This window comes from Notolepis coatsorum, assembly GCF_963971535.1.
Source record: "Notolepis coatsorum genome assembly, chromosome: 5".
NCBI classification, from domain to species: Eukaryota; Metazoa; Chordata; class Actinopteri; order Aulopiformes; family Paralepididae; genus Notolepis; species Notolepis coatsorum.
Genome location: NC_140169.1, coordinates 197,387,658 through 197,531,836, shown reverse-complemented (window position 1 = coordinate 197,531,836; position 144,179 = coordinate 197,387,658).

The following is a 144,179-nucleotide window of genomic DNA, read 5'->3' as shown; positions in this document are numbered from 1 at the left end:
GCCCAAGAGAGTGTATACCGCGCTGAGATTGAGAAGCTCATCACAGCGGGACACGTCACAAAGATGGACATTAAAGAGGCTGACCAGACCACTGAATCGTGGTACGTGCCCCACCACAAGGTCCATCACAACGGTAAAGACCGCATAGTATTTAACTGCAGCTACCAGATCGGATCCCAAAATCTGAATAAAGAGTTACTGCCCGGTCCCACACTCGGCCCCTCCCTACTCGGCGTTCTACTCCGCTTCCGCCAGGAAAAGGTGGCCATCAGCGGGGACATTAAAGGAATGTTCCTGCAGGTGAGATTAGTAGAGGCGGACAAGCCCCTGTTACGGTTCCTATGGAGAGAGAAGCCAGGAGATGAGCACCCAGCCATCTACCAATGGGAAGTCCTCCCCTTCGGAACGACGTGCAGACCCTGCTGTGCGACATTTGCACTACAGAAACATGTAGCAGAGGACCCAGCAGCGGACGAAGAGGTCCGACACAGCGTAAAGAACAGCTTCTACGTAGACAACTGTCTACAAAGCCTTTCAACCCAGGAAGGAGCCGAGGCTCTCCTGATTAAACTCCGCGCCTCATTGATCAAAGGCGGCTTTGATCTCAGGCAGTGGGCCAGCAGCGATCCGCAAGTACTGCGCAGCCTCTCCTCCGAGGACAAGGCAGCCAGCAGCGAGACCTGGATGGCTACAATCCCGGGAGAAGCCCCGGAGATGACCCTGAGATTGGTGTGGCGATTCAAAACAGATTCGCTTCACTACAGACACAAGCCCCTGACTACGGAGCAGGGAAGGCCGGCGGCGGCGCCGACCACCAGACGGAGTGTGTACACAACACTCGCCCGACAATATGACCCGCTAGGATGTATTCTACCGTACACCACCAGGGCAAAAATGATTGTACGAGCATTGTGGGACAAGGACCAGGGCTGGGACGACCCCATTCCCGCACACCTTGCATCCACCTGGAGAGAGTGGGAGATGGAGCTCCACTCACTCCCAGGCGTTAATATGCGCCGAAGCTACTTCCCACCCACGGTGAGGCCAGAGACATGTAAAATGGACTTACACGTCTTCAGTGACGCCTCAGAGGTCGCATACGGATCAGTAGCCTACTTGCGGGCCCAAGACCAGGGGGGAGAGATCTACACAGCATTTGTCCTCGCCCGCTCGAGAATAGCCCCACGCAAGCAACAATCTATCCCACGTCTAGAGCTCTGCGCAGCCCTAGCCGGAGCGCACCTAGCCACGCTCATCCAACGTGAGCTCACCATACCGGTGTCTAGAACAATCCTGTGGTCAGATTCCACGACGGTACTCGCCTGGATCAAATCGGACTCATGCAAGTACAAAGTCTTCGTGGGAGTCAGAGTCACCGAGATTCAAGACTTAACCGAAGAGTTAACCGGAGAAACAGAGTGGCGCTACGTTGATACAAAACAGAACCCAGCTGACGTCATCACCCGGGGGATGCCCCTGGATGACCTCACCCGTCGCAATGTCTACAGTGACGGCCCCGCATTCCTAAGACTCCCGGAAGGACAGTGGCCCATGCCTATCCCGAGGGAAGCAAGTCCAGAGGAGGTGGAAAATAAGAAGTCTGTGTTCTGTGGATTGAGCACCGTAGCCTCCACCGACCCTAACATAGACGATTGCACGTCCATAGAGAGTGCACAACAAAGAACATTCCTGCGGTACCACCCGGAGTGCAAGTCCCCCGCTGATATGTCAGCAGCTAACTACGAGGAAGCAGAATTGCTTCTACTGCAGCGAGCCCAGAGAGACTTGTTCCCCGATGAATTGGCCTGTCTACAGGGAGGAAAGCCCGTCCCATCCGACAGCAGATTAATTCACCTGGCCCCCGAGAGCGACGCTCATACCCTCATCAGAGTGGGTGGTCGCCTACGCAGAGCCCCCAATCTACCGAATGACATTAAATACCCGATCGTATTGAACAGCCGACACAAGGTCACAGAGCTGATTATAAAGAAATACGATGAGGATGTACATCACGCAGGAGCAGAAAGAGTCTTCGCGGAAATCAGACGTCGTTACTGGATCCTACAAGGAAGAGAGGCGGTACGACGCTTCCAGCGAACATGTCTAGACTGCCGCAAGTGGCGCGCGCAGCCCAGCATACCAAGGATGGCTGACCTTCCTCCATGTCGCCTCCGAATCGGTGACATTGTATGGGGTATTGTATTCAAATGCATGACCACCAGAGCGATACACATCGAGCTTCTCCCGACCATGAGCACAGACTCATTCCTTATGGCCTTCCGAAGATTCACATCACGGAAAGGAAGACCGTCTACCCTATTGTCCGATCATGGGACAAACTTCAAAGGCGGCGAAAGAGAGCTGAGAGAGAGCTTCCAAGCTATGGGCCCAGAACTTAAGACCCACCTCGCTCCAGCACAGGTTGATTTCCAATTCAACCCCCCAAACGCACCCCACTTCGGTGGCACTTGGGAACGAGAAGTGCGCTCCATAAAGACAGCCCTGTACGCAGTACTTGGGGCCCAGACTGTGGCGGAAGAAGTCCTAATGACAGTCCTCACGGAGATTGAGGGAGTACTTAACTCGAAGCCCCTCGGATATGTCTCCAGTGATGTGGCGGATATCGACTCAGTTACCCCCAACACACTCCTGATGGGGCGGCTAGATCCTGCATTACCCCAGACAATGTACCGGCCTGAAGAAGCGAACGGCCGACGAATGTGGAGGTACAGCCAAGTATTAGCCGACAAGTTTTGGAACAGTTTCCTACTGCACTACCTACCGTCTCTACAGACCCGCCAGAAGTGGGTAAAGGAGAGAGACAATTTGACAGAAGGAACAGTCGTCATGATTATTGATCAATCACTGCCCAGAGCTATGTGGCCGGCCGGCCGCGTAAGCAAAGTGATCACCGGTGCCGACGGCAAGGTCCGAGCAGCTGAAGTGCTCGTCCAGGGTCGCACTTACACCCGTCCCGTGGCGAGGCTCATAGAACTGCCTCGACTCCCAGACACAATCGATGATGACCATGACCCTACAACCCTATGACTTTGTGAAGTTGACTGACCCCTACAGCAAACCCTTATGTGTAAATAGACAACGCGATTAATCTGTCTCTGTTTAACTGATTAGGTCTGGGACCAATCAGGGGGTGGCTGTTGTGAAGGGCCAGATTAAACCGAATATATATATTTATTTATATATATATATTTAATTGTATTTGTATATTCTCTAATATTCCCTGATATCCCTTGTATATTCCTTGTACAATATGCATTGAATATCCATTCTAGCCTACTGAACATCCCATAATAGTCTCCATTCTACTATTGGTCGAGACCTTGGTGCCAGGCTGCCATACCCCTCAGACCCAGTTCAAACGTACCGCTCCACATGTACAAGTCCTAGTTCCGCGTAGGAATCTGGCTACCGCACCACTAATGGGACTATTTGTTCATAGTGCGTATATATACTGCGCTACTAAAGTAGGACTTTCTTTTCAGTCCAGTTTCTTACCCTCCAATAGAGTCACAGACGTAAAGCCTCCCCGCGACGCCACGTGTGGGAGTAAGGCCAAGTTCGCCTACCATCGGTATTGAGACATCGTGTATATTAATATTTGAATAGTCATATTTGGCACTATATCGTCGAGTTGGACGTAGTCTATTAAGCTAATAATAGTCTGTTAATATATAGTGCTTCGTGCGGTGAGAATACTACCGTAGTCAGTACCCCATCGTTTCGGGCAGAGAACTGGCTGCTTACCCAGGGTGGTTGACCCCATGTGAAGCTGCACCCGAGGAGCCCCAGAGCCGACGAGCGAGTGGACCTGTATACCGGATTATTCTACCGACGACAGCCCGCCTTCCCAGGCACGGATTATGCTTTGTATACTTTGATTATTCCATGGATAAAGACCCCCGACACTGCCGTGTGTTGGAACCCCCCCCCCTGGAGAGGACGCAAGGTGAGGAGACGCTCTGCAAGACGAGGTCGCTTCACGTCTCTCCCCCGTGGACCGGAGAGAGCCGGCCCACAAAGAGTCCACCTGCTTTCATCTGTGGTCCAAGGATCGCCGGCGCATTGAACGGCACTACAGTGGGTTCACCTGGGATACCCTTGGCCGGACGAGGCAGCCGGATTCTACCCCCCCCCCCCTCCTACTCCTGTCGGCTTACAAGCGACCGGATTAACCCCCCTTAGTGTATCCAGTCATATAATCATTAAAGTATCATTGCTGTTATTCCTTAACTATTCCAGGTCGTATATTTACCACCTGCGCCATCAGAGATTGGACATTCTCTATTGATATACCGACGAATACTCTTTGCCATAAAAGTGCATACTATTTCAATTCATAAATGTAATTAAGTGATTAAGTGCTTGCTCTACACACCATTGCTGTGTAGTAATAAACGCATACTTCGACTTCGTACATTTGTGTTGGATCCGTTTCATCTACGTGAGAGTGTTTATGATAATATATTTATGCCGTGTACTGGGTGGCCGAATATTAAGTACAAAGGTAGTGGTAGTAAGTATCATATCTAGTAATACAGTCAGGGAATTGTACCCCTCAGTTACAATAACTATATTCTATATTATAGCTATGGATACAATACTATGGCCCATTTGACATCGATTATCTATCGTTCAATATGTGAAAAAGAATAAATTTTTCCATCCATACGTTCCCGTGTTATACCGTGGTGAATATAAGTATGGTTTTAGAGCGGTCTAGGGTAATTCATGAAATCCTGAGTCAAAGCCCTATACATCCATTCCACTATAGACGTTGCCATGTCTTGCCTGTATACGCTATTATCCCGAAATCAAATCTACATCATAGCTATTATGTTCCATCATGAATGCATGAAAGGGGTCGTTTCTGATTATTTGATTGTCAGTAACGGCATTCGCATTGGACACTAAAAACGGTTATCAGCCCGATCGGTATGAAAGCATTGCAGAATCAAGCTCAAATTTACGTCAAATTGCCGTTACCTGGGGCTGGGAGTATTCCAAAAAAAATATTCCAATTGTTTGATCGCCATCTGGTATATCCAATGTCCATTTTGTAGATGGCATAATTCACCACAACATATGGAGCAGAGATATTTGACGTGCTTCGATGGAACCGGCAGAACCGCTGCCCTTGCCCGACAAGGAAACATGAAACCGGAGACCTGGGGCCTCCTAGTCTGCTGCTGTAATTTTGTTTGTAGTTATAGATCGTATAGCTACTGCTCTGCGTCCTTCTGAAACACATCCTTACGCCAGTATAATACTGAATAAAATCGCCACATGCACCTTTATACACCCATTCACCTGGCCACACCCCCATTCGCTCCTCTACATAAGCAGGGTGTGGCCATACTATCAGCTCCTTCCTTACTTTCACCACGGCGAGTGTCTCTGTACACCACTCGAGTTTAGTGTAAAGTGTTGAAGATTGGAGCTGTTAGACATTATTTCTTTATTTTTCTTTCTCTCACAAATTTTTAAAAGAGGCTAAGCTATAATGTAGGGAGGGTTCGAGCGTTGGCAACATGACCCTTCACCAGCGATTCTCTATTGCCGCCTCCGCCATGCGTCGTGGGGCTCCACTGACTCCACGGTCGTGGCAATCAGACGCACAAGTATCTGCCTCTCTGGGGGGCTGTTGAGCCAAGGCCGTCTCCTGTGAGATGGCCTAGTTCCCCCTCTAGTGGACTGAGACGCAAGCTCTTCGCCTCTGCTCGCTCCCGTCGTAAGATGGTGAGCTGCAGGGGCGAACGGCCTGGCTTTGGGGAGTTGCTGGAGCCAGACGAGGGTGCTCCTGCTCTGTCTCCTTGTCCGATGGATACAGAGGATTTTATGGAGGGAGCGGGAGTGCTCTTGTTTGACGCCCCGGTGGAGACGTATCACTCTCCCCCTCAGGGTGTGGCAGGGTGTGATATGTCTCCTTGGGGTCCCTCGTCATCCGGTGTTGGGTTAAAACCTCTGACTCGGAGACGGGATGCCCTGCTATCAACCTCGTCGGATGGTGGCGTCACACAGAGTGGCCGCCTCCCGTATGTGAGGGACGCGGGCTGCGCGGAGGGAGGTACGCATGGGGAATTACGTGCCTTGTTCCCAGAGCTCATGGCGGCCGCCGCAGCCGCTAATGGCCTGGCGTTGCCGCAGCCACTGCTTGCACCTGTCCCTGATGACTTGATAGGTCATCTCTGGCAACGTCGTCCTGTGAGGGAGACGGACGTTGTCTGCCCATTTTTTCCCTCAATGGAGGTCTACGTGCGTCAGGGACAGGTAATATCCCGCATCGCTGGCCTTACCCCCGCCTACGTGCCAGTCACGCGGGTGGCGGGTTTGGTCCAGGGATTGAAGGAAGGGGTGCCTCGGCTTGATAGCCCGATGGCGTCTATCCTTTGTCCCGAGGTGGTGTGGGAGCCGTTGCGGAAGCCGGTTCTCCAAGGGAAATCGGCTAGGCAGTTGGCCAACTGGAGTGACCAGTCATTCATCGCCGCGACGCAGAGCCTGGCTGCGACGTCAAACATTGCGCAGCTGGCGCGCTTCATGTCGGGGATGATGGCGGGCGGGTCGGTGTTGGACGAGCACCATCAAGTCCTACACGCCCAGGCGGCTGGAGCCATCCTTCACCTGATACAGCTGCAGGGAATCGCCGCCGGGAAGATCCGCACCCTGGCCACTCTGTCCCAGCGCCACCTTTACCTGGAGCAATCAAGGGTGCCAGGGGGCAGAAGAGGCTTCCCCTGCTCACGGCCCCCCTCTCCGAAGCTGGGCTGTTCGGGTCTGCCATGCAGCAAATGACAGCTGCATGCAGGGACATGGAGGAGGAGCGCGTTGTGCTCCAGCCCCATTTTCCCCCACCCGACGCTGCCGGTGCTGTTCGACGGAGGCCACGTCGTCGGGGATCCGCGACCGTCACCACCACCGCTGCCGCCGCTGCTGGGCCCTCGGCCAAGAAGGCCAGGAGCGAAGAGGGTGCCTCGTCCACCGCAGCCAGCCGACCCACGCCCGGAGGTGATGGTAGGGATCGTCGTGTCCAGGTACCCCAGAACCGTCCCTCCAGGCCTGCTCCCCGTGGGGGCAAGCACCGGGCTCCACGCGGCAGGCGCCACTAAGTGACTTTCCCCCTGTTACCCCTGTTCCCTTCCCCGCCCCAACCATATAATTTTCACATTAAATAAAGGGTCCCTCCTGAGTGAGGGACTATTTTTTGTTACAAACTGTGTGTTTATTCACTGTATATGTTGGGGATACGATGTGTGAACACTCGCCTAGTTGTGGGGTTGTTAGGAGAGCAGGACTTTTAGTCCTTCTGGTCGCTACATATATATGTGCTTAGCAAGGCCTGTAGCTAGCACTCGGTCGAAAGGCTTTTCTTTCCTCATCCTGAAGAAATATGTTTCTTCTTATAGTGGTAAATTTTTTCCGTTGCTGAGGGGGTTGTGTGTGTTCTGTTACATTGGTAAACAATGGCATTGAGTCCACAGCTTTGGAGTGTTAGCCTACAAGAAGTGCTCGTGTGTATAACTTGTACCAAGGTCTTATTGACCCTCTCTCAACCTTCTGTGTTTTTTCTTGAAACATGAAACACGAGAACTAGAGATAGGAATAACAGGGAAGGAATGGGGTAACATATGCGAGGTGCAACATTCAACAACAGGATCGAGGATATGGAAAGAGTTTGGATGGAAAAACATAATCAGATTCTTTATAACCCCAGAGTTGAAGGGAAAATATGCACCAACACAAAGAGCATGCTGGAGGATGTGTGGGAAGGAGGGGGCAAATCACACGCACATATTCTGGGGATGTCAGAAGCTGAAGGGGTATTGGGAGGAGATAGGGGAGGCAATGATCAGAATATTAGGATACGGATTACCACAAACGGGACTGGTGCTTTACTTAGGGGACCTGACATACAAGGGAATACAGGGGGGGGACAAGTATTTAATAAAGATAATGTTGATATCGGCCAGAAAAGCAATAACGAGACTGTGGTACAAGGAAGACCCACCGACAATAGCACAATGGGTAGGAATAGTAGAGGAGATACAGGATATGGAGAGGATAACGCACATGCTGAGGCTACAGGAAGAGAAATTTGGGGAAAGATGGGTAAAGTGGGTGGATTATAAAGGGAACGAAAACGACATCACAGAGGAAGAACCAAATGCAACACAAGAGGGCGAAGGGTAAAGGAGGAAAGAAGTTCAAGGAGGGTCTCTGAACCCATGTCACACACTTTTGCTTTAGTTAGTATTTTCTAATTTATTTTTTTTGGGTATTACAATTGTTTTATGTTTTTTGTACTTTATTATTTATGTCTGTTTAACAGTGTTGTATTAATATTCAGGGATGATGTGGTTTGTATATGGGTGAATAAGAAGACAAAGAGAAATTTAATTAAAAAAAAAAAGGGCGAAGGATAAGGGAAGAAAGAAGTTCAAGGAGGGTCTCTGGACCCATATCACACATGTATGCCTTAGTCAGTATTTAATTTTTTTGAGTAGGTATTATATTTGTATACCTGTTTAAGGGCGGTACACAATCAGTCTTTGTATTAAGTACCTGGAAAAACAACTGAAGTGGAACCAGATAACTAACCATGCTAACCATGTAACCATTTATGTGCACTGCATTCTTTCTTATTGTGTTGTTAGTTTAATTTTTGTGTAAGTGTTGTTTGTCTATAAATGTTAATAAAAATGTAAGTTAAAAAAAAAAAAAAACATGAAACACGGGTGTCGTGTTCACACATAAGCCTTCGGCCTTGTTTATAAACCCTGTTCGCAGACGAGTTGTCGTCTGTGACTAGCGTGCGTTGGGTTAGCTTATCCTGATAGGATATACGCTTCTCCATTAGCATGCTGGCTACATAGGTATCACCGCTGAATGGCTTGTATTCTATAAAAGCGTATCCGGGGTGTGGGGTCATGAGGGGGTGAAGGGCCTGCACTGATAGGTCAGCACGGCACGGGAGAGGGGGGGGGGGGTAGGGAGTTCCCTGACTCCTCGCCTGTAATGGTCGGTTGAGTCATGGGATTCCCCCCGCCATAGAGTACGTCACTGGTCGCGTTTCTATTGGTTGCCGACTTCTGTGAGTTCTTTACAGGCTCATATGGCTCTGTTGTTGTCAAGTGGGTGTTACGGTGCATGGGAACTCAAGAGTTCTGCTGCGCTCTGTATATATGTGTCTTGAGCTTTTGGTCACGTGGCTCAATGTTACATAAACTTTTCAATTTGTTGCTCACGTGGGAAGTCTCTCTGGGGGTTCCCCGTCCTCTCTATTATGGAGCAGGTTGACGGGGGTGTTGTTTTCCCTCAGCCGCGTCATATGGGACCCATGTCCGTATTTTTTTCTGTAAAAAAAGCGGCTTCTTGTCGTTCTCCCAGGCGGCTTGGAGGAACGGTATCTGGGTTCTCCTGGGACTGGGTCCAGTCGCTTCCTGGGGCTGGGTCCTCCTTCGCGCTCCGCTGCTACGGCCTTGCCACAGGGTTGGGTTTTTGCCCTTGACCCTGTGATGTTAGGGGTTGTAACAGGGTTTTTATTTCTTCCCGTTCGTTCCCTAGTGGCATGTGGGTTGCGCGTTTGTGTAGTCGTGGGTTCTTCTGTGGGAAGGTAAGTCCCACGGTCTGCTCACCCTGTGCGTTTGAGTTGCTAAACCCCTCTTCGCACAGTCAGATCCGATTCCCTCCCGTCCTCCACTAGGGGGGTCCGGGGGCTCCGGTCCGCCCCGGTTCTGATGGTTGTGGGGGGCCTCAGCGGGTACATTTGTCGAGCTTCCGCTCTGCTCAGCTCCTGTGTTCCAGAAGGACGCAGAGCGGTAGCTATACGATCTATAACGTACGGTTATATCTATAACCATAGTTATATGAGTATAGCGAACGCTCTGCGTCGGACTCACTGAGGACCCGTGGTCTTCGCCCTGGTGGTGAAAGGCTTGGGAAGGAGCTGATAGTATGGCCACACCCCTGCTTATGTAGAGGAGCGGATGGGGGTGTGGCCAGGTGAATGGGTGTATAAAGGTGCATGTGGAGATTTTATTCAGTATTATACTGGCGTAAGGATGTGTTTCAGAAGGAGGCAGAGCTTTGTATTGTGTTTATGTGTTCTTTTTACTATATTATGGTTTTTACTGTGAAGCACTTTGGTCAACCATGTAAATGTGCTATACAAATAAAGTTGGATTGGATTGGATTGGACTACACACATCGTTAGCTCCTTCCTGGGCTAACATTGGGGTAGAAAATGCCTGTATGGCGTGGATGCACAGTTTCTCTTCTGATAGGTACAGTGTTGTGAAGGGCCAGATTAAAGCTGAGAATCTACGTTTTATTGTTTTATATAACTTGTATATTATTTATATATATAAGCTATATCCCTTTAAGCCTGCGTTTGAATCATAGTAATATTCGCTTTCCTCATTGGATAATGCCCTTGACGTTCTCGGCGCCAGGCAACGCGCCCCTGAAGTCAGGTTCAAAGGCGAGTCTGGGCATGTTGGAACATGCCTGGTGCCGGCGCATTGATTCGAGACGAGAGCTGAGGCTTGGCACTAGAAAGCCACTTAAGTATATATATCGTGGAAGGCGCAGCAGCAGTAGTGATGATTCTAATGTAGTGTGAAGCAGTTCGTCTAAACAGAGTGTTGTGAACCTAACGTGCGAAGTGAATAGTAAAAGTGTCAGAGTTAATGCAGTAACGTCAAGTTCGACTTAGCTTAATGTGAAGTAAAGAGTCGTCATTTAGTGTGAATCGTGTTACAGCAGTTCGTTCGTGTGCGGCATTACCAAGTAGTTCATTCGTTTAGTAACTAGTGACACCTTAGCAAGTGTGCGTGGACTTAGTAGTTAGTGCCAGTACACGAGGAGGGCCTAGTCGTGGACCTACTGGACATGTGCATATTGGAACCTACGGCGGCGATTGCAGAACCAGTATTGGTTGGATTATAGTGATTGTGGAACGTACTACCGTGGAGAAGAGCCTCGTTAATACCCACTGTCGTTTGGATTTAACCACCTTGAAGATCTTACCTCGGGCTAGCTTCGAGGACCGAAGCTAGCTGGCTATCGTCATTGCTATCGGGCAATTGGATTACAGCTATTGCTTTGTTGCTGAGCATTTGGATTACAAGGACTGGATCTATACGAGAACCCCTTCTTCTTCAAGTGAACAGACTGAGTATCCGAACATTCTTCTTTCCTCCAGAGCTTACATCTCTGGGAGGATACCCCCTGTTTCCAGCGGTACCATCGTTTGCCCCTATAGTGCCATCCTACGCCAGGCGGCGTTTAGTCTAGTATCCCAGCTTAGGAATTATTCATTCCAACTGACTTTGCTACTGACTGACTTTATTCATATTCTTCGCCATACAAGCGCGACCCTTAATTCCCATTCTGTACAATTGCTGCATAATAATAAATACTCTAAATGATATTTCTTTGTCACCGTGCCGTCTTATTCTGAGTGTCTGCCATATTATAACTGTACTTTCTGGTAAGTAATAATAATAATAATTAGCAGTGGTTTAATCTATCACAATCTTTAATACAGTCAGGGTTTTGTAACCCCTCAGTTACATACAGTATCATGTGGTACTCTAGTAGTCTACTGTCCGCTCTACATCTTCTGGCCGCCTCAGACCCACTCCTCCTATCCGAGCTCCGGGAGGGTCATCAAAGAGAAGCCGCCTTTTCTCGGGCCTCGCTCCACAATGGTGGAACGAACTTCCCACCACAGTTAGGACAGCCGAAACACAACCAATCTTTCGCCGTCGACTAAAAACCCACTTCTTCAATCAATATCTGAAATGAAAATAAATAAATAACACTAACTTTCTTACTGTCTTCTACTATCACTCACTCTTCCTACTATACTAATATGTCTCTACTACTATGGAGAAGCTGGGGTCCTGGGGACATGTCTTCTTAGGAGCTTCCTCTGGCTCCAGTCTGGGTTAATTGCCATCCAGATGGCAAAGGCGTTGTTGTGTGAGAAAATGTTAAATGATGTTTTGGAATAACATTGTGCAGGTTCCCACACTACAGAGGGTAAAGCTGCAGGAATTGGATCATAACAATGTAGCAGGAGTATATTTGTGTATCTTCTATAAGTGTGTTTGTATCAGTGTGTGCATGTGTGTGAGTGTGTGCTATGCTATCTCTGTGTGAGACAGAGTGTGTGTGTGTGTTTGTGTGTGTGTGCGTGCGTGCGTGTGTGCGTGCGTGCGTGTTTGTGTGTGTGTGTGCGTGCGTGCGTGCGTGTGTGCGTGCGTGTTTGTGTGTGTGTGTGTGTGTGTGTGTGTCTGTGTGTGTGTGTGTGTCAGGCGCGGAACTTTGTTCCTAGCGGTGGGGGGGACATATTAGGGGGCGTGGTCAGTGACATCGCAGGGGGGGGGGGGGGGGGGGGGGTAGGGGGGGGCGCCCCCTCTTCCAATTTTTTTTCTTTCTAATACCAGGTGTGCAATACGCATTTTCCCAGGTGGTGGCGCCTCTTGTAAGAAGTGGTCATCGTGGAGCCAGGGCTTGTCCAGCTGCACGTCCGCTAATTTAATATAATGATACTAGTGAAATTGTTTTAACTCTGTCAAAATAAACGAGCTGCATAGGCATAATAAACTGTAAGCGACATATACATGTTTGCACTGTCTTTTTTCTATTATAAAGTGCCTCTCGAGACTCGGGTCCATAACACATAACAGATCAGTCATTTGATTGTAATGCAGGTGCTCGCATTATAAATCGAATGTATGCGAGACAAACAATGTAATCGTTTTGATGCATACATCTCTGCCCAGCCTACCCCACCTGTTGCTGTTGCGCCCCTGCACAGAGAGACCCATATCCCCGCACCAGAACGCTACGACGGGGACGTCTCTAAATGTCATGCCTTTATTTTTCAATATTCACTAGTATTCGCCGCACACTTAAAGTGATACATCTAAAATCGCTTACCTTACCTGTCGGGGGTCCAGGACTCCTGCGTTAGAATGGGCGACAGGCAGCTCTCCACATTCCCTCTGCAATTCGTTCCCTGCATACATCGCAAAAGGTATTCGACCACCCTCCCGGGGGCTCGGATAATTCTTGTAACTGCCTCCGTGTTCAAGTTTAAGTTAAGTATGATGTCATAGACTATGTCGAATGTCATGACTCATAGTAGAATCGGCTGGCTTGTTCGCCATCCGCCAGGGAAACCGCAGATATATTCCTTTACTGCGAATTGAGAGCGTCCCAAAAATGATTCCAGGCCGCTATTTCTTTACCAACGGATTTCCAGTTCCGCGTTGATGCTTCCAACTGGTTCATGCGTCGGCTACACGCTGCTTTAATAACACTGCATTATCGAGACAGCGCCCCTATGTATGACTTTGAGGATCTGGCAATGAATTCCAAGAGTAGGGTAAATCTGCAGTGCCGGCACTGTGTAGTAGCGACTAGCGAGTCACAGTGCTGGCCGCCAGGCCGCGCAGTTGCAGCGGTTTGGGGGTAAAAACATGGGGGGGACAAATACTGCATTCTGAAATCATGCGGGGGACATTTTCCGGGGACCCCCCCGCAAATTACGCCCCTGGTGTGTGTGTGTGTGTGTGTGTGTGTGTGTGTGTGCGTGCATGCGTGCGTGCGTTTGTGTGTGTGTGTGTGTGTGTGTGTGTGTGTGTGTGTGTGTGTGTGTGTGTGTGTGTGTGTGTGTGTGTGTGTGTGTGTGTGTGTGTGTGTGTGTGTGTGTGTGTGTGTGTGTGTGTGTGTGTGTGTGTGTGTGTGTCTGTCTGTCTGTCTGTGGAATAACTGTGACAAAGAAGTAAAAATGTGTAGTTCGATACATACATTTAAGAAATTATTCAAATATAAGGTGATACATAAATATAAAACCTTATTATTATCATAATTCTATTTTATTATAACTTAACTATTAAAATTGTGACAATATATATGTGACAATATATATATAAAAAACAAATAAATAAATGTGTATACGTTTTGTATATAAAACTATGAAACTTTTGTAACCTTTTGTTTTTGCAAAATTATGTACTGAATTATGTTTTTATTTTTTTGTAAATAATGTAATGTAAAAAGGGTAGACAATTATAAGCGCAAAAATTACGCTGCTACGTCCGGCTGCCTCTCTGTGTCCTCCGTCGAGACTGTGCTTACTTTTGTAAATTTTTATAGTTTTAAGAGTTCTGTTTGTACCAACTGTTGGTGCATTTAATGTGTATGACCGTCAGTCACTCATAGACATTGGATTACGGAAAACTTACCAACTGGATTGCTCTCTGGATCAGCTCGCCGAACAACAACAATGGCCTGCTGAGATCTTGAGAAGGACAGGACCAGACCTCGGCCAAAGCAAGAAGGGGGGCAGATGGCGAGGAAGGAGAGCCGGCGTCCGAAACAGACTGCGATCCAGGCGTCACAGAACGCCATTGCCCAGCATATTGTTGGCCAATGTGCAATCAATAGAAAAGAAACTGGACGACATCAGAGCACGGATTCAATTCCAAAGAGACGTTAGAGACTGTAATGTTCTCTGCTTCACCGAGACGTGGTTGATGCTGGACATCCCAGACCACGCCATTCAACCGGCTGATCACTTCTTCACTCACCGCAAAGACCGTTCAGAGGAAGATTCCAGTAAAAAGCGGGGAGATGGAATAGCTTTCATGTTGAACAACAATTGGTGTGATCCAGGCAACGTGAAGGAGCTTTCAAACCACTGCTCCCCAAACCTGGAGTATATATCCATCAAGTGCCGGCCATTCTTTCTCCCGAGAGAATTAACGTTGTCATCTTGTTAGGTTAGGTTTAGGTTTACTTTATTTGTTCAAGGGGGACAGTGTACATTAATAAAACATTTTACAAATGTAAATGCACCCAATTTTAGCCAAAAGGAGTGTATATTCCACCACAAGCAAACACAGGCGACACGCTCTCCAAGCTCCACGACGAGGTAAACATACTCCAAACAGCTAATGTTGACGCTGCTATTGTGGTTGTGGGTGATTTCAATAGCGCTAATATGAGAAAAGTGTTGCCAAACTTCTACCAGCATGTGACTTGTTCTACCAGAGGCGGGAATATTTTAGACCACTGCTGTGAGGACTGTGTGTGTGTGTGTGGGTCATGAGCAGATAACAGGGACTCTTAAAGTTATCCGTAAAACTGACAACCACTAGACTGCTTACGCAGATATCTTAGGAGAGGGGAAAAATTTAACAACAGAAAACAACCTTTACAGGTGGAAATCTCAAAGTGAGTAATTAAGAAAATAAATCAAGTCCCAAAAAACAGGACTACTCTCAATAAAGAGGTATTGTTGTGAAGGATCAGATTAAACCGAATATGTATATTTATTTATATATATATATATTTAATTGTATTTGTATATCGTTTGATATCCCCTGTATATTCCTTGTACAATATGCATTGAATATCCCTTTAGTCTACTAAACAGCCCATAATAGTTTCATTCTACCATTGGACGAGAACCTGGCGCCAGGTTGCCATACCCCTAGGTCCAAGTTCAATCGTGCCGCCTAACATGTCGTGGCAAGCCCCGGTTCCGCGCAGGAATATGTCGGGCGAAATACGAATGGTACTATTTGTTCATAGCGCATATATATATGGCGCAAGTAAAGTAGAACTTTCTTTTAGTCCAGTTCTTTACCCTCCAACAGAGTGACAGACGCAAAGCCTCCCCACGACGCACGTGTGGTGTAGTAAGGCCTACTTGGCCCAGAATAGGCATTGAGATATCGTGTAGATTAATAGTTGAATAGTCATAGTTTGGCACTATACCGTCGAGTTGGACGTATTCTATTAAGCTAATAATAGTCTATTTATGTATGGTGCATCGTTCGGTTAGAGTTCTAAAGTTATCAGTACCCCCATCGTTCCTGACGTTATCTGGACGCTTAACCAGGCTGAGCAGACCCCTAGTGGTGCGTGCATCCGAGGAGCTCCGGGCCAAGAGCGACTGGACCTGCATATTGGATTACTCTACCCGGACGACGGCGAGCCTTCCACGGCTTGGATTATGCTTTGGGTGCTTTGATTATTCCATGGATAAAGGCCAACACTGCGGAGTGTTGGAACTACCCCCCGGAGAGGACTCCAGGTGAGACGGCGCTCTACACCAGTGAGGTCGCCTCACGTCTCTCCGTTGTGGACCGGCAGCTACCGTCCACAGAGGGTCCAGCTGTATTCGTCTGCGGACTGAGGTTCTGTGGGCACCGTGTCCAAGACTTTGGATTCTCCCAAGACACCGTCGGCCAGATGGGATACCGCCAGCGGCTTCTCTAACCCCCCCCTCCTACTGTCTTACAACCAGCGGGACCCCCCCCCCCTTAGTGTATCCAGCTATAATCATTTAAGTACCATCGCTATCGTTTCCTAAATATTCCAGGTTGTATACTTACTCCCTGCGTAACCAGAGATTGGACATTCAATGTTGATTTACCTACGAATACTCATTTGCCATAAAAGTGCATATTTCATATTTCAAATCATAAATGTAATTAAGTGATCGTTGTATACACCCTTTGCTGTATTAAACCTTCGATTTGGTACATTTGTGTGGATTCGTTTCATCAGGTGGGAAAGTGTTCATCATACTTATATCTTGTACTGGATGGCCAGAAGTTAAAGTACATGAGGTAGTGGTATTAAATATCATATCTAACAATACAGTCAGGGAATTGTACCCCTCAGTTACAATTGGTCCTTCGAGCTGGATGGTAACTAGTGTAATATTAATATAGTGTTATTAATATCGAAATGGCCTATGATGAACACTCCACGAAACGATCCTCCTAACCTAGAACGCCCGCGGCGCAGACGACAGACACCTCAGTACTTAGAGGCTTACACTGTCAGTCAACTACCTAGCCTTCGACAAACGGTAAACGCGGTAAAAGTAGAAAGTAAAATTATGTCTGACCTTAACGACCAGGTTTCCCCGACCACAGAGGCCCTAGTAGGTCCTAATGTAACTGACCAAGCTCACGGTGGGGACCAGGAGGGAGCGGACATGCCTTTACCCCCCGCCACTACCCAAGAAGTAGTCCCCGACCAGCCCCGGGAGGAAGACAACCCTACAGAGAGAGAACTCTGCACGGAAGAAGAGGAGGAGAGCGCCGAGGAAATAGAGCTCCAGGAATCCCCAACGAGTACCCCCAGGAGCGGCTCACGCAGGAGCGGCTCACCTCCACTACCGCCTTCCCCCAACGAAGCGGAGAGGATACTACAACAGGCGTTCCTCGTCAGCCTGACAGCCTCTACCGAACGCGATCGTCTCCAAGCACAGACGCTTAGCGAGCGCGAACAACTCCAAGCGCAACAACGGAGCGAAGAAGAGCGCATACGCCTGGAGATGAGACGCCTTCAGATGGAAGAGAATATGGCAAGAGACCGAGCAGACACCCAGCGTGCCGCTGCTGGTGCCCAAAGAGACGCAGAGCACGAACTCGCTCTCATCCAGCGCGAAGCCGAGCGCGACAGACTACAAGCCGAGCGCGACAAGATACAAGCGCAGCTAATGGAGCAGCTGATCCGCAAGGCAACACCCTCTCCCTCCGCCAGGGGTTCAAGGAACTCGTCGAGACAACAGTCAAGGGCAGCATCACCACAACGAGCAAGCGACCCTGAACTTGACCAACAGACCGAGTCTATACCCCCCGCAGACCCCCTTCACAGACCGGTCCAAGCGAGACCCAGCTACAAGGAAGGAGCGGCATACACTGCGGAGAAGCTAAATAAACGATTACAGGATCTGGAAGATCTGATAGAGGAAGAAGAGGGAGAGGAGGAGAACCAAGCCCGACGACAGCACAGTACTCCACCGGACCAGGAGGTCCCATACAGTCCAGGCTATACCCCTGCGGCGCTGCGCTACAGACCCCCGACTCTATTCACGGGTGAGCACGACGCACGACCAGCCCCGAGGAATAGCACCTGGACCAGCGGGCCATGGTACCCTGCCAGTACCAGCCCACAGCGAGGCGCAAGAGGGGACTCGCCCAGGAGGTCTCTCCCCCAACGCTCGCCGATGTATCAGCCATCCACGGCGTCATACAATGCCACAACGTCATTCCCAGACTTCGCCTATGAGAGTCGAGCACAGTACACGGAGCTCCGGATGTGCTTAGAGACAATGATGGTGGATGTCGCTGATGAACGCCACAAGTATGCAATATTACTGAAGCACCTGAAAGTACCGCGAGCGCACAATATAGCGCTAGCCTATGCTACCTCTTCGACCCCATACACAGCGGCCCTTGCAGCGCTGGATCAGAGATATGGACGTATATGGGATTACGTAATCCAAGAGATAAGGCATATTGATCGCCTACCCCCAGCCACAGACAATCGCTCACTAGACGACCTGTCAATCAAAGTGCAGTCCCTGGTAGGGATGCTGGGAGCGCAACGGGAGAAGGGCATGCATGAGCTATACGCCAACTCTAACGTCGAGAGGATTTTGGAGAAGCTGCCACCCGCAAGACAGGAGCGCTTTAGGCGGCAGAGGGATTACCGGGATCCCAACGGCCCCGAGTCATCCCTCCTTGATCTAGCCGACTTCCTGGCGAGAGAAGTCAGCAGCTTACGACTGGATACATTTGGGCGGAGCACGCCAAGCTCCAGAGAGGGACCCCGGAGAATAAATGATGGAAGAAGATCGGTGACTGTCATGCACCAATCAGAGTCAGTACCGAGCAGTAAGAGTCACAGCACCCCCTCGAGAAAAGAGAAGTGGAAGATAGCGTGTCCCTACTGTGAGAAAGAACACTGGCTGTCACAATGTGACCTATTCACAAAGATGAATGCAGAAGAAGTGAGTCAATGGATAAAGTCCAACCGGCGCTGTTATCGATGTGCACGGCCCCACATGGCAGCCGAATGCCGCCTAAAGAAAAGGTGCAGCCGGTGCGATGGAGCCCATCTAGATATACTACACGAAAGTAACGGAAGACGGCCTACACCTGCACCACGGAGCGGCACCAAGGCAAGTGTCATGTACATTGACCCCGCCAGCAGCAGCGGAGCCCAAGTGCTCTTAAAGGTAGTCCGTGTGACATTGAGCTACCAAGATAAAGTCATGGACACTTACGCCGTCCTTGATGACGGGTCAGAGAAGACCCTTCTGCTCGCCTCCGCTGCGACCCAGCTGGGACTGCGGGGGAGCAAGAACGAAATGACGATTCGGACAATAAGAAGAGATTTAAAGACGATAAAGGGCGAGAATGTCTCCTTCACCATCGCAGCAAACGGGCAGCCAGAGCGACGGTACAAGATTACAAATGCTTTCACCAGCCAAGAAATAGGACTATCGCAGTACACCTACCCTGTCACCAAGTTGATGGATAAATATGTGCACCTGCGCCAATTACCTATCCCGCTCATAGATGGCGCTACCCCGACCCTGCTGATAGGCTCCGACCATGCAGAACTCATAGTCCCGATTGACCGGGTCCATACAGGCCCCCGAGGCTGTCCTGCAGCAGTCGAGACCCGCCTAGGGTGGACCCTACAAGGCCCCCTCGCTAAATCTCTCAACCGAACAGCAGCCACTAGCTGCTTCCACTCCAGAACGACAGAAGAAGACACCACTCTCCTGCAGCATGTCGAGAGGCTATGGACCCTAGAGACAATGCCCTTTAAGAACGAAAAGAAAGACATTCGCTCTAAAGAAGACATTTACGCCATCAACCTACTCGAGCAGGGGACAATGAGAGTCACAGTCGGCGGAGTGATGAGATACGCAACTCCACTCCTAAGGCGAGAGGGAATGCCCACCTTTCACGCAAAGAAAGACGCCACGGAGCGCTATCTATTGAACACGGAGCGGCGCCTAGCCAAAGACCCCGCTCAAGAGAGTGTGTACCGAGCTGAGATTGAGAAGCTAATCACAGCGGGACACGTAACAAAGATTGACATTAAAGAGGCCGATCAGACGACCGAATCATGGTACGTGCCGCATCACAAGGTCCATCACAACGGCAAGGATCGCATTGTGTTTAACTGCAGCTACCAGATCGGATCCCAAAATCTGAATAAAGAGCTCTTGCCCGGCCCCACACTCGGCCCCTCCCTACTAGGCGTGCTACTGCGCTTCCGCCAGGACAAGGTGGCTATCAGCGGGGATATCAAAGGGATGTTCTTGCAGGTGAGACTAGTAGAGGAGGACAAGCCTCTGCTACGGTTCCTATGGAGAGAGAAGATCGGAGATGAGAACCCATCCATCTACCAGTGGGAAGTACTCCCCTTCGGAACCACATGCAGCCCGTGCTGTGCTACATTTGCACTACAGAAACACGTCACAGAGGACCCAACAGCAGATGAAGAGGTCCAACACAGTGTGAAGAACAGTTTCTACGTGGACAACTGTTTACAAAGCGTTTCGACTCAAGAAGAAGCCGAGGCTCTCCTAATCAAGTTACGCGCCTCCCTGATCAAAGGCGGCTTTGATCTCAGGCAGTGGGCCAGCAGTGACCCGCACGTATTGCGCAGCCTCTCCTCCGCGGACAAGGCTGCCAGCAGCGAGACCTGGATGGCGACAATCCCAGGAGAAGCTCAAGAAATGACACTAGGACTAGTCTGGCGCTTCAAAACAGACTCGCTCCACTATAGACACAAACCCTTGGCTCCAGAGCAGGGAAGGTCGGCGGCGATACCGACCACCAGACGGAGTGTGTACAGAACACTCGCCAGACAATATGACCCGTTGGGATGTATTCTACCTTACACCACCAGGGCAAAGATGATTGTACGAGCACTATGGGACAAGGACCAGGGCTGGGACGACCCAATACCCGCACACCTTGCCTCAACATGGAGAGAGTGGGAGACGGAACTCCGCTCACTCCCAGGTGTCAATATACGCCGCAGCTACTTCCCATCCACAGTGAGGCCAGAGACATGCGAGATTGATCTACACGTCTTCAGTGACGCCTCCGAAGTAGCCTACGGATCGGTGGCCTACCTGCGTGCCCAAGAGAGGGGAGGAAAGATACACACTGCTTTCATCCTGGCCCGCTCAAGAATAGCCCCACGTAAGCAACAATCTATCCCATGTCTAGAGCTCTGCGCAGCCCTCGCAGGAGCGCATCTAGCCACGTTAATCCAACGTGAACTCACCATTCCGGTGCATAGAACAATCTTGTGGTCAGATTCCACGACAGTACTCACATGGATCAAGTCTGATTCATGCAGATACAAAGTCTTCGTGGGAGTCAGAGTCACCGAGATTCAAGAGTTAACAGAAGAAGCAAGCTGGCGGTATGTGGACACCAAACACAACCCAGCTGACGTCATCACCCGGGGAATGTCTCTGGATGACCTAACCCATCGCAACATCTACAGTGACGGACCAGCATTCCTCAAGCTCCCGGAAGGAGATTGGCCTACGCCCACCCCGAGGGAAGCAAGTAACGAGGAGGCTGAGAACAAGAAACCTATGTTCTGTGGACTGAGCACTGTCGCCTCCACAGACCCCAACATAGATGACTGCATTACCCTAGAGAGTGCGCAGCAAAGAACATTCCTGCGGCACCACCCAGAGATTCAGTCCACCACTGACATGTCAGCAGCTGACTACGAAGAAGCAGAACTTCTTCTACTACAACGAGCCCAGAGAGACTCGTTCCCCGATGAGCTAGACTGTCTACAGGGAGGAAACCCCGTCCCATCAGACAGCAGACTGATTCACCTGGCACCAGAGAGTGACGCCCATAATCTCATCAGAGTGGGTGGTCGCCTGCGGAGAGCCCCCGATCTACCAGATGACATTAAGTACCCGATCGTCTTGAACAGCCGACACAAGGTCACAGAGCTGATCATAAAGAAATACGACGAGGATGTACACCACGCAGGAGCAGAGAGAGTCTTCGCGGAGATCAGACGTCGTTATTGGATATTGCAAGGGAGAGAAGCAGTACGGCGCTTCCAGCGAACCTGTCTAGACTGCCGTAAGTGGCGCGCGCAGCCCAGCATACCACGGATGGCTGACTTACCCCCCTGTCGCCTCCGAATCGGCGACAAGCCATTCCACTCCACAGGCATGGACTGCTTTGGCCCGTTGTATATAAAGAGAGGAAGAGGCACCGAGAAGCGGTGGGGTATTGTATTCAAATGCATGACCACCAGAGCGATACATATCGAGCTCCTTCCGACCATGAGCACAGACTCATTCCTTATGGCCTTCCGGAGATTCACATCACGGAAAGGAAAACCGTCTACATTGTTATCTGATCACGGGACCAACTTCAAAGGCGGAGAAAGAGAGCTGAGAGAGAGCTTCCAAGCTATGGGCCCAGAACTTAAGACCCACCTCGCTCCAGCCCAGATTGACTTCCAGTTTAATCCCCCGAACGCACCCCACTTCGGTGGAACCTGGGAACGAGAAGTACGTTCTATAAAGACAGCCCTGTACGCCGTACTTGGGGCCCAGACTGTGGCGGAGGAAGTCCTAATGATAGTCCTTACGGAGATCGAGGGAGTATTGAACTCAAAGCCCCTCGGTTACGTCTCCAGTGATGTAGCAGATGTCGACCCAGTCACCCCCAACACACTCCTAATGGGGCGGCTGGACCCCGCGCTACCCCAGACAATGTACAGGCCTGAAGAAGCGAACGGCCGAAGAATGTGGAGGTACAGCCAAGTACTAGCTGACAAGTTTTGGAGCAGCTTCCTACTTCACTACCTACCGTCTCTACAGACCCGCCAGAAGTGGGTAAAAGAGAGAGACAATTTGACAGAAGGAACAGTCGTCATGATTATTGACCAGTCACTACCCAGAGCTATGTGGCCGGCTGGCCGCGTAAGCAAAGTGATCACCGGTGCCGATGGCAAGGTCCGAGCAGCTGAAGTACTCGTCCAAGGGCGCACCTACACACGTCCCGTGGCGAGGCTCATAGAACTGCCCCGACTCCCAGATACTATCGATGATGACCATGACCCTATGACTTTGTGAGTTGACTGACCCTTACAGCGGACCTTGAGTGGTAGACAGTGCGGTTAATCTGTCTCTGCTTAGCTAATTAGGTGGGACTAATTAGGGGGCGGCTGTTGTGAAGGATCAGATTAAACCGAATATGTATATTTATTTATATATATATATTTAATTGTATTTGTATATCGTTTGATATCCCCTGTATATTCCTTGTACAATATGCATTGAATATCCCTTTAGTCTACTAAACAGCCCATAATAGTTTCATTCTACCATTGGACGAGAACCTGGCGCCAGGTTGCCATACCCCTAGGTCCAAGTTCAATCGTGCCGCCTAACATGTCGTGGCAAGCCCCGGTTCCGCGCAGGAATATGTCGGGCGAAATACGAATGGTACTATTTGTTCATAGCGCATATATATATGGCGCAAGTAAAGTAGAACTTTCTTTTAGTCCAGTTCTTTACCCTCCAACAGAGTGACAGACGCAAAGCCTCCCCACGACGCACGTGTGGTGTAGTAAGGCCTACTTGGCCCAGAATAGGCATTGAGATATCGTGTAGATTAATAGTTGAATAGTCATAGTTTGGCACTATACCGTCGAGTTGGACGTATTCTATTAAGCTAATAATAGTCTATTTATGTATGGTGCATCGTTCGGTTAGAGTTCTAAAGTTATCAGTACCCCCATCGTTCCTGACGTTATCTGGACGCTTAACCAGGCTGAGCAGACCCCTAGTGGTGCGTGCATCCGAGGAGCTCCGGGCCAAGAGCGACTGGACCTGCATATTGGATTACTCTACCCGGACGACGGCGAGCCTTCCACGGCTTGGATTATGCTTTGGGTGCTTTGATTATTCCATGGATAAAGGCCAACACTGCGGAGTGTTGGAACTACCCCCCGGAGAGGACTCCAGGTGAGACGGCGCTCTACACCAGTGAGGTCGCCTCACATCTCTCCGTTGTGGACCGGCAGCTACCGTCCACAGAGGGTCCAGCTGTATTCGTCTGCGGACTGAGGTTCTGTGGGCACCGTGTCCAAGACTTTGGATTCTCCCAAGACACCGTCGGCCAGATGGGATACCGTCGGCCAGATGGGATACCGCCAGCGGCTTCTCTAACCCCCCCCTCCTACTGTCTTACAACCAGCGGGACCCCCCCCCCCCTTAGTGTATCCAGCTATAATCATTTAAGTACCATCGCTATCGTTTCCTAAATATTCCAGGTTGTATACTTACTCCCTGCGTAACCAGAGATTGGACATTCAATGTTGATTTACCTACGAATACTCATTTGCCATAAAAGTGCATATTTCATATTTCAAATCATAAATGTAATTAAGTGATCGTTGTATACACCCTTTGCTGTATTAAACCTTCGATTTGGTACATTTGTGTGGATTCGTTTCATCAGGTGGGAAAGTGTTCATCATACTTATATCTTGTACTGGATGGCCAGAAGTTAAAGTACATGAGGTAGTGGTATTAAATATCATATCTAACAATACAGTCAGGGAATTGTACCCCTCAGTTACAGGTATAGTATAAAAGTAAATAAGCCACAGGGACACCTCCTAATAAAAGGAGTTTATATTGGAAAAAGTTAAACAATAAACCTCCACTAAGGGAGTTTATGTGTAGAATCACGTGAGTAGCCTAAAATAAGAATGACTACCATAAAGCTCAATTCTGAATCAGAAATCAGACTACACTTCAAGATAATGAACGTGACCAAAAGGACAGCCAACACTAGGAAATGAAAAAGCAGTTGACACTGCAATCTCCAAACTTAAATAGACTCCACATGGCCATAGGCACAGCTGCACTGCATCAGGTGTAAGCAAGCCCACACACCTGCCGACCCATGAGGCAATTAACCACAGGGAACAGGGATTGACAGCTATCCCTCACAGAGCGGTGAAATAAAGCAAAAATAGACAGCTGTCCCTCACAGAAAGGTGAAATAAGGCAAAAACCATGACAACTGCTACTCGCAATTTGAGAACGGGTACAAATCACATGCTGCCAGTCCTTTCGGCAAGTCAGATAACGACGCCATCTTTCTTTTACCACAGTATAAACAAAGTCTCAAGCGCATTCCTGTAGTATCGCGAGAGGTGAAGTGCTGGACTGTGGAGTCGGAGGAGATGCTCCAAGCTGCGCTTGAATGCACAGACTGGGGTGTGTTCCGCGACAACACAGATAATATTAATGACTACACGGAAACAGTGCTGGACTTTGTTTGTACTTTGGTAGAAGAAACAATCCCCTATACCACAATTAGAGTTTACCCAAACCAAAAGCCCTGGGTAGACAAATCCGTCCGCGAAGCTCTGAAGGTGCGCACCTCAGCCTACAACGCCGGGCTTGTGGCAGGCAACATGAATGACCACAAGGTGGCGAGATACAACGTAAGGAGGACAGTAATAGAAGCAAAAAGGCGCTACAGGGATAAAATTGAACTTCAATATGAACAGGCTGACTCTAGAGCTATGTGGCAGGCAGTGGTGGCTGGTCCATAGTGGGCGCTAGACCGCCGCCCCCCCCTGGTTAAAAGAAGAAGAAGAAAGGAAAGTATTCACGCCCCCCGGCCCCTAGCGGCCTAGCCCCCTCTAACCCCTTTTCATGGGCGCTCGATCTCAACTCCACGGTCCGTGCGCAACTCACAGGGCAAATACATATTTACATACATACATTTATTTACACGTACGTGTAAATAAATACGTACGTACAACATAACACAATCAAATACGATATCTGAGGGCGCTTGGTCTAGTGCCCGAAGTAGTCACTCTATTGGCTGAGAGTGGCACGTGACATCGCCTCGAGGAAATACGCTCTGCTAGTAGTTGTCTGGTTGTCTGCTAGTAGTTAGCTGGTTCGGTAAGAACAACAACAACAAGCTATATGGCTGGATGCAGTCTGGGCAATGGACATGGACAAACAGTCTGGACATATACAGAACCGAGGCGCGCTTCAACTAAATAGTGAGTCGCGTTTTTTTTTCTCTCTCTCTCTCTCTCTCTCTCTCTCTCTCTCTCTCTCTCTCTCTCTCTCTCTCTCTCTCTCTCTCTCTCTCTCTCTCTCTCTCGCTCTCTCTGTTAGAGCGATGCTGTGTTGTTGTTGAACTAACTAATTAATTTCGCCGCTGGGGGGCCATAATCACCCGGACAATGAATGGTAACTTGTTTAAAATGACAAGATATACATATGTGACCGAGTCCAGGGTTTGTGCCTACATGTCTCCATTTTCATTTTCCAGATTTTTCCAGATTGTGAAAGTACAGAATGTAAGCTTTCAAATGATGTGTCATACTTTGAAATATGAGAATGTTTTGAATATCATATATTAATTTAAATCTTGTAAAACAGTCTGTTGTCTAGAATACTCAAGGGGAGGAAATGCCTCTCAAAGATGTCCACTCTTCAGCTAGTTTGGGGGGGGGGGCGTGAACAACTACCCTCACCTGAATGCGTCCATCGTTAACGTTAATGACTCTCTCTGTGTGAATGCCTTTACCTGGCTCAGTGAATCTGAATCCTAACGCACAGTCTGAATCCTAACGCACAGCTCTATTCAGATGGAAAAATAAACCCAGCCCCCACCTTTCCTCTGTGGAGAGCACAAACTGTGTTTCAAAATAGCCTTTTTTAAACACAGAATTCTTACAATTAGAGTTATTATATCTGTTCGCTGTTGTACTAAATATGTTCTTCAACTCTCGAACTGTAGTTATATATAAAAAAAAATCTTTTTTTATTGTGTCTATCTGTCATTTCACCCTGGCAACTTGTAGGCATCATCACCAGACTGGGTCACATATGTTATTATTATTGGATGGATCAGAGAGAGAGAGAGAGAGAGAGAGAGAGAGAGAGAGAGAGAGAGAGAGAGAGAGAGAGAGAGAGAGAGAGAGAGAGAGAGAGATTTTTTTTTGATTTTAGAAAAACATTTATTTACATAATTCTCATTACAATGTACAATGTGTATGTCAATACAATTAAACAACTAACTACACATTATATCGGGCAACATGTGTCCCCATCACACTTAAAACCACATGAGATCTCACAATAAAAAAAATGCTAAAATACACCTGTCCGTCTGCAACACAACAAAAAAACTGAAGCTCCACCCAAACAAAAAAAGTATCCATACTTCCATTCAACACATAATATGTCATCAAGAACACCATATGAGCAACCCAAAAGGGTCCCGTCAGTCCATTTGTGTCAGTTTTTATATCCAGCTCATGAAAAAAAATATCCCCTTCATCAGGACCTTCTGTTCCACCGAAATAATCCTGCAACAGGTATTGTTCCCCGACGCTCCGCGCTTCAGTCCAATCGTCCAGACAGACCCTGTTGTGACAGGCCGTCCTCAGCCCCTATAAAGAAGCCACTTCCTCTGACCCGGCTACATTCACAACATCTTTCAGTGTCATTGTCCCAACTGCTTGCAGACACTGTCCAAGCCCAGGTCTACTCCCTTCCCGAATGTCCAGCCGCGCTCCACACGTCAGAAGCTCCATTATCATGGTAACATTATATTATCCAGTTTTCTGAGCTTCTGCACAATTTTCCTCAGTCTAAAAACTTCCTGGGAAGTGTACCCCCCATTGTTCGTCGACCTCAGTTGAGTCCTTGCTGAAAAAATAAACATCTCCAAATCTTCAAAAAAATCTTCCACTTTGACACTTCTCAAATTTTTTGTTGTGTGCAGGAACTTCTGTATCTGCCTGACTGCATAACATTTTTTCCGTTGTGAATCAGACACTTGAGAAGCATTTGGGAACTCATCTTCCTCAACACTTGAGATGTCATCCCCCCATTGTTTTTCAATCTCACCCCATTGTTTTTCAACCTCATCCTCGTCCATGCTGGACTGGGAGGAACCTGTGTCTTCTACACCCTCCTGACTCTCTTTGACCAAACTTGTCACTCCTTCCTTATCCTGAGAGCCCACCCCTCCATCACTTCCCACCACGCCATCCACTGTCTGACTGTGTACATTGTCCACCACATACAAATGTTCCCCTATTACTTCACTTGTCATATTTTTTTTATTCCTTTTTTTACCCTGACGCGGTGTTGGGCTTGGGTGGACAAAAAAAACTCTCCCCTGTTACCTCGCCACTTGTTGAAGGGAGGGCAGCATCTCTGATTCCCACCTCCTTACCTACACAACCACTGGTTGAGGGGGGAACAGCGTCTCCCACCCCTCCCTCCTCTGTACCTGCACCACCCGCACCACCCCCTGTTACCCCACATTCGCCACTAGTTGAGGGGGGGGCAGCTACCCTCACTCCTCCCTCCTCTGTACCAAGGCTCTGCTCTGTACCTGCTGCACCTGCTCTGCGGCCCTGCAACTGGACACTATCAGCTGCACCGCTGGCGGTCTGCAGAGGGATACTATCGGCTGCACTGCTGGCAGTCTGCAGCGGGATACTGTTTACACTGCTCTCAGCTCTGCGTTTCCATACTCCTCCTACCTCCACAGCTGCGCTGAGCCCAGCGCTACGCTCCTCTTGGGGCTGCGCTCCACCTCGGGCTGGCGGAGGTCGCCTTGCCCCTCTCCCCGCACATTCTCTGGAAAAATGCCCGTCCTCCCCGCACTTGAAACACCTCCCCGAATTGCCAGAACTAACAAAACCACGTAATCAAACTCATCAACTTTTATTTTAAAAACCAACTCAAGCTCTTCTCTGCTGTTGTTTAGAACCATTAAAACCTGTCGCCTGTGTGAGACAACATGCTTTAAAAGCGGAGATTTACATCCCGACGACATTTTTTTTATAGGGGAAATTATCCTCCCATGTCGTGATAGTTGACTTATCAATAGTTCATCACTGATGAATGGCGGAACGTTGGAAATAAAGACATTTCTGCCTGGTGTGGAGAGAGACTCCACAGCAAGAAAAGCCCCATCAACACTGATCCCTGATTGAACCAGTGTGTGCACCTTGTCCAACGAATCAACAAAAATCACTACTCCTCCATTCATTCTCGCAGCTGATTTAATGCTTCTGTGTCCGACAATATTTCCAACTGCCAAACTGCAGTTCTCTACTGACACATTAGGAACAGATATCTTAATGCCATTCTTTCTACCAATTTTGGAAAAATCCATATTGGCGTTTCACGTCAGCCAGCAACACAGCCTGGCCGACTGCCAAACAAACAAAACACTCCCACTTAACCCTATACACACCAAAAAACACAGCAAACCAACACTACACTTATAATACAATATCCCATAAACAAATTAACAAAATAGATAGATAAAGACAGAAAAAAACTCACTATACCTCCACACCTCCAATCTCCAATCTCTCCAATCTCATTCCCAGCATGCACTGAGAGAGAGAGAGAGAGAGAGAGAGAGAGAGAGAGAGAGAGAGAGAGAGAGAGAGAGAGAGAGAGAGAGAGAGAGAGAGAGAGAGAGAGAGAGAGAGCTGTGCGTGTTTGTGTAGGGCTATTGGAAACGTGGTTGCATTTGACTGACTGTGATCATATATTGATTGTTGGCAATGGTGTTAATATTCACCAATGCGTGCCTTGTACATGTTTGCAAAATGTTTGGTATAGCGCCCCTCCTGGAGAAGAATTCATCAGCCGCCACTGGTGGCAGGGCCTCAGAACGATGACAGATTACAAAGGCACCTCCCTCAAACTGAACAGTGACATCCAACTGAGAGGGGGGCTTCCCACTCTCCAAGACATTTACAACAAGCGGTGCATGGGCAAGGCTAAGAGAATAATCAAAGACTCCAGCCACCCAAACAACTGCCTCTTTGAACTGTTGCGGTCAGGCAAGCGATACCGGAGTATCATGGCAAGCACAGAGAGACTCAGAAGGAGCTTCTATCCCCAGGCCATCAGGATGCTCAATGAACAATGAACAATACGCAAACCATCAACACACCCACAGTGCACATACACTCACTTAAATAAACAACACACTGTAGCACCCAATTTACCACTTTAGACACACTTTACACTTTATATTTATACTTATATTATTGGTAAGGAAATTGCACATCATTCTCATTCCTTATTGCACCTCACCACTACAAGGTGGCACCACAAGCTAAGCTATACCTCACCATTTTTGTACCAGCTGTACATACTGTATAGTTTCAAGTTTTCAAGTTTCTTTAATAGTTGTCATACAGAAGTACAGAATACTTTCATACAAAATGCTTCTTACTGTTACGCTCCAGAGACTGTGCTAGACAAGATAGTATCAAATATCTCTGTACTACATTCTGTTGTGGAAGGACAGCTCATTCACTGAGAGACTTACACTGCATCAGGGTAAGACATTTTAAGTAATTTAGTAATATCTTTAAACTGAGACTTGATTGCTGACTTGACCAGCTGACTTGATTAAGACATTTTAAGTAATTTAGTAATATCTTTAAACTGAGACTTGTTTGCTGACTTGACCAGCTGACTTGATTAAGGGGCGTGTTTAAAGCGGCCATTTTGTTTCCTTAAGTGACCCATTAAAAGCTGCTTCCTGCTTAAAGACAGCACTTGTGTACTGAGTGTGATCTCAGAGCCCTGTCACTGCTTAAAAGCAGAACCTCAGCCTCTCCTGGAATCACTCTGTACTACATTCTGTTGTGGAAGGACAGCTCATTCACTGAGAGACTTACACTGCATCAGGGTAAGACATTTTAAGTCATTTAGTAATATCTTTAAACTGAGACTTGATTGCTGACTTGACCAGCTGACTTGATTAAGGGGCGTGTTTAAAGCGGCCATTTTGTTTCCTTAAGTGACCCATTAAAAGCTGCTTCCTGCTTAAAGACAGCACTTGTGTACTGAGTGTGATCTCAGAGCCCTGTCACTGCTTAAAAGCAGAACCTCAGCCTCTCCTGGAATCACTCTGTACTACATTCTGTTGTGGAAGGACAGCTCATTCACTGAGAGACTTACACTGCATCAGGGTAAGACATTTTAAGTAATTTAGTAATATCTTTAAACTGAGACTTGATTGCTGACTTGACCAGCTGACTTGATTAAGACATTTTAAGTAATTTAGTAATATCTTTAAACTGAGACTTGATTGCTGACTTGACCAGCTGACTTGATTAAGGGGCGTGTTTAAAGCGGCCATTTTGTTTCCTTAAGTGACCCATTAAGGGCCAGGTGTTAGAAAGCACTAATTAGTGATAGGGATTTAAAGGCCTGCTGGCTTAGCGTCAGCGAAGCGTCGAGAAACGAAGAGGGACAAAGAGGAGTTTTCCTGGAGTTCTCTGCAGAGGGATCCAGGGATCCACCCAGTGCTAAGTACATCATAATCCTATCTTACACTCCACTCTGAAAAATCTCCCTTTCCCTCCCACTCTGCTATTTCTCTACTTCCTCCCTGCCACTCTTGACACCACAATGTGTCTCATATCCACAATCTGCTCCCCCAGAACAGACTCAACCCACCCACGGCAGTTTGCTAGCAACCCGGCTAATCTATCCTACCCTCCTACAGCCACTAATACACCTGTCACAGTACAGGGAGGCCTATGGAATTGTCAATCAGCAGTCAAGAAAGCTGACTTCATTACTGCCTACGCCCATAGTCAAAATCTGCAGCTCCTGGCTCTAACTGAGACCTGGATAACCCCCAATAACTCATCAACACCTGCAGCATTATCTACAAACTATAACTTCACTCACACACCTCGACCTTCCAGGCGGGGTGGAGGCACTGGCCTCATGACATCTCCTTCATGGACTACAAACGTAACACCCCTCCCAGCACTGTCACTCTCCTCTTTTGAATATCATGCAGTATCTGTCTCTAATCCTTTCAATCTCACCATTGTTACACTCTACCGCCCTCCAGGTCCGCTCGATCACTTCACAGATGAGCTGGACATGCTTCTAAGCTCCTTACCGGAAGATGGTACCCCTCTCCTTCTATTGGGCGACTTCAACCTGCCTGACTCATCTCAGTCAGTCATAGTAGTCTCCCTCCTACAATCATTTGACCTGACTCCCACTGCCATGCCTCCCACCCACAAAGCAGGCAACTCCTTGGATCTCATATTTTCACGTAACTCCAGCATCATTAACACCACGGTAACTCCCCTACATGTATCTGACCATTCCTTCATATCCTTCTCACTAACTCTCATGCTTAACCGAAAGGTCTTCACCCCAACTCAAACCGTCTCACTCAGACGCAACCTGCCCTCCCTATCCCCCTCCACCCTCTCCTCTGACATACTATCCACTCTACCTTTAAGTGACACCTTCTCTGCTCTCTCCACAGAGATGGCAACCTCCACCCTCCTCTCAGCCCTTGCAACCTCCTTCGACAAGCTCTGTCCCCTCGTTGAGAAACCTGCCCGCCGTTCCCCACCCAGTCCATGGCTGACAGATCCAGTGAGAGAACAAAGACAGGTCCTGAGAGCAGCTGAAAGGAAGTATAGAAAGTCACGCCTCACTGCTGACATCGACACATATCACAACCTCTTGTTAACATTCTCCAAAACCATTACTAATGCCAAAGCTTCTTTCTTTCACCATAGGATCGAGGCCTCTGCCAAGAATCTTCGCAAACTGCATGCTACCATGTCCTCCCTCCTCACTCCCCCCCCACCCCCCCTCCCTCATCTTTCTCTGCCGAAGACTTTGCGATCTTCTTTGAGGAAAAAGTGGAGAACATCCGCAGCTCCTTCTCCCAACCCCCACCCATTCCAAATGCTGAATCGAGAACCTCATCCTTCACTCTGTCATCTTTCTCTCCCATTACAGAAGCCGAGACCCTGACACTGGTAACGTCGAACCGTCCGACTACATGCCAGCTGGACCGGCTACCTTCCCCACTCCTCCAGTCCATAGCACCAGACATCCTCCCATTCCTAACTGCAACCATCAACTCCTCACTCAACTCGGGGGTGGTCCCCACCTCCCTAAAACAAGCCAGAGTCACGCCCCTCATAAAAAAACCATCCCTGAACCCTACCGTCATAGGCAACTACCGTCCTGTCTCTCTTCTCTCCTTCCTTTCTAAAACACTTGAACGTGCTGTATCCAACCAACTTACTGCTTATCTCTTACAGAATGACCTCCTAGACCCTAATCAGTCAGGCTTCAGGACTGGTCACTCCACAGAGACAGCCCTCATTGCGGTCACAGAGGCACTTCACTTAGCAAAAGCGAAAGGCCTCTCTTCTGTCCTGATTCTCCTAGATCTATCTGCAGCCTTCGACACAGTCAACCACCAGATCCTCCTCGCGGCCCTCGCAGGAATGGGAGTGGCTGGCTCTGCGCTGACATGGTTGTCATCATACCTCAATGACCGCTCCTACCAAGTGTCATGGAGAGGGACCCTGTCGGCCACCCGCCCCCTGCGGACGGGTGTCCCCCAGGGCTCGGTTTTAGGACCCCTTCTCTTCTCCCTCTACACTAAATCACTGGGTAACATTATCACGTCTCATGGCTTCTCCTACCACTGTTATGCCGACGATACTCAACTCTTCCTCTCCTTCCCTCCCTCAGATATCCACGTCTCTGAGCGGATCTCGGCCTGTCTGTCCGACATCTCCGCCTGGATGACGACCAACCACCTCAAACTGAACCTAAGCAAAACAGAATTGCTCCACCTGCCGGCCAAATCCTCCCCCCTGACCGACCTTTCCATCACAGTCGAGAATGCAGCTGTGACCGCGTCCCCGACCGCCAAGAACCTTGGTGTTGTCCTCGACGACCAGTTGAACTTCTCTGCTCACATCGCAGCGACAACCAGAACCTGCCGATTCCTCCTGAGCAACGTCAGAAGGATACGCCCCTTCCTGACAAAAGAAGCCACCCAACTCCTCGTCCAATCAACAGTCATCTCCCGCCTCGACTACTGCAACGCACTGCTCGCTGGCCTCCCGGCCACTGCCACTAAGCCTCTTCAACTCATTCAGAACGCAGCGGCCCGCCTGATCTCAAACCTACCGAAGTCGGCCCATGTCACCCCACTTCTTAGGGACCTGCACTGGCTCCCCATTGCTGCACGAATCCGCTTCAAGGCCCTTGACCTAGCATACCGTGCGGCAAAGGGAACTGCTCCCGCCTACCTCCGGTCAATGGTCTCTAACTACACACCCTCAAGACCCCTACGCTCTGCATCTTCTGGCCGCCTCAGACCTACTCCTATCCAAGCTCCGGGAGGGTCATCAAAGAGAAGTCGCCTATTCTCAGTCCTTGCCCCACAATGGTGGAATGAACTACCCACCCCAGTTAGGACAGCCGAAACACGTCCAATCTTTCGCCGTCGACTAAAGACTCACTTCTTCAACCATTATCTGAATTAAAAAAAAAAAAAAAAAAAAAAATCTAACCCTAACTAACCATACTGTCATGCACTTGTCCTAATAAACTAACCTACACTGTAGCACTCAACACTTTGATGAACATTGTTACTCAGCTGATAGAGTTGTGCTCTTCCTGATGGCTTGTCGTACAGAACTTGTAAGTCGCTTTGGATAAAAGCGTCAGCTAAATGACTAAATGTAAATGTAAATGTAAATAACATAGTATAGCATGTAAATTAGAAGTAGAAAATGAGGTCACAGTGTTCAGTATAGACATATGTACAATGTTCGATGCAGAATAGACGTAACTGAGTTATCATATAATATACAATACTATGCAGTGTACTAATGTACTTAAGCATTACATCACACGCAGGAGTGGTTTGTGACCAATAAACCATGCCTAGGGGTGGTTGTTAGGCCCGAGGCGCAGCCGAGGGTCGTTAGACCCCCCTAGGCATGGTTTATTGGTCACAAATCACGACTGCACGTGGTGTAAAGCTTTTATACAACTGCCAGATTCATCCAACCTTATTTCTATACAATAAACACACATTAATCGAAGATTTATTGAAAAAACCATCCGCCAGAAAAAGTAGTTCCCACAACTCCATGTGGAAGCAGCTTGAAGTGCATCCAACCAAACTAACACATCCAACTGTGTATTATTGGAATGATTGAGAGAAGTTGCCTCATGTGGAAGCAGCTTGAAGTGCATCCAACCAACTAACACATCCAACTGTGTATTATTGGAATGATTGATTGAAAATTTATTAAAACGTTTTCTTTGCCCTATAGGAAAAAAACGTTTTCTTCGCCCTATTTTTTTATTTATTTCTTTTAGCCTAAACTTAACCAGTTGGAAACCAGGGGTACAGTAATAAAATTAGCAATCAACCAATCAATCAATTCAATAGACCATGCTCACTTAAAACAGCGCTGCTTCTCTCTCAGTCTGACTCCCCCGCTGTTGCAGACAGGAGTGTGTGTGTGTGTGTGTGCGTGTGTGTGTGTGTGTGTGTGTGTGTGTGTCACAGTGTGTGTGTGCGTGTGTGTGTGTATGTGTGTGTGTGTGTGTGTGTGTGTGTGTATGTGTGTGTTTGTGGGTACGCCAGCGTCGGACAGTGTGAGAGAGAACGCTGCAGTCGGAAAGTAGGAAGGAAGAAATTTAAATCAATCAATTAATCTATCAATCAATCCGCGATTTTTCTTTTGTTCTAGATTGAGTCAAGACCCATCAATTACATCATCCAACATTGTTTAAAATACTAACACATTCCCCTTGACAGAATCGCTTCATATTTAGTCGTTATGGTGCTTTCAACATAACAATTTGTTGTCCGCGATCCTGTTTTCTCCCGGAGTGAGCCGGGGAGGGTTATGTGATTTGGTTGTGGGCGGGTCCTGAGCCCAGGACCGTGGATTGTTACCAATAAAGACGTGTGAATGGCCAATCAGAATCGAGAAATTTGCATGCCGTTGTATAAAATACTATATAGTGCAAAGCAGAAATGGGATGAGGTACAATTTAGGTACAATTTACAGTAAGGTGTACGAGTTGTAGTGCAATCCTTCATCAATAAATATAAAGTGTGGGGAGTGGGTGCTACAGTGTGTTTGTTTAAAGTGAGTGTGTGCTATAAAGTGTGGGGAGTGGGTGCTACAGTGTGTTTGTTTAAAGTGAGTGTGCATGTGGATGTGTGTGCTATGTGCATTTGATGGTTGTTGTTGTGTAGTGTTCATTGTTCGTTGAGCAGCCTGATGGCCTGGGGATAGAAGCTTCTTCTGAGTCTTTCTGTGCTCGCCTTGAGACTCCGGTATCGCTTGCCTGACCGCAGCAGTTCAAAGAGGCAGTTGTTCGGGTGACTGGAGTCTTTAATGATTCTCTTAGCCTTCCGTATATAGATACATTGAAAATTGTTGTTGTTTACACTTGTTTACGTACTTGACTTCTTGACTTTCTATTTTATACTTATTATACTTATTTTATACTATCTTGTTATTATCTAGCACACTCTCAGGAGCAACACAGAAAGAAACATTTCATGCAAAGTATTCTGTATTCTGTATGACAACTAATAAAGAAACTTGAACTTGAACTTGAACTAAGCCTCGGCTTCAGCCTACACCTTTTCGGTCATTTTCTTTCTTTTATACATTTTCTAATACTGTACATTGCTTAATTCATTCATCCATTTTATTGTACACATTTTTAACAGAAGATATTGACAGACAGCCGCAACATTATGAAACAAGGAGCCACTCTGAAATGTGTAATTCGGAAACCCAAACGTTTTCAGATAAAAAGCTATGTTTTTATCATGGGAAAAAAAGAAATATATATATATAAATATAATCACATTATGATGAAAACAGCAACTATCAGATAATATAACGTAATAATGAGCTGATAGTATGTGATAAGATAATGTAATTATGATTTAAGATAAGATAAGATATTCCTTTATTAATCCCCTTGGGGAAATTCAGGCATCACAGCAGCATGGTAGGGGGGGGGGGGGGGGGGGGGGGGTACAGGTAGCCTGTATCAGTTCCGCAACCGTTTCCATTTCCGGGGTAGGCCTGATTGGCCGCGACAGGCACGTGACGCGCGTGGCACGCCCCCGCGGCAGCCCCAGGGGCAAGCGCGCTACTGCTGGAGTTCACTTCGCCTTTCACATCGCTGCCGTTGGCGAAAGCAGGATGAGAGAGCGTAGAAGCACTGCTTATATGCTTATTATGTCTGCGGGGTACAGTAAACGTTTCTCCCGGTACATTCTGAAGAGCACACCGCTGTATGTTGGAGAACCAGCGGTCTTCCGCTCCTCCTCACTCGAGTGAGAGCAGCGCCGTGCACAGCTCAGCCCTGTGTGAGACGGCGAGCAGGAAGGAGGCGCTGCACGGCGCTGCTCTCACTCGAGTGAGGAGGAGCGGAAGACCGCTGGTTCTCAAACATACAGCGGTGTGCTCTTCAGAATGTACCGGGCGAAACGTTTACTGTACCCCGCAGACATAATAAGCATATAAGCAGTGTTTACTAACGTTATTAGTTACGTTATTTCTGACCGAATTAGTCATTCATTTGTCTAGCACAGTCTCTAACAGTGTAACAGTAAGAAGCATTTTGGATAAAAGTATTCTGTACTTCTGTATGACAACAATGTATGCCTTTCAAATGTTAAATGATAAATGATTAAATGATACACAGTGAAATCTACGCTCTCTCATCCTGCTTTCGCCAACGGCAGCGATGTGAAAGGCGAGGCGAACTCCAGCAGTAGGGCGCTTGCTGCCGCGGGGGCGTGCCACGCGCGTCACGTGCCTGTCGCGGCCAATCAGGCCTACCCCGGAAATGGAAACGGTTGCGGAACTGATACAGGCGTACAGCCATGGGCAGGGTAATTGTAGAAGACATAAATACAGGCAATACAATTATAGTACAGTAGAAAAGTAAAAGAAAATAGGCAGTGTAAACAATATAATTAACTCTGAATATACGCATCTGAGCAAGTAGGCAGTTATCAGTTATATTATACATTACAATAAATATGGTTACAATAAACACTATAATATATATACTATGAGTAAGTATATATTTAGATTCTAGTATTTACAATTGTATTTACTAATTTACATATATATATATATATTTATTATTTATTTATTTATTAAGATACATGTATAGATTACATTTTGGCACATTCGGAACATACTTGGCACACTTGTGCTGTTTACAGTGGGGCTAAAGATAAATGCTACTGGGTGTCTGTCCTGCTGCCTACATCTGGTGCACTGGAGGGTGGTAGTGTGAGACAGGGCAGGGGTTTAAAGTACTTGAGTACTTGTACTTCGTTACAATACTTAAGTACTGTTTTGGGGGATTTGTACTTTACTCTAGTATTATTAGGTTTGTATACTTTTGTGTACTTTTACTCAATTACATTTCAGAGAAAAAAAACATACTTTGTACTCCTTACATTTCAAATGCAGACCTACAAAGTACAAAGTACAAATCTCACAGGTCCAACTATTTTAATTCGTATTTGTTTCTCTGGCCGAACTAACGTTAATGTTATTAATCCTGCGGCCAAACTTTATTAAAAAACAGCCAATCAAATCCCCATCAATGGAAAATGAACCCGCCCATACCCATGCTGATTGGTCCTTGTGCAAGACTAGAAAGCGGGGATCTTTGCTTAAACGCCTGCTATCAGAAGAATAGACAGTCAGAAAAAAGTTTTTACTTTTACTTTTTAGTACTTAAGTATATTTAAAAGTAGAAACGTTTTGACTTTGACTCAAGTGTGTTTTTAGCCAGATACTCTGACTTTTACTTGAGTAATATTTTGAGACGGTACCCATACTTTCACTTAAGTATAATTTCTGGGTACTTTTTACACCCCTGGGTGGGGGCCATGTCTTCATGCTGGACTGGAGGACGGTGGTGTGAGATGGGGGACATGTGTTCTGACTGGACTGGAGGACGGTGGTGTGAGATGGGGGACATGTCTTGTTCTGACTGGACTGGAGGACGGTGGTGTGAGACGGGGGACATGTGTTCTGACTGGACTGGAGGATGGTAGTGTGGGACGGGGGACATGTGTTCTGACTGGACTGGAGGACGGTGGTGTGAGATGGGGGACATGTCTTGTTCTGACTGGACTGGAGGATGATAGTGTGAGACGGGGGACATGTGTTCTGACTGGACTGGAGGATGATAGTGTGAGACGGGGGACATGTCTTGTTCTGACTGGACTGGAGGACGGTGGTGTGAGATGGGGGACATGTGTTCTGACTGGACTGGAGGATGATAGTGTGAGATGGGGGACATGTGTTCTGACTGGACTGGAGGATGATAGTGTGAGACGGGGGACATGTCTTGTTCTGACTGGACTGGAGGATGATAGTGTGAGACGGGGGTCATGTCTTGTTCTGACTGGACTGGAGGATGATAGTGTGAGACGGGGGACATGTCTTGTTCTGACTGGACTGGAGGATGATAGTGTGAGACGGGGGACATGTCTTTGGACTGGACTGGAGGATGGTAGTGTGAGACGGGGGACATGTGTTCTGACTGGACTGAAAGGAACTGGGGCTACGGGTTACCTACCTTCACTAAGAAATGGAACAAAAATGTAAAATGGGATTCTTTTCAGTTAGATGACTGGGGTCATATTAAACGCACACGTTAATGCGTGCACTGACATTCTGTTTGGCAGTGTTTTCCTGTTCTGTCTGGCATTTCCCCCCTTAATCAGCCTATCTCTCTCTCTCTCTCTCTCTCTCTCTCTCTCTCTCTCTCTCTCTCTCTCTCTCTCTCTCTCTCTCTGAACTGTGTGGTAGTGAAAGGGTTAATCTTATGTAGTGTGGTTGTGAAAGGGTTAACCACCTTGTTTGTGGCAGTGAAAGGGTTAACCTTCTGTATTGTCACAGTGAAAGGGTAGTGAAAGGGTTAAACTGTATATTCCAGTTGATAGTCATAATGAATGTTCTGACGTTATCCACAGCGATCCTGTCTCCGACGTTATTGGGCATTGCACATGAACGGGCGGGCGGGGTCAGTTGTCCAAGCCATCCCTACAAGCGTGTGTTTTGCCGGAGTGTTTAGGACCCGCCCCCACGCCACAGCTTGGTAGATAAAAGAAACTACACCGTTTCTAATGGAGTGCAATATCGGCAGAAGGCGTTAGATGGCGGTATAAGACCGTCTGCCAGCTCAGACACATTCAGAACAGTATGCACAAGGTGCCCCGCTGAATTATGAATGGCAATAGCGATTAAAAGAAATACCATGAGAAAAACGTAGTTCTACGTTTCCGGCACTCAACCGTCGGGCGACAGAAATGTAGTTCTACGTGAACGGCACCCAATGTGTTAAGAACTGACAATCAGGGAATTTAAACATTGTTGACATTGTTTTTTTGTGTTTATTTTAAAGAAAGGAAAGTCTAGTGCTGGTTGAGCTACTGCTCTCCAAGCTTAAGGCCTTGGGTATGTCTGAGACAGTGGTCAGATGGTTCTCGTCCTACCTTTCTGATAGGGTGCAGCGGGTTGAGGTCAGTGGCACTATGTCAGAGGCCAAGCCCATTGTATGTGGGGTCCCACAAGGAAGCGTGCTAGGACCGCTCCTTTTTTTACTGTACATAAATGACATGTCAGCAGCATGCTCATGTAACTTATTTTTATTTGCAGACGACTCAGCCCTGCTAGTCTCACACAAGGATCAGAACACACTAGAACAGATGCTAGGAGAAGAACTTGCAGGGGTCAGCAGTTGGCTTTCGGACAACAGGCTTTCTCTTCACCTAGGTAAGACAGAGGCAGTACTATTGGGCTCCAAGCCCAAGCTCAGGAAAGCACGGGAGTTTAACATCCAGTTAGGAGCTGTAACCCTAAAACAGCAAAAAAAAAAAAAAAAAAAATATCTAGGCTGTATGATAGACGGGAGCCTAGATGGGGAGGCTATGGCCTCCCAAGTGTTGGGCAAAGTCAACGCCCGCACCAGGTACCTAGCTAGGAAAGCCAACCTCCTTGGCAGAGATAGCCTCAGGCTACTAGCAAATAGCCTAGTACTCTGCCACTTTGACTATGGTAGCGTGGCTTGATTCGAGGGCCTGACAGTGACCATAAAAAAGAAGGTTCAGGTTTCCCAAAATAAGCTGGTAAGGGTGGTAATGGTCTTGGCCCTCGCACCGACATAGGGAGGAGTCACTTTCAGGAGCTAAACTGGCTTCCTGTGGAGTTACCCAGCTCAGACTGAACATAGTGCACAATATTATAAACCAAAGGTCCCCTAGATACCTCCAGAACTACTTCACCCCGGTCAATGAATCCCACAACCACAGAACTAGAGCAAGAATAGCAAACCTGAAGCCTGCTTCTTTCCGATCCAAACTGGGCCAGTGCTCCCTTACTTTATCTGGAGCCCAGGATTGGAACAAGCTGCCTATCCCCATCAAGCAGAGCTCGAGCCTCCACAGCTTCAAGAGAAGTGTCAGGAAGTGGCTCATGGACAGAAATAAGGGTTTTACTCTTTCTCATGTTATCCTTTGGATCCTTGTTGTGTGTTTTTAATCCATCAATAAAATAAAATAAAATCAAGCATATCCATACTTTATGTTGATGGCCTTTGTCTGTAATGTGGCCACAAAAATAGAAAAGTTTAATTATTTAGTTTGTTTGCACTAAGTTAATACTTTGACAAATGTAGCCTATATTTTTCAGTCAGTTCGGTCTTTGTATGACAAACATTATTTAAGGCAAACCGCTGCAAACCTTTTTTTTCTTTCAAATAAATGCGAAGCATGTTTCCATTTTTGGAGTGTTCAATTTGTTTTTTTATAAAAAATAACGTATATCGAACCTAACCGAAAACCGTGACCCCAAAACCGTGATACGAACCGAACCGTTGATTTTTGCACCGTTCCACCCCTAGTAACTGTAATGGATTACAGTTAACAATGTTTTGTAATCAGATTCATCTGATTCCATCGATCCATGAGATTCATTATTCCCCAGTCCTGGGAAGGGGAAAGGGCGGGGCTAAAGCCACCTGGGGCGTGAGAAACGGAGTCTTGCTCAGGGGGGCAGACAGAGGCCTTGTGTGTGTGTCTGGTATGTGTGTGGTGCAGTTCTATATCATGCTAGCTTCCGCTCAGCGTCATTCTGCACATATCTCGCTCCAGTGTATATGCACTGAATAACAATTTCACAATGTACCTTTACATACCAACATCCGTCTGACCACACCCCCATCTGCTACCTACATAAGCAGGGGTGGGGCCACACACTCATCTCCTTCTCAAATTTCACCACAGGAGAGTGCCTGTATACCAATCACTTGGCGTGGAAAGAAAGTATTTATCTGAAGAAAGGAAGAACAAGGAGATACGTTGCCGTTATATCTTTATTTTCTCTCTCACTATTTCGAGAAAATACGGCAATAATGTCTTCGTCACTGAAGTGTCTGGAAGATGATGATCATTCTGACCTCCACCGGCTTTTTCGTATTAGGGGCTCGCGTCGCTGATATACTCCCCACCTGCAGTCCTCCTTGCTGCGGCTGGATAGGTATTGAACCTCCGGTCATACAGCTGGAATGTGGGAGGCACCGGCTGTTGTGAGAAACTGGTTGCTTCCGAGCTGGGTGAGTAATGTTTTGCTTGCGAGCACTGGTTGTCTGCTAGTGCTATGGGGGCTAGCTGACAATTTTACGAAGGCCGGCCCCAGATTGGGGTCTTCTGCTCGGCTTCTTAAGCGGCAGACGGAGGATCTTGGTCTGACGCCCATGATGGTCAAACTAGTGGGCCGCGACCGAGACCTGGTTGAACCCGGGATTCTCTGGACAAGCGGATGCTTCTCTGTCCCGTGCAGGCCCCGTCTTTCACATGAGTGAGAGTACACCCTAACGAGGAAAAGTGGGCATGGATCTTCTTTATCGGTAGTTCCATGCTCAAGTCGGCTGCAACCCGGATGGGAATTGTGCCGGCTCTGCTGTATGTCTGGTAAATCACTGTTGAAAACTGTGTTTGACATTTCTTTTTCTCTTCTCTCTTAGGATGAGGAGGGACTCAGACGGCGGCCTGTCTGAAGTGTGGCTTGTTATGTCGTTGTGTACAGTTCAGGTGATAGCTGCTTAGCTTGCGTGCTAGTTGTGGCCTACTGTTGTTAGCCAGTCAGCTGTTAGCTGCGGCGCTAGCCCGTTGTGTCACTAGGCTAGGAAACGTTAGCTTGTTGCTATCAGTCGGGCGGCTGTTAGCTTAATGCTACACTGTTGAACGTTACTGTGACTGTAACATGCCTTAAACACTCTGACTGCGACGTCATCTTTGACAGAGGATGTTAGTCGACCCTACACCCGGGTGCCATGCCAGCGAGGACTTCGTCAACATGGAGAACGGCGGCTGGGTGGCGTAGCGGACATTACCCTCGTCACCAACGCAGGAGATGCCGGGTTCGACTCGGTGTCCCGTTAACCAGTGTTGCAGTCCTCTCGGCCTGCGCTCAGGGTGGAGGTAGGAGTCCTGACCGGACTTTAAACACTTCTTATTTCCTTCCCTTCTAAATGTTTTGTAATAACGATGTTTCCAAAACGTGTGTTGCTGCATTAACCTGTGAAGCTATGCTTAGTGACATGTGATTGAGGAATAAATCCTTTTCTCAGCCTGTGATGACAATGAACAGCATGTTCACATATTAACAGGGGTACCTGTTCAACCTGGTCGTATCAAGGGTATGGTAGGAGGGGTGACCCCCCCGGTTTCCCTGGGGCTTCCCCCCCCTCCTCTCAGACATGTTTGTTTACAATATATTGTGTCACTGTGTTTGTGGGGATACGATGTAACCCTCAGCTTAAGCTGCTGGGGTTGTGCTTCCGCTTGAGAAACTATTCTTTTCCTAGGGAAAAGGTTGTTTGGTCACTTATCATGTGTGCTTAGCAAGGCCTGTGGCCAATACGTAATCAAGGACTTATGTCTCTCTTGTTATGAAAAACGCCGTTCCTCTGTAGTGAGAGTGTACTTTTGCCATTTTTTGTTGTGATGAAGGGTTGTGTGTGTCGTTGAGATCTACAACTGGGTTAGGTTTTGGCCCACAGAAGCACATGTGTAAGTCTGGTACCGGGGCTCTTAAAGGGGCCCTCTCTGTTCTGTGTTTTTTCCTTAGTAAAAATCAGATAGCAGGTTAGCACATGAGCTATGTGAAGCTGTTAGATGCTTCATGTAGCATGCTATGACTGGGTCATTCTCTACTTTGTCATTACATTGTATCAGGGGGAGGGGTCGTAAAGGGGTGAACTGGTAAACCTTTCCTCCCCTTTTCTGATTGGTCAGGGGTATTCCCCCGCCATAGAGTACGTCACTGAGCACTGAGCCTCCTCAGAGTTTCAGAGCCTCCTCCTCAGATTGTCAAGGTGAGTAGAACTTCAAAAAGGAGTTCTGCTCTATTGTATGTGTATTCGATTCAATTCGATTATTGAGTGTGTATTGGTTCAGAGCCTCCTCCTCGGAGAGCCCTAACCCAAGTGTTACATAGCTCAATGTTGCAATATTTCTTTTCAATCTATACAGCTCACGTGGGAAGTCTCTCTGGGGGTTCACCGTCCTCTCCTTTTTGGAGTAGGTGGACGGGGTATTGTTTAGGGTTTCCCTGACTCCTCGCCTTATACAGTAGGTCTGTTGAGTCATGGGTTTCCCCCCATCATAGGGGTACGTCGCTCACCGTCCCCTTTTATGAAGTGTGGTTGATGGGGTGGTGTTTCCCTCAGCCGCGTCGCATGGGACCCATGTCCGTATTATTTTTTCTTTTTCTAAAAAGGGTCAAATTAAAAAGCGGCTTCTTGTCGTTCCCCAGGCGGCTTGGAGGAACAGTATCTGGTGTCTTGTTAGACTATCCATTTATGTGTTTTGGGTCTCGACGCATACATAGTGCTGGCTCTGGGTGTTTCTGATAGGAATGACGCATGAGGCTGGTGCGCCTTGGTTGCTCGTTATTAAAACTGCGTTTTTATAGGGCAACTGGGATGGAGTTTGTCTCTTCCGAGCGCCAGTTTACTAGGTTTGTCTCGACGAATTCTCGTTCATATCTGGGGGATGTTAACGGAATAGATCATAACATAGGTAGAGGGGTCTCACGCCCTTGGGGTGGGCCACTGAGCGCGGTACAAATGGGACCGTCTGGGTGGCGCCTTCTATAATGTTTAGATCGACACGCGTACCTACCCCCTCTCCTGGAGTGGGGATGTCGGCGTGATTAGGGCACGGGACTGAGTCTGGTCACGCTGGTCCAGGTCAGTTAACCCGTTGTCCGCTGGGGACGCAGATCTTCTGTTCTGGTACCCTGAGGGACTTTTTCAGGGGGAAAAATGCCGGGTCGGCCCGGGTGTCACAGGGTTGGGCGTTATGGAGACAGCTGTCATAAAGGGGCTTGGGTCTCCATTCTCTTCGCCCCTCTCTTCTCCCGCTTACGCATGGCTGAGAGGGGGCTGTTGAGGTGGTTTTTATAGTACTCCTCTGGCATCCCTGTGTACGTCCCGGTCCGCCGGGCCCGGTCCGAAGTCGTTTTGTCGACCCGTAGGCCTGGGATAACCCCTTTTTGAAAACTGAAACACTTGTACTGCGTATAGCCAGTGTATACCCGCCAGGCCACGTGAGCGGATCGGCGCGGCCGAGAAATCCGCTCTTCGCTCTTTAAAGCTTGGTCCGCTCCGCTAATCGATCATGTTGACCCCGCCCCCAAGTCGCTCTCCGCTCGCTCCCCGCTCACCTTGAATCGAGCCCCGCGCCAGATCGCTCGGCAGATTTTTTTTTTTTTTTGGGAGCATGGTGTAAATTAGCTCAAACTACAACAGTCTACACCCCCTGGGCCCCTTAACAATTGTTTGTATTGAGCCGCATTGTAATTGTACCCATTCTGCAATGTTAAATAACGTTGTTTATCCATTCACTGGCTCTATTAAGCGATGATAGGCTAGCCGAGCCACAATGCTATGGTCGCTGCCATTAACGTTAGCATGTAAGCTAACGTCAACAACAATGGCGTCGATACTTTTTCTAACAGGAGTGAGTGTGGGCGTCTCTACAGTGACAAAGCCTGAACCGGATATCACAGGTTCACCCTTCTCATTGGTTGAAAATGGCCTTCATGTTTGTACATCGCCATCTGTTGCTTTGGCATTGTACTGCATGTATATTACATCAAAAGTGTTAAACCACTGTGAGCGACCTGGAGTGGATTGGAGCGGAGGAGAACTCTCGCTCCGGACGTCGCGCCGACCCATTTTAAAACCCACTCCTCGCTCACGTCAAAACCGCCCGCTCCGCGCCCCGCGCCGCTCACGCTCCGATCCGCTCACATGGCCTGATACCCGCAGGTGTGTTTTGGAGTTTTTTCTTGAGGGGTTATAGGAACAACCACCGCATGTGGTACCAAGAGGGTGGTTGATTCCCTGGTGTGTTGGAGCGGAGTCAACTCCCGGGTTACCAGGTTGAGTGTGCCCCTGCATGTTCATGACGTCTGCCAATCGTGTCAGCCTTCTCTGCCTCGGCCCCTCTGGGTCGGGGTTTTTTGGTGGAGGCTTTGTCATGGTGCGCAACAATGCCAGCATACGCCCCTTCCACCGGGGGTGCTGTTTTCAGTTGACCCCTTTGGCGCCTGTCTCGTCCGCAGTGCTCCAGGCTCGGGTCAAATGCCTGCTGCTTGGATTGAGGGATCGACCCCTTCTGAAGGTCGTCTCCCCGGTGCGCTGCCTGCTCCTGCTGTAGTGTAGCCTCTTGAGTGCTTCGAGTTACAGCCATGCTGACTGCCTGAGTGTGCCAGGGTCAGTGTGCCAGGCGGCGTGCTAGTGGGGGGAAGGGCCCGCTCTTGGATGGGCCCTGTCCGAATACGCTGGCGATGTGGGGGGCGGTGTCACTAGTGACCGCCTGGTGAGGTCTTGATGCTGTGGCGTCATTGACCTCTCCGGGACCCCCCTTTTTTCCGGGGGGCTCCAGTCCCTTCTGGGTCTGGGTCTTCCTTCGTGCTCCGCTGCTACGGCCTTGCCACGGGGTTGAGTTTGCTCTTGACCCCGTGATTTTGGGGGCGGTAACGAGGTTTGTTCCTTCCGTTCGTTCCCTGGTGGCATGCGGGTTGTGCGTGTGCGTAGTCGTGGGGTCAAGCCACGGTCTGCTCACCCTGTGCGTTGAGTTGCTCGAGTTCCTCTTCGCACGGTCGGATCCGTCTCCCTCCCGTCCTCCAATAGGGAGGGTATCCTCCATTAGGGAGGGTCGGGGGGCTCGGTCCTCCCCGGTCTGATGGTTGTGGGGGGCCTCAGCGGGGTACATTTGTCGAGCTTCAAGCTCCTGCTCAGCTCCCGTTGTGCAGAATGACGCTGAGCGGAAGCTAGCATGATATAGAACGATAGGTTATGAATATAACCGTAGTTCTATGAGTGCTAGTGACACTCAGCGTCTAGACGCCACTGCGGCTCTTGATCTTTCCTTGTGGTGAAATGTTTTGGGAAGGAGATGAGTGTGTGGCCCCACCCCTGCTTATGTAGGTAGCAGATGGGGGTGTGGTCAGACGGATGTTGGTATGTAAAGGTACATTGTGAAATTTGTATTCAGTGCATATACACTGGAGCGAGATATGTGCAGAATGACGCTGAGCATCACTAGCATTCATAGAACTACGGTTATATTCATAACCTATCGGCAGGAAGGGTATAGTAAGTATGTGAGAACTTTCACAAGTCTAGGCTACTTGAAGGGTTAACATTATGAAGACAATAATTTTCCTGTTTCCATGGGCTAAATGCTGATCGAAAGACCGTTTTGAACTGAGGACCTCTTCATAGGATCACAACCAGGGGTGTAAAAAGTACCCAGAAATTATACTTAAGTGAAAGTATGGGTACCGTCTAAAAATCATACTCAAGTAAAAGTCAGAGTATCTGGCTAAAACACACTTGAGTAAAAGTAAAAAAAAATAAATAAAAAAAGTAAGAACTTTTTTTCTGACTGTCTATTCATCTGATAGCAGGTGTTTAACACTTTCCGTGCCAGCAGGGGGTGCCAGAAATAGGCGCTTGAGTGCCAACGCTGTAGTCAATGGAGGGCGATCATATTTGCAAACGCATACATTATCTTAAATTATGTGTCTAATACGCCCGTCGCTTATCAATGACTTGTTTGCAGTCAACATTGTCGAAACGGATAGTTTTTTAATCGGTTCATTTCTGTTTTATACCATTTTGAAGTCTTGCACAAGGACCAATCAGCATGGGTATGGGTGGGTTCATTTTCCATTGATGGGGATTTCATTAGTTGTTTTTAAATAAAGTGCGGCCACAGGATTAATAACGTTAACGTTAGTTCGGCCAGAGAAACATATATACTAATAAAAATGGTTGGACCTACAAGATTTGTACTTTGAGGGGCGGCTACGTGGTGCAGTGGGCAAGGCGCTCACCACGAATGCTGGAGACGCTGGGTTCGCCTGTTCGAGCCCAGCGCTCCACATTGCTTTCAGTTTAGCTGGTCATCCGTACTAATACACATTGGCAGTATTAGGGGGAGGGAAACTGATGGGTGGGGATCGGGCGTTGTGGACAGCGACTCCTACAGGTCGGTTGGTGTGCCTGCGCAGTAGAATCAGGAAGCGATGGGGGCGGGGCCCCTCCAAAGCCCAGACCCCTGATGCTGAAAGATCGCGCCGCACAGGTGGAAAGATGCGACTGCTGTTACCTCGAGTATCGGAGGGGACTCGTGCTATGTATAACTTAGTCCACATTGCAGCCGGCTTGTGGGAGGCAAGAAACAGCGTTCGAGACAGGGGAGGGTTGAATTTGATGATACGAAATTGGGATGGGAGAAAAATAAAAAAAATGGGAGAAAAAGTGGATAAAAAAAAATAGATTTGTACTTTGTACTTTGTAGGTCTGCATTTTAAATGTTAGGAGTAAAAAGTATGATTTTTTTTCTCTGAAATGTAATTGAGTAAAAGTACAAGTATACAAACCTAATAATAATAGAGTAAAGTACAAATCCCCCAAAACAGTACTTAAGTATTGTAACAAAGTACAATTACTCAAGTACTTTACACCCCTGATCAACGGGAGAAAAGAGTAATCCAAGACCACTCATTACAGAGCAGGGAAGGTCAGTATGTGACGCATTTCCATTACATTACCTGATTACCCGCTTAGAATTGTAATTAGTAATGTAATCAATTGGATTACTCCATAAAGTAACCTGATTGGATTACCCCCACAAACACACACAAAAAACCCAAGAGGAATGCGAGCCGTCAGTGAATGAATGCAAAAATGAAAAAGGTTGAATGGGTACTTAACAGGTTTAGAGTCGACAAATAAGACTTTTGTTTGCCCCTATATAGCTTTTTTGTTTATATCTAGTTTTCTTTTTATTAATAAAATATTACCTGTATAAAGATTTGGCTATCAAATTACATATAAATGATGAATCATTCATTTGATCTGGCTCAGACAGAGATTTTTCATTTCACCGCCAACCTCACACACTCCGAGGGAGAGAGAGAGACGGAGAGAGAGAGAGAGAGAGAGCAGTTGGGAGGAATGCAGTGATGTTGTTCTCAGTTTTTCTCAGTAAGTGCCGCCACTAATGGCAGTTGTGATACAGGCGCGCTGTATTGTTGTAGCTAACATTATGCACTAGCGAGGGTTGTGTTGTGATGATGTAGAGCAGTGTTCAATAATGGATTATCGCTGTATGTGTATGTTGTGTGGGTGCACAGTAGATGGATTTGTTTTGTATTGTTGTATTCCCACCACAGTTAGGACTGCTGAAACACAACCAATCTTTTGGCGGTCGACTAAAAACACAATTCTTCAATCAATACCTGAAAGGAAAGAAGAGGGAAAAAAAGAAAGATGCACTCTTCCACAAATTAATCGCCCTTGCCTATAATTCTACCTACTATACTAATAATTATAATAATAATAATAACTTTATATTTATTTCATTTCATTTCACCTTTCATACAGGGGATTGCAGTTCAAAGTGCTTTATATCAGTAAGAAATAAGACATAAAATCAGTGTAAAACAAGCAGCAAGAGCAAAGCATAAAGTGGGATAAAATAATGCAGATATATTAATCAAATCATATCAGAACCTCACATTCCAATAGGCTTCTTGAATTTCTGTAATGTGTTACAAAACATGATGAAGGTTATAGTATGCACCCAGCGGATAGTGGGGCGTAGAGATAAAAGTAAAAATAAGTAAAATAATAGCAACGGTAAAATGAGCAGACATAAAATCACAGTTTTTCACAATAGGTTCTACAGGCCACCTTGTTTATGGTTTGATTCAGTTTTAGTAGAATGTAAAAGACATGAATGATGAAATGAGCACATAAAGTGCAGACATACTATAAAATCACAGTTTTTTACAGTGCAATAAAACAGTTCTGGATTACTGTTTAACAGTTCAAAGACAGTCTTCCCTCTTGTATGATACCCACTTTGACCCTTCAAACCTCCCACTCAGGGCACACCTCCCTCTCAGGGCGCAGTTCCCTCTCTCAGGGCGCAGTTAGGGCGCAGTTCCCTCTCTCAGGGCGCAGTTCCCTCTCTCAGGGCGCAGTTCCCTCTCTCAGGGCGCAGTTCCCTCTCTCAGGGCACGGTTCTAGGCCTGGGTCTTACACAGTTTTAAAGCCTGACAGTATTTCTTGCTTGATACCCACACAGTTTAATACCCGGCAGTTTTGAACCTGTAATAAAAGCAATAGACAGAGTAAAATAGTGCAGTGCAATACAAATTATAATAAATAATAAAGACACCAAGACTGGTCTGTAAAGCCTTTCACATTTCCTGCTCACGGTTCCAAAACAGTAATTGACTAGTACAGATGTCCAGCCTCGGATATATAAAATAAAAGAGAATAAAAACATAAAAACATGAGGAATAAAACTAATATGTATCTACTACTATGCACTCAACACTGCAGCACTCAAGTTTCAACATTGTTTGATGAACATTGGACCTCATTCACCAATATTGTCTTAAGTTTTCTCTTACAATAAGAAATATGGACTTATACCGACGAATATATTTTAAAGCTATAGTCCGTTGAAAAAAGGCTTGGCGTATCCTAAAGGGAGGACGGGCGTATCCTAAAGGGAGGATGGGCGTTGTCCTAAACGGAGGATGGGCGTGTCCTAAAGGGAGGATGGGCGTGTCCTAAATGGAGGATGGGCATGTCCTAAAGGGAGGATGGGCATGTCCTGCCCTGTTGAGTTGATGAACACAAAGACTGACAACGACACAAGTGCAGCGCAAAATATTGTGGATGACTGTAAGCCAGGATTAAAGGAATAAAAAAATAAAAACAGGGTAATATACAATGGAACGAAATTAGTAACAGGATCAATCAAAAGATCAAGTATCTTCAAACTAAAGTGTTTTATGACCATCTAATGGGGAAGACTCAGGTTTTAAACTGTGTGAGTCAATATTTGTAGTGTTGTTACCTGCATTGCTTTTACCCTTTTTCTTATTCTCTGCATTGCTTTTATCTATTTTATGCTCATTTTAGGTCTATTCTACTGCTCTCAAGCACTTTGGTTCATACAATATTTGTGAGGATTCGCCTGTTCCCTGAACCTTTCCCTGTCTACTCTCCCTCACCAGCCCCCACCCTTGCGATGATTTACTCTCCTCTACTCTTCACCAGCCCCCACCCTTGGACGTACTTGTTCCTCTACCTTCACGCACCTGTTGGGAGTTTGCAATCACCTCGGGAGAGTACATAGGTTGCAGACTCCCCTCCAGTCCTTGGCGGGTCGTTCTGTGTTCTGGACTCTGTGTTCGTTCTGTATCTGTATCTGTGTACACTCTGTGTTCATCGAGTTCTGTACGTTACCATCCTGTACGTTACCATCACCTGCCGCGTCTCCCGCGTGAGACGACGTGCCAGCCATCACCACCTGTCGCCGTTTGCCTGGAGTGGGACACCGTCTTTGCTCTCTAATTCTCTACGGGAGGTTTTCCAGTGTTCCCACTCCAGACGTCAAGCCGGCTCGTCATCGCTCCCGATTCCACGGGAGGAAGGCGTCTCTTCGTGATCCTCGTTCCTGGGGGTGAGGCTCGTCGTCGCTCCCTAGTATTCCACGGGAGGACGGCGTGTGCCCATCCCGTTCCCCTTGGACCCAGGCTCGTCGTCGCTCCCTAGTATTCCACGGGAGGATGGAGTGTTCCCATCCCGGTCCCCTGGGACCCCCTTTGTTCTGCGCTGCCCGTCTGCAGCATCCGAAGAGGAGGAGGAGGATCCCCGTGCCAGGCCTCCGCCGTCGGGCCCCTGTCCCCGTGCCAGGCCCCGCCGTTGGGCCCCTGTTCCCGTGCCAGGCCTCCGCCGTCGGGCCCCTGTCCCCGTGCCAGGCCTCCGCCGTCGGAACCCTGTCCTCATCCCTGTAAGCAGCTCTGGCCCTCGCCCTGTCCAAGGCCTTAACCCTGTTCTCTGTCCCTGTCTCCAGCCCGCCTCTCCGGGCCTCTGTCCCTGTCCCCCTCTCCAGTGCCTCTGTTCCTGGCCCTGACACTTAGCCCTGGTCCTTAGCCCTGGCCCTTAGCCTTAGTCCCTTAGCCTGTTCACCTATTAAAGGCACAGTGCCGCTTTTCCATATTTCCTTGACTCTAGTGTTTTTGTGTTTTCCCTTAAAGGGACTGTGCCGCTTTTTGTTATGTAAGAAATAAATGCCCTGTTTTGGCTTACTCTCATACCTGTCTTGTGTTGTGCGATTGGGGTCGGTTACAAACCATAACAATATTTTTTTTTTTTATTTTTTTTTTATTATTGCAAAACAAAAATTATTAAAAGTCAGTACTCAACACATAATGCATAATGAAACTTTCAGTCAAGGTGGTTAAAATACATGCAAGTACAGAAACAAGATAAAACAAAAATAGTCTATAATAACATTTTAACCGTATACAGTGTATATCCAGCGAAATTACAATTATATAAATGTTAGTATAGAATATACCCCTAATACCTATTTTCTAAAACCCTACACACATATGCTCCAGCTCGAACCCCCCCCTCCCGGACCCCCTCTTGGATAGTACCTCCATTATCCCTCACTCCTAACCAGACACTACCATTATAAGCTAGCTTTTATTCTCTCCACCACTTCTACCCACATTGACATTTTGGATTCATTGAGACCCAGAATTCTTGCTGTAGATATTTCTTGATATATCACATCGAGATATGTAAGAAACCAAACTTTCCGGCACATTTTTTCCGGTTGAAACCAGCGTGATGCGATCAGCTTTTTAGCTACTGTGATACCCGATAAAACCAATCTCTTTAGCTGTGGATTCACTGCAAACTCAAAAACATCATTCAATAGTAATACCGAGGGGTGTACAGGTATATTCCAAGACACGAGTTTTGATAATTGTTGGGACACATCTTTCCAGAATGCCTTAACTGGTGGGCAGTCCCAATACATGTGCATAAATGTTCCTTCTTCCCCATTTGTACATTGGGAGCATTTGGAGTCTTGTTTAAGCCCCATTCTGCACAGTCTTATAGGAGTCAAGTATGTCCTGTGAATATAGTTCAGATTGATTTGTTGATGATCCGGGTTCCTTGATGTAAGTCGGACATTTGCCCAGGCTCCTTGCCAATCAAAGTCATTTTCCAGGTCTGGTATATCCCTCCTCCAAACAGTGTCTAGTTGAAGGGTTTCATACGAGGACGTTAGTAATTGATAATAAAAACCTGATACAAAACCTCCCAATGTTTCTCTTTCATAGACAAATTTGTGGTATCTGTGGTGTTCAATTGGTATGAGTAATGGAACACCGTGAGATCTCAGACATAGTCGTAACTGTATGTAAAAAAGCCATGTGGACTCGGTGAGGTTAAACTTTGTGCATATTTCGCCATAACTACAGAAGCCCTGGTTATTAAAAATATCCCCTAATGAGTGTATGCCTTGCTCTTCCCATATAGGGAATCTTATAGGGCGTTTTCCCATTAAGAGTGCATTGTTATTGAATATGGGAGTGTGATTATGCCATTTTTGGGGGTTAGGATATTTCTTTTGTGTTTCCCGCCATGTTCTGATTGCATGGGTAATTATGGGGCCAAATTCCCGCTCACAATGCTTGATTGAAAGTTTAGTGTGTGCTATGTCTTTCAGTCTCTGTGGGGCTACTATGTTTTCTTCTAATTCTCTCCAAGATACCAAAGCCTGGGGATCAAACCATATTTTCAATGGTCTTAATGTGAAAGCCTTAAAATATTGTAAAAAATCTGGAACTGCCATGCCACCGTCTGCTTTATTTCTCTGTGCGGTGGATCTTTTTATGCGAGGTGGTTTGTTATTCCAAATAAATTTGTATGTGGAGGATTGTAATCTTTTCCAGTAGCCCTCTGGAGGAGGTAACGGTAGCATTGAGCTGATGAAATTGATTCTTGGTAATACATCCATCTTAATTATTGATACCCTTGCCTGTACTGAGTTTTTAAGTTTTGCCCACCTGTCCAGGTCGTCTTTGATTTTGTTCTGTATTTTTGTGTAATTGTGCTTCACCGTTTGTCTTATGGTGGGAAATATTTCCACACCCAAGCATCTAAAATGTTTAACCATGGGTATCGAACCTGGGAGGGTTGTGTCTTTTTTTGCACGGATGTTAAGAGGAAGGAAAGCCGACTTCGGCCAATTTATTTTAAATCCCGATAAATCACCAAAGTTCTCTATCAACTTGAGTAGATGCGGCAATGTGGTGTTGGGGTTTTGCATGAACAATATTACGTCGTCCGCATATAAACTAATTTTATGTTGTGTGCCCTTGATTACGATTGGTTCTATGTGTTGGGATTGTCTTATACATTGTGCTAAAGGCTCTAATGATAGATCGAATAGTCCGGGACTAAGAGGGCAACCCTGTCTGGCTGAGCGTGATACCGGAAAGATTTCGGAGATGAATGTGCCTGTTGTAATCATGGCCGATGGGTCCTTGTAAAGTACTTTAATCATATCAATGAATCCTTTTCCTAACCCCATCCTTTCTAATACTGCCCATAGAAACGACCATTCCAGCCTGTCAAATGCTTTCATAGCATCCAGGGATAGCATCGCCTTAGGTGTGGTGTCCTCTTTGTCTGCATCTAGTATGTGCAGTATTCGCCTTATGTTATCATTGATCAGGCGACCTTTTATGAAGCCAGTTTGGTCCGGATGAACTAAAGACGTCATATGCTTTTGCAATCTGATGGCTAATATCTTAGAGTACAGTTTGACATCGGTTCCGAGGAGGCTTAAAGGTCGGTAACTACCGCACTCAGTGGGGTCTTTGTCTTTTTTGAGAAGGACTGAAATGAGTGCGATATTGTGGTGTTTATGGAAGCTCCCCTCCTTGACTGAGTATAAGATCATATTAAGTAATAAGGGTCCAAATATGTCCCAGCAAGAAAGGTACATTTCTGATGGGATACCGTCTTTTCCCGGAGCCTTACCGTTTTTCATTCCGGATATGGCCTTCTCGAGTTCTTCTAATGTGATCGGTGCTTCTAACTGTTTAGCGTCGTCCTCCGAAAGTTTAGGGGGAGTAATTTGATTAAGATATGTGTCTAATTTGTTTTGATCAAATGTCGTTTATGAATTATACAAGTCGGAGTAGAATTCTTTGAATGTATCGTTTATTATTTTGGGGTCTGTTACAAGTACTTGTTGTTTTCTAATGGCAGTTATATCTGCAAATTTTGCATTAATTCTTAATCGCATGGCTAATAGGTGACTAGGTTTAGAACCTTGGAAATACTGCTGTTGTCTTGTGCTGCGTATTTGCATTTCCGATTTTTGTCTGTATATTGCTTTGATCTCTGTCTTTAGAATGTTAACTTGGTTTTCTAGTCTAGTAGAGTTGTTGTATTTTAAAGAATTAAAAAGCGTTGAGTAAAGCGTTTCCATTTCAGACAGTTTTGTGCATTGATTTTTGCGCAATATGGAGGAAAATCTATCCGTGAAATCCTTGATCATACCCTTTACCGACATCCATAATATTCTGGGGTCTTGCTCCGCGTTTGCATTATCCCGTAGGAATACTGTGAGAGCTTCTTTAATTTGTGTAATGAATTCCTTGTTGTTAAGCAGCATAGTATTAAAACGCCATCTTGGGGCCCGGGAAGTTAGTGTACCAAATGTTGCTTTCAGGATTAAGTAACAGTGATCTGATAGCGCATTGGGTATCATTTCCACTTCATATTTATCAAATATTCTCGGAGATGCAAAGACGTAATCAATTCTGGATAATGTGTTGTGTCTCGCCGAACGACAGGAGTACTTACGGGTCATGGGATTAAGTGAACGCCATAAATCAATTACCCCTGTAGACTTTGACCAATCTTTTAATGCTTTAGAAATATTTTAACAATATTTGTATGAACGGTGCTATACCAATTGGCCAAATTTCCCTCGGGATGAATAAAGTATTTCTATTCTATTCTCAAGATTCAAGATTCAAGAGATTTATTTGTCAAGAAAATACAAATAATAATAGAATAAAATAGAATAGATAATAGATAGACATGATAAAAGGTACTAAGATCAAATACTATACAATGCTAAGCTTGCGAATTAAAGGTAATATACACTACTATACAATATGCTATACAATATACAGTTATGCTATATGTAACTATACTATTCTAACTATACAATACAAAAACATAGATTTATGTATGTTCAGAATATTATATGCTATTCTATACAAATAAAGATAATAATAATAATAATAATAATAATAATAATAATAATAATAATAATAATAATAATAATAATAATAATAATAATAATAATAATAATAATAATAATAATAATAATAATAATAATAATAATAATAATAATAATAATAATAATAATAATAATAATAATAATAATAATAATAATAATAATAATAATAATAATAATTATTATTATTATTATTATTATTATCATCATCATCTTCATTTTCATCATCACTATCAACATCAGCACCACCACCACCATCATCAGCATAATCACCACCATCATTGACAATCCCTTTCAACGGGACATAAACGTTGTTTGGAAATCCCTCCACTGCTTTCGCTGTTATTGCTCCGAATTCTCCCCACTGTGACAGATGGAAAAGTATCGTCGCTTGCATTTTGTGTGTTGCATATTTAATGAAGTTATTTTCATAATTAACCAGAGAGGCGTCCTCCGGGGGAGGGGGGGTAGGGGGCCCAAGGGAGAAAGCCCTCTTCAACGTTGATGTGATGCTAATGGTACAAGAGAAGAAATGACTCAATAACCCCAACATGTTTGATACCCCCTGTGTCGTTTCAACACACCCTGTAGTCCTGTCCCAACATGTGAATCAACATGGCTGCTCAGAGAGAGAGCTCCTAGATTTGCATGTACTTTTTGTCATTTTAGATTGAGAAAGAATGAAGTAATTTGTAGAACAATGTAAAGACAAGCTCAACAGCAACTATACAGTGGTAAAAAAAGAAAGAAAAAAAAAGAAAAGAAAATAAGTGGAAGCTAGCAGCAGCAATTGAAACAGAAACAGCTAAGCTAATCTTGGACCTTGGAAGCTAGCTGTGGATGCTAACTGTGAACTTTGGAAGCAAGCAGTGGATGATAACAACTAGCTGGAAGCTAACAGTGGATGCTAACACCAAACTGCAAACTTTTGGAGCTAGCAGTGGATGCTAACTGTGAACTTTGGAAGCAAGCAGTGGATGATAACAACTAGCTGGAAGCTAACATTGGATGCTAACAACAAACTGCAAACTTTTGGAGCTAGCAGTGGATGCTAACTGTGAACTTTGGAAGCAAGCAGTGGATGATAACAACTAGCTGGAAGCTAACAGTGGATGCTAACAACAAACTGAAAATGTTTGGAGCTTTGGAAGCAAGCAGTGGATGATAACAACTAGCTGTGGATCCAGATTCAGATAAGTGAGACAATTGGAAGATAACCAGGAATACATACACTAGCAGTTGAAATCATATATATGTGAACTGTGAACCTTGGAAGCTAATAGTTGCAGCTGAAACAGTTAAGCTAGAAGTGACAGCTAACAGTGGGTGCTAGCAGTACCAGTTGGAAAGCAACATGAGTGACCGAATTAACATACACTACCCACCAGAAATGAAAAATGACACAGAGAGGAGTACTTACAAACTGGACCTTCTTAAGGGACAACCAGAAACCCTCTTTGCTGATCTTTTTAAAAATGGAGAAATTAGTAATCTTATCTTCTATACGGAAATACCTGAAATTTGGCACAGAGCCATTGCCAACCTCCACACTTCAGTGGCAAAAAAGGGCAACAAAGAATATTGGCAGTTAAAGATCTCAGACCTAAAGGACCCTGACAGCACAATGACAACTGTCAATGTTTACAAAAGTGGTAAAGTCATGGTGCAGGGGTACTTCAAGTACTTCCAGAGCACTTTTCAGGCACTTAAATTTATGATTGAGAAAGAAGACACCCCCCCTAGGGACCTCCAGCCAGGTGCCAGTAGGGACACAGACGACACACCTGTCTCTACACATGAAGACACCGCCCTAGGGACCTCCAGCCAGGTGCCAGTAGGGACCCAGACACCACACCTGTCTCTACACATGAAGAGGAGCACCATGATGACACAGAGCAGACACTGAGCCTCCCACATCAGACCTCCGTCACAGAACTTAAGGAACACTTCACCAAGTTAGAAATAGAACTGGTGCAGCTCAGAGAAATTGTCATGAATCATACTGACAAAAACTCAGTGGGACTCTCACAAAAAGCTGAAATGGAACAAATCAGAAAAGAGCAAGAAAGCCTACGTGCAACCTGTGAAAAACAATTATCCGAAGACAGAGAACAGCACAATAAAGAACTGTACACTCTGACAGAACAAGTGAGAGTGCTACAAGAAGAGAAAGAGAGTCAGAGGAGTGAGCTTGTTGCACTGGCAGAACAGGTGAAAGAGCTAAACTGTGAGTATGCCAACCACAGGAGAGAGATAGCTGTTCTAAAAGACAATCATGGAGAATCACAGCAGGAGAGAGAGAGCCATACGTCTCAACTTGTTGCTCTCACAGAGGAACTCAGGGAGAGAGACAGATCACTGGACACCTTGAAGCAACAGATGACTTCCCTCACTGAATTTGAGATACTAAGAACTGACCTCAGCCCGAACACAGCAGTGAGCCCAACCCAGAACAGACAGCAGGATGATATCCTAGCCCCAACAGCAGAGAGAGAAGAATCCAGCTGCCACACACACACAGGTGGTCCCACCAGACCAGATAGCCCCACAGCAAAAGCAGATATTGTGCTACTGATCGACTCAAATGGAAAATTCATCAACGAGAAAAGGCTTTTCCCAAGGCACAAGGTGACAAAACTCTGGTGTCCAAACACAGAGGCAGCCATGGGTATTCTCTCTAAGACTGACCTAGGATCCCCAAGCCATATCCTAATCCACACAGGCACCAATGACCTGGGGGAACAACAGGAGAGAGTGGCCCTGTCTCTTAGAGATGTCGTTGAGAAGGCATGTCTCACCTTCCCTAACACTAAGATAGTGATGTCCACCCTGTTACCAAGGAGGGACTTCCACTCACAGACTATACAAAAAGTCAATGTCAGTATCTCTAGAGATTGTGAAAAATGGCCAAATGTGCACGTTGCCCACTACGACTCAATCACTGTACACGATCTTTATGATCATGTTCACCTCTACAAAGAAGCAGTTCCACGGTTTACAAAGACACTAAAAGATGCCACACTAAATCGATGGGCAACACTCAACAGAAGGAGCAACACGGGAGTCTCCAACACTCAAACGGAGAGGCACATCGCAGGACCAGCCGACAGCATGCAGAGGAGAGCCTTCCAACCCAGGCCCAAGCAGCGGCACCTACAACCTCCACAGCACAGACTGGAGAACATCAGACATATGGATGAGAACCAGCCTGCACACAGACCCAGGACAGCACCACCCCATGTTGTACCACCACCACCAGGGCCGGACTGGGGAAATAATTCATACCGGGAGATATAGCGTGAAATATAGCCCCAGTCAGGCCACTTTTTAAGCGGGGGGTCTGGGGGTCCCCCACCAGGATTTTTTTTGTTACAAAGACTTAATTTCCTGCATTCTGGTGAATTTTAGTGCATGTGAATCACAAACTAATGAGCCAACAATTGCTTAGTACAATGTACTGTTATGGACCTCAAATAAAACTGTTGTGGCACTAGCAATGCTACTCTCTCCACCTTCAAAAAGAAAAAAGCAAGAGCACAACATATTTTTCTATTTACTATTATAATACAGTTAACCACTCTCTCCTGTAAGGGCCTTTCTTTTTCTTTGTTTTATCCCTCTCTCCTCCACCCTTTCTCTTTCTTCCACTGTCCATCTTGACATCAACGTTAATTGACTTTCGCTCTACTGTATCTCTCCCGAGTCCCTCACTACCTGGCTCATTGCCTGGCTGTTATTCTGCATCTGAGTGCCGTCTGCCATTCCATTCGCCGCCTCCGCTGTCAATCAGTTGTATCGCCTAGTCCCGCCTCCACCAATCACAAGCGGCAGCACGGCTCCATTGTGTGTGTGTGATCCGCGTGAGAGAGAGAGTCAGATAGTTCTCCAACTCTGACGCAGACAGTGAAATCCTGGTTGTTCCAATCCCCACCCATCTAGGTTATCTAACTATCGCGCCGCGCCGCCGCCACAACTAGAAACAATGGCCTGGCAAAAAAATAATAATAATAATAATTAAAAAAAGATGTATCTTTTTTTTTATATAATTTTTTTTTTTTTTATCTGTGCAGGCCAGGCCACCGGGAAAACTCCCGGTGCTCCCGATGGCCAGTCCGGGCCTGACCACCACCACCTCCACAGCAGCAGCAGCCAGGCAGACTGTATGCAGAGGTGGTCCGAGGAGCAGCAGGCCCCGCCCACAGTGAACTGAGATCCATCCAGGACATGCTGAGCACGTTATGCTCTCATCTAATGGGCCACACTCAGGGTCAGTGGTAATTAAGTAGGTAGTACTAATTAAAAGGTACATGCCAGGTTAAATCCCATCACATTGTAAATGTATATTTTTATGTTAAAAAACAGTTACTTCTTTCTTCTCCTTTTGAAATGACAACTTGTTACAATGTCAATGACATCATTTATGTTGTGAAGGGCCAGATTAAACTGAGAATCTACCTTTATTGTTTGATATACTTTGTATATTATTTATATATATACACGGAATATCCCTTTACCTGCGTTCAAACCAGAGTAATATTCGCTCTCCTTATTGGACAGCGCCCCCAGGCGCCAGCGCGCAGGCCCCCAACGGCAGGTTCAAAGACAAGTTCAGGCATGTCAGGACATGCCCGGAGACAGCGTATTGATACCAGACAAAGACTGCGGTTTGGGACTAGATATTCACTTAAGTATAAATACAGCGCAAGGTGCGCACACCAGTAGTTCAGTACCTTACCCCACCTTCACCCCGAGTCAACGTGCAGTGAAGTGAGCAACCTTGCGTCTAACAGAGCGTTGAGAACCACGTGCGAATAGAATAGTAAAGTGTCAGAGTTTAATGCAGTAACGTCGAGTTTGACCTAATCTAATGTGAAGTAAATAGTCGTTCATTTATTGTATATCGTGCGGCCACAGTTCGTTCGTGTGTAGCATTACCCAGCGGTTCGTCGTGTCTTTAGCTAGTGTACTTAGCCAGGGTGTGTGGCCTAAATACGTCGCCCACACCCGAGGAGTCCTAGGCGGAGAACCGTTGGACATGTACACAGGAGAATCGGCGTCGGCGATTGCAGAACCATTACTGGTTGGATTATATTGATTTGGAACGTGGTACCCGGAGAAGAGCATCGTTGATTTCCACTATCGTTTGGGATTCAACCTTGTGAGGATTACAACTCGGGCTGGCCTCGTGGACGGAGGCTGGCTAACTGTCATCAATGCTATCGAGCATTTGGATTACAATTATTGCTTTGCTGCTGATCAAGGGAGTTTACAAGGACCGACTCCTGTACCTGGAGTCTCTTTATTCCTCATTGAATCAGACTGAGTACCCGAACATTCCTCTACCCTCCAGGCCTTACACCCCCGGAGGGAACCCATTGTCTCCAGGCGGTACCAGTGTTGCCCTATATAGTTGCTACTATACGACAGGTGGTGTCAACTTAGACCCATCGTAGGATTCCTGCTATTCTTAGTGACTCATGCTATTGACTGACTTTACGTATATTCTTCGCCATACAAGCGCAACCCTAATTCTCATTCTGTAACCTAATGTTGCATAATAATAATAAAATACCCTCAAATACTATTTCTTTGTCAATGCCGTGTTCTTGTGGGTGTTCACCATCTATATTTGATGTACTGTCTGGCCAGTAATTAAAGTACATAACTAGCAGTGGTTTAATCTATCACAATCTTTAATACAGTCAGGGTTTTGTAACCCCTCAGTTACAATTGGTCCCTCGAGCCGGAGGGTATCAGTGTAATATTTAATATAATATTAATATTGACATGGCCAGCGGTGAACACTCTCCAAGCGGCTCCCCTAAGCTAGAACGCCCGCAGCGCAAACGTCAGCTACCTCCATATCTGGAGGAATTCGCTTTCGTTCTACCCCCTAGCTTATCTAAACAGACGTTAAATACGGATAAATCGGATAGTTTAAGCATGTCCAATCCTATCGACTTGGCGACCCTGCCAGTAGAGACCCCAGTGGGTTCAAACGAAACTGACTTAGCTCACGGGGGGGACCAAGTGGGACATGACGTGACTATACCTCCAGACAGCGTCACCGGGATAGACCCCGGAGCGCTCCAGGATAAAGAAAGCGCTCCAGGGATAGAACCCGACACACAACCAAGAAAAGAGTACCGCGCCCAGGAGATAGACCTCGGAGCGCGCCAGGAGAACAGATCTCCAACAAGCCCTGTCAGCACCCGATCACCTCCGTCAGTGTCATCCCCCAGCGAGGCGGACCAGAGACTGGCGCAAGCCTTGATCGCCACGCTGACAGCCTCAACCGAAAGAGACCGACTCCAGGGTGAGCGCGACCGGCTTCAAGCAAAGACGCTTAGTGAGCGCGAACACTCTGCCACGGAAAGAGAGCGCCTCCATGCGCAACTCCAAGCGCAAGCCCTTAGTGAGCGCGAACACTCTGCAGCGGAACGAGAGCGCCTCCGGGCGCAACAATTAAGTGAGCGCGAACACTCTGCCGGGGAACGAGAGCGCCTCCAGGCTCAACAAATGAGCGAGCGCGAACAACGAGAGCGCCTCCGGGCGCTACAATTAAGCAAGCGCGAACACTCTGCAGCGGAACGAGAGCGCCTTCACGCGCAACTCCAAGCGCAAGCCCTTAGTGAGCGTGAACACTCTGCAACTGAACGAGAGCGCCTCCAGGCGCAACAAAGGAGTGAGGACGACCGCATCAGACTGGAGGACATCGAACGAGACCGCGCCAATGCACAGCGCGACGCCGCCAATGCGCAGCGCGAAGCAGAGCGCGACCGGCTGCAGGCGCAGATGATAGAACAATTGATCGCCAGGGCGACACCCCCTCTCTCCGCACGGAGCTCCCGGAGATCATCACGACAAGGGTCTAGGGCACCTTCCCCTACCCGACAAAGCTACCCGGGACCCGGCCAACAGGAGGAACCTGTCTACGTCTCCGAGCCCCCTCCCCGACCGGTCCATACGAGACCCAGCCAACGGGAAGAACCGGCCTACGTCGCCAAGAGACTAACTAGAAGACTCCAGGACCTAGAAGAGGAAGAGGAGGAATATCAAGCCCACCAGCACAAACGTACATTGGACCAGGAGGCCCAGTACAGCCCCGACTTCAGCCCTGAGTCACTGCCCTACAAACCCCCGACCCAACTCACGGGTGAGTTTGACGTACAGTCAGCACCGAGGAACAGCACCTGGGGACCCGGCCTCTGGTACCCACCAAGTACTAACCCACGACCACACGTACGGGGAGACTCGCCCAGGAGGCCTCTTCCCCTACGCTCACCAATGTACCAGCCATCCATGGCATCGTACCTTGGCACACCGACGTTCCCAGACTTTACGCGCGAGGACAGAGCACAGTACACGGAATTACGCATGTGTTTGGAGACTATGATGTCCGATGTCCACGACGAGTCGTACAAATATGCCATCCTCCTCAAGCATCTCAAGGTGCCCAGAGCGCATAACATAGCGCTGGCATATTCCAACTCAAGCACCCCATACTCCGCGGCTCTGGTGGCCCTCGACCAGCGTTATGGACGCATATGGGATTACGTGATCCAAGAAATACGGGATATCGACCGCCTCCCCCCAGCCAAAGACAATAGAGCACTGGATGACCTCTCTATCAAGGTACAATCCCTCGTGGGGATGCTGGGGTCCCAAAAGGAGAAGGGGAGATATGAACTGTATGCAAATTCTAATGTGGAGCGAATACTGGAGAAGCTCCCTCCAGCCCGCCAAGAGCGTTTTCGGCGGCAGAGAGACCACCGTGATCCCAACGGCCCAGAGCCATCCCTCCTAGACCTGGCCGCTTTCCTTGCAAGGGAAGTTAGTAGCCTACGACTGGACACATTCGTGTGGAGTGGATCTAGCCCAAGAGATGGACCTCGGAGGTCCAACGATAACCGCCGGTCAGTGACAGTTATGCACCAGGCCGAGTCAGTGCCGCAGCACAAGAACCACAGCACCCCCCAGACCAAGGGGAAGTGGAAGATTGTATGCCAGTACTGTGAAAATGAACATTGGCTGTCTCAATGTGACACCTTCAAGAAGCTGACCGCTGACGGTGTGAGTCAGTGGATCAAAGCCAACCGCCGCTGCTTCCGCTGCGCGCGCAGCCATATGGCAGCTGAGTGCCGCCTAAAGAAAAGATGCAGCAAGTGCGACGGCGCCCACTTGGAGGTCCTACACGACAGCAACAAGAAGAAACCCGTACCCCCAAGCAGCTTGAGAGTGAACGCCATGTACATAGACCCTGCGAAGAGCGGGAGCTCCCGAGTGCTCTTGAAGGTGGTCCGAGTGCTCTTAAGCTACGAGGACAAGGTCATGGACACTTACGCCGTCCTAGACGATGGGTCAGAAAAGACTCTCCTCCTCGCATCCGCCGCAGCCCGGCTGGGTCTGCGGGGGAGCGAAGAAACAATGACAATTCGTACCATTAGAAGAGACCTGAAGACCATAAAGGGTGAAAATGTCTCCTTCACGATAGCAGCGGTCGGGCAGCCCGAGAAGCAGTATAGCATCACTAACGCCTTCACCAGCCACGACATAGGCCTGTCACAGTACACCTACCCCATCCCAAAGCTGATGGAGAAATACGTGCACCTACATCAACTACCTATACCGCTCATCGACGACGCCACCCCGACCGTGCTCATAGGATCCGACCACGCACACCTCATCGTCCCAACGGACCGGGTCCACATCGGGCCCAGAGGCTGTCCAGCAGCGGTCGAGACCCGCCTGGGTTGGACACTACAAGGCCCCCTCTCCGGGTCTTCCAACCGACCGACAGCCACTCGCTGTCTCTACACGAGGATAAACGAAGAAGACACCACCCTCTTGCAGCACGTCGAGAGGCTATGGACATTAGACGCGATGCCCTTTAAGAATGAAAAGAAACTTGTTCGCTCAAAGGAAGACACTTATGCCATAGCCCTCCTCGAACAGAAGACAAAGAGAGTCGAGGTCAACGGAGTGATGAGATACGCAACTCCACTCTTGAGGTCGAGAGAGTATGCCCACCATCCACGCCTCAAGAGAAGCGACAGAGCGATATCTACTGAACACCGAGCGGCGTCTAGCCAAAGACCCCACTCAAGCCACTGTGTACCGCGCTGAGTTCGACAAGCTGATCACAGCAGGACACATAAAGAAAATTGACATTCAAGAGGCCGACCAGACGATTGAATCCTGGTACGTGCCCCACCACAAGGTCCACCACAACGGCAAGGATTGCATTGTATTCAACTGCAGCTACTAGATCGGACTACAGAATCTGAATAAAGAACTCTTGCCCGGCCCGACACTCGGCCCCTCTCTCCTCGGCGTACTACTACGTTTCCGCCAAGACACGGTGGCCATCAGCGGCGACATCAAAGGGATGTTCCTGCAGGTGCGACTAGTGGAGGAGGACAAGCCCTTGCTGCGGTTCCTATGGAGAGAGAGGATCAAAGATGAGCAACCATCCATCTACCAATGGGAGGTCCTCCCCTTCAGCACCACATGCAGCCCATGCTGTGCTACGTTCGCACTTCAAAAACATGTGACAGAAGACCCTGAAGCTGACGAGGAGGTCAGACAAAGTGTAGAGAGGAGTTTCTACGTGGACAACTGTCTGCAAAGCGTCTCGACGCCAGAAGAAGCCGAAGCCCTCCTGCTCAAGCTCCGCGCCTCACTGATCAAAGGCGGCTTTGATCTCCGGCAGTGGGCCAGCAGTGACCCTCAAGTACTTCGCAGCCTCTCCCCAGAGACAAAGGCAGCAAGCAGCGAGACCTGGATGGCGACCACCCCAGGTGAAGCACAGGAAATGACATTGGGCCTAGTCTGGCGCTTCAAAACAGACTCGCTCCATTACAAATACACACCCCTGACCACGGAGCAGGGAAGGTCGACCCCTCTACCGACCACCAGACGGAGCGTATACAGAACACTCGCAAGTCAATACGACCCGCTGGGGTGTATCCTACCTTACACCACTCGGGCAAGAATGATTGTACGAGAGCTGTGGGGCAAGGAACAGGGCTGGGACGACCCCATACCCGACCACCTAGCTTCCACCTGGAGAGAGTGGGAGAGAGAACTCAGCTCGCTCCAAAATGTGAACATACGCCGAAGCTACTTCCCACCCACAGTGCGGCTGGAGACGTGCCAGATGGACCTGCACGTCTTCAGTGACGCCTCGGAAGTGGCCTACGGCTCGGTGGCCTACTTGCGGGCCCGAGAGGAGGGAGGAGAAATACACACAGCCTTCATCCTGGCTCGCTCAAGGATAGCCCCCCGCAAGCAACAATCGATCCCGCAGCTAGAGCTCTGCGCAGCTCTGGTAGGCGCGCAACTCGCCACGTTAATCCAACGTGAACTCACCATCCCGGTGCAAAGAACAGTCTTGTGGTCAGACTCCATGACCGTACTCACATGGATCCAGTCTGATTCTTGTAGATACAAGGTCTTCGTGGGAGTCAGAATCACAGAGATTCAAGACCTGGTAGGATCAGCGTGCTGGAGGTACGTGGACACGAAACAGAACCCAGCCGATGTCATCACACGGGGGATGTCCCTAGATGACCTCACACGTCACAATATCTACAGTGACGGTCCTGAGTTCCTCAAGCTCCCGGAGGAAGAGTGGCCTACCCCCACCCCTCGGGAGGCTAGTCAAGAGGAGGCAGAGATCAAGAAATCTATGTTCTGTGGGTTGACGCACATCCCAGTCCCCACTGACCCTAACATAGACGACTGCCTCACCTTTGAGAGTGCGCAGCTAAAAACATTCCTGTGGCACCACCCTGAGGTCCCCCCCACTACCGACATTGACGCATCGAACTACGCAGAGGCAGAACTCCTTCTGCTACAGCGAGCCCAAAGAGACTCGTTCCCCGATGAGCTAGACTGCCTGCAGGGAACAAAGCCAATCCCATCAGACAGCAGACTGCTCCACTTGGCCCCTGAGCGCGACACCCATGGCCTCATCAGGGTGGGTGGTCGTCTGAGACGGGCCCCGGACTTAACGGATGACGTCAAGTTTCCTATAGTCCTCAACAGCCGACACAAGGTCACTGAGCTCATCATAAAGAAATACGACGAGGATGTGCACCACGCTGGGGCAGAGAGAGTCTTCGCTGAGATCCGACGTCGCTATTGGATACTGAACGGAAGAGAAGCAGTACGTCGCTTCCAGCGGACTCGTCTAGACTGTCGCAAGTGGCGAGCACAACGCCCTCGAGTACGTCTCAAGTGATGTAGCAGATGTCGACCCAGTCACCCCCAACACTCTCTTGATGGTGCGGCTGGACCCCGCGCTTCCACAGACGGTGTACAGACCTGAAGAAGCGAACGGCCGAAGAATGTGGAGGTACAGTCAAATATTGGCTGACAAGTTTTGGAACAGTTTCCTCCTCCTCCACTACCTACCGCCTCTCCAAACCCGTCAGAAATGGGTAAAGGACAGAGACAACTTACAAGTGGACACAGTCGTTATGATCATAGACCAGTCACTACCCCGAGCTATGTGGCCGGCCGGCCGCGTAAGCAAAGTGATCACTGGTGCCGACGGAAAGGTCAGAGCGGCAGAAGTTATTGTCCAGGGGCGGACCTACACCCGACCCGTGGCGAGGCTGATAGAGTTGCCGAGGCTCCCTGACTCCCCTGATGACGATCATGACCCACTGACTTTGTAGATTGCCCTACTCCCCACAACAGACATTGAGCAGTTGACTGGACTATTAATCTGTCTCCTTTAACTAATTAGGTGCGGACTAATTAGGAGGCGGCTGTTGTGAAGGGCCAGATTAAACTGAGAATCTACCTTTATTGTTTGATATACTTTGTATATTATTTATATATATACACGGAATATCCCTTTACCTGCGTTCAAACTAGAGTAATATTCACTCTCCTTATTGGACAGCGCCCCCAGGCGTCAGCGCGCAGGCCCCCAACGACCTAATCTAATGTGAAGTAAATAGTCGTTCATTTATTGTATATCGTGCGGCCACAGTTCGTTCGTGTGTAGCATTACCCAGCGGTTCGTCATGTCTTTAGCTAGTGTACTTAGCCAGGGTGTGTGGCCTAAATACGTCGCCCACACCCGAGGAGTCCTAGGCGGAGAACCGTTGGACATGTACACAGGAGAATCGGCGTCGGCGATTGCAGAACCATTACTGGTTGGATTATATTGATTTGGAACGTGGTACCCGGAGAAGAGCATCGTTGATTTCCACTATCGTTTGGGATTCAACCTCGTGAGGATTACAACTCGGGCTGGCCTCGTGGACGGAGGCTGGCTAACTGTCATCAATGCTAGCGAGCATTTGGATTACAATTATTGCTTTGCTGCTGATCAAGGGAGTTTACAAGGACCGACTCCTGTACCTGGAGTCTCTTTATTCCTCATTGAATCAGACTGAGTACCCGAACATTCCTCTACCCTCCAGGCCTTACACCCCCGGAGGGAACCCATTGTCTCCAGGTGGTACCAGTGTTGCCCTATATAGTTGCTACTATACGACAGGTGGTGTCAACTTAGACCCATCGTAGGATTCCTGCTATTCTTAGTGACTCATGCTATTGACTGACTTTACGTATATTCTTCGCCATACAAGCGCAACCCTAATTCTCATTCTGTAACCTAATGTTGCATAATAATAATAAAATACCCTCAAATACTATTTCTTTGTCAATGCCGTGTTCTTGTGGGTGTTCACCATCTATATTTGATGTACTGTCTGGCCAGTAATTAAAGTACATAACTAGCAGTGGTTTAATCTATCACAATCTTTAATACAGTCAGGGTTTTGTAACCCCTCAGTTACAATTTAGCATATCAGTTTGGAATATTCAGGGATTAAATTCTTATTTAATTGGTTTAAAAAGCAGAAATCTTGACTTCTTAGACAAGGTTACTGGTGTTGATATTGTTATTTTACAGGAGACTTGGTGTAAAGGAGACGTCCCTACTGGATGCCCTCCTAACTATAGAGAGATTATTGTCCCATCAACTAAACTAAATGGAGTCACCCAGGGCAGAGACTCAGGGGGGATGTTGGTATGGTATAAGTCACAACTAGCAGACTCTATAGAATAAAGAAGAAAGGGAAATATCACATTTGGTTCAAATTAAAAAAAGGTATAATTTCCAGCGGGAAAAGTATTTTTTTATGTGCAATTTATATTCCCCCAAATGAGTCTCCATATTTCGACGAGGAGATTTTTTCCACCATAGAAGAAGAGACCAGTCATTTCCAGGCCCAGGGATCTGTGCTGATCATGGGAGATTTAAACTCTAGGACTGGTCAGGAGGTTGACTTCACTAGTACCGAAGGTGACAGTTATATCACTGGAGATCACCTCAATTTCCCTATCCTTACCAACAGGAATAATTATGATAAAAACACAAACAAGAGTGGAAGACAAGTGTTGCAGCTTTGTAGAGCGTTGGGTCTGTACATTACCAACGGACGGTTGCGAGGGCATTCCTTTGGACGGTATACATATTGCTCAAGACTTGGTAGCAGCACCGTTGATTATGCTATAACAGATTTAGACCTAACCTCCTTGAGAGCCTTCACTGTAAAAGAACAAACACCTCTATCAGATCACTCTCAGATCACTTTGTATCTAAAAATTGATTCAGACTGCAAATCCATTAGGAAGACACTAAGAAATATCGCCAACCAAAAACACAGGAATCCAGATAGTCAGGAACTCCGTCTTAGTTACTGTGAAACTCTAAAGCAATATAAAAACACACTGAGAACAAAAAAAGAACAATATATACAAAACCAGTTACAATTAATTGAAGAGTCTCTGGGGTCAAATACATTCTGGGAAAAATGGAACTCATTTACCAAGAAACATAAAAATGAACAATCCATTCAAAATGGAGATACATGGAAAAACCACTTCGAAAATCTTTATAGAAAACCAACAAAGAATCAAGCCCAAGAACACATTTCTGAAAAATTTTAAAATCTTGAAAGCGCTATTAAGGATTATCAGAACCCACTGGACTACCCAATCAGTGAATTAGAATTGGAAGACAAATTAAAAGCTCTGCAGAACAAAAAAGCATGTGGGACTGATGGCATATTAAATGAGATGTTAAAACATACAAACAGAAAATGCAAATTGGCCATCTTAAAAATATTTAACTTGGTACTAAGTGTGGGATATTTCCCTGAAAGCTGGAGTGAAGGGATGATCACACCCATTTTCAAGAACGGAGACAAATATGATCCCAACAATTATAGAGGCATCTGTGTTAGTAGTAATCTGGGGAAATTATTTGGCAGCATCCTAAATTCAAGAATTATAGATTTCCTCAATGAGCACAATGTTTTAAGCAAAAGTCAAATTGGATTCCTCCCAAACTATAGAACAGCTGACCACATTTTCACCCTACACACACTAATCAATAAATATGTAAATCAAAATAAAGGAAAAATTCATGCATGCTTTGTCGATTTCCAGAAAGCGTTTGACTCAGTCTGGCATGAGGGTTTACTTTTTAAATTAATAGAAAGTGGTATAGGGGGGAAGTCCTTTGATGTTATTAAATCCATATATGAAAATAACAAATTGGCTGTCAAAATTGGAGATAAACACACAGACTTCTTCCCACAAGGCAGAGGGGTGAAGCAAGGCTGCAACCTCAGCCCCACACTGTTCAATATTTATATAAATGAACTGGCATTATTATTAGAACAGTCAGCAGCACCTGGTCTCAATCTCACAGAAATTAAGTGTCTCTTTTATGCAGATGACCTGGTCATACTGTCTCCTACTAGAGAAGGTCTTCAGCTAAGTTTGGACATTCTTCATCAGTACTGTCAGACCTGGGCCCTGACTGTGAATATGAAGAAAACCAAAATTATGACCTTCCAAAAAAGATCCCAGTTACAGAGAAATTACCCAGAATTCAAAATAGGTGCAACCCAAATAGAACAAACAAATAGCTATACATATCTAGGTTTACAAATCAGCTCCACTGGAAATTTCTGTTCAGCTGTAAAGGAACTCAAGGAGAAGGCAAAAAGGGCGTTCTATGCCATCAAGCGTTCAGTTCAAATCCAAATTCCAATCAGGACATGGCTCAAAATATTTAAAGCGGTTATAGAATCAATTGCACTGTACGGCAGTGAGGTATGGGGCCCTTTATTAGTAACGGATTGGGCAAAATTGGACAAAAATCCAATTGAGATCCTGCATGTAGAGTTCTGCAAAACAATTCTCAGGGTACAAAGGAAAAGCCCAAACTCTGCATGCAGGGCTGAATTAGGACAATATCCGTTACTCATAAATATGCAAAAAAGATCAATTAAATTCTGGAGCCATATTAAAAAAAGTTATCATAAAGCCCTGGGCCCTCATTCATCAACCTGACTTACGCACAGATATGTGCTTAACCTGTGCGTACGACCATTTCTAAGCAAAGAGTGGGATTCATCAATTTCAACTTGAACTTGACTTCGTGCTTATGTGTACGCACAGCTCGGAGCACACTTAGCTGATGCCCAGTGGTAGAACATTGTTACTACGGCATAAGCGCTCCTCAGTTCTGCATTAGTTTCAAGGCGGAAATAAGCTTCCGTGCATTAGTGTTCAACTTCTGTATGACCCGTAATTCATTATAGTTCATTATAAAATAGCGACAGTAGTGTAATTATAACGGGCTCACACGCGAACAAGAGGTTGGCCTGCTTGTTTGGCACGGGGGGGCAGACGCAAAACACCAACCTCCAAACGCGATTAAATATTGTTTCAAATAAAAAGCAAATTATTTTGTGTTTCATGTTTCCAAATAAGATCGGTCACGAAATGCTTTCTACTTCAATTTGTTGGTTAGAATAGATGACCTCCGTTGAAACTTCACTGAGACTAACAGTCTATTTGTGAGCTCCCGCTCAGATGTGATAATAATAACAATAATAATAATAATAATAATAGCTTCATTTTATATAGCGCCTTTCAAGAGACCCAAGGTCGCTTTACATAGATAGGGGGGGGGGGAATAACAAAGTAACAGACATAGTGGACAGACACACAACATATAAATATGATGATGGAATTCATTCAAGATCCTCTCCACCCTCGGGTCTTTGCCACCGGCACGGTCCATCGTGATATTGGAGATGGATCGAGCAATAGACTGTTACTGTAGCTGTCAAAGCTCCATCACAAATGCAGTTATGTGAATAGAAAGGGATTCCACTAAGTCAATGTTGCGATGCGCATTTGCCTGATACATGTTGTTGCTGCATGCCGGGAGGAAGGCGATGCTGAATGTTTTCAATTCATTAAATAAAACGGATACTTTTTGCAAGGGTTTACTGACTGTCATACAAATAATCAACCAACTACATACTGTAACTTTTCAGTGCACGTTCTTATTTACATTGTGACAACAGCCTTGTGAGTTCCCGCAGTGACCCGCACACAGACATGATGGAATTCAAGTTCAAGTTTGTATTGATCACATATAGGCAGGCTACACATGGCGTATAGGCTACATCATTGGCAGTGAGATTCATTGTTCTTGTATATGCTCTTGTATTATTGTTTATATAGGCTACCCAATACTGACATCAAAATAGATTGTATGACTCTAGAAATCATATGCAGCAGGTAGAAAATTGACGGAAAATCCGTCGCGATTTGGAATAAACTTTAATCCCTGGGTATTAATCAAACAAAACGGAAAAAGGCAGTCATATTCCAGCACGGTCTTTATTAGTGTTTGCGCTGCCCAGGCAGCAATGGTTAATAGATATCATATCCGACATCACCGTACGTGTACACATCTGTCAGCCTGTCTCATAACACGCTTCCCTCGGTTTAGTCCATTCTTCCACATTTCATGGGGGTGCCCATTACCGTATATGGTTAATCGGGGCGGTTTTGGTATGCAAATACGTGAAAGTGTGCACGAGCCTCGGCGCAGGGCCAAGGTGATATTTATCATGACAGGTGTGCGTAGAACCTGCGTACGCACGTGTGGTAAATCCAGTTTTTTTTGTTCGTGCACTGATTCTAAATTCTGTGCTTACGTGTGGAAATAGAACATTTTCTACGCCACGTTGATGAATGAGGGCCCTGGCCTGCCAAGAGCTGGACCTACAAAGGAGTCCCTTTTGTCAACTCATAATGAAACTGGCTGAGATCTCACACTCTGACATCACAAACCCTAGCCAGCCTCAGAAGATTAGACCTAACCAAATTATAACCAAAGAAAAAGATAAATACATTACATATTGGAATCAACTCACACAATCACAACACAAATTAGAAACATATTTGGCCCTAAACAGACAGTATACTGTGGCAGACTACCTCAGCACAGTAACTGATAAGAATCTAAGAAAGACTCTGACAAAGTACAGACTGAGTGACCATGGTTTGGCGATAGAGAAGGGCAGACACAGACAGACCTGGCTGCCCAGAGAGGAGAGGTTGTGCTGTATTTGTGATGAGGGAGCCATAGAGACAGAACTACACTTCCTAACACAATGTGAAAATTATAGAAATATTAGGGAGGAATTCTTTCCAAAAATTGAAATAATTTCCCCAGAATTTCAAAGTATGACAGAAGTGCAGGAACAGAAATAATGTGCAGTTTTAGCTGCAAAATATGTCAATTCATGTCACAAGAAAAGGGACAACCAGTAGGACACATATACTGTATATACATGTACCATGTTTTACTCACCGCACCATCTCCTTTATTTCTTTGATCTTGTTCTGTTGATATTGTTGTTGTATTGTAATGTTGTTTGCTATTTATGTCATAATTGTGCTTTGGCAACATTTGTGAAATGTCATGCCAATAAAGCTTTTTGAATTGAATTGAATAGAGAGAGAGAGAGAGAGAGAGAGAGAGAGAGAGAGAGAGAGAGAGAGAGAGAGAGAGAGAGAGAGAGAGAGAGAGAGAGAGAGAGAGAGAGAGAGAGCGATAGAGAGAGAGAGAGAGAGAGAGAGAGAGAGAGGGACTGGGGGAATATAGGGATATCGTACACACATTCAGTCTGTTTGTGATGTAACATCAGAGTAAGAGAGAGGGAGGTGGAGTCCTAACGGGCATACACACAGGCAATCACATGAATGCGAATGCACGCACGCACGCACACCCCCCACCCCCCCCCCCCCCACACACACACACACACACACACACACACACACTTACACACAAAAACATACACACACATAAAGTAATGTAGACAGGTAGAATGGCGCTGCTCCGACCGGCCGCCTTTCTGTTAGCTCCGTCGAGACTGTGCTTACTTTTGTAAATTTTTATAGTTTTAAGAGTTTTATTTGCACCAACTGTTGGTGCATTATATGTGTATGACCGTCAGTCTATCATTGACATTGGATTAAGGAAAACTTACCGATTGGATTGCTCTCTGGATCGGATTGCTGAACAGCAGCAGTGGCCCGCCGAAATCCTTTGTTGTGGCAGAGGCAAGGAGAAGGCATGACGACGTGGAAGAAGAGCCGGGGTCCGGAATAGATTGAGGTCCAAACGACACAGAACCACATTGCCCAGCATATTGTTGGCCAAAATCGATAGGAAATAAACTGGACGACATCAGAGCACGGATCCAATTCCAGAGGGACATTCGGGACTGCAATGTCCTCTGTTTCACAGAAACTTGGCTGTCTCCACACATCCCGAATCATGCAATAGAACCGGCAGACCACTTCTTCGTTCTCCGCAAGGACCGGACGGCAGAAGAGTCACAAAAGACGAAAGGAGGCGGCATTGCCTTCATGATAAACAAGGAGTGGTGCGATTTAGGCAATGCAAAGGAATTGTCTAACCACTGCTCCCCAGACCTGGAGTTTATCACGATCAAATGTCGACCCTTCTTTCTCCCGAGGGAGTTAACGTCCATCATCCTCATCGGAGTGTACATTCCACCACACGCAAACACTGGGGCCGCACTTTCAAAGTTACACGATGAGGTAAACAAACTACAGATAGCTAGCGTTGACGCTGACATTTTGGTTCTGGGCGATTTCAACAGCGCGCGTCTTAAAAAAGTGTTGCCGAATTTCTATCAGCATGTGACCTGTCCCACCAGAGGCGAGAACATATTAGACCATGTATACTCGCAATTTAAGAATGGGTACAAGTCACAGGCTCTTAGTCCATTCGGTAAGTCCGATCACGCCGCCATCTTTCTTTTGCCAAAGTATAAACAAAGTCTCAAGCGAACGCCGGTAGTATCGCGAGAGGTTAAGCGTTGGACCGTGACGTCAGAGGAGACACTCCAAGCTGCGCTTGAATGCACAGACTGGAGTGTATTCCGTGATAACACAGCCAATATTAACGAATACACTGAAACGGTGCTTGACTTTGTCTGTACTCTGGTAGAAGAAACAATCCCCTCTACCACAATTAGAATATACCCAAATCAAAAGCCCTGGGTACATAAATCCGTCCGTGAGGCTCTGAAAGTGCGCACATCAGCCTACAACACCGGGCTGGTGACAGGCAACATGGAAGAACACAAGACGGCAAGATACAACGTCAGGAGAGCAGTAATAGAGGCAAAACGGCGTTACAGGGATAAAGTTGAACTTCAACAGGCTGACTCTAGAGGTATGTGGCAGGGCCTCAGAACAATGACAGACTACAAAGGCACCTCCCTCAAACTGAACAGTGACATCTCCTTAGCAAATGATCTCAATTCCTTCTATGCGAGGTTTGAGGCTGTGAATAACAACACCAGCCTACAAACCACGGCAATGGGGGGGGGGGGGTCTGCTGATGGAGACTCAGTGTTCAGGGTAACAGAGCATGAGGTGAGGCGGACCTTTAAAAAAGTGAATATCAGGAAGGCAGCAGGACCGGACGGCATCCCCGGCCGCGTCCTAAAAGTCTGTGCCGACCAACTGGCCCCGGTATTCACTGACATCTTCAACCTGTCCTTGGAACAGGCTGTCATCCCCACCTGTCTGAAGAAGTCCACCATCATCCCTGTACCCAAAAAATCTACGCCTGCTTGCCTCAACGACTACTGCCCTGTAGCCCTCACCTCCATAGCCATGAAGTGCTTTGAGAAGCTAGTGAAGGGCTACATCTGTTCCTCCCTCCCCATCAACCTGGACCCCCTGCAATTTGCATATCGCCCCAACAGGTCCACGGAGGACGCCATAGCCCATGTGCTGCACACAGCAGCATCACACCTGGACAAGAGGCAGGGGAACTATGTGAGAATGCTGTTCATCGACTACAGCTCAGCATTCAATACCATAGTCCCCTCCAAACTCATAGCCAAGCTCAGGGACCTGGGCTTGAACTATGACCTCTGCCAGTGGGTCTTGGACTTCCTGACAGGCAGACCCCAGGTGGTAAGAGCAGGCAACTGCACCTCCTCATCCATCACGCTCAACATAGGGGCCCCCCAGGGCTGTGTTCTGAGCCCCCTCCTCTACTCCCTGTACACACATGACTGCGTGGCACAGCGGAACAACAACACAATCATCAAATTTGCTGATGACACAGTAGTGGTGGGCCTGATCTCTGCCAACGACGAGAGGGCCTACCTGGAAGAGGTAGAGAATCTGTCACAGTGGTGTCAGGAGAACTGCCTCTCCCTGAACGTCAGCAAAACAAAAGAGATGATTGTGGACTTCAGGAGGTCGGGGGTCAAGGACTACAGCCCCCTCAGCATCGACGGGGCACCGGTTGAGAGAGTGAACAGTTTCAAGTACCTCGGAGCCCACATATCCGAGGACTTGACATGGACCACACACATTGACAGTGTTGTGAAGAAGGCACGACAACGCCTCTACTTCCTCAGGCGCCTAAGGAAGTTCCAAATCAGTCAGAAGATCCTTAGGAACTTCTACTCATGTACAATAGAGAGCATCCTGACTGGCAACATCACCTCCTGGTTTGGGAATAGCACTGCACAAGACCGTAGCAGACTACAAAGAGTGACACGTTCAGCCGAACGCACAATTTGAGGGGGGCTTCCCACCCTCCAGAACATTTACAACAAGCGGTGCAGAGGGAAGGCTAAGAGAATCATCAAGGACTCCAGCCATCCGAACAACTGCCTCTTTGAACTGCTGCGGTCAGGCAAGCGATACCGGAGTCTTAAGGCGAGCACAGAAAGACTCAGAAGAAGCTTCTATCCCCAGGCCATCAGGCTGCTAAACAAACAATAAACACTATGCAACAACCATCAAATGCACACAGCACACACACCCACACGCACACACTCACTTAAACAAACAACACACTGCAGCACCCACTCTCCACTTTAGATCACACAAACACACTTTATATTTATTGATAAAGGATTTGCACTACAACTCGTACACCTACTGTAAATTGTACCTAAATTGCACCTCATCCCATTTCTGCGTTGCACTATATAGTATTGTATATTAGTACATTGCATAGTATATTGTATATTATATGGTAACTCAGTTACGTCTATTCTGCATCGAACATTGTACATATGTCTATACTGAACACTGTGGCCTCATTTTTTTTACTTCTAATTTACATGCTATACTATGTTATTTTATTTCATACTTATCTTGTCTTGCACAGTCTCTGGAGCGTAACAGTAAGAAGCATTTTGTATAAAAGTATTCTGTACTTCTGTTTGACAACTATTAAAGAAACTTGAAACAGAATCAACAGACAGTTCTTGTTAATGCAAAGTGTTTTATTTCCATTTATTATGATCAAAATATGATATCACAAATAGATTATTATTCGAATAGATTAGATGTCATTGTGTAGAAAGTCTTGTACAAATCCAATGAAATGCAGTTATATTATCGTACTTGGCCATCGCGTCCCGCTCTTAAGCCTATCGAGATATACCTCATATCATGTACCTACTGTACTCCACTAACGAAAAAACAAATACGCCCATCACCTGCCGGGTCCTGCCCCTATGGAGGCGTAGCCTATAAGACACTAGGCATGGTCACCAAACACTCTTCCTCTATTTCATTTCCATCATAACGGTCGCAGTGCGCCTTATGTAACTAGTTGTTATGAAAAAATTTGAGAAATTGCGTAATGTTGAAAGCTTACCGGAGGTTTGCTTACCCCTGGAATCTTCGGGGCATATTTCAGCGACACGTCGGGCCTATGTTGATGTTTCCTCGTCTGGTGGCAACAGACCAAGGAGCAGCGTACAAGGTTTGGCTATCGGGCCAGCTTGTACACAGGTAGGCCCTGTGTCATCAGGCATTGATGTTGGTGTTAGTAATGCTGTGAAGTGTGTTTCGGCGCCAGGGCCGGGGTGGCTTGGCGAACGTTCCACTGCAGTGGACGATTTCCTGGCTATCCTGGAGCATGCTGCTTACACTAATGCTACTAATGCTACTGCTAATGCTAATGTTGATGCTGAAATGGGTCGCTGTTCTAATATTCCCCGCCGCGGGACGTTGCCGCTTTTCCCTCCTCTTGCCCGGTTCATTGATGAAGGTCAGTCGGTTGCTAATGTGGGGGGCTTTTTGGTCATTCTGTGGAGGCACAGGCGGTTGTTGATCTGGCTCCCACACCGCCTCACGCTGTGCAGCCAGAGGTGGGAGCACGGCCTTGTCAACGACAGTGTGGCGAGGCCCTCGACAGGCGGCCATGTTTCCCCTGCCAGTGGTGCCCTGGGCGGAGAGTCAACAGGGATCCACAAGGCCGACAGCCTTGGTGGCCGAGGGATCGGCCATTTTGGGTGTATTCGGCTTGGATAAAACAAGCCGTTGTCATTCTGCCGCGAGCAGCCCGCTCCCCGTTCAATCCTCTCTCTGTTACCCACGGAAGCGGGGCTCTGATCGTTTTCCTTTGGCTGCAGGCCACGAACCTTCTTTGAAGCGCATGCAGCCCCATTCTTCACTTCTCATGGGAACAGGGGCTGACACCCAGTTGATGGCTGAGCCTGGGTCTGTCCGTGAGAATGTTGTGCTGTCGCGTGGCTCCTGCACCACACGTTGTGTGATGGGGGAGCCTGGTGTTATGGCTGCCACTAGCTACAGTGGTCAGCAGGGGGACTCGAGGCCTCTTCTGTTGAATGCACAGCAAGGGTTACCCCGGCCTCGCCGTCACCAGGCGGGGTATCACGCTGATGCCTCCCACTCCTGTGAGAGCGGCAGTGGTCTGCAAAGAAGAGGCGAGCGTGATTTGGGTGATAGCAATATCACTGCAGGGCTTCGGCGTGTAGGAGCCCATGGGGTCCTCATGCCTTGCGTGTCTAGCTGTAGAACAACTCCTCAGCATGCGCTAGAGGGGTGTTCAGGGGGGGGTGTGTGTCAACCAGTTTGATGACAGCTTCTCCCGTATCAAACCGGCCCTTTCTGTCGGGGTCCCCCCTTGGGTGCGTTGCACAGCTGGAGGGACCGGGCCAACTATCTACTGTTCCTTGCGTCCCAGCGTCAGTTGACGGCGGGTGCGCTGTGGGATTATTTTCACATATGGCGACAATAATGCCGTTTGGGGAGGTGGATAGAGAGAACATTGAAGGAGGGGCTTGTGTTGCAGTTCGCGCAACCCCACCCTCTGTTCTCAGGTTTGGTGCCGACCCTATTGTCAGGGTCAGAAGCAGTGACAGGGTCAGACCTATACTGGATCTGTCCGCGTTCAATCGGTTGATTGTAGCGAGACCGTTCAGGATGTTGACCGTTAAACTCCTTCTGCTTGCTGTCAGAAGGGGAGACTGGTTCACCTCCATGGACCTGAAGGATGCGTATTTTCACATCCCGATTTTCCCTCTTCACAGGAAGTTCCTGCGGTTCCTGTTTCAGGGCGTAACGTACGAGTACCAGAGGTTGCCGTTCGGCTATTCTCTGGCTCCCCGCCCATTCACCAAGTGCGTAGCGACTGCGCTGGAGCCTCTACGTCGTCGGGGAATACAGGTTCTGTTCTATCTCGACGACATTCTACTCCTCAGTCGTTCGGAGGAGGTTGCCAGGTCTCATACCAGGCTGGTGGTGGAATTCCTCACCAGGCGGGGTTTTGCTGTGAACTGGAAGAAGAGTACGCCTCTTCCCAGTCAACAGGTGGAGTACTTGGGCTTGACGTTGAGGTCAAGGCCCATGATTGTAACCCTCTCGGAGCAGCGGCGGGTGTCTATCCTTTGCGCGCTCGGGGGTTTTCGTCTGGGAGGGACGGTCATGGCGCTGCAAGTGATGCGCCTGCTCGGTATGATGGCATCTGCTCACACGGTGGTTCCTCTTGGCCTCCTCTTCATGAGGAGGATACAGAGGTGGTTTTTCTCTATGGGGATAGATCCGGTGAGGGACAAATGGAAACGGTTGACGGTTCCTTTGTCGATATGGGGAGATCTCGCCCATTGGAGGAGGCTGGGTATCCTCACCATTGGGGTCCCCATGGGCAGCAGGCACTCACACGTCACGGTCTTCACCGACGCCTCTCTCACAGGTTGGGGAGGGACGTGTCGGACCCACGCAGTGGGGGGCAGCTGGACGAAGGTCCATGCTGGCCAGTCTACCCCGCACATCAATGTGTTGGAATTGAAGGCGTTCCTCCTGGTCCTCAAACGGTTCGACCACCTGGTGGTAGGCGAGCACGTTATGGTCAGAACGGACAGTATGACGGCAGCGGTGTATATCAACAGGCAGGGTGGGACTTGTTCCATCCGCCTGCACCAGGCGGCGGTCGAACTTTGGCTATGGGCATCTCGCAGGCTGCGCAGTCTGAGGGCTCTCCACATCCCTGGTGCAGAGAATGTGGGCGCGGATATGATGTCTCGGGGCGGTCCTTGTTACGATGAGTGGGAACTCCGCCCCGATATAGTCAGACAGATCTGGGATCGTTTCGGGGAGGCCTCTGTAAATCTGTTTGCGAGCCGACGCTCTCACAAGTGCCCCTTGTGGTTCTCGGTCAGTCGAGCAGATCATCCCCCCTTGGGGGTGGATGCCTTCTCGATCTTTCCATGGCCGCCCGGTCTTCTGTACGCCTTTCCTCCTGTACAGCTGTTGGGTCAGCTGTTGGAGCGGATACGGAGGGAGCGCAGGACGGTGATCCTGGTCGCGCCGGACCGGGGCACGGCAGTGTGGTTTCCGGTCTTGATCCAGCTACTGGTCGCTCCGCCTTGGGTTATTCCTTGGTCGGCGACGGCCCTCTCTCAGCAACACGGGTTGCTGTTCCAGTACCCGGTGTTTAGCCAACGCCTGTTGGTGTGGCTGGTAGGAGGGTAAGTCTGGAGAGGATGGACCCTTCTGTGGTTAATACCATCCGGAATGTGCATGCTCCCTCCACTGTCGCGCTTTACGCAGGCAGATGGCGTATGTTCCAAGAGTGGTGTAAGGCGGGGGGCCGGGACCCAGTCTCCTGCCCCCTGGATGCTGTCCTTAGTTATCTCCAGTCTCTCCTTGGTAGACTGTCGGCTTCGACGGTGAGGGTATATGCAGCAGCTATATCCTCCTATCATGAGGGGTTTGAGGGGGATGTCTTGTTCAGCCACCCTCTTGTGAAGCGTTTCCTGCTTGGCGCTCGACGCGTTAAGCCGGTGCAACGCTCTTTGGCTCCGCGTTGGGATCTTCAATTGGTCCTCGGTCAGTTGTCCTTGGACCCGTTTGAGCTGCTTGAGCAAGCGCCATTGGGACAGCTGTCTTTCAAGACCGTGTTCTTGCTCGCTGTCACGTCCGCTAAACGCGTGGGTGAGCTCTGTGCTCTTTCGGTACGTCCAGAGTGCCTGTCTTTTCGTTCCGATTGCGGTGCCACTCTGCGGCCTAATCCTGCTTTCGTGCCTAAGAATATCCGGAGTTCCTTCCGCTCCAGGGATATTGTGGTTCAGGCGTTTCGTCCGCCTCCTCACGCTAGTGAGTTAGATGCGGGCCTTCACCTGTCATGTCCGGTCCATGCTTTGGGAATTTACCTCAGCAGTACTCAGGACCTCAGGGTTACCGATCAGCTTTTTGTCTGTCACGGTGGTTCTCGTGCCGGTAAGGCACTATCGAAACAGCGCCTGTCCCATTGGTTGTGCGAGGGCATTGCCCTCTGCTACACGTTGGCCGGGCTGGATCCCCCTGGGGGCGTCAGGGCGCACTCCACTTGTGCGGTGGGGCCTCGGTGGAGGACATCTGTGCTGCAGCTTCATGGTCCTCCCCGGGCCCCTTTGTAAGGTTTTACCTCATGGACATGACCGGGGGTTCTGTCTCCCAGGCGGTTCTGGGGTCTGTGGCCTTTCCTGCTTCCCGTCCTTTGGTAGGGTAGCAGGAGTGTGTGGGTATGGGTCACAGTGTGTTAGGTCACACGTGGTTCCGCCTGTGCTGTGTGTTCAAGGGGTTCTAGTTCCCTCTTGCTCGCACTCAGGTGGAGTTGACTGCGCCCCCCCTTCATTAGGAAGAATGGGGTCACGGGACTCCCCAACCCCTTGATGTGGGCTTACGGGTCCTCAGGGGGTACATCTGTTGGGCCTCGCGTCCGCTCTACCCCATATCTCGATAGGCTTAAGAGCGGGATGCGATGGCCAAGTACAATAATATAACGAAAGGTTATGTATATAACCTAGTTATATGAGTACTGGCTGAGCGTCCCGCTCTTAACGGCCCTGAGTTCCCTTTTGAGGAATCTTTTCCTGGAAACGGGTTTTTTGGCGAGGAAGAGTGTTTGGTGACCATGCCTAGTGTCTTATAGGCTACGCCTCCATAGGGGCGGGACCCGGCAGGTGATGGGCGTATTTGTTTTTTTGTTAGTGGAGTACAGTAGGTACATGAGATGAGGTATATCTCGATAGGCTTAAGAACGGGATGCTCAGCCAGTACTCATATAACTAGGTTATATACATAACCTTTCGTTAGTGTCTAACCAGAAGTGCAAAATAATATTATTATTCATAGATAGGTTCAGATAAAAGTAGGTCAAAAGTAAATACTGCAGCAAGTGATGCTATATCTTTGTAAATGTAACTGCATGAAAACAAGTATATTACTATAGGAAATATTTACAGACCTCCTTCTTCACCTGCTGAATCCTTTAATTGTATAGCCTCTACCATAAACTCTATAAGTAATAAAAATGAGTGGCGGCTACGTGGTGCAGTGGGCAAGGCGCTCACCACGAATACTGGAGGCTGGGCTTAAACAGATCATCTCCCTGTTCGAGCCCAGCTCTCCACATTGCTTTCAGTTTGGCTGGTCGTCCACACTAATACACATTGGCAGTATTAGGGGGAGGGAAACTGATGGGTGGGGATCGGGAAGCGACAGGGGCGGGGCCCCTCCAAAGCCCAGACCCCTGACGCTGAAAGATCGAGCCGTGCAGGTGGAAAGATGCGACTACTGTTACCTCGAGTAGAGGTAAAGTAGAGGAGAAACAGCATGCATGGGACGCTGAAAACAAAGCCTCCAAGCCTGATTTAAACTGAAGACAGTTTCTGCTGAGGGACAGGCGGGAACTGAGTCACAAGAGAGATGTCCCAGACGGAAGTGGCGAGCCTCCAATATGTGCTCGACCTCCCATACCAAAGAAGTAGCCCTACCAAAAGGACTGGTTGGAGATAAATGCACTGCACAAGTAACCATAGAAGGTAAAGAGTGCAGCTGCTTACTCGATACAGGCTCCCAAGTGACAACGATCCCGAATTCCTTCTATCAAGAGAACATGTCTCATCTACCCATCCACTCCTTATACGACCTGCTGGAAGTGGAAGGAGCCAACGGTCAGGAAATGCCCTACCTCGGCTACGTCGAGACTACAATCAAGTTTCCCAAGAGCATGTTCGGAGTAGACATCGAAGCGCCCACCCTAGCGCTGATTGTACCTGATATGCGCTCCTCACTGTCATCAGCGCTGATAGGCACAAACGCCCTAGATATCCTGTACAAGCAGTACGCAGACACCACATCTCAGAACTACCAATCTCTGAGAAACCCTTGGAGCCAGACATAAACAGCCTGAGGATTCCAGTATGGGCGAAGTGAAACTACATAGCAAAGACCCTGAAACTATCGCTCCAGGTCAGACCAAAGTCCTCGAGGGATTATTAAATTGCAGAGCAACCAACGCAGGGAGATGGGTGATGATAGAGTCCCCAAGGTCAATGGCCTTGCCGGGTGGAATACTGGTATCGGATGGCTTAGCAGAGCTACCACGAAAACTGCCACATTGTATACATTTACATTTACATTTAGTCATTTAGCTGACGCTTTTATCCAAAGCGACTTACAAGTTCTGTACGACAAGCCATCAGGAAGGGCACAACTCTATCAGCTGAGTAACAATGTTCATCAAAGTGTTGAGTGCTACAGTGTAGGTTAGTTTATTAGGACAAGTGCATGACAGTATGGTTAGTTAGGGTTAGATTCTTTTTCTTTTTCTTTTTTTTATTCAGATAATGGTTGAAGAAGTGCGTCTTTAGTCGACAGCGAAAGATTGGACGTGTTTCGGCTGTCCTAACTGGGGTGGGTAGTTCATTCCACCATTGTGGGGCAAGGATTGAGAATAGGCGACTTCTCTTTGATGACCCTCCGGGAGCTTGGATAGGAGTAGGTCTGAGGAGGCCAGAAGATGCAGAGCGTAGGGGTCTTGAGGGTGTGTAGTTAGAGACCATTGACCGGAGGTAGGCGGGAGCAGTTCCCTTTGCCGCACGGTATGCTAGGTCGAGGGCCTTGAAGCGGATTCGTGCAGCAATGGGGAGCCAGTGCAGGTCCCTAAGAAGTGGGGTGACATGGGCCGACTTCGGTAGGTTTGAGATCAGGCGGGCCGCTGCGTTCTGAATGAGTTGAAGAGGCTTAGTGGCAGTGGCCGGGAGGCCAGCGAGCAGTGCGTTGCAGTAGTCGAGGCGGGAGATGACTGTTGATTGGACGAGGAGTTGGGTGGCTTCTTTTGTCAGGAAGGGGCGGATCCTTCTGACGTTGCTCAGGAGGAATCGGCAGGTTCTGGTTGTCGCTGCGAGAAGTTCAACTGGTCGTCGAGGACCAAACCAAGGTTCTTGGCGGTCGGGGACGCGGTCACAGCTGCATTCTCGACTGTGATGGAAAGGTCGGTCAGGGGGGAGGATTTGGCCGGCAGGTGGAGCAATTCTGTTTTGCTTAGGTTCAGTTTGAGGTGGTTGGTCGTCATCCAGGCGGAGATGTCGGACAGACAGGCCGAGATCCGCTCAGAGACGTGGATATCTGAGGGAGGGTAGGAGAGGAAGAGTTGAGTATCGTCGGCATAACAGTGGTAGGAGAAGCCATGAGACATGATAATGTTACCCAGTGATTTAGTGTAGAGGGAGAAGAGAAGGGGTCCTAAAACCGAGCCCTGGGGGACACCCGTCCGCAGGGGGCGGGTGGCCGACAGGGTCCCTCTCCATGACACTTGGTAGGAGCGGTCATTGAGGTATGATGACAACCATGTCAGCGCAGAGCCAGCCACTCCCATTCCTGCGAGGGCCGCGAGGAGGATCTGGTGGTTGACTGTGTCGAAGGCTGCAGATAGATCTAGGAGAATCAGGACAGAGGAGAGGCCTTTCGCTTTTGCTAAGTGAAGTGCCTCTGTGACCGCAATGAGGGCTGTCTCTGTGGAGTGACCAGTTCTGAAGCCTGACTGATTAGGGTCTAGGAGGTCATTCTGTAAGAGATAAGCAGTAAGTTGGTTGGATACAGCACATTCAAGTGTTTTAGAAAGGAAGGAGAGAAGAGAGACAGGACGGTAGTATACCAGTCATCCTCAAGAACGAGTCAGACCACGATATCACCCTGTCCCCGAAGGTTGTGATAGCCGAGATACATGCAGTCATGAGTGTCCAATCCCTCAAGACACTTGACGCAGAACTATCGACAGACCCTAACCAGACTCTCCAGTACCTCAAGAGTGGAAAGAGAGGATCAGAAGAAAAGCCATTGGCGAGACTACGTCAAACCTCTAGTACACGCCTACAACTGTACTAAGAACGACACTACTGGATTCACCCCGTATGAGCTGATGTTCGGGCGACAGCCAAGGTTGCCTGTGGACATAGCCTTCAACTTACCTGTCAACTACCAGCCAGGCTCACACTCGCAGTACGTCCGCAGTCTAAGATCCCACCTTGAAGCAAATTACAGAGTAGCTACAGAAAATGCAAAGAAGACGGCGGATCGTAACAAAGCAAGATTTGACAAACGAGTTGTTGAGTCTACCCTGCAGGAAGGTGACAGGGTTCTCGTCAGAAACGTCCGCATCAGAGGCAAGCACAAGCTAGAAGACCGGTGGGAAGCAGATATCTACATTGTAGTGAAACAAGCTGGAAATGTCCCAGTCTATGTAGTGAGACCTGAAACCAGAGATGGTCCACTACGAACGCTCCACCGAGATCTACTGCTACCTTGCGGATTCCTTCCTACTACCCCTGAGGAAGATGGACCTACTGTAAAAGACAAACCTAAGCGACCAAGAACTCGACATAGCCCAAGAGAAGAAAGCTTGAATGAATCAGAAGAAGAAGACCCAGATGATGACTATCTTGATCTCACATATCACTATGACCATGAAAACACAAACCTTTCCAGTGCCCACTGTCGAGCATGACCCCTCAGACGCAGTCATTCTTCCTGAGGGAGCTCCAGGGACAACTGAAGATCCGACGACACTGAAGAAGACTATCCCATCCGCAGTGAGACCTACTGAAGGCAGTTTACCTGACCCAGATACAGCGGATCGAGGAAAATACTTACCTGACATAGCTCAGGAAGAGAACAAACTACCTGAAAAGACCTTACCAGTTATGAGTTCAGAGGAGAACAACACTAACATGAATGAACTAGAAACCAAACCAGATGGACAGGAGAATGTCCAAGACGATGTGGAAAAAGAAAAAGAAAGAGATGTCGAAAGAGAAAAAGAAAGAGATGTCGAAAGAGAAGAAGAAAGAGATGTCGAAAGAGAAGAAGAAAAAGATGTTGAAAAAGAAGAGGGAAAAGATGTCAGAGATGAACCCCCAAGAAGGTCGACAAGACATAGAGAAAGAGATGTCACAGATGAACTCCCAAGAAGGTCGACAAGACAAAGAGAACCTCCAAAAGTCCTGACTTATCCCTGACTAGGAAACCCATTAGTAACGATAATCCAGTCACTATTCCAGAGTCTAAGCTCAGTAATCGCAGACTCTTTAGATGACGACTCCCCAGAACCCCATAGAGTTGTAATAATGTAGTCCTGGGATAATATGCACAGGGACGTGCATTAGGATAGAAGGGGAGGATGTAACCCAGGTTTCAGATACGTACCTATTTAAGTTATAAGGACCTGAATAGTTAAGGCTATTATGTAAGAACATAGTTGATATCATTGAGTACCAAGCCCTTTAAATTACAGATTGTCCCTTTAATACGCGTGATGACGTAACAGCCACGTTACGACAGCCACGCTTTGCCTTGCAGCACCTCAACGTTAGAGCCTCGAGCTGCGCAGAACAGACACTCAGACACACGGAGAAAGAGAGACAGCATCTAGGTTGCTGCTGCCGAAATAGATAATAGTATGATGAAACCAGTTATCAAACAGTTATAGAAGATTCCCCCAGTTGCAAAACCGAAGAAGCGTTGCATTAAAGTAGATGTAGCCTGCGGTTTTGGTGAGTTAAATCAATATTGTGTGCTATTCAATTGTCGAGTGTTAGCTTCCTGCTACAATGCTAATAACGTTAGTTTAGCTTCAGTCTGAGTCATACACGAATTGCCCCAAGCTCAATATGGTTAAATGGAAACTGGGAAGGAACCATTTCAGAAGCACTTATAATTGTATTGATATGCTGTTATGATAGGAACAAGATTTATATACGTTTTGAATGTTTTGAGAGTTTAATATGAACGTGGAGAATGTCCCAAATGCTAACGCACTTTAGCCTAACTTAGCATAGGACAGGTGTACATTCCCACGTGCAGTGATGAGACGGCCTGCTGTAGCTTAGCAAAGCTAACGATAGCCTGGTTGATTATTCATTCTGAAATTAGATGAAAAGATGGTGATTTGATAAAAATGGTAAATAAGCTTTTATTTTCCGAATGCCTGCGAACACGCAGGCCAGGTTTTTTATAGCATACCCCAGCACTCCATTCTACTCTGGGAGCAGTCCCAGGAGTCCATCCATCTCCATGTGTGCCCATGAGGGAAGGAGGCGGTGTGCTAGATGACACAAGATGGCGAGCCAACCCATTGAACCTCTGATATAGCTCAAGGCTAATCCGAGCCTGATTCGAAATACCCCTGTTGCACAATCCCCGTTGCTTCAACAGTCTGGTAGGATTGAACTGAAAGAACATGAACTGAAAGAACTTGAACTATAAGAACTTGAACTGTAAGAACTTGAACTGAAAGAACTTGAACTGATTGAACAAGAGCACAAGGACATTCCAAGGCTTCGGCCCAGTTCACCTTTTGTTACTTTGATATTGTATTTTGTATTTGATTTAATTTGCTACTCGAACCACTGATGGTTCTCATGTAAGGAAAGAAGGTTAAAGGGTAATTTCACCTAAAAGGTATTTGCATTCCCCTAACCTAGAATATGGATGATATTGATTATAGTTGAACCACTGATTGTTCTTCTGTAAAGAAAGAAGGTTAAAGGGTAATTTCACCTAAAATGGTATTAGCATTCCCATAACCTAGAATATTCCAATTGGGGGTTGACGAGACAGCCTTGGCTCCCCCCTCCAGCATGCATACGAGTTAGCGTTTATTGTTCTTATATTGTGCATATTTACTCCTCTCCTCGTTTCGTACCTAGAACTGTGCCCGTGGCGAACAGCTGTTACATGTAGGTGACACAAGTGCTACACATGCTGCAATTAATGATCTGAAGGTAGGTAGTGGTCCCGGGTTAGATGACATTGAGAACAAATGTCTAATTATAGCATCACACATTATCATGTATCCACTCTGTGATCTTTTCAACATGTCATTATCCACTTGTGAAATACCGGCTATCTGGAAGTGGTCTTGTATCACTCCTTTGCATAAAGGGGGTGGTTTTCTAGAACCTAATAAATACTGTTCAATCTCAATTATCTGCTCCACTATACAAATATTTGAAAAGTTAATTTATAACCAATTATCATATTATCTAGATGAACACAATATATTATCACCCAATCAATCTGTCTTTAGATCAAATCATTCCACAACTACAGCACTATTGAAACTTACTAGTGATATTGTCTCTGCCTCTAATAATAGTAACTTGACTGGTGCTATTTTTATTGATTTGAGCAAGGCCTTCGATCTCGTTGACCACTACATGTACCTCCTTTTAGATCAATTATATTCTGTTGGTTTGTCAAGGAATTCTTTATTATGGTTTAATTCCTATCTTCATAATAGAAAGCAATGTGTAGCAATTCAAGGTAGAAAATCTGATTTATTAGTTCAACAAAGAGGTGTGCCACAGCGCTTGGTCCACTTCTTTTTTCTATTTTTATAAACGACCTCCCTTCAATTATTTCTGAATGTTGTATTCAGCTTTATGCTGATGACACAGTAATGTACACCTCCAAATCCACTCTATCACACATTGAATTAGCTCTGCAATCTGATTTTAATTCCTTGCAACATTGGCTAGCTGCTAACAAATGACTACTTAACAAAAGCAAATCATATACAATGTTCTTTGGTACTCGCCAGTGCATCAAATCTAAAGCCAAATCTTGTTTATGTGCTATTCATAGTTTAGATGGTACACCTTTGCAAAGCAGGCACATGCACACATAGAGGCCAAGGGGTGCCTGAGCACCTGCCTTTTTGAGCCTCATCAAAAAAGTGCCCTTTTTGAATTTTTTTTTTTTTTTTTTACTGTTACGCCATATAGACTGCCCTTCCAACTGAAAAATGTCAGGATAGAATAAAAATATTAGGTAAAGAGAGAGATGCCCCATATTCCATTGCAGTTTGCACGGCCTCCTCAGCATGCCTCTCCGCGGACCTATATATTTTATGCATAGCGTGGGTGGTGATGATGATCATGATAGAAACCGCTGTTGAATGCTGGTATTACACTCATTGAGGGACACAAAGAAGTCAAGTCCGATGGGATTTGGGAATCTCAAATACAAATCGGGATTGGAATAAAAAATGCATTTATATTAAACAATACAGAATATACAGCACTTCTTGGGGTCTGTAGGGTAAGCACTTATTCCCTCCCCCCTGAACATTTATGGAGATGTATGGGCCTTTTAAGTCAGTGATAAAAGTGTCTTTCAAGGATAAGTGAGCTCCTGCACTGATTATTATAGTTCAATATTCAATATTTGATCACCAAAACCCCCCAAAAAGCATAAAAAGGGGGCCCCCGCCCGAAAAGGGCCCTTAAAAATCGTGCTTGCGCGCTACGTGCGCTCGCTTAATATATACACACAAGTGTTGTGCCCTTTTCAGCCTTTGAGCACCTGCCCCTCTAAAGTCCTGTGCACGTCCCTGTTGCAAAGAGTCGAACACACAAAATACTTGGGTGTTTGGCTTGACTCTGAACCATCATTTAAGTGTCACATTGATCATATCGTAAGAAAAATTTATCTTAGTGTGGGTATTCTCTACCGCTTCAGAAACTGCTTAACTTTTTCTGTTAGAAAGAAGCTTGTAATTCAACTTATTTTGCCATTTATGGATTATGCAGATATTGTCTACCAGGTTGCATACAAAACAAATCTCATTCCTCTCAATACATCTTACAATAAATTATGCAGATTTGCTCTTGGATGCCCTTTTACAACGAATCACTGTCTAATGTATGAAACACTGAATTTGCCCTCTCCCACTGCAAGAAGACAGCGCCACTGGTTGCAATTTATTTTCAAATGTATTCATCTTAATTATCCGCAATATTTAAAACAATACTTTACTCCATATTCTTCCAATTATTATTTAAGGCATTCTAGCCAACTCTATTTTTCCATACCTACACTTTCAACACTCTCAAAAGCAACAGCCAAGAAAGCCTTTTTGTTCAAAGCCCCTTCTGATTGGAATAACTTACCTGCAAATACTCGTTCCATCTCATCTTTTTATTTATTAAAAAATGCGCTGTCTTCTTACTTTCATAGTACATGTACATGTTTTTAGTTTATCATTTTTAGTTCAATGCCCTCTGGTATGACTCCGAGGATGGCAGTTTTGAAATCTTGTGGAATGTCCATGTCGAATACTTTTTTTACATCCCTGAATACATCATCCCAGAAGTGAAATAGTTTTGGGCATGTCCAGAAAATGTGTGTATGGTTTCCCTACAGATGGTTGGTGACGTCAGTCTGTTGGCTCCTCCCTAAAAACAAAATGGCTGCCGTGATAGCTGTGTGAAATGACAGCTCCTGAAAAGTTTGTTGGATTTTATTGGATTTTATTGAATTTTAATGGATTTTTAACATGGAATTGTACTGCCAGTTGAAAAGGTCTGTTTTATTTAATCTGCTTTAAAAACAGTGGACTGTTTTTGGGAACTTTCTGAAATTGTGCTCTTGCTTGTTAGCAGTAGCCTAGCCTAGCTGGCTCTGTTAGCAATTAGCCAAGAGCTAGAAGACCTGCAGTAGCTTAGCTGGCTCTGCTAGTCCTGCTATCAATCCAGTCCAGAGTTGGAAGAATAATCTCCTGTTTACCTGCCCATCACAACCATCTTACTGCTGCAGTGTGGCTCGTCTATAGCCTAGATCTGCAGCAGAAGCTTATTGCCTGAGAGATATATTTTTTACTTTGGCCTGACTTGGGCCTCCAGCCTGCTACACCTGGGCCTCCAGCTCTACTGGGCCACTAGCTGCACCTGGGCCTCCAGCTCTACTGGGCCTCCAGCTCTACCGGGCCTCCAGCTCTACTGGGCCTCCAGCCTGCTCTACTGGGCCTCCAGCCTGCTCTACTGGGCCTCCAGCCTGCTCTACCTGGGCCTCCAGCTCTACCGGGCCTCCAGCTCTACCGGGCCTCCAGCTCCACTTAGCCTCCAGCTCTACTGGGCCTCCATCTCCACCTGAGGACCTCCAGCTCCACTAGGCCTCCAGCCTGCTGCGCGCCCCCCCGTTCGGCTGGATCTTCTAGGGAGAGCCTATACAGGAAGCAGGGAGCCAAGCCCAAGCTCTACAGCTCCACTCCTACTCACCCCCCTCCCCAGGCCTGGTCTAAAGTGCGGTCGAGGCGTAAGAGGCGAACCTGGGACTCTCGTCTTAGCCCTCCACCCGGGGTCAGGCTCACCCACTCCTACGGCTAGGAGCTGTCTGGGCCCCCCACCACAGGAGCGGGAGGAGGATCTGCCAGCTACTCCTAGCATTTCTAGGCGCCCTGGTTTCCCGGTCTTCACCCCCAGACCGAAACCGACCTCCTCTCCCGGGGCGTGGGAGCAGGTGTTGCAGCAGACTGGTCATGCAGGAATGTCCTTCACTGCTGCTCCTGGTACCACGCCTGTCGCCGACACGCAGGAGGCGTGGATGGGTCCCCTGCCTCACTCTCTGAAGGATCCCCCTCGCCAGCCACGCCCCCCTCCCACTCGGAATGGTAAACCTCTACAGAGACCCACAAGGCATGGTGAGCCCTGCACCGCTCCCCCCCCCCTCCCTCTGTGCTTGTCATTGGGACTTCAATGGTGCGTCATGTGGCTGTCCCGAGGGCCAGAACCTACTGCCTCCCAGGAGCCAGGGTCTCGGACATCAAGGCAGCACTCCCTTCACTCATTAAGGACCATCCTCAGGCATCATCCATCATCATCCACTCCGGGTCTAATGACATTAGGTATCAACAGTCTGAGTTATTGAGGGAGGACTTTAGGGCCCTGATCTCCACAGTCCAGTCATCTAATAAATCCTGCATTATCTCTGGTCCCTTTCCCTCCCCTAGGTATGGGGATGGCAAGTACAGCAGGATCCGTGAACTTCATATCTGGCTGAAGGGTTACTGTTGCCTAATGATGATTCCCTATAATTTCTATGTTTTCTGGAGACGTCCGGAGCTCTTTTCTAGGGATGGCCTTCATCCCAACTGGAATGGAGCCCGGCTGCTCTCCATGGGTATGGACATGGCTCTGAGATCCGCAGTGAGTGGGAGTAGGGAACTGGTCCGAAAACATAGAAGAGTGGATGTGGCCTGAAATGGGGTGAGTCCGATCCATCTCATAGTTCCTTGTGTCCATGTTTTTAAAGCCACTCCCAGGGATCAGGCGGATCAAAGCCCTATTGATGGACCTACTCCTAAAAATATCTCTGTTGTATGTGATGGTTTGTCGCGTGGTAGTCGCAGTTATGTAGAAGAGAGGGGTGTGGTCAGGAGTAACCTGGTGGATCTTAAAAATGAGAGATATGTACACCCCTTGTCTCAGGTTTCTGTTCCCATAACCTCTGTACCTAATGATACAGTCTCTGCCACAGTTAGTCTGAACAGCCCATCTGCCTTCAAGGATAGGAAAGGGCTTGGCCTAAACCATTTAAACATACGAAGCCTCCTTCAACAACATAAGTTAGACCATCTGAACATTTTAGTATCTCAGGCTGATCCTGATGTTCTGGTTTTATCGGAAACCTGGTTAAAAAAATCTGACAATGACTCATCTGCAGCTTTACAGCACTATAATTTATATAGAAGCGACAGAGCTGGCAGAGGGGGTGGTGTTGCAATGTATGTAAAATCCTGTTTGTCTGTTTCAGTATTGAATACCATCACAGTTCCAAAGTGTTTCGAATTACTTGTGCTGAAGGTTGATTTGGGGCCTTGTAACTCTTTAGTTTTGATTGGTGTCTATAGGCCTCCCAAAGCTGAGGCTAGTGCTACTGATAAAATTATGGATATACTGTCATTATATTCTAATTCAGAGATGCTAGTGCTGGGTGATTTTAACTTGGACTGGCGAAATGCTGCTTCTAGTTACCTGAAGGAGGTGAGTGGTAACCTCTGCCTTACTCAGTTGATTACTGAGAGCACTAGACCAAACCCTAAAGATCATGCTAAATCCACTCTCATTGACTTGATATTTTCTAACAGATGTGACAGGATCTCTGCTAGTGGTGTTTTTGATTTAGGCATTAGTGATCATTGTCCTACGGTCTGTGTTAGATCCACAAAGCTGCTGAAATCAAGACCGCGTATTGTTCAAAGGAGAAATCTTAAAATCTTTAACCCCCAAACCTTTTTGGAGGACATTGCTACTAATAATAGTCTATGTTTAGCAGGGTCTGATAATGTGCAAACTGCACTGGATTCTTTTATAAAGACATTTAATTGCTTTGTAGATAAACATGCTCCTTATAAAAGGACTAGGATTAAGGATAGGGTGGCACCGTGGTTCTCAAGTGAGCTGTCAGCATTATTTTCTGAGCGGAACTCTGCGTGGTCACGTGCTAGACGCACTGGGGATACGCAAGACTGGCTTTCCTTCAGACAACTTAGAAATAGAACTACTGCAGCTGTGAGGAAGGCTAAATCTGATTACTTTTTAGACTTAGTCTCGAATTCCTACTCTAACCCAGCTAAATTCTGGGGTGCAGTAAACCTGTCAAAAAATAACCCTGCTACATTGCCATTGTGTATTAATGTGGCTGATTGTAAAATCTCGGATCCTCAGGAAATTTGTCTTGCTTTCAATAAACACTTCATTGAGGCTGGGTCCTTATTTGACAGGTTGTCTACTGGCCTGGCTCCACTGGATGTTGACTCTGACCCTAGCCCAATCTTCGATCATGCCTCGTGTGTACCTACATTTTCCTTCCAGCCATTTTCATCTAGTGAAACTCTCAATATCTTGCAATCCATAGACCCTAAGTGTTCTACTGGTGTGGACAATTTAGACAATTTTTTTATAAAACTGGCAGCCCCTGTCATTTGTGAGCCATTGTCACACATCTTTAACCTTTCTATTGCATCTGGCATAGTCCCGCAAGTGTGGAAATCTGCCAAGGTGCTCCCCTTGCATAAAGGGGGGGATAGGGATAAGATGGATAACTATCGTCCTATCTCCAAACTATCATGCCTAGCCAAAGCACTGGAGACCTTGGTAAACAACCAATTAAAAACCTTTTTCTCAAGTTGCTCAGTGCTAAGTACTCACCAATCAGGTTTCAGAGCTAATCATAGTACTATTACAGCTGTTACTTTGGTCACTAATGACATTATTTCAGCCCTGGACAATGGGAAGCATTGTGCAGTTCTCTTTGTAGACCTCTCAAAGGCGTTTGATACAGTAGACCATCACTTGCTTTTGAATAGTCTAGCTAGCATTGGCCTGGATAAAGCCGCTTAATTGTGCTTGGTTTCAGGACTATTTATCTTCAAGGTGTCAATCTGTGAATTCAGGTAACTTTCAATCTGATTTCCTGCCATTGTCTAAGGGTGTACCACAGGGTTCGGTATTGGGGCCGGTCCTCTTTACAATCTATATTAATGATATTGTTTCTAGTCTTTCAGCACTAGCAGGTTGTCAGGCTCATCTTTATGCGGATGATACAGTTGTCTACTGCATTGCAGATACTGTTCAGGAAGCTATTGTGAACCTGCAGCTTGCGTTTGACACTCTCCAAAATGCTCTAGCTAAGCTCAAGTTAGTGCTTAATGCTAGTAAAACCAAGTCTATGATGTTTTCTAGAGCCAGGGTTATAGATTATGACATGCTACACCTAACAACAGCAAATGGTTTGTATATTGAAAGAGTTAGTGAGTATAAATATCTTGGTATATGGCTGGATGATAAACTTTCTTTTAAATTCCATATAGATAACCTAGCTACAAAATTACGGCAAAAGATTGGTTTCTTGTACCGTAACCGCGCTAGTTTTCCTATGTTCTGTAGGAAAATAATTATACAGGCTGTTTTTGTCAATATTGGACTATGGTGATGTCATTTACAGGCATGCGTCTGCGTCTACATTAAGGCCTTTGGATTCTGCCTACCACTCCGCCCTAAGATTTATTACGGGTGACAAATATGATACTCACCATTGTCTTTTGTATGAGAGGGTAGGCTGGCCATCTCTCTCGTTGCGAGGTAGTTATCATGGGTATCTTTTTATCTACAAAGCAATTATTGGCAAACTTCCACCTTATATTACATCTTTGTTGAGTGCTGTCACCTACCAAACTCGTTTGAATGATCGGCTTGTGCTCAGGGTGCCTCGAGTTCGGTCTGAGCTTGGAAAATCTGCCTTCTCCTACGATGCTCCATACACATGGAATACCCTGCAAAAGACTCTAAAGCTCGGAACATTCCCGTCATCCATGGAGTTTAAAGGCATTGCACTTGACCTATGTACTGAATCATGTAATTGTTTTTAATCCATCATTGTAGTAATTGTAATTCATTGTAATTATTAACTGTTATGATATTTGTGTCCTTTGTTAACTCGTCATCACTGTAAATGAGGGAAACCTCAGTGCTTTCACGAGTATAAATAAAGGTTTGAAATGAAATTTGTTCACCACATCCCCTCCAGCATTCGCTTGTGGGAGTCGTACCGTTAGGTTATGAATATAACCAAGTTCTGTTAATAGTGGTGACGCTCGGCGTCACTCATGCACTGTCCTCGCACACGTGCACGCGCACTGAATACAATTCCACAATGTACCTTTATCCCAGTATTCGTCTGACCACACCCCTCATTAGCTTACCTTCATAAGCAGGTGTGTGGCCATCTGCTCTCCTCCTTCCCAAGCTTTCACCACAAGGTGAGATCAAGGGCTGCAGCGGCGTCGGACGCCGAGCGTCACCACTATTAACAGAACTTGGTTATATTCATAACCTAACGTTTTGCATCATAGTGGCTCTCGCTCTGCGTCACTCATGCACAAGGGAGGCCGAGCGAGAGCCATCGGCCGACAAATACACCCCGCTGAAGGCCCCCCACAACCATCAGAACAGGGAGGGCCGAGCCCCCCCGACCCCCCCTAATGGAGGGCACCCCCCCTATTGGAGGTTCCCGGGAGGGCGACGGACCCGACCGTGCGAAGAGGCACTCAAGCAACTCAATGCACAGGGTGAGCAGACCGTGGCCTGACCCCACGACTACACACACGCACAACCCGCATGCCACCCGGGAACGAACGGAGGGAACAACCTCGGTACTGCCCCCAGAATCACGGGGTCAAGGGCAAACCCAACCCCGTGGCAAGGCCATAGCAGCAGAGCACGAAGGAAGGCCCAGACCCACCAAAGTGACTGGACCCCCTGGAACGGGGGCCCGGAGAAGTCCATGATGCCAGCATCAAGACCCCACCAGGTGGGCACTTAGTGACCCCACCCCTCACATCGCCAGCGTATTCGGACAAAGGCCCCTCAGCCGAGCGGGCCCTGTCCCCCCAATAGTACACCGCCTGGCACACTGACCCTGCAGTACAGGCAGTCAGCACGGCCGTAATAACAAGGCTTACCACGGAAGCAGGCAGCGCACCGGGAAAAAAACAGGCAACAGGCTGTTAACCCGAGCCTGGAGACTGCGGACGAGACAGGCGCCAGAGGGGTCAGCTGAACACAGCCGCCCCGGCGGAAGGGGCGTATGCTGGCGTTGTCGTCACCATGACAAACCTCCCTCAAAGCGAAAGCTGACACAATTGGCAGACGTCACGAACGTGCAGGGGCACACTCAACCGGGCAACCCGGGAGTTGACACTGCACCGACACACCAGAGAACCAACCACCCAGGCATTACCCTATGCGGTGGTCGGTCCCATAACCCCTCAGGAAAAAAACTCCAAAACGTACCTGCCCACCGCAGTACCCGTGTTTCAGTTTCCAACAGGGTTATTCCGGGCCTACGGGTCAACGAAAACATTACTTCGGACCGGGCCCGGCGATACGGGGAGCACAGGGTCCCCAGAGGAGGTCAAAAACCACCCCAACAGGCCTCTCTTCGCCACGCGTAAGAGAAGAGCGAAAGAAATGGAGAACCAGCCCCAAGCACCCCGTACTTGGTATTCCCAGGAGGTCACCCAACCAAGTACTAACCAAGACCAACCTGCGTGGCGGCCGAGATCTGCCGAGATCGGGCGTGTACAGGTTGGCACGGCCGTAAGCCATTACGACAGCGTAGAATACAATGTACCCAACAAGGGCTCCATAGCGCTCAACCCTGTGACACCCGGACCGACCTGGCATTTTTCCCCCTGAAAAAAGCCCAAGTCCCTCAGGGTACCAGAACAGCAGATCTGCATCCCCGGCGGACAACGGGTGCAACTGATCCGGACCAGCGTGACCAGAACCAGTCCCGTGCCCTAACCACGCCGACATGCCAACTCCAGGAGAAGGGGCAGACATGCGTGTTGATCTTAAACATGAAAAGAAGGCGCCACCCAGACGTTCGGTGCAAACCGCGCCCGGCGGCCCACCCCCAGGGGGCGTGAGACCCTTCTACGTATGTTCAGATCCATTCCGTCATCATCCCCCAATATGAACGAGAATCCGTCGACAACCACACAGGTCGTCGGAAGAGGAAAAACCCCCATCCCAGTTGCTTTATAAAAACGCTGTTTTAACCCCAAGCAACCAAGGCGCGCCAGTCAGTTGCTTAATGTCCAACAGAACATCCCGAGCTAGCACTATGTGTGCGTCGGGTATATCCACATCAATAAATAGGCTATTTAGACCTTTCATTGAATCCCCAAGGCGCCCAGGGGAACGACAAGAGGGGTGAGATGCAACCAACTCCAACTCTTTATAATAATAAAGAAGAAGCATCAACAGTATAAACCCAAACTGCACAGCTGGGAGTAAAAACTGTTTACATTTTTACATCCAGTCACTCCTTTAGTCAGAGAGTATAGACCGAACTTTCCCAGAAGCCTTCCCACATGAGTCGTAGTAATGAAAAGACATGTCAACAGTGAGTCACGTGACCAACCGACTCAAGTTTACACATAAATCAAATCAAATCAAATCAAATTTATTTATAGGGCCCGACAACACACGTTAATGTCCCCATGGGCCGTACAGGTCTTCTTTAAACAAGTCAAGAAGACAACATAACAATAAGTCAAGAACAGAACAAGAACACAATAGGGTCCAAACATTTTGTAGATGAATGCAAATAAATGAAAGAATGCAAGCACTCCCAGACATACCCCACGCGAAGGTAAGGAAAAACTCACTAAAACCTAACAATAGGGAAAAAAGCTCCACAGGCGGTTTGGAGGAGAGAAACCTTAGAAGGGCCATTCAAGGGGGATCTCCCTTCTTAGATGTTGGTGATAGTAGTGTTGCAGACGGACAGTTGGTAAGCATGCACTCATGTGTGTGGTGAAACACAGATGAGTGCATGCAATAGCAACTGTACATTTTGAAAAATTAAAGATAGAGCAAATAGCGATAGCAACTGAACATTTTGAAAGATTAAAGATAGAGTTGATAGCGGATCTATTTGAGGCACAGGGGCGGCGCAAAGAGGGTCACGTCATCCCCGTCTTAGTCACGGGACATTCAACACTCCGGTCGTTGCTCAGGGACAGCCGGAGACAGGGAGATAGGGGGTGGCGCAGAGAGGGTTGCGGACTCCTCGACATCATCGCGGGACATCCGGCACTCCGGTCACCACTACGAGACCTCCGGAGACAGGGGGGCACACAGAGGGGGTCGCAATCTCCCGGCCTTCGTCACGGGACGTCCAACACTCCGGTCAATACTCCAGGACAGCAAGTCATAGGAAGACAGGGAGACGGGACAGGCGTTAGACAGCTCATGAGATTGTAGTAGGCGGACATAGCAATAGATACAAGTGGTAGGCATATATGTGAATGGAGTAGATATATGAAGTAAGCGTATTATGTGAATAGAATAGAAGTACTTAACCCAGCAATGAAACCGCGTTGACTGTTAATCTGTTAACAGTCTGTTAATCAGTTGACAGGACCACGGACAGACGGCGGTGAATAGCTGATCCAAGGCCTCGGAGGTGCATGTAGAGCAGTCACTACAAGCTTGGCCAAGACCCCGAGGCATCCATCACCTTGGTCAGCGCCAGGAGACGGGTACTCAGAGAGAAGGGGGAGGGAGGGGGGGGGGGGGGGGGGGGAGAGGGGGGGGAGAGAGTTCCCATGTTTGTGGTGCTGCAAAGGAGCAGACATGTAGTACCCTGTAGTGCCATGTAGTACCCCGTAGTGCCATGTAGTACCCTATAGTACCCCATAGTGCCATGTAGTACCCCGTAGTATCCTGTAGTACCCTGTAGAGCCATGTAGTACCCTGTGGTGCCTTGTGGTACCATGTAGTACCCCGTAGTGCCATGTAGTTCCATGTAGTGCCATGTAGAGCTATGTAAGCCATGTAGTACCCTGTAATGCCATGCAGTACCATGTAGTACTCTGTGGTACCATGTAGTACCCTGTACCCTAACTAAACTACCCTATAGTAAACTACCCAGTGGTACCATGTAGTACCCTGTACCATAACTAAACTACACAGATTAATCTAAAGGTCAGTCCCCGACCAGGTGAGATCAAGGTAGGTTGAAGGAGAGAGAGAAAAGATGAGTCTTAAGCAAGGATTTAAAAGCTTCGACAGAGCAGGCGCCCCTGATGACGGCAGGTAATTTGTTCCACAGGTAGGGAGCGCGGTAGACAAAGGCTCTGTGGCCGGCGGATTTCTTTTTAACCCTAGGGGTCGATAGAAGCCCCGCATTTTGTGAGCGCAGAGCACGAGCGGGCGAGTATCGGGAGATGAGATCGGATAGATAGAGCGGTGCAAGCCCATTTAAAATTTTGTAGGTGAGGAGTAGCACTTTAAAGTCAGAGCGGGCTTGGATAGGAAGCCAATGTAGGGCGGACAAAACTGGTGTGATGTGATAAAATTTTCTAGTTCTAGTTAGTATCCGTGCAGCCGCATTTTGCACGAGTTGAAGATTTTTGATGCTTGAATTAGGTAGGCCTGAAAAAAGTGCATTACAGTAGTCCAGACGTGATGAGACAAAAGCATGAATCAGGGTTTCAGCATCAGCCAGAGTTAAAATGGGGCGTATTTTTGCGATATTACGAAGATGGAAGAATGCAATTTTGGTGACATTTTTTATATGTGCATTAAATGAGAGGGAGGAATCAAAAATGACTCCGAGGTTTTTTATGGTGGAGCTCTGGGATACATGACAGGTATCAAAGTTAAAATCGAGCGTAGCAGACCCGCAAGCCCTACGCTCTAACCCGACACTTTAACACCACAAACCTTACGTAAAGATCTTAACTCACGGAAGCCGTCGCCATAACAACGTATATGCTATGACGGGGGGAAACCCTGTACACGACTCCTGTTTGTAATAGGAGTCTTGTCAGGACAACCCCCCCCCCCCCCCCCCCCCCGACGTTGAACGGCTCGGCCCTGACTGGCTCAGCAGAATGAGAAAAAATCTCCTAAACCAATCAAGTGGGAAGGAGGGGTTTATTCAGCACCCCCTCACACAAACCCTTTTTTCCCTACACACCAAAAACAACTGTAGCATTTTGAGACCTTTGGTAGAATGCCAATGTATAGCAAAAGCTAATACAATGCCCGCTACCCACAGACTGTGAACAGGATTTATAACAAAACAAGTTGTGTGTGCGTGAATCCTACACCCGCTTTCTATGTCATACATAGCAAAAACACTGACAGAGAGTAACGGTCAGGCCGTGAAACGTGTGTGTACGAGTATTACTGCAACTAACACAACAGTGTCGTGGATCAACATTACTTTGCTCAAGCAACGGAACATACCACCAGCTTCTACCTGCATGTGGAGCGTCAGGCTAATAGAACCTTTCTATGACTGAGTGTATGCTTGCAGACCTTGCTTAATCTCGTAACACAACATGACTCATCTCTCAATGTAATAATGCAGATTCACATTTCGCAACCCCATCATAATTATGTATTGTTGAAGAAACACAGTTTGTTTGGCCAATAATATAGTCCCCTTTTTAGGGAACTTTTTATTAATTTTTACGGCACAAAATCATGAGGGGGCCGGGGAGGGTGTAAAGGGGACCACAGGAGGAAAAGTCACTTTAGCGGCGTCTGCCGCCTCGAGCCGCTCGAGTTTTGCCACCCTGAGAAGCCCCGGAGGGACGGTAGTGGATCGGTTGCTGGTCACGTCGTTCCCTACCGTCTCCTCCGGTCGTGGATGGGCCGGCGGCAGCAGAATCGCCGTCTCTTCTCCTGGCCTTCTTGGAAGGGCCAGCAGTGGCGGCGGAGGCAGTGGTAGGCACGGCGGAGGGAGCTCGACGTCGTGGAAGCCTTCTGACTCCACCGGCAAGAACGGGAGGCGGAAAATGGGGCTGGAGCACGGACCGCTCCTCTGCCATCTCTCTGCACGTTGAGGTCATCAGCTGCAGGGCCTTCCCGAATAATCCAGCATCGGAGAGGTTGGCCGTCAGAAGAGGGGCTCTCTTCTTCTCTGGCACTCGAGCCTGCTCCAGCCAAAAGTGGCGCTGGGTCAGGGTGGCCAGGGCGCGCATCTTCCCCGAGACTATGGCCTGCACCTGGGTAAGATGCAGGACAGCTCCTACCGCCTGGGTGATCTGATTGCATTTTACCTCGGTCAGACCCGTGCCGCCCGTCATTATCCCAGATACAAATCTAGCCAGCTGCGCGATGTTAGAAGCCGCAGCCAGCGACTGTGTACCAGCGATAAATGACTGGTCACCCCAATCTGCCAATCGCCTAGGCCAGGGGTGGCCAACCCGCGGCTCGCGAGCCGCATGCGGCTCTTTGCCCCGTCAATGTGCAGCTCTTCCATCCATAAAAAAAAAAGATTTTTTTTTTGATTAGACAAAAGGTTTTGTAGATACAGTACTGAATTCTGCCATCTTTTTTATAATGTAAATTTCTCCAAAAATTTTCATCATATTGCAACACCGTTTTTTGCAAGACGTTCACAGAAAGGTAGAGAAACTAACTGCGTTCTGTTTTATGGCAATAACGTTTATGGCAATAATCCCAAAAAATACGAGAAATAAAAAAGTAAATCCAGAAGTCAGATGATTGACAGGGGCTGGTGTGAGCTGGGTAGGGTAGTTTTTCAAAATTTGAAAGCCCTGAGTCTCTTCCTTCAAAAGACTATACTCACTTTTGGATGTGCCACTTCCACCTGTCAATATGCGCCGGTTTCCGACTCAATGCCCTGAGATTTCTATAATCTTATATTTCACTAATAACAGTTAAAATAATTGGTAAACAAACGTAATGCTGAAAATATACACTTTTACTGTATATCTCTGGCTTAAGAGGTTAACCCTGTGAGGCCCAAATTAAAAAGACATTAGCAACTTCAGAGGCCAGAGGGTGGGACATATAAACACATTTACTATCAAATAGCATTGTGAGGCTGAACAACAGGACCAATTGACTATACATGTGCTTAAAGGGGAACTATTTTATAAATGGCCTTTTTCAGTGTTTACCATTGTTTCTTAGCTATGTGGACTTATATTAAAGGGGAACTATCTTATAAATGGCCTTTTTGAGTGTTTAGCATTGTTTCCTAGCTATGTGAACTTATATTAATATGATCTATGTCTCAAAATTCTCATATTGGCGCATTCTTCCAATTCTCCTCTCACAATATTCACCCTCACTGAACTGAGTCGTTTGAAAATGTGCCTATATGTGATGTCATATAGTCACTGCTGCATGTTAATGTTCAGGCGAACACGACGATCCGCAGTGGTTTAGGAGCCCAGGCTCAAAACAGCTCGAGATCTTGAGGTAGAAAAATGCTGTTTTTGAGGACTTGATTAGAAATACAAAACAATGAATAAAAAAAATATATATATTACAGAGGTGTTCCATAGACTCACAGTAATTGTGTAAAAGTGCCCAAATAGTGAAAGAAATAGTAAAATAGTTCCCCTTTAATAGGATCTATGTCTCTAATTCTCATATTGGTGCATTCTTCCAATTCTCCTCTCACAATATTCACCCTCACTGAACTGAGTCATCTGAAAATGTGCATATCTGTGATGTCAGAAATTTCTCAGCTGCATAATAATGTGGCAGTTGATGTGGCAGTTGGCACCAGGCCACACAGTGGTTGGAGCCCAGCCTCAAAACGGCTTAAGATCTTGAGGTAGAAAAATGCGGTTTTTGAGTACTTGATTAGAAATACAAAACAATGCATTTAATTTTTTTGAAAAAACCTAGGTGTTCCATAGACTAAAAGTGCCCAAATAGTGAAAGAAATAGTAAAATAGTTCCCCTTTAACATTTTATAAAAAAACATTATTTTCTGGCTAAAAGTGATTTTGTAATTTTGCAACCGTGGGTCTCACAGGTTTCAAGTTTCAAGTTTCTTTAATAGTTGTCATACAGAAGTACAGAATACTTTTGTACAAAATGCTTCTTACTGTTGCGCTCCAGAGACTGTGCATGACAAGATAAGTATGAAATAAAAACATAGTAAAAATTAGAAGTAAAAAAAAAAGAGGTCACAGTGTTCAGTTTAGACATATGTACAATGTTCGTAGACGTAGTTACCATACAATATACAATACTGTGCAGTGTACTAATATACAATACTATATAGTGCAAGGCATAAATGGACGAGGTGCAGTTTAGGTACAATTCACAGTAGGTGTACGAGTTGTAGTGCAAATCCTTTATCAATAAATATAAAGTGTAAGTGTGTTTGTGTGATCTAAAGTGTGGAGAGTGGGTGCTGCAGTGTGTTGTTTGTTTGAGTGAGTGTGTGCGTGTGGGTGTGTGTGCTGTGTGCATTTGATGGTTGTTGCATAGTGATTATTGTTCGTTTAGCGATTATTGTTCGTTTAGCAGCCTGATGGCCTGGGGATAGAAGCTCCTTCTGAGTCTTTCTGTGCTCGCCATAAGACTCCGGTATCGCTTGCCTGACGGCAGCAGTTCAAAGAGGCAGTTGTTCGGGTGGCTCGAGTCCTTAATAATTCTCTTAGCCTTCCCCTTGCACCGCTTGTTGTAAATGTTCTGGAGGGTGGGAAGCCCCCCTCTAATTGTGCGTTCGGCTGAACGTGTCACTCTTTGTAGTCTGCTACGGTCTTGTGCAGTGCTATTCCCAAACCAGGAGGTGATGTTGCCGGTCAGGATGCTCTCTATTGTACATGAGTAGAAGTTCCTAAGGATCTTCTGACTGACTTGGAACTTCCTTAGGCGCCTGAGGAAGTAGAGGCGTTGTCGTGCCTTCTTCACAACACTGTCAATGTGTGTGGTCCATGTCAAGTCCTCGGATATGTGGGCTCCGAGGTACTTGAAACTGTTCACTCTCTCAACTGGTGCCCCGTCGATGCTGAGGGGGCTGTAGTCCTTGACCCCCGACCTCCTGAAGTCCACAATCACAGGGTACTTTTAACCCTGTGAGGCCCAAATAAAAAAGACATTAGCAACTTCAGAGGCCAGAGGGTGAGACCTATAAACACATGAAGGGTGCCGTGACTGAAAAAAAAGGTTGAGAAACGCTGGTATATGGTGTGGCTCTTTGTGGTACCACAGTAATTTTTGTGGCTCTTAGTCTCTGACTGGTTGGCCACCCCTGGCCTAGGCGATCTTCCATGGAGAACCGGCTTGCATAATGGCTCCCACACCACATCCGGACAGAGGAGAGCGGCCATCGGCCTATCAAGCCGTGGCACGCCCTCTCTCATACCTTCGACCAACCCCGACACACCGCGTAACTGGTACGTAGGCGGGAGTAAGTCCCATGATGTGAGACACCGCCTGGCCCCGACGAACATAGGCCCCCATTGAGGGGAAAAATGGGTAGACAACGTCCACCCCTCTCACCGGGCGACGCTGCCAGAGATGACCTATGAGATCATCGGGGGCAGGAGCAGGCAATGGCTGCGGCAGCGGCACGCCGTTTGCAGCGGCAGCTACCGCCATGAGCTTGGGAAACAAAGCCTGCAGTTCCCCCTGCTGACTTTCCTCCACCGAACCCGCATCCCTCACATGCAGCAGGCTTCGACCGGTTGAGGAGCCACAGTCTGATGTGGCTGATAGCAGGGCATCCTGCCGAAGAGACCGAGGTGGTTCCCCGACATCCTCGAACAAGGCGCCCCAAGGAGACATTTCTCCCCCCTCCGGTGTTTCCTGGACGGGAGGGATACTCGCCTCCACAGGGCCTTCAAACAAGAATCCGTCCGACTCTTCCATGAAATCCTCAGTTTCCATCGGACATGCAGAGACCGACGCATCCTCGCTGGTCTCCAGCAATTCCCCAAACCCAGGCCGTTCGCGTCTGCAGGCCACCATCTTGCGACGTGAACGGGCAGACGCGAAAAGCTTGCGTCGCAAATCCTCCGGAACCAAAAGAACCGGCCGCTCAACAACGGACGATTCCCTGGAACCAGAGTCGAGATCAGGCCACCGCCGGGGCGACGGCACCGATGCACCGGCTCCTCGGAGAGGCAAACTATCCATCGGCTGTCTCCTGGGCTGGGCTGGCAACCACGAAAGTGGCAGCAGCCCCGCACCAGCACGCACGAGAGAGGCGGGAATGGAGAACCGCTGGTGAAGAGTGGGTCTACTCTCCGAGGTAGACATTATGACTTAGCTTTTTCTTTTTGAATAGTTATGAGAGAAGAAAAAACTAAGCACAATGTAAACACGTCTCAACTCTTTTCAACTAACAACACGTCAAGTGGGGATCTACCGAAGGCACTCCTTGTGGTGAAAGCGAGAAGGAGGAGAGCAGATGGCCACACACCTGCTTATGAAGGTAAGCTAATGAGGGGTGTGGTCAGACGAATACTGGGATAAAGGTACATTGTGGAATTTTATTCAGTGCGCGTGCACGTGTGCGAGGACAGTGCATGAGTGACGCTGAGCGAGAGCCACTATGATGCAGAACTGCTTTAGCAGTCAATAAGGGGGTCTTGAAAAACCTACTAATGACCTTCCATTTATATTCTCTCCAGGAATTAGAATTAGTCACCTTATGTGCTTCAGTACAAACATCGAACCACTCCTCTTGTGAGATCTCCTGTTGGAGCTCAGCCTCCCACTTCAACTTAATGTATAGCGAGTCGTTGGGGTTCATTGGTATTAGGTTTTGATATAATTTAGAAAGAATTTTTTGTATTGAAGCATCAATTTGGATATTAGCTATAAAGCGTTCTATAGCAGAAGGGTGTCGAATTTTGTCCCAATCTTCCTGGTTTTCTAAAAAATTTCTTAATTGGAGACATCTGAAAAAGTCAGTACTAGGAAGGCTAAACTCCACTCTGAGTTGTTCAAAAGATTTAACACAATTAGCTCTTGCAACATTGGCTAGCTACATTCCTTTCTGTAGGACCTCTGTTGCCAAATTCTCATTTGTTTATCAAGGTGCAGTGATGTGGAATGATATACAAAATCTAATAGAAACATGTTCCACTTTAAATATATTTAAAAGTAAGCTTAAAAAAGAACTACAGATCCTGTAGTCTAGTATCCATGTGTATTTGTGTAAAGTCTTTAAAAAAAAAATCCCAACATTATAATAGTTGTATAATGCTGTATTGTATGTATCTGTGTGTATGTGAGAGGGATATGCGCATGTGTTTGTGCATAATGTGGGGGGAGGGGGGGGATTAAAAAAAAATTGTGTAGTTATCCTATATAGGTTTAAGAGGGGAGGTCGCTTATAAGGCCTTGGTTTTTTTTACCTTTCCTGCACATTTTAACTGTTCTTCTATTTACTTATTTTATCCCAGAATGTATGTTTGTAAGTGCGAATAACAATAAACAAATAAACAGAGAATAACAGAGAATGTTAAAACTGACTTGCAGTCAGTATATCCATAAGATGAATAAGTAGTTATTTGACGATTGCATACCCAAAGTCATTTGCGATTTATTATACTTTATACTTATAGCACATGCATGAGTCTGGTCTCTTTTGAAAGGGAGCAAGCTTCTTACACAATAAGGAAAAATCACTTTTGAGTAACAGAGGTTTGAACACACTGAAGTAAAAGTTTTGTGTACTTACATTTTCTGTTTACTGGTTGCCATATGCCTGTTTTTAAGTTCCAGCTGAGAGGTAGGAGCTGGAAAACATAATGGTTTCCATAGCCGCGTGATTACCAAACCTAGCCGCATTTCTGGCAGACGCTCTCTGATTGGCCGACGACAGTTTCTACACTGGTTAAGCTTAGGCACTCTTCGAAGTTGGTTAAGGTTAGAGTTTGTCTTAGAGCGTGACGGCAAGTTCTTTCGACGGTTAACTCTTCGGTTTAGCAAATTTTGATTTAAATTGTATAATTCCCATTTTAAAATGTTTTACCATGGTGTAAAGTGTCACAGCCAAATAGTGACACTGATTATAATGACATCCTGTTCTCTCTGTCAATTGTGGGATGTAAAAGGTTTAAACATATGTTTATGGTATATATCTGTATATATACTCTGAATAGTATATATCTGAATATATCTGAATATATATATATATTGCTTCCATACTGCTTGGCTGCGTGAAGAATGAATTGCCTGTTCTGTTTGTGCAGGGAGGTAACTGAAAGATGGGCTTTGACGGGGGAGGGGGGGGGAGGCCTCTGCCTCTGCCTCTGCCATGGGAAAAGGATTTTGCCCACAGAAGGCCTAGCCTGCCTGCATTTTTTACTACCTGTTACTTACTGGTCCGGCTGCTTTTTGCTGATAACGTGGCAGAAGCGAGGGGCCCCAGGAAGATAAAGGCGGAGGCTGTGAAAGTTTAGAGAAGACACACGTTATGTGTGCCACAAATCAACAAGCGCCACCTGTGTTATAAACTTATACAGAGTCTTAAAACTATAGAGAGAATCTTAAAACTATATAACAATTAAATGTTAAATGTTTTGCTACAGTCAGAAATGTTGGTGTGAGAGGTGTATACATATTCTGCTGCATTAATTATATGTTTCATAATTGTATGCTTAAAATGAACTGTCAGTAGAGAATAATACTATATATTGTGTAAACTGTGTTTACTGGAGGAGGGCATCTCTGAAGATTCTCTGCTATAAACTCTGAGGAGTCTTGATGGGAATTCTCATAGAGGGCCTCGCCCGGCACTGCCTGGTTGCCAGGTTAACCCTTTGTAAGTTCTGAATAAGATGAAAAGTGGAGGGACTTTCTCATACTTAAAAAAACTAGGTAACTGAAGGTAACGCAAGTAAAAGAAGGAGAGGAGTCCATCCTTACTACGTATTGTACGTTGGTTGGCTAGTGAAATGACATCCCTGTGACATCACTGTTTTTAGACCAATAGAAATATGATGCCAGATCAATATAAAAATGACTGTTCCTCCTTCGAGAGGCCGGATTTGAGAGATTTGAAGATTTTCCATGGCAGGCACAAGCAGGCACAAGCCGTGTCAGATGAGATGTTTTTGTTTTATACTTCTTTTAACTGAGTTGGACATTTCCAATGAAGTCTCTTCTGTAACTTGCTTTTTCTAAATAAAACAGCTTTTTATAATATATCTTTTTGTATCCATTCTTCTGACCAGACGGACGGGTAAGCATTGAAATGTTTTTGCATTGTAACTTTACCCATTGCTTCGTGATGTTCATGATTTATGATGTAAAACTTTAGAAGTGTGTCTTTAACCAGTCGGCAACAACACGGTCCCGTAATGTTCCTGATTTATGATGTAAAAACTTTAGAAGTGTGTCTTTATCCAGACGGAGACCTAAAGAGAGAAATATATATATATATATAGATGTAGAAGTGGGTTCTGTATAATGGGATTATCAAGTAAAGCCATACAGTGATAATACGTGTAACGGATAAGGGAAATGGACCTCATATGAATAAAGAGAGTCCTTCCCAGTGCAAATAAAATAAAAGATTCCGCAACTCCAATCACTCGACCTAAGGTCGATGACTGGGTGGGGTCGGAACGGTGCATTCGCTATCTCTTGTCGGTCAGTAAGTAACAACAACATTTTGTAGACTCATTTGGTTCTGCATGTCAACCACTTCGCAGGACGCTGTTTGATGTCAAGATGAGCAGACCAATGAGTTATGAAGTTATCGATCTGACCTAAGACCTAGCTTGGGCACTTATCACATGGTATGTTTGGTATCCTTTTTTTCAGCACAGCCTCACATATATGACCTGACAGTTAGTTTTCATATTGTATAATACTGTATATACTGTATACTGCATAATGTACAACACAAAACACAAAATTGGATTGAGAAAATGTGTTATTTTTACTATGAACCAATGCAAACATATTCAATCAAGCATATAAAACAGTGGAAATGCACCCTCATGTAGCATATTTACATAAACAAAAGAGAACAGAACAGAATTCAATTTACAAATCATTATTTTCTCCACACACAGGTAATAAACACAGACGAAATTTGTATTCTCAACTGGAAATTATCACCAGCATGCTTTTTTTTAAACAAAAGGTCAGTAAAAGTAAGTTTTTTACAAAAATCAGTTTTACAGTAAAAAAGTTAAAAATAAGTAAAGTGGGATATTCAATATACATATATACAGTACACATATGACTAGAGTGCAGTCATATAGAGTGCAGGATGCCTGAGGTGTATCCTAAAAAGACACTACACACGTGTGTACGTGTGTGTGTGTGTGTGTGTGTGTGTGTGTGTGTGTGTACTGTGCCACGCAGTAAAACAGTTTCTGTCTATAATGAGACAGAGGGCGACATCGCAGCTCTTCATGCTCATTTCACCATCTATACCATGGAGACCCTGTGTATCAACACGAATAAACATGTTGCACTAAACATTGCAATGGGGAATATTCCATTCTGTATATATTGCGTACAAAGTCTGCAAACCTAGTAATAATAAAAAAGCAATAAACATCCATAATAAGTCTCTCACCTGTCTTGGTCATTTCTTGACCTCGACCGGGCTTGGGCACGCCCCGCCCCCTAGATGTCCCTGGGACCCATGCAAATCATTGCTGTAGACAATGACATGTAAAAATACATTATTTTCAACTTTTATGAACAGAGTTATAACTAAACAAAAGCACTAATAATAATAATAAGTCTCTCACCTGTCTTGGTTAGCCCTCCTTCCATGTCTCGCCTGCACTGAACTGGTTGAAGGCAGGTCGTCTGCTCCTTGCTCCTCACTGTAGAAAAACAATAAAAAGCACATTATTTTCAACATTCAACAAGGAATCTCTTATAGCACACAGCACAGCACATATACACATATTTACAATCCAAAGAGTGTTCTTTGCAAACCCAACAAGTACAGTAAGAGTGTGACTGACTAGACATAAGCAATAAATCTCCAAAATAAGTGTCTTTACCTCTCGTTGTTGTCATCTACAAAAGATGACATCTGAATCATCTGAAGATTCTTCTACTTCTACTTCTACTACTACTACTACTACTACTACTACTACTACTACTACTACTACTACTACTACTACTACTACTACTACTACTACTACTACTACTACTACTACTACTACTACTACTACTACTACTACTACTACTACTACTACTACTACTACTACTACTACTACTACTACTACTACTACTACTACTACTACTACTACTACTACTACTACTACTACTACTACTACTATTACTGCTACTACTACTGCTACTACTACTGTTATAAGTCGAACTACTAAAGCAAAAGTTTTGCTGGCTGGAAAAACGTGTGTTCTGCAGAAATTATCTTGTGAACAACTTATCGCTCACTTACATTCTTCTTCTGCTGTTCTTTTCGCGCAGTCAACTTCCGCCTCCTTCGGCACTTCCTCCCATTGTTTTCGGTTTGATTCTAGCACAACAAATGGCCAAGATATTGATAAAAATGTAAGGCCTGTAAAATAAAATCTGGCACATTTTACGCATGCGTAAAGGTTTATTTAGCATTGAATTGAAATGATCCTGGTTCAGTTATTTATTGTTTTATCAACACCAAATAAAAAGTAGCGTGTAGTTTCAAGGCCACCTCATAATGCCACGTCGGAAAAACCCGGAAATGGACTACATTTACCAGGCAGACCACGTCAAACAACGACGTCATTCTATCGCGCCGGCGATATCAGAGTCGCTAGAGAGTTCTTAGGCACTCTTTCGAAGTTGGTTAAGGTTAGAGTTTGTCTTAGAGCATGGCGATAGAACGCCAGGTAGTTTGCAGGCTGTTCGACGCGGAAATGGGCAAAGACACAGCTCGTCACGCTATTGGGCGCACATGTCAGTGGCCAATCAAAGAGCGTCTGCCAGAAATGCGGCTAGGTTTGGTAATCATGCTCTATAGCCTGAAGTCTTATGGAAGCCAACGGAAGCCATGCCTCCCTAATATTAAAATATGAATTAATATCAAATATGAAATATGAAAAAAAAGAAGAAAAAAAAATTAATATAGTTTACATTCTTTTTCATCTGTGCATCTGTGTTATATATATATATATATTTTTTTAAATGTCTCCCTCTTCTCCTTCTCACTCCCTCTAACACACTGTCAGCCTCACTATGCTCACTGCAGCAGGAGAGGAGGCAGATGGTAGGTCTCTTTCTCCAGGCTTCCAGCATTATAGAGTCCAAATCCGATCCTAGCCAATCAGATTCGAGCTGACTGCCACACCCTAAAAGTTTAAAACGGGGCTGAGAGGAAAACACATATTTTCCCCTCTGCACTCTGAACATTGTATTAACCCGTAACTGTTCCCACGGGCCGAATATTGCCCCGATCCTCGCGAGATTAAATCCACAGGGACCTCTCGGCGTGCCGAAGCTTTTCCTAAATCACTTCCATCATCGAAAACGAGGGGAAAAGGTCGGCTCGCGACCCTGAAAATGTCGCATGATTTTAAAAACGCTGTATTAAGTGAGCCTATTATGGGATCCACGCGAGCTTTCTATTGTGGAAACATCTGGGCGTCCCGCAACTTTTACTCATTCACATGTAGCCCCTAAAATGCTTAGAAAAGGAAAACAGAAAGCGTGGAATAAACTCGCCGAAACGGAAAAGTGTCCCACGGGCGCGCCGTGATTCCGATCCGCGTGAAAATATTCACGGCTATAGAGGAGACCGTGGGACACCTTTTTGCAACCGAATATGTGTCTCGAATTTGCTCCCACGCGGCGCGCGAAATCGTGCAAGGAAAAATCTGACCAAAAATGAACCAATGCTCCAGCAGTATTAATGACCCTGATGTAAACAAGACAAACGTCTTTCTCTGGGCCCCGTTCCATGTACCTGGATAACTGAGTTAGCCGGATAACTTTAGCTGGATAACTGGGTTAGCCGGACTTTCCGGTTTCATGTACGTGGATTTTCCAGATCACCATGCCAACAGATCCAAAAGTTTGAGCCTGGTCGAAAGCAGAGTTCAAGTTCAAGTTAGCCGGATCACGCAGAGCCACGCCCCCGCAAAGAAAGTGACAGCTCGTTTCCTGAAACTATTCCCACAGTCTACGATCTGCATTATACCATTCTGAATTACGTTTTTGTGCTCCATTCTTCCAGAGGGGGCTTTTGAAATGTAAAATAGACCCAAAATGCTGATATTAAATTCACTTTGTCCTAAATAATGCACGTTATATACCGTGGCGACGGTGGCGCTCGCTCGTGCGATGTACACATTATGTGGTTATTTTAATTGTAACTGGGATTAAGATGTCTGATGAGATGCGCTGTTTGACGGATTTGAGAAATTGAATGAGCCGTTGATGAATGTCACATGAATGAATGAGGATAAAGAAATAAAACTTCATTCAAAATAAGGAATATTCTAAACACGGGTCTCTCGTTCATTAATGTATAAACAATGAATTTATCCCATCTGGTACAGTGGCCCAGTGGTAGTGCTCAAGCCTGCCAACCTTGCGACCCGGGTTCAAATACCGGTGTTTCCAATATGATTTTTTTGAATATAATATTAATGATTATACGCCAAAGTAGCCTGGTTTTAAGTTAAAATATTATAAATCTACATGCATTGAGGATGTCATTCTTTATATAGCTCTCAACGTGCACCAAATTGAATTATTCCTATATTGCAAAAAAAAGGAGACGACTAGTGTCTTGAACCCCGGTCATCCGTGTGAAAGTCAAAAGAACAACCCGTTAGACCACATTGGAGATAAGTTAAAGATTGACTATACATCAATCAATGGGCAAGAGGGCCGTATCGTAATTCTGTATAACAGTTAACTAATTATTTTCGCTAGCAAGATCTCATTTGATTATTCAATCCAGCAGGCAAGTTTAAAGAAATATAATCTGATTGATTGAGGTAATGAGGGACTTAGAATTAGCCTATAGATAACGCATTTAACTTGTCGGCGAGGCGATTGAGCCGTATTGCAATCTGTCAATAAAGTCTTAAATCAATTAATCAATCAATGCCGTTGAGAATCAGGGTCTCTGCCATCGATACGTGCTGGCTTTTCACCTAAAACGGCCGCGCGCATTTAGCCTGACTCGCAAGTCTGGCTTGAGTTAACGAGACTGAATCCACCTTTGTGAAACAGGAAAATCCCGGCTTCGAACATCGGGTTAACTGAAGCTGGATAATGGACATTTTTGGCTTCCCTTGTTATTTTACCCACGCGACGCCACTGAGTACAGGTCCAAAGTTTATAACAATCCCACAGAAAATGAGCGTTTCACAAATGCCCCGGCTTCGTCTTGTAACTGAGACTGAAAGCACGCAATAAGTTGAGAGGGGTGTCAATCGAACGGCGGGAAAATTAATGATCGGGAGAAACGCAGCCCGGAGCAGCGACGTGCGTGACGGCCTGCGTTCGGGCCGTCCGATGTTTACAACTCAACAACTTACCCATAAAGAAAGCAGAACGTCGCACGACAGACAATCCAAAGCCATATCGACTTAGACCGATCTCATGGTTGATTCCGTTGAATAACCCCATTAACAGAGTCGTCCTCCTCCACTTCAGAACAGCTGTTTATCGGATCGAAAACCAAGTCTTCTCCATTAGAGTTTTGGTCATCTGAGGAACTCTCCAATGATGAAGTGGAAGGGGAGTGTATATATAAGGGTTGTATGTACAGTGGTGTGGAGTTCAGCAGGGTCACAGGGTCAGAGTTCAGCAGGGTCACAGCCTCAGGGAAGAAGCTCTTCCTGAACCTGCTCATCATCCAAAAACGTATCCATGAATTTACGAGTAATGCAAACGTTTTGGATTGATTGTAAACTATTTATATACAGTTTCACGGTGTAAAATCCAGTTTTTGCACTGTATTGAACCATTGTGTTACGGTCGAACAAAGTGGTCAAATGTGGCAGCACCCCAGAACAGACAGACACAGGAGACAGATGCATAAAGGGCCAGCGAACGGACGTGTTTTGTGAGGCTCTGTGTCTTCCAAACTTCCTTGGCTGTTCTTTTTACGTTATTTAAAAAAAAAACATTTTAGCCATTGATCTTAACTGATCATTGTGACTTTATTGCTTTTATCGTTTTTATCGTTTTACTGGTTTTATGTGATTCCGACTTGTCGTGATTGAAACTAGCGGGACTTGTTGTGGTTGTCATAGCTACAGCTAAACACTACCGGCTTTTATGCTAACCTAGCTAGGCTTGCCTTTAGCCTGGTGGCTAGGATAGCTATTGGACCGGTGTGTACACTGTTGTATACGGTGAGAATGAAAAGCTATTTTACAAGATGTCAACACTCACCACAGTGGAAACCGAGTTATGCAGTCTCAGGCGCGGTCTCCGTACTATTGAGTGCCTCCTGGACGACATCATCCAGCAAAAGGCTCTGCTCGTCTCCCGGTTGGATCTCCTGGAAAACCCTTCTTCTACAGCGCTTCCTCTTCCATGGTCGCGTGTAGTAAAGCAGGGAAAAGGGAGGAGGGTATCGCTCCCCCTGTTCTCCCCAAACGTGGATGATGACCCGTTTCAGCTATACAACCAGTATGCTCCACTTGAAGGGCTAACAGAGCTAGCTTCCACAGGCGCGTCGACTGTCTGTCCGGCTTTTTTGGAGCAGCCTGCAGTGGGTTTCTCTGGAGCGAACTTCTCCAGCTCGGTGAGGAAGAGACGGTTTTCCCCGACGTCCCCTGTGTCCATCGGGAAGCGCCGTCGGCGCTGCTCTCCTCCTGTTGTCTTCCACTCTGGGATCTCTCCTGCCGGCCTTCAACGTTCCTCTCTTCAACACAACACACCTCTGGATACTGTGGCCAGCGATGATGACATCACATGTGATGATTCGCGGCCGTCTTCCTGCCCAGGTGAACCGCATACAACTACTGCTCCAGACACCGCCCTGGTGGCTGGTGTAGCTAACAGTCAGGCTCTTCTTCACCCCAAACTCTCCGTTTACATGGGGGGCTGCAGGAATGGCCAACCTGAAATTTTTATCATTGGCGACTCTATTGTTAGATCTGTTGAACTTCCAGGTGCTGTCACTTTCTGTCTCCCAGGCAGTAAGGTTTCTGATATTACAGAATTGATTCCAGTGTTAACTGACCTCCATCCCTCAGCTCACACACTGATTATCCATGTTGGTACTAATAATGTCATGCGTGGTCAATCTGTTGATCTCCGTCACCAGCTGGATTCTCTTGCAATGACGATACAGAGCCTGGGTAGAACCTGTGTGTTCTCTGGTCCTATCCCAGCTCCCTCAAAAAGTCCAGAACATTTTAGTCGTATTTTTAGTCTTCACGAATGGCTAAAATCATTTTGTACTGCAACAGCACATGGATTTATTAGTAACTTTGATTACTTTTGGACCAGAAATGACCTCTATAAACTGGATGGCCTGCATCCCAGTCTAAAGGGCATTCAACAGCTTACACGGAATTATATCCAGTACATTGCTTTTAACTCAGATTGATATACACCTCAGCATGACCCTGCACTAGAATTTTCTCCTGGTCATTTTGAGGAGCATCCTATAATGGGTCCTGCTGAACACTCCTTCTCCAACACGTCTGTTATTATGTTGTCTGCTTTTACTCTGTCTGATCTCCCTCTACCACCTATTACTTTTAATATAGAAGTCATGATTTCTGATAGGGTTCATGATCATTACCCAACACATTGGTATACTGTAAATCACTCCAACTTAATATCGGTCACTTTACAGTCTTCTATTTCTTTATCACGTGAGTCAGATTCCACACCACTTTCTCTAAATAATCCACATACCTTTAGAGAAAGGAAAGGGTTGGGATTGATTCACCTGAACATTAGAAGTCTCCTTCAGCACCAGAAGTTGGACCATCTTAGAATACTGGTAGCACAGCCTGATCCAGATATATTGGTCATATCTGAGTCCTGGTTGAAGAAATCTGATTCTGACTCCACAATAGATCTACATGATTTTAATGTGTTTAGAATTGATAGGGTAGGTAGGGGTGGTGGGGTAGTTATTTATGTTAAATCTTGTTTTTCGGCGTCTGTTGTTTATGCTGTCACTATCCCAATGTGTTTTGAAGTACTTGTTTTAAAGGTTGAGTTGGGGATCAACAATTTTATATATGTAATTGGTGTCTACAGACCCCCTTCTGCTGATGCTAGCTCTTTAGATAAATTAGCTGAGCTCCTTTCACAATATATTGATTCTGAGATGATTGTCATGGGTGATTTTAATATTGACTGGTTGAGTGGTGCTGCAAAGCACCTTAAAGAAATCAGTGGTAACCTCAGTCTTTCCCAGTTAATTACTGAGCCCACCAGACCAAACCTTAAAAATGACTCTAGGTCTACCCTTATTGATTTGATTTTTGTGAATAAATATGACAGGATCTCAGCTTGTGGGGTTTTTGACTTAGGCATAAGTGACCATTGCCCCACAGTCTGTGTAAGAAGCACGAGACTGCCAAAAACAAGATCTCACACAGTTTTAAGGAGGAATTTTAAATCTTTTAATAACGAATCATTTTTAGATGATCTTGTTCTTTCTGATACTCATTGTAACACTGAAATTGATGTTCAGTTAGCCCTGGACTCCTTTGTAAATACATTTAATTTATTAGTTGACAAACATGCTCCTTTTAAAAAAGTCCGTATTAAAGATAGAGTAATACCCTGGTTTTCTCAGGAATTGTCAACCCTAATTAAAGACAGAAATGCTGCATGGTCTCGGGCAAGGCGTTCTGGAGACCCTCAACATTGGCTTTCTTTTAGGCAAATTAGGAACAAATGTACTGCAGTAGTAAGAAAATCTAAAACTGATTACTATCTGGAGTTGGTTACAAACTCATACTCTAATCCGGCAAAATTTTGGAGTGCAGTGAAGGTGAACAAAATAAAATCATCTAATTCTTTACCCTCTCATATTAAAGTTGAAAACTGTGTGATCTCTGAGCAGAGTGAAATTTGTGTTGCCTTCAATAGGCATTTTGCGGAGGCTGGTAATTTATTTAATAGGAACTATAATGGACCTTGTCCTGTTGATTCTGATTGTTTGTACCCTGTGGGCGTCACTTCCCATTTCTCCTTTCAACCTTTTACACAGTCAGCTGTATTTGATGCTTTGCAATCAATTGATGCAAAGTGTTCTACAGGTGAGGATAACTTAGAGTCTTTTTTTATTAAGTTGGCTGCACCAGTTATCGCTGAACAGATTACTTATATTTTGAATCTCTCTATCTCATCAGGTAGATTTCCTCTAGTTTGGAAATCTGCACGGGTGATTCCTTTACATAAGGGAGGTGATAGGGATAACTTAGATAATTATCATCCTATCTCCAGGCTACCTTGCTTAGCTAAAGTCCTGGAAACACTAGTAAGTAAACAACTCAAATATTACCTTTCAACTAACTCCATACTTAGCTCTCAACAATCTGGTTTTAGAGCCAAACATAGTACAACATCAGCCATCACTTTGGTTACAAATGACATTATTTCAGCATTAGATAAGAAGAAACATTGTGCTGCCCTCTTTGTTGACTTATCAAAAGCATTTGACACAGTTGATCACTACTTACTTCTAAAGAAACTATCTAACATTGGGTTGGATGATAATGCCTGTGTCTGGTTTCAGGATTATCTATCTTCTAGGCGGCAGTGTGTGAAGTTAGGTCAAGCACAATCTGAATTCTTGGCCATGACTAAAGGTGTGCCACAAGGTTCAGTTTTGGGTCCTGTCCTTTTTACAATTTATATTAATGATATTGTTTCTTCTTTGTATGGATGTCATGCCCATCTGTATGCTGATGACACAATTGTGTACTGTATTGCAGACTCGGTACAGCTGGCCTTTGAGAAATTGCAACTTTCCTTTTATGCTCTACAGGATGCCCTTACTAGTCTTAAATTGGTTCTTAATGCTAGTAAGACAAAGTTTATGTTATTTTCAAGAGCAAGGAATATTAACCTTGATGATGTGAGGATATCTACTGTCAGTGGCTCTTGTATAGAGAGAGTCACTGAGTATAAATATCTTGGCCTGTGGCTTGACGAGAAATTAACATTTAAGTTCCATGTGGAAAATCTTGCCACTAAACTGCGACAGAAAATTGGTTTCCTGTACAGAAACAGATCCAATTTTCCTCTATTTAGTAGAAAAAGAATTGTGGAATCAGTCTTCTTATCAGTTTTGGACTATGGTGATGTAATTTATAGGCATGCTGCGGCATCAACTCTTAAACCTCTGGATTCTGCATATCTCAGCTCTCAGATTTATAACTGGTGACAGATATGATACTCACCATTGTGTCCTGTATGATAGGGTGGGTTGGCCTTCTCTTGCAGAAAGGCGCAACAAACACTGGTATTTATTTATTTTTAAAGCCCTTATTGGTAAACAACCTGTTTATATTTCCTCACTGTTAAATTGGAATATTGGAACCTATTCAACTCGATCGAATGACTGGATGGTTCTTAGGGTTCCTCAGATTTGTTCTGAGCTAGGGAAGTCAGCCTTTTCCTTTGATGCCTCTAACTCATGGAATGTCCTTCAACTCACGCTAAAATTGGAGGTTCTCCCTTCCCTTGGAATGTTTAAATGTATGATTTCAGACCATTGTGTGACTACCTGTAACTGTTTTAGTTGATATTTTAAAATTATTTTTAAACGTTTTTAATTTGTTTTACTCTGGTGTTTAAATTTCTGTGAATATTGTTTTTATTATGTACTGTACAATCGTCGTTTCTGTAAATGAGGGAAACCTCAGATGCTTACGATTTTAAATAAAGGTTGAAATTAAATGAAATAAAAAAAACTGATTTAATAAAATAGGATAAAAGGGGGGGGGGGGGACTAACCTATACTAACAGGGCCTACGTGGGAGGAGTGTGTGGGTGCCAGCGGCGAAAATGTGAATGAGGTGTGTGTAAGACAATATACCATATGTATGGGTGCGTACCAGTATTCGGCCCGCGGCATTTTTTAAAGAATTTCTTTTTAATTGTTGCTGTTTTTATTTTTTAATTTTTTATTATCACAGTTTGAATGTTTAAGAACATGTTTACTATAAAAGCTAACAGTTATAGTATCTATAAAGGTAAGATTACTTTGTATGAAGTCATGCTGTTCTGAGACTATTTCCTTCTTGCGGTGGGGAGGAGTTAAATTTCCATTTGAATGAAGGCTAGTGCCTCCGGAGTTTCGAGTGATGCTCATAAATACAATGAGCACATGGGCTTGTTTACTATTTTCATTAATTTCATTCTCGTCACAATGGAACCACAAACTTTGGCAGCTGCATCTGCATCACGAACAGACATTGATGCATCGGATCTAATGAACGAGTACATTATTGCACTTTGTTAACCCTTGAGGGTCTGGGCTATTTTGTGATTGTGACCCCCCCCCCCTAATTCTGGGCCCTTTAGGGGGATTTTCAAATTTTGTTTTAATAATGTGAAAGTACAGGTTCATACCTTCAAAATAAGCCATCACAAATAAGCCTGTACAAATCAGGCAGATACTTTTCAATCTATATTTTATGAATCGTGCTGATGACACACTATTTATTCCTTAGATACAAGCCCACAAAGAAACCGGAACCATTTCTCTTTGTATGCATAATTAGGTGATTTTACATTGACATACCTTCTGTAAAGAAATGCAATGAGATTGAACAACACAATTTTCATTGTAATGTATCTTTAGGCATAACCAGAAAGGAGAGCATAAAGCAAGATTTAGCAGTTAGAAGCTAAATCTACTCTAAATGTGGAATTCACATACTGTTATTGCTATGATACTTACTGTACACTGGGCCCTATTCCCCGTACCTGGTTCAACTAAGTCGACCAAAGTCCCATTATCCAGATTCAATTAACCCGATGTTTGAAGCCGGGATTTTCCTGTTCCACGAAGGTGGATTCAGTCTCGTTAACTCGAACCAAACTTGAGACCCAGGATAAGTTGAAAAGCCAGCAAGTATCGAGAGCAGAAACCCTGATTCTCTAACGGCATTGATTGATTAATTGATTTAAAACTTTATTAACAGATTGCAGTACGGCTCAATAGCCTCGCCGACAAGTTAAATGCATAATCTATAGGCTAATTTTAAGTCCCTCATTACCCCAATCAATCAGATTATATTTCTTTAAACTTGCCTGCTGGCAGTAGGTTTATGGAATGGATAATCAAATGAGATCTTGCTAGCGAAAATAATTAGTTCAACTGTTATACAGAATAAGGATACGGCTCTCTTACCCATTGATTGATGTATGGTGGATGTTTTACTTATCTGCACTGTGGTGTGACGGTTTGTGCTTTTGACTTTCACGCAGACGGCCCGTGTTCGAATCCCCCTCCTTCTAGTCTTTTTCCTCTTTTTGCAATGTAAATACTTTGGTGCACGTTTAGAGCTATATAAAGAATGACATCCTCAATGCATGTAGATTTATAATATTTTAACTTAAAACTAGGCTACTTTTGCGTATAATCATTAATATTATATTCCAAAAAAATTATATTGGAAGCGCGGGGTTTCGAACTCAGGCCGTCGGGTTGACAGGTTTGAGCACTAGCCGTTGGACCACTGTGCCAGGCAGGATATATTCATTGTATATCCATCAATGGACAAAGACCCGTGTTTCGAATATTTTTCTTTTGAATGAAGTTTTATCTCTTTATTCTCAAATGCATTAATGTGACGTCAAACGGCTCATTCAATTTCTCAAATCCGTCAAACAGCGCATCTCATCAGACATTTTAATCCCAGTTACAATATCACAATAACGTGTGAGTGATGATACAATTCAACAATCCTCAGAGTCCTCGTAATTCATAATCCACAAAAACCACAATCCACGCATAGACACTTCAATTTTATGCTTGAATGAAACACTGTTGACCCTCTAAATACTAGGAGTGACTTTTCCCTCATTCATATCAATGTCCGCAGCCTGCCAAAAAACTATGATACTTTATGCCTTTGTTTGACTAACCTTGACTTCTCTTTTAGTGTAATAGGGCTTACTGAAACATGGCTGTCTAAAGACAATGCTGATTTGTATGAATTCAATAACTATAAGCATATTCATAGATGCAGAGAAGGCCAAAAGGGTGGGGGGGTTTCTCTATATCTCAATCCGAACATGGTGTATAAAGAAAGGCATGACATCGAAAAGTATTTAACCCTTTCTGCTGAGGCTGTGTTTGTTGAAACCCACCAGGCCATTATTGCATGTATTTATAGACCTCCCAGCTTTAGCTTGTCTGCATTCAATGCTGATCTAACAAATGTTCTGGATGTCATTTCCAAAGAAGGGAAAAAATGCTATTTAATGGGTGACCTAAATATCAATTTTATAAACCATAAGAATGATAACTCAACTAAGGAGTTTATTGACACAATGTATTCCCACTACTTTCATCCTATGATTGCAGTACCAACCAGAGTGACGGAGACTTCTGCCACTCTGATTGACAATATCTTTACTAATGTGTTGGATAAGAGCATGAAATCAGGAGTTCTGTGCATGGATATTGCTGATCATTGTCCAATCTTTCTCATATTATATAGGGAACATGAAAAGTCTCCAACTATGCTATATCCTAAATATAAGAGACGCTCTAATGAAGCTAGTTTGACCAGGTTTGGACTAGTGGTCGGCGAGTATCCATGGACAGATATCCTCCACTCTGTTGATGCACAAAAGTCTTTTACTTTGTTTTCTGAACGTATCTCCCAGGCCTATGACCTATGTTTTCCCCTTGTACAGGCATCTCCCAAGCCTCATCATAAACTGATCAAACCATGGATAACCCCAGCTATTATCAAATCCCTAAATACTAAACGTAGATTGTATAAAAAATATCTTCTCAATCCCACTCCATTTTATCTTGCTCAATTTAGGAACTATAGAAATAAATTAAACCACATTATCAGAGGAGCTAAAAAGCATTACTACAATATGGAATTATCTAAAAACAAAAATAACATGACTCTCTTATGGAGAACAATTAACTCTATCCTCAAAAAAAAAAAAAATGTAATCAGTTGCCTAATGAATTTAAGGTTGATGGGGTTATTATCACTGACCCGCAATTAATTGCCAATAACTTTAATAACTTTTTCTCAGAAGTTGGTCCAACACTGGCTGCAAAGATTCCATTTAGTAACCATAGTCCCCTTCAGTTTATGAATCCTCCAATCAATGACAGTTTTAACTTCTTGCCGGTTACAGAGGATGAGGTTCGGGAGATCTTGATCAACCTGGGGGACTCTTCTCCGGGTTATGATGGTATTGGAGGCAGATTACTGATATCCATTCAAGAATCCATTGTGAAGCCATTATGTCATATTTTTTTTTTTTTTTTTTTTTGGTCTTTTTCCCCCTCCATTTTCCTCCGATTTTCTCCCATCCCAATGTTAGTCGTATGCCAATTCCCAGTCCCTTCCTGATCGCTGCGCACTTACCCCCCACAGTCAGATCATCTGGGAGAGTGGAGGCTACCACGTGCTTCCTCCGACACACGTCCAGCCAATCACCGCTTCTTTTCACCTGGCAGCGCGGATTCTCATTGAGAGGGCGTAGCGTGTGGGAGGACCACACTATCCCCCTCACGTCCAATCCGCGCTTAGCAGGCGCCCCGACCGAACTGTAGGAGTCGCTGTTTACAACGACCCGGACCCACCCCGCCAGCTTCTCCCACCCTCTGATACAGCCAATTGTATCAGTGCAGACGGCCAGCCAAGCTGGTGACAACCCCGGAGCTGTGAGCTGGATTCGAACAGGCAAATCCAGCTCAGCTCCGGGGCTGGTGACGAACGCAATCTCCGCTAGGCCACCTAACCGCCATTATGTCATATTTTTAATACATCACTGGAGAAGGGAATCGTCCCACTGGAACTTAAAATAGCTAAGATCATCCCTATTTATAAAGATGATGACCCAGCCGTCTTCAACCATTACAGACCTATATCCATCCTTCCTACTGTAAGATTCTGATCAAACTGGCCAGTATCACGTCTTCGTCTGTTTGGCTCTCCATCCAATTCCTCTGCGTTGTGTACTTTTAATGGTCCTGACGTCTCCGATACTGGTAGATAAGATCCTTATCTCCCCCGTTAGTGCAATCCATAAACCATAATACTTCCCCACCTCCGTAAGAATTCGACACTTCGACAACGTGAAATACCTTACAAGGAAAAGCGTGGTTTTATTTCTCTAAACAGAAACCTCAGCTCAGATGTTAACAGATGTTATTGTCCTTGAAGAGTCTATTCTAATGATCTTTCGGTGTGTTCAGATTATCGTCCTTTTGCTGTTCAGTCCAATAGTGTTCAGGCCAGTTCGTTAGCCGAACCCTCCTTGTGTTAGCCGAAGCTACTGTAATGATGATGTGGCATTCTCCCTTCCCCCCCCCCTCCGTGGTGGAGGAGGAAGAGTCTCTCCTCTGTGTGATCTCAGTCCTACTCGCTCTTGGTCAGATTCTGGTCTGCTCAACACCCGGAAACACCGTTCGACTTATAGATGTTCGTCGTCGCAACGACGGCCCCGCCTTCTGGTTGTCATGCGACGTGTTGTCATGACAACTGCTAACCTTTCACCAGTGATGGGCAAGCTACTTGGAAAATGTAGCAAGCTACACTACAAGTTACTCTCGATTAAATATAGCTCAACTACAATGGAAGCTATCCCCAGAGAAATGTAGCAAGCTACACTACAAGAACATGACAAAAATAGCTAGCTACATCGGCACTACTTTTTTTTTTTTTTTTTTTTACTTCGTGACCAAGTTTCCACCAAACAAATAGGCAGGAAAAAAAATTCTCAGTTTGATTGTTTATTATAAAACTGAAACAAGCCCTCGGTCTGGCTTTTTGTGTCATCCTTTTAACATGAACTTGTATTACACACTTCTTCAATATCTGAATTGTTTTACTTCATTTTACTAGTATTATGCTACCATGTATATACTACTACCAACTATGCTAATATGTCTATACTACTACAGTATGTACTCAGAGTATAACACTCAAGCTTGACACTGACAAACAATACTACTTATCCTTGGCTGCTAGATATGTACCACTCCTACTGACTTGTTGTACACAATTTGTAAGTTGCTTTCAATGAAAGTGTCAGCTAAATGACCAAATGTATTTAAATATGTAACTCACAAAACATTCCATGGCCCCAAAATCATGTGGGGACCGCCCCTGGGGGTCCTGTCCCACAGGTTGAGAACCACTGCTTTTCCCTCTTTTTTCTTTTCTCCACCCCAATAATATTGTTCATTTTCTGCCTACAGTGAAACATCATGATAGCAGCTATCTTAGTTAAAGCTGTTGACAAAGTGTACTGACTTGTGTGCTGTTTGGGAACAGTTGATTTTCATCAGCTCACCTGAATGTGTCTTCAAGTTGAGAGCAGCATAGTTTTAGCCGTTTTTTCAGTCAAACTCATAAATGTGTCCCAGATAGGGCCATGGAGAGTCATTGTTGTTATTGACATCATCATCTTCATCAATGCCATCGAACCCCTCTGCCATTTTGCGCAGAGTCGTTCTTGTTCATGTAATCCGTTAAATTGCATTCATTCAATACGTCTGTTTTGATTTTCACTTCCTGCTTTGCGGCTGGAGTCCCGCCCTATCCTGCCTCTGATTGGCCTACCCATAACGTTTTGGCCTACCATACCCAATCGTGAAGTCGTCACTCATATCTAAACCAACCAACCAATCATAGTGGGTTTTTTACGGGGATTTTTTTTTCTCCTCGCAGATATTCTAGTCTAAACTGTTTCTCTCGAAAGTAGCGTGTAACGTTTCTCGTCGCTACGTTACTACTTCGTTCTATAAATAACTCCGCTACAGAGACTGCTACCCTGGTTAAAAAGTAGCAAGCTACCAGCACGCTACTGAGAATTGTAGTTAAGCTATGTAGCGTCGCTACTTGTAGCAAGCTACTGCCCATCACTGCCTTTCACACATTAAAATGCATTAAGATGAACCTCTCTCCCTCCTGCTCTGGGAGACAGTACACTCTAATCTCAGATGTTCTAATGAGGAATGTCAACAAACATTCTCTCGCTGGCAGTGTGGCTCACAACAATCACCCTGCTCTACTGAACCACCGTCTCCATGCACTTCGACCTCTCTGACCCGGCACCGTTTTAGCTGTGGTCACTCCCCCCAATCTATACATCACATACATTGAAAAAGCACCGTTTTCTCTCATTCCCCCCTTTGATTCTCAATCAACTTTCAGAATCACAGACTACTTGGTTTTTCAATTCATTATACACAAAAAATAGACTCATAACAATTAGGGCCCCGCCGTCTGCTGTTTTCCTTTTGTTTTCCATTACCCGCATCACACCCAAACCAGAAAGGATAGACAACGGTCATGGAGGAGAGAGAGAGAGAGAGACAGAGAAAAACACAGATTGCAACTTTTCAGACGACACACCTAAACCCTTCGGCCCCCCTATTCGGTACCCCACGTCCAAATCAGAGCGCTCCCTTCCCTCTCTTACAGTACACCTCCCATCTCGGGCCGGTCCCGTCTTCTAGGGCAAGGGCCCCTTTCAGTGACGGCTCCTTTCCTGAGCTGGTCCCCCTCCCAGGGCGCGGTCCCCTAGGCAAAAATTTCTCCCGTGGTCTGCTACTGCTCAGTGTCTCTGGCTGTCCTCTCCACATCTGCTCCTCCACCGCCGGCGTCTCCTCCCTCTTGTCGTGGATCATCTGTGTACCAGGCTGCGGTGCCTGGCCCCTGCGGCTTCCTCCTCCTCCAGTCTGTCCTCCTGGTCATCTCCATCGCTGTCGGTGTCATTCCCCCCTTGAAAGCAGAAACACAACACCGGCAGTCGTCTGTCCATTCGACTTCCCTTGTTTTGCTAATAGTCTACCGTGGCTTTGGGCCTGCAGCTCGTTCTATTAGTCCCCCACCTTCTCAACACCCATATCTAATCCTACAGGGCTGTTCCCTGTTTTGTTGTCTTCCGGCGTGACACCAGCAGCTAAACGATACCCACTCGGCGCTCTACGTTTGTCCCACGGGTGACCCCCAGCGCGCGCCAGTTCTTTCTGGTGACGTGTCCCCTCAAGACTCTGCCTATTTATTAGGTGTGAGAAGGCCCCACTGGAATTCCCTCTTTATTCCATAATTAACCCATTCAAATAACTGCACCTCCTCTGTCTGTGCAATTCTTATTTAATCCATTGTATGCTTAAACTCTATATCTAATATTATTATTATAATAATAATCCACTCTCTGTGCTAAATATTCCCCTATGGGTAATGAAAACTCCCCAGCACTACCCCCCCTCCACCACTAGGTGGCGACCTACTCCTCCTCTATGGTGGTTTAGTTGACGTGTCACTTCCTGATTCTAAACCCCTCGTGGCTCTGCGGCCATTTTGACTCGGTGCAAATGGCTACTCTCTCAACAAACGAACGCTGCCCTTCCTTCCAAGGCCTAAAAACACCGCTGTTTTTCCTCTCTTTCCTATCCATTATCAGGGGACGCTTCCTCAGACTAATACTCTTGCCTGATCGGACATAATACACACTGGTACAATATCCTTTCGACTTTCCTTCTGTTATGAAAACAGTCCCGCCATCAACAATTTTTCGATCTGATTCAAGCGCCCCCCCCCCCCCTTTCCTCATCTCGCATTTACCCTCCTTAAACCAAAACTGTGCAGCCTGCCTCGTTTGCTTTTCATTCTCTGTAGATAACACCCTCGATTTTCACCATGGCTCTCTGCTCATATTTTGCTTTCTTTCGTCATCTATGACTGTTTTGGTTCCCTTTCAGATAACACCTTCGATTTTCAAAACAAAACTGTGCCGCTCTGCTCTGTCCCAAAACACACTATTACAGCTCTCTGTGTCGAACTAGAAATGTTTACGTTTATGGATTCACTATCTGTTCGTTTTTATTTGGCTTAAAAGATCAAAACAACCGTGTGCACAGTGAACTCACATTTTTGATCGGAGCGCTGTTTCTCCTACAGCGCTGGTTCGCCTCCTGACCGCTCGACTCGCCGCTCTCTCCCAGGGCTGGCCGGCCTTGCTTCGATCATGATTCTCCCACACATTGATGACTGTTGTCCACTGTCGCCCCATTATTGAAAAAGTCTTTATCCGTTGTTCTTATCTCTTGCAAATCCGGCTGTCATCAACAACCAACCACAACCAACTGTTCCCGTTGTTTTAATCTCTTGCAAATCCGGGTCCCAACGGCATCAACTGTAAGATTCTGATCAAACTGGCCAGTATCACGTCTTCGTCTGTTTGGCTCTCCATCCAATTCCTCTGTGTTGTGTACTTTTAATGGTCCTGACGTCTCCGATACTGGTAGATAAGATCCTTATCTCCCCCGTTAGTGCAATCCATAAACCATAATACTTCCCCACCTCCGTAAGAATTCGACACTTTGACAACGTGAAATACCTTACAAGGAAAAGCGTGGTTTTATTTCTCTAAACAGAAACCTCAGCTCAGATGTTAACAGATGTTATTGTCCTTGAAGAGTCTATTCTAATGATCTTTCGGTGTGTTCAGATTATCGTCCTTTTGCTGTTCAGTCCAATAGTGTTCAGGCCAGTTCGTTAGCCGAACCCTCCTCGTGTTAGCCGAAGCTACTGTAATGATGATGTGGCATTCTCCCTTCCCCCCCCCCTCCGTGGTGGAGGAGGAAGAGTCTCTCCTCTGTGTGATCTCAGTCCTACTCGCTCTTGGTCAGATTCTGGTCTGCTCAACACCCGGAAACACCGTTTGACTTATAGATGTTCGTCGTCGCAACGACGGCCCCGCCTTCTGGTTGTCATGCGACGTGTTGTCATGACAACTGCTAACCTTTCACACATTAAAATGCATTAAGATGAACCTCTCTCCCTCCTGCTCTGGGAGACAGTACACTCTAATCTCAGATGTTCTAATGAGGAATGTCAACAAACATTCTCTCGCTGGCAGTGTGGCTCACAACAATCACCCTGCTCTACTGAACCACCGTCTCCATGCACTTCGACCTCTCTGACCCGGCACCGTTTTAGCTGTGGTCACTCCCCCCAATCTATACATCACATACATTGAAAAAGCACCGTTTTCTCTCACTACCTTGTCAAAAATACTTGAAAAGCTGGTCTATAAAAGATTAATTGAACATCTTAATAAGCACAATATTATTTACACTCACCAGTACGGGTTCAGAAAGAAACATGCAACATATATGGCAATAACACATCTAATTAATGAAATATACAAAGCTAAAGACAGAAAGGAAAACACTATAGGTATTTTTTTAGACTTATCAAAGGCATTTGATACAGTCAATCACAATATCCTCCTGCAGAAGCTCTCACATCTTGGAATAAAAAACAATGCACTGCTATGGTTCACCAGCTACCTTAAAGATAGACGTCAGTCTGTATCCTATAATGGGATAAATTCTCCTTTTCTTCCTTTACTTTGCGGTCTGCCCCAAGGTTCAATTATTGGGCCTTTGTTATTTTTGTTATTATATCAATGACCTCCCTAACGTCTCAGACAGGCTGTCGAAAATTTTATTTGCAGATGACACGTGTGTATTCTATTCACATAAAGATCCTGATACCATCATTAGGGTCATAAATGAAGAACTTAACAAACTATCAATTTGGTTTAAATGCAACAAATTATCACTAAACATTAAAAAAACGAATTTCATTTTTTTTGGTCTCAAATCTGTGATTTTTAACTCTTCATCTAAAGTAGTGATCAATGACATCCCCATAGCTAGGGTGTGTTTTACACGATTCCTTGGTGTTCTGCTTGATGAATCCCTATCATGGAAACCTCATATCACAGCCATAACTACAAAAATGGCCAAGAGTATTGGTATTCTTGGAAAAACACGTCACTTGCTGAGCACCGAGGTTGCCACAATGTTATATTACTCTATGGTTTACCCATATATCAATTACTGTAATTTAGTTTGGAGTAGTACGCATCAGACCAAACTTGAGCCCATATACCGTCTGCAGAAACGAGCTCTAAAAATAATCAGCTGTGTACATCGAAGTCATTCTTCTCAGCCTCTATTCCATAAGTTAGGTATCCTCAGTGTTTATCAAGTGAATCATCTTCAGACTGGTTTATTTGTGCATAGTTCTTTAAACAGAGCCCTTCCCCCTTTTTTTCATGACATGTTTGCCCACAATCACCAAATTCATAATTACCCCACACGTAGTTCCTGTTTGCTTAGACCACCCTTTTCCCGCACTTCCCAATCTCAGTTTTGTTTGCTCTACCGAGGGTCAAAGTTGTGGAACTCTTTGCCTCCACATATTTTGGAATTTTCTTTTCTGAAATTCAAAAGAGCACTGAAATCTCATCTCCTAGATCACCAATATTTCCCATATGGACTTCCTTTACAAACTGTAGTCTGATGGCTTGATGTATTTTGTTATTGTATTTTCGTTTTATTATATATTCTTACTGTCATTGATTGTTTTCTCTATACCAGAAATCGTATGGCATGGGGTGCCTACTTCGGTGTCTATGTAGGCCTGCTTGTGTGTGTTTGTTTGTTCAGGGGGGGGGGGGGGGGGATTTTATTTTATATTTTATATTTATCTTGATATAATGGAATTTTGCTTCCTGGTGAATGCCACATGCAAGCCCCTTGAGGGTTTTAGGCAATTCTCCTACACATCCCTTGTGGACTATATTGTATTATATATGTAACTGTTTTTATATGTGTAAATAAACAAACAAACAAACAAACAAACATATTTACAATCCAAAGAGTGTTCTTTGCAAACCCAACAAGTACAGTAAGAGTGTGACTGACTAGACATAAGCAATAAATCTCCAAAATAAGTGTCTTTACCTCTCGTTGTTGTCATCTACAAAAGATGACATCTGAATCATCTGAAGATTCTTCTACTTCTACTTCTACTACTACTACTGCTGCTACTACTACTACTACTACTACTACTACTACTACTACTACTACTACTACTACTACTACTACTACTACTACTACTACTACTACTACTACTACTACTACAACTACTACTACTACTACTACTACTACTACTACTACTACTACTACTACTACTACTACTACTACTACTACTGCTGCTGCTGCTGCTGCTGCTGCTGCTGCTGCTGCTGCTGCTACTACTACTACTACTACTACTACTACTACTACTACTACTACTACTACTACTACTACTACTACTACTACTACTACTACTATTACTGCTACTACTACTGCTACTACTACTACTGCTACTACTACTGTTATAAGTCGAACTACTAAAGCAAACGTTTTGCTGGCTGGAAAAACGTGTGTTCTGCAGAAATTATCTTGTGAACAACTTATCGCTCACTTACATTCTTCTTCTGCTGTTCTTTTCACGCAGTCAACTTCCGCCTCCTTCGGCACTTCCTCCCAGTGTTTTCGGTTTGATTCTAGCACAACAAATGGCCAAGATATTGATAAAAATGTAAGGCCTGTAAAATAAAATCTGGCACATTTTACGCATGCGTAAAGGTTTATTTAGCATTGAATTGAAATGATCCTGGTTCAGTTATTTATTGTTTTATCAACACCAAATAAAAAGTAGCGTGTAGTTTCAAGGCCACCTCATAATGCCACGTCGGAAAAACCCGGAAATGGACTACATTTCCCAGGCAGACCACGTCAAACAACGACGTCATTCTATCGCGCCGGCGATATCAGAGTCGCTAGAGAGTTCTTAGGCACTCTTTCGAAGTTGGTTAAGGTTAGAGTTTGTCTTAGAGCATGGCGATAGAACGCCAGGTAGTTTGCAGGCTGTTCGACGCGGAAATAGGCAAAGACACAGCTCGTCACGCTATTGGGCGCACATGTCGCTGGCCAATCAGAGAGCGTCTGCCAGAAATGCGGCTAGGTTTGGTAATCATGCTCCATAGCCTGAAGTCTTATGTAGTACAGGTCCAAAGTTTATAACAATCCCACGGAAAATGAGCGTTTCACAAATGCCCCGGCTTCGTCTTGTAACTGAGACTGAAAGCACGCAATAAGTTGAGAGGGGTGTCAATCGAACGGCGGGAAAATTAATGATCGGGAGAAACGCAGCCCGGAGCAGCGACGTGCGTGACGGCCTGCGTTCGGGCCGTCCGATGTTTACAACTCAACAACTTACCCATAAAGAAAGCAGAACGTCGCACGACAGACAATCCAAAGCCATATCGAATTAGACCGATCTCATGGTTGATTCCGTTGAATAACCCCATTAACAGAGTCGTCCTCCTCCACTTCAGAACAGCTGTTTATCGGATCGAAAACCAAGTCTTCTCCATTAGAGTTTTGGTCATCTGAGGAACTCTCCAATGATGAAGTGGAAGGGGAGTGTATATATAAGGGTTGTATGTACAGTGGTGTGGAGTTCAGCAGGGTCACAGGGTCAGAGTTCAGCAGGGTCACAGCCTCAGGGAAGAAGCTCTTCCTGAACCTGCTCATCATCCAAAAACGTATCCATGAATTTACGAGTAATGCAAACGTTTTGGATTGATTGTAAACTATTTATATACAGTTTCACGGTGTAAAATCCAGTTTTTGCACTGTATTGAACCATTGTGTTACGGTCGAACAAAGTGGTCAAATGTGGCAGCACCCCAGAACAGACAGACACAGGAGACGGATGCATAAAAAAAACTGATTTAATAAAATAGGATAAAAGGGGGGGGGGGGACTAACCTATACTAACAGGGCCTACGTGGGAGGAGTGTGTGGGTGCCAGCGGCGAAAATGTGAATGAGGTGTGTGTAAGACAATATACCATATGTATGGATGCGTACCAGTATTCGGCCCGCGGCATTTTTTAAAGAATTTCTTTTTAATTGTTGCTGTTTTTCTTTTTTTCTTTTTTATTATCACAGTTTGAATGTTTAAGAACATGTTTACTATAAAAGCTAACAGTTATAGTATCTATAAAGGTAAGATTACTTTGTATGAAGTCATGCTGTTCTGAGACTATTTCCTTCTTGCGGTGGGGAGGAGTTAAATTTACATTTGAATGAAGGCTAGTGCCTCCGGAGTTTCGAGTGATGCTCATAAATACAATGAGCACATGGGCTTGTTTACTATTTTCATTAATTTCATTCTCGTCACAATGGAACCACAAACTTTGGCAGCTGCATCTGCATCAGGAACAGACATTGATGCATCGGATCTAATGAACGAGTACATTATTGCACTTTGTTAATTAAGGGTCTGGGCTATTTTGTGATTGTGACCCCCCCCCCCCCTAATTCTGGGCCCTTTAGGGGGATTTTCAAATTTTGTTTTAATAATGTGAAAGTACAGGTTCATACCTTCAAAATAAGCCATCACAAATAAGCCTGTACAAATCAGGCAGATACTTTTCAATCTATATTTTATGAATCGTGCTGATGACACACTATTTATTCCTTAGATACAAGCCCACAAAGAAACCGGAACCATTTCTCTTTGTATGCATAATTAGGTGATTTTACATTGACATACCTTCTGTAAAGAAATGCAATGAGATTGAACAACACAATTTTCATTGTAATGTATCTTTAGGCATAACCAGAAAGGAGAGCATAAAGCAAGATTTAGCAGTTAGAAGCTAAATCTACTCTAAATGTGGAATTCACATACTGTTATTGCTATGATACTTACTGTACACTGGGCCCTATTCCCCGTACCTGGTTCAACTAAGTCGATCAAGAGTCCCATTATCCAGATTCAATTAACCCGATGTTTGAAGCCGGGATTTTCCTGTTCCTCGAAGGTGGATTCAGTCTCGTTAACTCGAACCAGACTTGAGACCCAGGATAAGTTGAAAAGCCAGCAAGTATCGAGAGCAGAAACCCTGATTCTCTAACGGCATTGATTGATTAATTGATTTAAAACTTTATTAACCGATTGCAGTACGGCTCAATAGCCTCGCCGACAAGTTAAATACATAATCTATAGGCTAATTTTAAGTCCCTCATTACCCCAATCAATCAGATTATATTTCTTTAAACTTGCCTGCTGGCAGTAGGTTTATGGAATGGATAATCAAATGAGATCTTGCTAGCGAAAATAATTAGTTCAACTGTTATACAGAATAAGGATACGGCTCTCTTACCCATTGATTGATGTATGGTGGATGTTTTACTTATCTGCACTGTGGTGTGACGGTTTGTGCTTTTGACTTTCACGCAGACGGCCCGTGTTCGAATCCCCCTCCTTCTAGTCTTTTTCCTCTTTTTGCAATGTAAATACTTTGGTGCACGTTTAGAGCTATATAAAGAATGACATCCTCAATGCATGTAGATTTATAATATTTTAACTTAAAACTAGGCTACTTTTGCGTATAATCATTAATATTATATTCCAAAAAAATTATATTGGAAGCGCGGGGTTTTGAACTCAGGCCGTCGGGTTGACAGGTTTGAGCACTAGCCGTTGGACCACTGTGCCAGGCGGGATATATTCATTGTATATCCATCAATGGACAAAGACCCGTGTTTCGAATATTTTTCTTTTGAATGAAGTTGTATCTCTTTATTCTCAAATGCATTAATGTGACGTCAAACGGCTCATTCAATTTCTCAAATCCGTCAAACAGCGCATCTCATCAGACATTTTAATCCCAGTTACAATATCACAATAACGTGTGAGTGATGATACAATTCAACAATCCTCAGAGTCCTCGTAATTCATAATCCACAAAAACCACAATCCACGCATAGACACTTCAATTTTATGCTTGAATGAAACACAATCCGGACGCTCCGTTAAGCAAATCTACAGCGGAGAATATATGAAACTAATCAGAGCCAAACGGCCGATAGGTTTCATTCATTAAAAATATCCCCGCGGGATTCACATTTGCAATGCACCTGCAGCGTGTATCGCACTCCGAGCACCGTATATAACGTGCATTATTTTATTTAGGTCAAAGTAAATCTATAGGCTGAATATGATTTATTATCAGCATTTAGTTCTATTATTATACATTTCAAAAGCCCCCTCCAGGAAAACGAAGCACAGAAACATAATTCAGAATGGTATAAATGGGATCTCTAGACTGTGAGAATCATTTCAGGAAGCGAGCTGTCATTTATTTGCGGGGCGTGGCCATGGTTCATCCGGCTAACTGAACTTAACCCTGCTCTCGACCAGGCTCAAACTTTTTGATCTGTTGTCATGGTGATTTAGACAATCGAGCGTCGGGGAACAGAAAGGTCCGGCTTAAGTCAGGCTATACTGGAAATTATCCGGCTAACTCAGTTAGCCAGGTACGGGGAACGGGGCCGCTCAATTTTGATTTGTGATTAAGCTGAACCCCAGAGAAGGAGGATTCTGACGTCACTGAGAGATAAATCCCGGAGCTACAGCTTTGACAGTGAACTCCTGGGACACTATGACAGCATAGTGACAGTATAACATTATGACTATGGTGATTTATACTGGGGGATACGGGTACATTTTCTCATTCAGAGCTGTGTGCGCCACATTTAAATGAAACACATTTTGGACGTAATCGATCAAACTAATAATTCACTCATCGTCAATGGACAAGTGTCACGTGACGACGTCACACATTCAGGTCTCGATGCTTTAACCCTTTCACTACCACACTTTACCCGTCTGTAGCTTGGTAGTGAAAGGGTTAACCTTCTGTAGTGTGGTTGTGAAAGGGTTAACCTTCTGTAGTGTGGTTGTGAAAGGGTTACTTTCCAGCTCAGGGAGACATAGTTCGTCTATGTTTATGGATATCGACTGAACTGTCCAGAATCATTGGAATCACACAATGTCAATTCCGTTTTTAGGGTGGATTTTCCCCTCCCGGGCCACATTGATTAGAAACAATCATAACTGACGTCAGTAAGACAGATGTATTCCCCCTGCAAGCAATTCCCCTCCATCCTTCCATTGGTATTCCGGACGGCTCCTCGCCCGGCCGGAAAAAAGCTGTCTTTCCTGACAGGCACTCCCTTTGAAGGTGGGAGGAGGGAGGAGGGAGGAGGGAGGAGGGGGCAGGGGTATGGAGGATCCAGATTGCATTGGCAGGGAATGTCATGGGGAAAACATCAGGGATAGAGGAACAGGTAGCCTGACATGTCAGACCCATGGAATGTACAGCGAGCTGGCTCTCCCTTGGGTCTGAAGGTGGCGTGCACAGACTCTCTAAGGGGCCACCTCCTCCTAACGTGGGGGCCCCCAGGGACACGCTTAAATAGCCCCCAATCAGGTTGGAGTGAGTTTAATGTGAATTAGGTCACACACACACACACACACACACACACACACACACACACACACACACACACACACACACACACACGCACACGCACACGCACACGCACACACACACACACACACACACACACACACACACGCACACAAACACACACCGGTTGGGTTGCAACCCTATATTGGACCCATGCAAAAAGATTTTACTGTTTGCTTTAAGTGTACCTCTTGGACCTGCTGGAACCTTATGTTCCTTCAAGGTCCCTCGGGTCCTCGGCTCCTCCTCCTGGCTGGTCCTCAGGTCCTCTGATCAGCTCCTCCTCCTGGCTGGTCCTCAGGTCCTCTGGATTGGATTAGATTGAATGTCACGATGAACGAGAAGCACCCATCTGCAGAACGTCAGCGCAGCACTCTCAGTCCCCGCGCTGTCAGGCCCCGCACTGTCAGGCCCCTCAGGAATTTGGGTCACAAGACCGTCACAGGCCCGCTCAGCAGCGCCACCCACCCAATGGCTGAATTGCCAATGGCTGAATTGGAGTATTGCACTGTGCGGGCAGATCCGCGATGCGTTTATTTAAACTTTATTTAACAGATTGCAGAATGAGTACAGTACAGCTCAATACACACAATTGTTAAGGGGATGCAGACCAGAGAAATACTTTCGTCTTGTTTACATCAGGGTCCCCCATTTTCAATTCATAATGGCATTTATGACATACTCAATGCAGTACTGTTACATTTGTGACTTACAGTAAATATATACAAGGGGGAGGGAACTGTACATTTATGATGAATTGAAAATGGGGGACCCTGATGTAAACAAGACGGAAGTCTTTATCTGGTCTGCATCCCCTTAACAATTGTGCGTATTGAGCTGTACTGCAGATTTTGACAACAAAATTAACAATATGATGCCGCAAGTTCTGTTATATTTCAATTGCCTTACTTATTTACATAAGTATTATAGGCCTACAGCAGTATTGTACAGCCAGTAACTATACTTTTGCTCACAAATTCCTGAGGGGCCTGACAGCATGGGGCCTGACAGCGTGTGGACTGAGATTGCTGCGCTGACGTTCTGCAGATGGATACTATTGCGATGAACAGTTATGGTGGAAAGGAGGCATGAGGATGGGTTGCACTTACACTTACTATGGACATGCACATGTAACCAGAACACACACACACACACACACACACACACACACACACACACACACACACACACACACACACACACACACACACACACACACACACACACACACACACACACACACACACACACACACACACACACACACACACACACACACACACACACACACACACACACACAGTCACCATTTGCCCCTCTATCACCACCCACTGCACACCTACGTGCAGCAGTGGTGTCGCGTGGGTAAAATAACAGGGGATGCCAAAAAAAAAAGTAAAAGAAAAATAATAATGTACAGTCTCCTCCCCATCATATGTATATACTCTGTCAGGATCTATGAGTAATAGTACTGTATATTTGGATACCGCATATGTCACAAATGTATCAGTACTAAATACCTATATGTCCCTGTTACGACCCTGGCTCATGGGCACGCAACCTATGTGCAAACCAACACCAAAACCCCGTGCTCTAACTCAAAGTGCTACTATATCAAGGAACTATTAATGTAAATGTAAACTAATGTACTAATGTGAACCCAACGGACAAGGACTGGAAGAACCTGACAGCTCTTCCTCTAAGCACAGACTCTGCATGTGTGTTACTAGGGCTGGCTTTAAAGCTCCCAGCAGGTAACCAATCAGCACTAATTGGCTAATTGGCAGCCCTCACCTGCATGCCCCGTGACACAGGAGTGATAAGGCCTGCCTGCACAGTGACACAGGAGTGATCAGGCTCCTGGTACATAACACCTCCCCCACCAAACTGGTTGCCCCAGAGGCAACCACCACACAACAACCCATAAACAAAACAAAAAAAACAACTGTGACCCATTAGTTGTCAGGGCCAACACCACAACAGTGATAGCGGGTCGGCCCCTGTCGAACACGACCACCAACCGTGTTGTATGCTCCCTTTCAACAGGCCCCTCCACCGATACCGACCTGTCAAAAATAGACTGCAAACCAAAATCAACCTGAGAACTGCGCTCAACAGAACAGAACACAGCAAAACAAAAACCATAGATCACTGATACCACCACCGCGCCCATATCCATCCCACCTGGCACTGGCAGTCCAGGATACTGCAAACCGTGAACATCCAGAGTAGGATGTACCGCCTCAGGTACAGCCCCACCGTACCTGGAACATGGCCATAAATGTCATGTATGTTGTGTATGTCATAAATGTCAATATGAATAAAAAATGGGGGACCCTGATGTAAACAAGACGAAAGTCTTTCTCTTGTCTGCATCCCCTTAACAATTGTGTGTATTGTGCCGTACTGTATTGTACCCATTCTGCAATCTGTTAAATACATTTACATTTAGTCATTTAGCTGACGCTTTTATCCAAAGCGACTTACAAGTTCTGTACGACAAGCCATCAGGAAGAGCACAACTCTATCAGCTGAGTAACAATGTTCATCAAAGTGTTGAGTGCTACAGTGTAGGTTAGTTTATTAGGACAAGTGCATGACAGTATGGTTAGTTAGGGTTAGATTTTTTTTTTTTAATAAAGTTTTCATTCATTCATTCATTTGCTGTCTCGTTATAACACAAACAGCTCACGTTAGTCACCATGAAGAACAATGACCAGCTTACGTTGCCCCTTTGTCATTTTATTTGGTTGTTTGATGTAAGTTTAAATGTTTTCCCTTACCTCTGTAATGTATGGACAGTACTATCGATAGGTTATATATATAACCTAGTTATATGAGTACTGGCTGAGCGTCTTGCTCTTCGCCATTGAGATATACCTCATCTCCAGGGGTACACTGGGGCGGGGCCTGGTCAAGTGCATGGGTGTTTTGTTTCGTTAATGAAGTACAGTAGGTACTGGAGAACTGCGCTCAACAGAACAGAACACAGCAAAACAAAAACCATAGATCACTGATACCACCACCGCGCCCATATCCATCCCACCTGGCACTGGCAGTCCAGGATACTGCAAACCGTGAACATCCAGAGTAGGATGTACCGCCTCAGGTACAGCCCCACCGTACCTGGAACATGGCCATAAATGTCATGTATGTTGTGTATGTCATAAATGTCAATATGAATAAAAAATGGGGGACCCTGATGTAAACAAGACGAAAGTCTTTCTCTTGTCTGCATCCCCTTAACAATTGTGTATTGTGCCGTACTGTATTGTACCCATTCTGCAATCTGTTAAATAAAGTTTTCATTCATTCATTCATTTGCTGTCTCGTTATAACACAAACAGCTCACGTTAGTCACCATGAAGAACAATGACCAGCTTACGTTAGTTAGCATCCAAGATAGCCTGATATCGTTAGTAGTTTAGCATCCAAGCTAGAAACTGCTAGGCTGCCTGCTTACCTGCAATAATGTGGTCATCCTCCTGGACAGATAGATTTGTTAAATCATAATATCCACAGTGGTGTGTTGTGCTGGTCCTCAGTAAATGTCCCGCCGGCGAAAGATAAGTTGCTATTAATGTGCTAAATGTTAGATACACTAATATAGACGATTTGAACGTGCCCGCTCTGTTAATAACATTTTCAATCAATCAATCCCGCGAGGGGATGACATTCACGTTGTCACGTTTCAGGTGGACGTGCCTCCAGACCAGGGCATGCCCGTATGTGGACGCTAGAGTACTTTTCTGTCAGACCAACCAGTGTTGGTCTGACAGAATAGCAGAATAGCTTTATTAAGCTCGACTCTTATTGGCTAATAATTGGTTGTGGACTCCACACCATGAATCACATGGTGGAAGCTTGAGAAAGACACCTCCCCCTCCCCTTCTGCCTGAGCTGCAGACAGTGACTGAGCACAGTGACTGCCAGCATGCCTCAGTGAGTCTGAGAGTGTTAGAGAGAGGGAGAAAATTAAAAAAAAAAATATATAACACAGAGATGAAAAATAATGATTTTTTATTATTATTGTAAACTATATATAAAAAAAAATTTCTTTCATATTTCATATTTATATTTTAATGGGGAAGCCTGGCTTCCCTTGGCTTCCAGGAGGATTCGCCACTGACGTGCAGTAGGTTTTCTCCCAAATGTGTCCCGTTAGCAATCGCCCAGGTGTTTCCATTTGTAATCCATCCCTACTATTTATGATGCTTATGTTCAGTGTTGTCATTCAGTGTCAGTCAGTGTTAGTCTGCTATACTTCATGACATGTCACCTGCCTTTTCTAGCCTCCACGTGTTTGTACTTGTTAAAATCTGCATCTACTCCCTATAACGCCAGAATTGCTCACCATATCTCGCTAGATGTTCCCTGTGTTAACACTTCCTTCGGTCAATTCTCCCTCCAATCTGCTGCTACCAACAGTTGGAACGAGATGAAAATACTTTGAAAATGGACAAATTGATACTCCTCATTACTTTTAAGGACTATCGCAGAGTTGTTTACACACACCTGCAACGGTCACCCAGCCTTTTGCCTACAGTAATTTGTCTGTTCTGCTTCATGTATGCCCCTTTGTCATTTTATTTGGTTGTTTGATGTAAGTTTAAATGTTTTCCCTTACCTCTGTAATGTATGGACAGTACTATCGATAGGTTATGTATATAACCTAGTTATATGAGTACTGGCTGAGCGTCTTGCTCTTCGCCATTGAGATATACCTCATCTCCAGGGGTACACTGGGGCGGGGCCTGGTCAAGTGCATGGGTGTTTTGTTTCGTTAATGAAGTACAGTAGGTACTGGAGATGAGGTATATCTCAATGGCGAAGAGCGAGACGCGATTGGCCAGTACGAGTATATAACTGTCTCTTTTCTATGTTATTTTATTTATTTTGTCCCCTTTCCCTGTTACCCTTTGAGGGGACCTTTTGTCCTCTCGCCAGGCCATCATTGAAAATAAGAATTTGTTCATAAGCTTACCCCCCATTTTGCAGAAAACTAAAGCCATTTACATACTTTTGTTGCAGAGCTTAGCTTTATACTTTATACTTAGAGTATAAAGTATAGTATAGAGTATAGTATAGAGTATAGAGGGCGCCTGCTCTGTCGAAGCTTTTAAATCCCTGCTTAAGACTCATCTTTTCTCTCTCTCCTTCAACCTACCTTGATCTCACCTGGTCGGGGACTGACCTTTAGATTAATCTGTGTAGTTTAGTTATGGTACAGGGTACTACATGGTACCACTGGGTAGTTTACTATAGGGTAGTTTAGTTAGGGTACAGGGTACTACATGGTACCACAGAGTACTACTTGGTACTGCATGGCATTACAGGGTACTACATGGCTTACATAGCTCTACATGGCACTACATGGAACTACAAGGCACCACAGGGTACTACATGGCACTACAGGGTACTACAGGATACTACGGGGTACTACATGGCACTATGGGGTACTATAGGGTACTACATGGCACTACGGGGTACTACATGGCACTACAGGGTACTACATGTCTGCTCCTTTGCAGCACCACAAACATGGGAACTCTCTAACTCTCCCCCCCCCCCCCCCCTCTCCCCCCCCCCCCCCCTCCCTCCCCCTTCTCTCTGAGTACCCGTCTCCTGGCGCTGACCAAGGTGATGGATGCCTCGGGGTCTTGGCCAAGCTTGTAGTGACTGCTCTACATGCACCTCCGAGGCATTGGATCAGTTATTCACCGCCGTCTGTCCGTGGTCCTGTCAACTGATTAACAGACTGTTAACAGATTAACAGTCAACGCGGTTTCATTGCTGGGTTAAGTACTTCTATTCTATTCACATAATACGCTTACTTCATATATCTACTCCATTCACATATATGCCTACCACTTGTATCTATTGCTATGTCCGCCTACTACAATCTCATGAGCTGTCTAACGCCTGTCCCGTCTCCCTGTCTTCCTATGACTTGCTGTCCTGGAGTGTTGACCGGAGTGTTGGACGTCCCGTGACGAAGGCCGGGAGATTGCGACCCCCTCTGCGTGCCCCCCTGTCTTCGGAGGTCTCGTAGTGGTGACCGGAGTGCCGGATGTCCCGCGATGATGTCCGGGAGTTCGCGACCCTCTCTGCGCCACCCCCCTTCCCCCTGTCTCCGGCTGTCCCTGAGCAACGACCGGAGTGTTGAATGTCCCGTGACTAAGACGGGGAGGACGTGACCCTCTTGCGCCGCCCCTGTGCCTCAAATAGATCCGCTATCAACTCTATCTTTAATCTTTCAAAATGTTCAGTTGCTATCGCTATTAGCTCTATCTTTAATTTTTCAAAATGTACAGTTGCTATTGCATGCACTCATCTGTGTTTCACCACACACATGAGTGCATGCTTACCAACTGTCCGTCTGCAACACTACTATCACCGACATCTAAGAAGGGAGATCCCCCCTTGAACGGCCCTTCTAAGGTTTCTCTCCTCCACATTGCCTGTGGAGCTTTTTTTCCCTATTGTTAGGTTTTAGTGAGTTTTTCCTTACCTTCGCGTGGGGTATGTCTGGGAGTGCTTGCATTCTTTCATTTATTTGCATTCATCTAAAAAAAATGTGGACCCTATGGTGTTCTTGTTCTGTTCTTGACTTATTGTTATGTTGTCTTCTTGACTTGTTTAAAGAAGACCTGTACGGCCCATGGGGACATTAACGTGTGTTGTCGGGCCCTATAAATAAATTTGATTTGATTTGATTTGAGTACATGCATGAGTCTGGTCTCTTTTGAAAGGTAACATTCTGAAGTTGCTAAAGCAATAAAGAAAAGTCACTTTGAGTGCTAACGTATTAGAAAAACAGAGGTTTGAACACACTGAAATTAAATAATTGTCCTTACTTTTTGGTTGACTTGTTGCCAGATTCCTGTTTTTAAGTTCCAGCATAGAGGCATGAGCTGGAAAACACTGCGGTTCCATAGCCTGAAGTTTTATTGTGGATCCCCATTAGTCTACATTGGGGTCCATTGGGGTCCAAAATCAAGAAGAAACATCACAATAAGTCAAGAACAAAACAAGAACACCATAAAGTCCAAAACATTTAAAAGAAATGAAAAAAAAAGGAAATAGACATACTCACTCACACTAGACATACTCACACTCACACTCACTCACACTCACAAACTCACACTCACACACTCACTCACACTCACACACGCACACACACTCACACTCACACTCACACACACTCACTCACACTCACACTCACA